Source organism: Cornus florida, unplaced genomic scaffold (assembly GCF_030987335.1).
Source record: "Cornus florida cultivar Cherokee Brave unplaced genomic scaffold, ASM3098733v1 CherokeeBrave_3.0.0_Hap2_Chr05, whole genome shotgun sequence".
In the NCBI taxonomy this organism is placed as follows: domain Eukaryota; kingdom Viridiplantae; phylum Streptophyta; class Magnoliopsida; order Cornales; family Cornaceae; genus Cornus; species Cornus florida.
The window spans coordinates 93946587-94090765 of record NW_026775575.1 but is presented as its reverse complement, the minus strand read 5'-3'; the positions used below and the strand labels follow the sequence as shown (position 1 = coordinate 94090765).

The 144179-nt window shown below is 36.0% G+C and overlaps 6 protein-coding genes and 2 pseudogenes across 10 annotated transcripts; 4 read left to right on the top strand and 4 right to left on the bottom strand.

Annotated features, from left to right (window-relative positions):
- Window positions 1-30979: 30979 nt before the first annotated feature.
- Window positions 30980-32676, top strand: LOC132307714 (CBS domain-containing protein CBSX5-like). Its single transcript, XM_059805549.1, has 2 exons — window positions 30980-31372; window positions 31581-32676. The coding sequence occupies exons 1-2, from the start codon at window positions 31029-31031 to the stop codon at window positions 32425-32427; spliced, it is 1191 nt and encodes a 396-aa protein (XP_059661532.1). The 5' UTR covers window positions 30980-31028; the 3' UTR covers window positions 32428-32676.
- A 2909-nt stretch (window positions 32677-35585) lies between these two features.
- LOC132307713 (uncharacterized) lies at window positions 35586-46092 on the bottom strand. 3 transcript variants are annotated; one of them, XM_059805546.1, is made up of 6 exons: window positions 45635-46090; window positions 43238-43354; window positions 42905-43030; window positions 42085-42135; window positions 36760-36871; window positions 35586-35992 (listed from the first exon to the last, which is right to left on the bottom strand). In XM_059805546.1, the coding sequence occupies exons 3-6, from the start codon at window positions 43025-43027 to the stop codon at window positions 35799-35801; spliced, it is 480 nt and encodes a 159-aa protein (XP_059661529.1). In that variant the 5' UTR covers window positions 43028-43030; window positions 43238-43354; window positions 45635-46090; the 3' UTR covers window positions 35586-35798. The 3 variants fall into 3 exon arrangements, with proteins under 3 accessions (XP_059661529.1, XP_059661531.1, XP_059661530.1); XM_059805548.1 differs by having other exon boundaries at window positions 36760-36811; window positions 45635-45953; XM_059805547.1 differs by lacking the exon at window positions 43238-43354 and having other exon boundaries at window positions 45635-46092.
- A 12165-nt stretch (window positions 46093-58257) lies between these two features.
- On the top strand, window positions 58258-64261 carry LOC132307712 (ultraviolet-B receptor UVR8). 3 transcript variants are annotated; one of them, XM_059805543.1, is made up of 8 exons: window positions 58258-58486; window positions 58629-58680; window positions 59063-59453; window positions 59707-59919; window positions 61256-61366; window positions 62117-62485; window positions 62565-62672; window positions 63714-64261. In XM_059805543.1, exons 3-8 carry the CDS (start codon window positions 59103-59105, stop codon window positions 64053-64055), a joined length of 1494 nt encoding a protein of 497 aa, XP_059661526.1. In that variant the 5' UTR covers window positions 58258-58486; window positions 58629-58680; window positions 59063-59102; the 3' UTR covers window positions 64056-64261. The 3 variants fall into 3 exon arrangements, with proteins under 3 accessions (XP_059661526.1, XP_059661525.1, XP_059661527.1); XM_059805542.1 differs by lacking the exon at window positions 58629-58680 and having other exon boundaries at window positions 58259-58486; XM_059805544.1 differs by having other exon boundaries at window positions 58266-59453; window positions 59710-59919.
- A 1048-nt stretch (window positions 64262-65309) lies between these two features.
- On the bottom strand, window positions 65310-78162 carry LOC132307711 (plant intracellular Ras-group-related LRR protein 6). Its single transcript, XM_059805541.1, has 21 exons — window positions 77883-78162; window positions 76609-76672; window positions 76348-76484; window positions 76139-76225; window positions 75868-75943; window positions 75094-75168; window positions 74908-74977; window positions 74719-74796; window positions 74495-74555; window positions 74279-74357; window positions 73953-74043; window positions 72517-72577; window positions 72362-72429; window positions 72146-72216; window positions 70760-70897; window positions 69889-69993; window positions 68992-69116; window positions 68804-68900; window positions 66381-66455; window positions 66102-66157; window positions 65310-65644 (listed from the first exon to the last, which is right to left on the bottom strand). The coding sequence occupies exons 1-21, from the start codon at window positions 77945-77947 to the stop codon at window positions 65569-65571; spliced, it is 1755 nt and encodes a 584-aa protein (XP_059661524.1). The 5' UTR covers window positions 77948-78162; the 3' UTR covers window positions 65310-65568.
- A 3234-nt stretch (window positions 78163-81396) lies between these two features.
- LOC132309747 (sugar transport protein 12-like) lies at window positions 81397-83713 on the top strand. The gene is made up of 4 exons (XM_059808030.1): window positions 81397-81538; window positions 81644-81966; window positions 82462-83097; window positions 83204-83713. Exons 1-4 carry the CDS (start codon window positions 81397-81399, stop codon window positions 83711-83713), a joined length of 1611 nt encoding a protein of 536 aa, XP_059664013.1.
- A 4147-nt stretch (window positions 83714-87860) lies between these two features.
- On the top strand, window positions 87861-132980 carry LOC132307710 (nuclear/nucleolar GTPase 2-like; annotated as a pseudogene).
- On the bottom strand, window positions 99281-99379 carry LOC132310616 (small nucleolar RNA R71; annotated as a pseudogene).
- A 9243-nt stretch (window positions 132981-142223) lies between the features above and the next one.
- On the bottom strand, window positions 142224-142898 carry LOC132309745 (leucine-rich repeat extensin-like protein 3). Its single transcript, XM_059808029.1, has one exon. It carries the CDS (start codon window positions 142896-142898, stop codon window positions 142224-142226), a length of 675 nt encoding a protein of 224 aa, XP_059664012.1.
- Between the last annotated feature and the right edge of the window lie 1281 nt (window positions 142899-144179).

The window sequence follows — 144179 nt, the reverse complement described above, 5'->3', positions numbered from 1 at the left end:
ATGCCTCTAGTTAATTACGAGGTGAATGGATATCACCGTACGTTGGGGTATTACCTATATGATGGTATATACCCTAAATGGGCAACTTTGATTCAAACCATCCCGCACCCAACTACTGGAAAAGAGAAATTGTTTGTTCAAAGACAAAAAGCCGTTAGGAAGGATGTTGAATGGGCATTTGGTGTGTTGCAGATAAGGTGGGCTATAACGCATAGACCAGCATATTATTGGAAGAAAGAAGACCTGAGCAAGATAATGAAAACGTGCATCATATTGCACAACATGATCATAGAAGACGAGGACGACACTAATATTTTGGAATGGACACCTCCAACGGATGAGTCGGTCTACCTTCCACAGTACAATCAAGACCGATCATTTTTGGCAGCACACATCTCCACTCGCCTCAGCAGGATTCGCAATGTAGAAAGCAATGGAGATCTCAACAGAGATCTTATGGAGCATTTGTGGAATAAATTTGGCAATAAAGAGGTTTAACGATAATATTGAGTAAAATGTATTTCTTCATATTGTATGTTTGTGATGAATAAAATATTACTTTACAATTTTTTTTTTTTTTCTTATATATTTGTTGACAAATTTTAAAGAAAAAAAAAAGTCCAAATCGTAAAAAAAAAAAAAAAAAAAAAAAAAAAAAAAAAAAAAAAAAAATTACAATAAAATTAAATTACATATAAAAGGAAATAGTAACGAAAAAAAAAAAAAAAAAAACATTTCTAACAATATGATTTTTTTTAAAAAAAAATTCATATATATTTGTTGACAAATTTTTTTGAAAAAAATTTCGAAAGACTAAGAAATAGAAATCATAAATATTTATTTCAAAATAAAAAATAAAATAAAATAATCAAAATCATAAATATTCTTTTTACAATAAAAATAAACTACATATAAAAAGAAATAGTAAAGAAAAAAACCAAAACAAAAAAAAAAACAAAAAACAAAACAAAAAACAAAAAAACAAAGGGAAAAGAGCCGTTGCAGCAGTGGTGGGCCTTGTTTGGCTCGCAATAGCTTTGTTACCTGTTGCGAGGTCCTTTGTTATTCTTCCTCTGGGTCCCATAAATTACTTGCCTTATACCAAAGCAAACACTAGCAATACTGACTCCCTAGCTAGCAATAAAGGGCTTATACCGGTTGCTCTTATTGAATGGGACTTTTCGTACGTCATTGGAAAGTTTTTTGAGGTTCTAAAATTTTTTTTGAAAATGAGCATGAAAAAATTCTTATTTTATTTTATTTTATTTTATTTTTTTTTTTTGAGTTTTTAAAAAATTCTTTGAAAATGAGTATGAAAACATTCTTAAACTTGAACGGTACATGTGTTGTGAAGTCGATACATATATTTTAAGTACGAGGAAAAAAAATGGTCATATTGTTAAATCAATGTTGAAACGAGCCAATAACAATGTACAGCCATTGCCATTATGAGTAAATTACACAGATCTCTACTATGAACACGAAATATAATGTGTTGCCAAAAAAAAAAATGCAAATTTTAACGTTCATTTTCGTATCAAATATGGAATATGGTTTACATGTTGATCATATGACATGTCTAAATATGGTTATTTTTTTGTGGTTAGATAAGGCATTTTTTACACACTCATTTCGATTTTTTTTTTCTTTTTTTTGTGGTTAGATAGGCATTTTCTCTAGTTAACCTAGCCAACAAGGGGTGCAGAGTGTTCTCACCATTCCTGTGCATGCCTTAGGTATTAGGTAGCACGAACATGAGACACATGTATGATATGATACAAGCACAACGATATGATAAACTTCTAAGAAATAGAATACGGATACAACAAATATATGCCAAAAAGAATAAATAAATAAAACTATATTATTATTCAAACTACAATTTTTTTTTCAATTTCTCAATAATGTCATATTCACATTTTAGGGGATTTCACTACTTTTTCCACTATTATTTTATTTCTCATCTTTTTCTTCTTCCTCCTCTTATTCTTTTTGCGTTCTCTCTCATTGGATTGGCTTAAATATTGATATGAGAAGTTAGATCGAAACTTTACCCAAAAAGAAAAAAAAAACAGAAGAAGATATGTTGTTGACCTTTTAAGCTTAATTTTTATTTTTACCTATTTACTCAATACTCCATTAGATTTTAAAATTCGAGTTGAGCCTCATGGTTTTAGAAAATATTAACAAAATAATTTTGACATGTTTTTGGCGTATTCAAGTCGCATCCTTGCCTTGTCTACCTAAAAAAATAATTATTTTAAAATGCGGACACTTCTATTTGACACATTTTAAGCCATACCCTCCATGTCTATGCTCAACACGTCTGACAACGCCATGGCACCTATGACAAGAATATCCATGCTTCCTAGATCAAGCACTTTCATTACACTAGAGAAGAATTTCATCTGCATTGTATTAGCCAAGAGGACTCAGAATTCTCTTTATTAGACATTTGGGTATTTTATTGCACACAAGCTCATCTGAAATCTGATTTATAACATGAGAGGAAAGAATTCCATTTCTCAAAAAATACCAAGATTTACTAGCATGGTCCTATCAAGATGTAAATATGTTGTATGATTGTTAAATTGTTGTTGCATCATCAATGTGTCATGGGAGGTCTTTCTAACAGAAACCGCTTATTTAATCATTAATTTAAGATAATTTTAAATAATTTATTTGAATTTTTATATATTTAAAAAAAAATTGTTTTAATTGAGTGATTAAATAAAAAGAGATAATTCTTCTTATCATGTGTGGAAGTCTATGATAGCATTATTCTATGTATTATGGATACTCGTAGTATTTGTCGCATCGTCAATATTTATGCACTGTTTGGTAGAAATGAAGTAAGAGTATAGAGGGAATATAAGAAGGAACAAACAAACTTCTTTCGTTTGATAGAGAGGAGGCAAGGAGAGTATAGAAAAGAGGATGAATGAATCATCTTTCCTCCCTCACAAATTTTTGTCCCTCTAAATATGAATGGAAAACACGAAAGAAAAAAGATAAGACTATTATTAACGTTTTTAAAAAACTTTTTTTTATAATTAACACTCTCTTGGATGCGTTCTATCTATATTATTTCATTCTTTTCTCTTCCATTCAATCAAATAAAAAGAAGGAATGATATAATCTCTTCCTTAGAGATTTGCGGTGGCAAAGTTTGACATGACCCGCCAACAAGACTCGAACACGACACGAGCTAAAGAGATTTTGATTGGCCTTAAACGGGTTCGGATCATAAATAGGTCAACACAATTAACTTATTTAATTAATCGTGTCGTATTTAGGTTGAGGTGGTTCATATACTTGTTTAACTATATGTGTCATAAACAAATTTATATTTAAGTTTCACAATAACTATCTAAACTTATGTCTTATAATTATTTTTTGTAGACTAGTGACTATTTAGTAATTTAGTTACATTGAAATATACATTTTTTTAGTATTTATTGTTTGATTGAGTATTATTAACAATTTAAATAATTTTTTTAATTTACAAAACAATTTAAATAATTTTTTTTTAATTTAAAAAATAGGTCATTAAATAATTAGACGTGTAATTTGTTTAATAAATTAGTCCGATCAGTATTAATGATTTTTGACACAAATAGTTATCAAGTTATGTTTGAATTAAAATATTTAATAAAATATTATCAAATTGATATATGTGACTGTAATCATATAAGTTTAATTTATGAGAGTCAAATTTTTTAAAAATAATATTTTATTTTATTTTTTATTTTAAAAACGGGGGGAGTCAATTTTAGTCGGAGCATTAAAGTGGCATTCAAATGCATTGAAAATAGGATCCAGGTCCCCACCCAAGAAAAAGGCGTAGACCCCACTGAAAAGAAAAAGCGGTAAGTTAGATAAGCTGCTGCACATCTCACCATTCTTGTCTTTTCTTGTTATCGACATGATGACATGGCCCAGTCGTATTCCATGCCGTTTGGAAAGTACGGGATTTGACAACTCATACACACATATTAATATAATATTATATAAATAAATATAATTGTACTAGTGTATATCTCTAGTAGTAATAAATTACAAAAAAAAAAAAAAACAGTTAATAAATTTCTAGAACCAATAATGCCCCCACGCATCATGTGCACTTCTGAACTTTGTCTCATCATTTACTCCTCTCCACTTTGGACTCACCCGTAGCTGCAGTCACCACTACTCTGTCTCTCTTCAATCAAGAAAAGCCACTCAAACCATTTGGATCTACTTCATCAGTGTCAATAGTGTATGTGTGTGTATGAGTGTGTGAGATATACTAGGAAAATATGTGAATGTAATTCTTATTTGTTAGATGAGATATACTTATAAGATGGGGGCATTTCTCTCTCTCACACACACACACACATAGTAATCACCGTCATCATCTTTACTTTTATCGTCATTCATATAAATTATCTTTTTTCACTTTTCTTTTATTTATCACAAATCAAAATTTCTATTGGGCTTAATTTTTAAAATCATTACTTATCACTTTAGTTTATGTGTATTTTTTATTAATTAAAAAATTAATCCCTATATTTAGCGTGATTTAAAAGAGCACTATGCTAGCTAGGGAATCATGTTTCTCCTTCCTAATATTCTTAGTTACTAAATTTTGAGGGTTAAGTGCAAAAAACCCCCCTGATATATAGCCTTTGTGCTAAACAAATCCCTACTTTTTGAAAAAGTGCATGCAAGTCCATAAAATTCAAAAAAGGTGCGTAACCGGTCCCTCTGACAACTTTATTCAAAAAGTAAAAATTAAAACCCCATTTTAACCTTTTGTTTCCCATTTTGCCCCTCACAATTTGTGCAGAAAAGACCCTCAGTAAGATCAAAAAGAAAGTGTCACTGTGGTGGGCAACTGGATTTCTTAGTTTCAATTTTCTACTTCATTTATCTGGTACGATCTGTTATGGCATGCATTTGTATCTTATGTTACATGCTGCACGTGTCTGGAAGTTTGATTTGTCCAACTCTCATGCCTTACTAAGTAAGAAAACTTGGACACATCATTTAAAAGCAAAGCAGTATTTTCATGCAATAAATGAGAATGAGAGGAGAAGCATAACAACCTGGCAAATTGGAATGTCTGAGAATCACAAGGGAGATACAGAACCCATAATTGGACCAATGTTGTGCCATGTTGACATGGGTAAGATTGGGGTTCAAATTGAGAGTTGTGGGTTTCAGTCTGGTGAGAGTTCAGAATAGTTTCAGCGATCAACTCCAATGAACTACATAAAAGACTGAGTGCTGTCCGTGGTGAAACAAACAGAGGCTACAAGTTTCACTTGTTAGTGGTAATTCAACTGAGAGTATCAACAATCTTCAGTTCCAGTGTGTTCTTGTTTTGACGGGATCTAGTTTTGTGTGCCATAGTTGAGTGGGGAGCCATGAAAAACTGTTCCGGTGAGCTTTCAACAGACCCAACCGTGACGATTTGTAGTGGCGACAATCTTATGCGACGTTGACGATCATAGGCGTAATATACGGCGACGGTGTTTGGACGGAATCTGTGCAGCGAAGGAGTATTGCAAGACTTTTCAAGCGTACACTATCAAAGTTATTTCCCAAATAATAGGTCACCATGTAGTGCTCTCTTGGAAGGAAATTGATAAATCAATTAAAAGTGTGAAAAGCAATAAGAGGCAACTCCGGCGACCATGATGTCGGGGATCAAAAGCTGACATATTTGAAGCTTGATAAACCTAGAAACTTCAATGAGAAAAAACCGACAAGAACCAGCGAGCTCCACCTTGTATCTTTCCGGCGAGCTGCATGAACAAGTCTGACGAGTTTCATTCTGCATCAATAGTTCCAGCAAGCTTGATTCAAAAACTGAACAACTCCGGTGTGATTTATTTAAGGGCAACAAATGCTCCAGTACTTCTCATCACCTGCAACATATATTTGAGGGAAATTAAAAGAAACTTGACCAGAATCTTAAAAGAAGCTTGACCAGAATAAAAAAAAAGGGCGAACCCAAACTGGAACAGCGGGCGATGGAAATCGCCATCGACCATCATCAGAGAGTCAAAATTAACATTACTGAAGTCACCATCGACCTTCAATATACCAAAATTGAAGGTGAACTTATCACCGCCGTTGGCAAGTGTTGTCGTCGCCAGCATTGCTTGAAGCTTCGGCATTCACGATAGACGAATTCAAAGCGCCTGATTCGTCCATCTGGCCTCCTCCAGAACCGTCAACACAAAATTCTCCACCATTATAATTGAAACCCCATTGTCATCAACCCTGAGATTAAGATCTAACATGACTATCGTTCAAATGTATATATATATATATATATATAGAGAGAGAGAGAGAGAGTTTCAATTTTGAGATTCAAAGTAGTTTCTATTAAAATCTAACATCATTCATCGCATTAAACTAAGAACAAAATTCAAACAAACCGATTAAAGCAGACAATCAATCCAATTAGAAAATTCGAAAATCGAAAAAGGATCAGAAATTAGAGAATCAAGTGATCGTAGCTAATATTGGAGATAATTATAGAGAGAGTTTTGATCAACAAGGTGATGATGGAGAGAGAATAAGATATTTTAAGAACTCTTTATAAAAACACACACACATATGTATATGTGAAGTCAACGGAAAAAGCTCCGGTGACTGGAGAAGATGAACAGAGATGGTCGAGGAAGTTGTGGAGATGGAAGTTTAAGGGCATGTTTGGTTTTAGATTTAATTATATTCAGGTTTAGGTTATCCCTATTTTATACAATTTGAAGTTTATATTATCCTTCTGCCAAACAAACCCCATTTTATACAAATTTGGACAAAAAGGTCATTTTACATGGCCTGTATTATAATCATTAATTTATTAAACTGAAGTGAGGGTATTATCGTCATTTTACACCACTAAGAACCCAATCGCACCAAATTGATAGTATAGGGGGGTTTTTTATCGCACAGGGACTGATATGCACTATATCGATGGTAGAAGGGGATTTTTTGCACTTAACCCAAATTTTGACAATGTTGATAAACAAAATCCAAAATGATTACTGTGGAGGGAAAAAAACTCCCTCCAATAAAAAGCGCACACGTCACCACTACCCATATCTACATTCCAAGGACATATAAAGCCCATCATGCTCAAGCCCAAATTGAGGGTATTTACAGCCCAAGACCATTGTTATTTGTCCTCCAACTTCCATCAAGGCCGAATCAAGAAGTCATTAGCCCAGCTTATGAATATTTAACATCCGGCCTGTTACTCAAGCCCAGCCAGATCAAAATATATTCAGCCCAGTTATTCAAGAATGCACAAGTCCTACCAGTTGAAGGATTTACTGTAGAAGGAAAACTCTGAGATAGGAAGTTCTGTACAAGGCAAGTTCTATGTATGGAAAATTCGACAATGGAAAGAACTCTATTAGAAAAGAATATTTCTATAGAAAGAATTGGAGGGCAAGCAACGCGAGTCCTACCATAATTTTGCAATCTTTTGTATATAAATAGAGGCTAAGACCTCCAATAAAGGGATCAAGCAATTCTACACTTCTCTATATACTGTTCCTGTTTATTTTCATTGTTTGTTGAGTGAGTTGTTTTATTTTTCTCAATCATTATTGGTTGAGCGAAATTCTACACCTACACTTTGGCGCCGTCTGTGGGAAACGTATAAAAATATACTCCCACTTGTTCTTCAAATTAAATCCTTTAGTCGTGTCTGGAATGTCAAACGGAAAGTCAGCAATGAATCAACAGATAGAATTAATGCAAAAGATGCGAGAAGAGTTCTTGCACCAATTTGAGACACTCCGGCAAGCAAACGATACGAGTGTCGCCCAGATAGCTGTGCTTCAGCAGCAGACTCATACGCTGCACACGGCCATGGCCAGGCTAACGCCACAACCACCACCAGGCGATGCTGCGGCACCACCCCCCACCCAGAATTTACCTCCGGTTCACGAGCCTCCAGCCAATGAGACACCACCCAACGGGGCTCGGCCTAATGAGGTTCAGCAAAAGCAAGGGACGAGGTCCAAGGCGGTTGCTTCGGATAATCTCCCGCATCGCACACAGGACGAACAGGCCGAGTCCAGCCATAGGCTTACGGTATGGTCCAATGGCGTTCCAGATGGTGCACGCGTACAAGATGCCTTAGACGAAAAGAAGCTCTTGAGAGTTCAGACACCAGCCGAGATGGCTAGAGAGCACAAGAACTCCTTGGTCAAGACCCCATTTACTGACGAGGTGTACCTTGTGGAGAGGCCGAAAAAGTTCACTATACCATCCTTCACCCAGTTTGATGGGGCAGGAGACCCCTCTCGGCATCTCGATCATTATGCGCAAAAGATGGCACTGGATGATCATAACGATCCGTGGATGTGTAAGGTTTTTCCTACCAGTTTAACCGGAGCAGTGTTAGAATGGTTCAGGAATAGGCCACACAAGTCTATCCCTGACTATGAGACCTTGTGCACTATGTTCTTAGCCCAGTATTGCGGAAATAAGAAGCAGAAGAAAAGTATCGCCAGCCTTTTCACCATAAAGTAAAGGAAGGGAGAAACTCTGCAAGATTTTTTATCCAGGTTTAACATGGAGGCCTCAGAGATAGCAGATTGCTACCCTGCCACGGCAATCGAAACATTTAAGTTGGCAATGATCCAGGGAACCAAGTTTCACACATCCTTGGTCAAATATTCCCCCCCGGATATGTAGACTTTGAACGCTAGGGCACAAATCTACATTTGGTTGGAAGAAAACGTAGCCTACCGTGCACAGCACGCTACCCTCGTCACAGTAGAAAACAAGTCTCGAGAGAAAGCTGCGAGCACAAGGATGCAGAAGGTTCCTCATACCGCCACACAAGTCACCCAAGCGTCTGAGAAAAGGCGAAGGACAGAGGACAGGCTTACCCCTCTCCGTACTACCTTGGCGCGCCTATTCAAAGAGAATAAGACGAGGTTCGCAACTCCTCAGCCCATGAAATAACCTTTGGAGCAGAGGGACAAAAGCAAACATTGTGCCTACCATAGAGATTATGGGCATACCACCAATGACTGCAGGTCCCTACAGCGACAGGTAGAAAGCATGATAGCGAGAGGAGAATTGGTGGAGTATCTCGCCACGAAAGAGCACGTAAAACCTCGGGAGGTTAACCCTCGACGGGTAGAGGGCGGTCAGGTAAAGGTTATCCATGCTATACACGGAAGGTCAGAGGATGATGAAGAGTCTGAAGAGTTGTACAGATCCAGGCTGAGAGAGGCTCATAAGTTACGAAGATTGTCTTCGGTAAACACGGTTGCACCAGGCAGCATCAACATTGGATTCGGTAACAATGATCTTTCTAGAGTCCAGCGCCCGCATGAGGACCCCTTGGTCGTCAGCCTCCTGGTAGCGAATTATATGATCAGGAGAGTGCTGATAGATCCGGGAAGTAGCGCCAACATTATTACAAAAACAGCTTTTGATCAGTTGGGGGTTTCACCATCGTCCATCAGGCCAACTTCCAGCCCCCTAATGGGATTTGATGGTACTAAGGTGAATCCGCTTGGGGTGATCGATCTATCCGTTACTGCAGCAAAGAGGACTCTGAAAGAGAACTTTGTCGTGACGGAGATTCACCCATCTTATAACCTCATTATGGGGAGAGGTTGGATCCATCGTATGAACGGGGTCCCCTCTACCCTTCATCAAGTAATGCGGTGTTTATCCCCAGATGGCAGGGAAGTCATCGACCTCTGAGGAGACCAGGTGGCTGCAAAAGAATGTTACATGCTAACGCTACATGAAGCAAAAAAGGCGTCGAAATCACCTCAGTTAGAGGCGAATCCCAAAGACGCAATCAAATAGCAATTACAATATCCTCTGCCCAAGTATCTCAAGGCAGAGGAAGAAGCCGACGCTGAAGCACCTACCGAGGAGTCCCTCGAAGCTATAGAGGTAGTCCTCGGAGACCCTCAGAAGGTCACCTACATTGGCTCATCTTGCACAGCCGAAGAGAAGGAAGCAGTGATCAGGGTTATTCGGGGCAATTCAGATGTCTTCGCCTGGGATCACTCGGACATGGTGGGGATCGATCCTATGGTCTCATGCCATAGTTTGAGGGTTAACCCAGAATTCAGGCCGGTCAAGCAGAGGCACCGACGGTTCGCACCTGAACGGAATCGCATAATAGCCGAGGAAGTAAATAAGCTATTACAAGCAGGATTCATTCGAGAGGTGCAGTACCCACAGTGGCTCTTAAATGTAGTGGTCGTTCAAAAGAAGAACGGGAAATGGAGGGTATGCGTAGATTATACCAACCTTAACAAAGATTGCCCAAAAGATAGCTTCCCTTTGCCCAAAATTGATCAAATGGTGGATGCTACGACAGGTTATAAGAGGCTCACATTCCTCGATGCATACTCCGGCTACAATCAGATTCCTATGAATCCTGAAGATGAGGAGAAAACCGCTTTCATTACAGAGACGGGCACTTACTGCTACAGAGTGATGCCCTTCGGCCTAAAGAATGCCGGCGCCACCTACCAGCGACTTGTCAATAAATTTTTCAATAATCTGCTGGGGAACACAGTTGAAGCCTATATCGATGATATGGTGGTCAAGAGTATACGGAAAGAGGACCACCCGAAGCACCTCCAGGAGGTCTTTGATACTCTCAAAAGGTACAGTATGAAGCTGAACCCCACCAAGTGCTCCTTCGCCGTCTCGTGTAATACCCCGTATTTTATTAAAGAGTTTAGTTTATTTAAATTCATTTATGTGTGGATTTCTTTACCTATTATTGTGCATGCTACATTGTTATATTAAGTTCATTTAATGGTGCATGTAAATTAATTGTATATGTTAAAATAGTAAATTTATTCATTTAATTGTACATGTATTATTATTAATAATTTTATTTGTTGATTATGTTTAATTAAGCAATATTAGTTAATTAAAGTATTATATTTATGTTATAAAGTATTATGATGATATAATGTATTCTTATGTAATAATAATAATTATTATTATAATAGTTTATTAATAATAATAATAATATAATAATATTAATTATAATAGGTTATTAATAATAATAATAATAATAGTTATAATAATAATAATAGTATTAAATCATAAGTCATGATGAAATTAGAGATTAGGATAGGATTTCATTAATATTTATAGGTAAGACTTGAAGCCATATGGTTGGGAATGTGGTGAGTTGAATGTAAAAGTAGATATTTGTAATATTTATATTATTTTAATTTGTATAAATATTAGTTAGTTTGATGAGAAGGTAAGTTAGAAACCAATTTAAAATAGTAGAGAGTTATTGTTAGAGGAAAGAAAGAGAAGAAAGGTGAGAGAGAAAGAAAGGAGCTTGGACCGGTGTAGGAAAAATTTACCCGACTACGCACAACCGGCGGATTTATTTTAAATCCAAAAAGGCAAGTTATTATCTACTTTTCCCCTTTGAGTCCATAAATTATTCATTACCTTTATTCGGCTATTTTTTTTAGGTTAGAAACCATGCTAGGACAATGATAAATTAATTATTTAATTTATTAAAATAATGTGAAATTAATTATTTAAGGGTTAAATAATTTATTATTGGCCTAGGTAATTAATTGAAACTTAAGAATTGTTATTTAAGGCTTTAGAAATTTTTCTAGAATTTTTGGGCAATTTCCGGGGCTTTTCTGCAATTTCCGGCGAAACTCCGGCGAGTTTTCCGGCCACCGGATGTGGGGGAGATGACCGGAGTGATCCGGTGTGATGCGGCGTACTTTAGGGTAACGTGCGCGCGCATCCTGGGCCTTAGATGAATCTGATTGATCCGGTGCATCGCGGTCCATGTTACCGCAGTACACCCGGATCATTGACCCTTGGATTAGGTGAGATGAGATGAATGATCCTGTGTAGCGCACCCACAGCAAGTCAATACAGCCAACCAACCAGGAGATGCCACGTCTGCAGGAGACTTAAACCCGTGCGTGGGAGCTCGTGCGCGCGCATGGCTGATGCCAGACGCGCGTGGAGGCGCGTGGGAGAGTGGGGAAGGTTGGGCTGCGCGTGGGGGAGCTTAGGACGGCGCGTGGGGGCGCGTGAAAGGCCCTGTCAACTGCTGGAAATTACCAGAATACCCCTAGGGCCTGTTTTGTAAATTTCAGAACCTTAAACTTGGATTTTTAGGTACTGCGTTGGTATTTACGGGTTTAACGGGCGACGAAATTATTATTTTAATAACCGTTAGGTATTATTATGGCCGATTAATATTTCTAAACCTTAATTGGCCCGTTTACCGTACGGATATGAATGTGACTCATTTGACCACATAGATGGTATTATTATGTTATTAAGTGGTATTCATTATTACTGTTCAAATATAATAATGTCACGGTTATCGTCATATAAATTATCTATTATATTATGGGATATTTATACTGTTAATCATATATCAACCATGATTATTATGCTGTGTGCATTTCAGGGAATAAATGGACTGTTTATTATGTCGCATTTATATTATATGGATGTGTTGCCATATAGAACCATGTGAGCTGGCTAATAAGTTTAGACTCATTCATACCTTATGCATTCGTTGCTATAGACAGATGTATGGCTGTCGGGGTATGTGGTTTAATATTATTGGCATGTGTTGCCTAATTGACATACTCGGTATATTTATTGATATTGTTGGCATGTGTTGCCTAATTGATATGCTCAGTATATTCATCAGTACATTGAGAGGTGTCATCACTGTGTAGTTCGTTATAGTCTGTGTTGTCAGTATCGTGCACCATGTATAATAGCTGATTTTTCGGGTAGGGAAAGGCGACACTTAACCACCTAGTGTGAGTCTAAGTGATCACCGTCTATTCTGGTTGAGGTCATATTATACATTGGGTGGTTCCCTTAGGATGTATACAGATATAGTACTCGTCCGATTCATAATGATTAATTTATTTGATTCTCTGATTTGGGTCATAGTAGAGAGAACTTGCTCATGGGGTTGACCCACCATTGTTGTTATTTCAGGATACGGTCAGTACCCGTTCCAAGGTTGAGGTTAGCAGTGAGGGACCACCATCCGAACTCATCCACTCTTACGATCCAGTTCAGGGTAGAAGTTTTATGTATTACTTCAGTTTCAGTTTTTATTTACTTTTGACGTTGAACTCTCCGGTTTATATTTAGGGATCCTTGACATAGGATTTCCAAGTTGTAATGGAGTACTGTATTAAATAAAGGATGGATGGATATTGTATCATTTAGTGTTCCTTTCCTGTCTAAATTCTTTTATTATCATCATTTTGTATTCCATGCTTGTATATTGCCAATTATTTTTGATATTCCTCGTTTTTCGTGTATAAGCCTGATCAACTTATGCGTGGAAAATGTTGGGGGTGTCACATCTCGTCAGGACAGTTCCTCGGGCACGTCGTAAATAAAAGAGGAATAGAAGTAAGCCCAGCTCAGGCAAAGGCACTCATACAGAACCAGGAGCCAAAAACCCGCAGGGAAGTGCAAGTTCTAACCGGCCGAATTGCGGCTCTCAGTCGATTCATATCCCGATTATCTGATAAGTATAAACCTTTCTTTGATGCTATTCGATCCAAAAGCAAAGATATGTGGGGACCTCAGCAGCAGGAAGCTCTCAATCAATTGAAAAGCTACATGACGAAACCCCCGATCCTTTCTGCTCCAACGCCCGGAGACACTCTCATCCTGTACTTAGCAGTATCAGCTGTAGCAACGAGCGCAGTGTTGATCAAAGAAGGAGGCAAGTTTCAGCACCCAATCTTTTACACAAGCAAAATGATGACGGATGCCGAGACACGGTACAGCAAGATAGAAAAGGTAATCCTGGCGTTAATTTATGCCAAGAGGAAACTTCGACATTACTTCGAGTCTCACAGCATAGTGGTACTCACAAATCACCCTATACGAGCTATCATAGCTAAACCAGACCTGTCTGGTCGAATTACAAAATGGGCTATTGAACTCAGCTCTTTTGACATCACTTATGCACCGAAGGTATCTCACAAGGGGTAGTCGGTAGCGGATTTCCTACTAGAGTACGAAGATCAACCTGAGGAACCGACACTTCAAGAGCCATACTGGGAGTTACGGGTTGATGGCTCTTCCAACCGAAAAAGGGCAGGGGCCGGGATTGACATCACAACACCCGAGGGTACCAAGCTGCAGCAGTCAATTTTGCTAGATTTCCCATCTACTAATAACGAGGTCGAGTATGAGGCGATGCTCGCCGAACTTCGGCTAGCTAAACAGCTACAGGTACGATGTTTAAAAGTTTTTAGTGACTCACAGCTTGTGATCAATCAAGTGACAGGGCAATATTCTCCCAAGGAGGAACGTATGAAGTCGTACAAAGATGCTGTAGAGAGTGCTATCCGGGAGTTCGATCAAATCGAGTTCCATCAGGTACCACGAGATGAAAATGCCGAAGCATCGATTGGCCGCAGCCGCATCATCTTCAGATGAAGAGTTGATTCGGCTCGTTCCAATCGATGTTCTCGAAGAACCCAGCATTAATCCCCGGCAAGAGGTGATGGTGATCCCGGAAGCACCACGCGAGCCCTGCTGGATTGATCCAATCGAGGCCTACCTCAAGGAAGGAGTTCTCCCGAATCAGAAAGCTGAGGCAAGGAAGCTTAGGCTTACCGTGGTTAAGTACGCAATCATCAATAACCAGTTGTACCGAAGGTCATTCTCCGGTCCCTATCTCAAGTGTTTAACCCCTACTGAGGCTCTCACAATTCTAAAACAAGTTCATGAAGGAGATTGTGAAAACCACTCTGGAGGAAGATCCCTTGCACACAAAAGTCATCGTAATGGACAATGGTAAGAACCTCGATAACAGAAGTACAAGGAAGTTCTTTAGCGAACATGGAATCCTGCAAAAATTGGCTGCAGTTAGTCATCCACAGGGCAATGGGCAAGCTGAAATAACTAATCGCACGATATTCGGGTGCTTAAAGAAAAAATTGGAGAAATTGAAGACAAAGTGGTACGAGAATCTCCCTCAAGTGCTCTGGGCCTATCGAACCACTCCAAGACGACCCACGAGAGAAAGCCCATTTGCTATGGCATATGGATCCGAAGCTGTCATTCCTACCGAGTCCATAATCCCAACCCTTCGGACATCCTTGGTACTGGAGGGGAACAACGAGCAACAACTCGAATATAGCCTTGATCTGGTGGACAAAAGGAGAGATGCAGCAGCAATTCGTCTCGCAGCATACCAACAGCAGGTGTGTAACACTTATAACAAACGCGTCAGGTTCAGGAGCTTTGTGGTAGGCGATTGGGTTTTGAAGCAGGAGACAGCTCATGTAAAGAAACTGGAGCCTAATTGGACCGGACCCTACAGGGTTACCGAAGTAGTGGGGAAAGGAGCATATCGTTTGGCCGAAGCTGGCGGACGTCCCATTGCGCGTCCTTGGAACGCAATACACCTGAAAAGGTATTTCCATTAGTTAAGATTGTCCATTTTGCTACAACTTCTTCATAAATAAAGCTGCGTATGTCCACAGTCAGCCAAACTTTTCTTTATTTTGCTTTTATATTCAGTACAACTTTCCTCTGTTTTTTGTTTCTTTTTATAAAAATGGGGGGCCATACTACTCTATGATTATGCGATTTTTATGCATGCATGGCATTCGTCTATGCATGCATGGCATTCGTCTGATTTTTCCAAATCAAACAAGACAAAAAAAAAAAAAAAAAAAAAAAAAAAAAGGCCTATGTTTAAACCTTTCTATCCCACATCGACAAAAAAGTATGTGCCACATTTTGTTATATATGAAAATATTCAAATAGTTAATCACGGTGTAAGGAGGGCCCACTGGTATTTAAGGCTGTCAAGCTTAATACCAGAGGCATTCCTTACACCGACCTTTTTGACAAATTTAGTCTATGTCCCACATCGGATAGAAATAGAAAAGAAATGCGGTTCATATATGCGTGGTCCACAACATTTGGTTGCCAAGAAGGGAGTATCAGTGGAGTAGGCATGTCTCCAAAGTCAACAAATGGAAAACTTCACAGCCACTGTTACTCGCTTTCTTGGCCTCTTATCATTTTTGAATCCTCGGCCTCATGATAAGTGGTTTGAGGAAAAATATAAAACAAACCTCCCCTCAGGCTTAGCGCCGGGGAGTTGTTCATTCGCCTCGGACCTTGAGTGTCCGGCTTGGCACAACCTCCCCTCAGGCTCAGCGCCGGGGAGTAATTCATTTAACCTCCCCTCAGGCTCAGCGCCGGGGAGTAGTTCATTCGCCTCGGACCTTGAGTGTCCTGCTCGGCATAACCTCCCCTCAGGCTTAGCGCCGGGGAGTAGTTCATTTGCCTCGGACCTTGAGTGTCCGGCTCGGCATAACCTCCCCTCAGGCTCAGCGCCGGGGAGTAGTTCATTCGCCTCGGACCTTGAGTGTCCGGCTCAGCATAACCTCCCCTTAGGCTCAGCGCTGGGGAGTAGTTCATTCGCCTCGGACCTTGAGTGTCCGGCTCGGCACAACCTCCCCTCAGGCTCAGCGCCGGGGAGTAGTTCATTCGCCTCGGACCCTAGGTGTCTGGCTCGGCAACAATCTCGCCTCGGACCCTAGGTGTTCGGCTCGGCAAAAATCTCGCCTCGGACCCTAAGTGTCCGACTCGGCAAAACCTCCCCTCCGGCTCCACGCCAGGGAATGTAGAATTCGCCTCGGATCCTAAGTGTCCGAGACAGATTTGGACCCTAAGTGTCCTATTCAGCAATATTCCTCTACACTCAGTGCTGAGGAATAATTCGCTTTTGACCTCTGGTACCCGGATCGGACCTCTTTCCTCTGGACTCCGAGTGTTTAATACCCTGTGGATGCGGATATATCTTAAGTTCATCATGATCCACCCCACATCAGGAACACACGAGAAGGAACGAGTCTGTATACGTCTACTGCAGGCAAGTAAAAGGCAAGGAGGGTTCATTTAACAGTTAAATCATTGTCCATATGAATCATCCTGCGATATCAACTAAAAATGTTAAAAGGATCTCCTTCTTCCCACCATCCTTGCATTTTTGCGGATAGCATAAATACAATGTTTATTGTTTAAACACATTACCAGTCAGAGAAATATGAACAGTATCAAGAGCATACAGCAAAAACAAGTCAGGTAAGCCTAAAACAAAAAGTTATATTCATTATCCCAAAACAGGCTGTTCATAAAAACAAAATACATGGTTCTACTTCCTCTTCGGATCGAAGGGAGTAGATTCAAAAGCATCCACTACATTAGGACTTGAGGTAGGAGGAGTTGAAGCCGCAGGAGCAGGGGAGCTAGGAGTACCCTTCAGGTGTGCCTTCACCATCTCGGCAAAGCGGATTTCAGCTTCCAAAGCCTCTGGCCCTTCATCGTATGGGAAGTGCACCCCCACCTGCTTGTCAAAAGCGTCTGGATCCATCGTCTTAGGGCCTGAGCCCTGATTATAGCCAGACCGGAACGCTTTAGCACTAGCCAGGTGTGCCAGACAAGAGTAGCGCCCCTGCATTTGCTTCCCCGCCTTGAAGCAAGCAGTAAGAGCCTCGGTCAGGCGTTGAACTTCGGCCTGAAGAGAATCCACCTTAGCCTCAGAGGCTGCCAACTGCCTCTTATACGCATCATTGGCTTCAAAAGCTATCTTCAGATTAGTAGAGGCAGTAGTGGCTCTCTTCTCTGCATTGTCAAGATCCTTTTTCCAGCTTCTTGATGGAGAGGGATTGAGCTTCAGCAGTGGCGTAGAGGGCCATGGTGTGGTATAGACTCTGTGTAACAGGGGAGCAAATATAAGCATAAGTAGAAGCATAAGCGAGCAAGAGTAACATAATTCTGAAAAGAGCAATGCGAACCTCTATGGCCCGGACCGGGGTAGAGGGGAGTAGTTGTTCCAAACCCATTTGACTGATGGCTTCCTCGTCCTTTGGGAGCCACATTCCTCGAGCCACCGCCAGTGCAGCTGAAGGGTCTGTAATCACAGAATCCCCTGAGTGCAGGACTGACCTGTCAGCCCTGGTGAAGGAAGGAGTCCAAGGAGCCCCGGTCTCAGCCAGAACAAAGGCCCGAACTTCATCTTCAGGTTCGGCCTCTCCAGCCTTTTTCCCTCTGCCCTTAGAAGTGACCTTGCCCTTGCCAGAGGATGAGGGGTTGAGGCGAGATTTCTTCATTGGTGGTTCCTCAACCTCCACCTCATCCTCAGTTGATCTAATAACAACCAAGGGTTAGGCGTCTTCGGCTTTCTTTTTTAAAGCCTCAGCCCTCCGTATCTCCTCCTCAGTCATGGGGAAACTGTCAAAGGATGGTAGAGACAGATCCATGAGGTCTGCAGCAACAGCACTGGAGGCAATATCCTTGAGGTTTGAAGAAGTTAGCAGGTCCTTGATAGGCGATGGGTCACTCCAGACTCGTTCCTCAAGAAAAGAAAGTCTGTTCCTTGCTGCGGAGGATGGGAATGTAGCTGAAAAAACACCAAGAAACTCATAAGTACGACGAAACATTAAGACTTGGCAAGGAAAACAGCCAGAACACTTGGTATGAAGGGAGGTTAAGTATTCTATACCTAATTTCCCGAACTTGCGCGGGATGGGGAGCGTAATTGATTGGGACACGAACCATTTTCCTTTAACTATAACCATCCTTTCTTTCCACTTTTTTTCGGATGAAGGAAGGTTCGTGCATATCTTTTGATGAAGGGGAGAGGTAAAAAAGAAGTGACCAGGCTCGGTCCCATGCTTAGATATATTGTAAGTAAGCAGAAGGTTGGCAAGGGTCAAATCCAGAGCCTATAATTTTCGGCGCACCAACAGTGCCGAAAGGATGCGAAAGAAATTAGGGTTTACCTGAAGGGGGGCAAGACCCAGCTTATTAAACACTAAATGATAGAAGGGATGAAGAGGGAATCGGAGGGCGTTAAGATACCCCACCGAAAGAAGCAACTCATCCTCCTCAATTCCCTCGCCGGAGGTGAAATCGGCACCCTCGGGATATTCTGCAATTTCTACTCCCTCAGGAATATCAAATTCTTCCATTACCGAAGCAATAGAGAACTTGATACGGCGAATAGAGATGATTGCTCTCTTCTCTTCATGAGTAAGAACATAATCAAAGCCTGAGGTAGATGTCTCGGTTGGAATAGGGGAAGTACCTAATGGATTCGACAAAGGGCGATCTGTAGAAACCCTAGGAGGGGGAGCCCTAATGCGAACGGGGGAAGATGAAGGTGTGGATTCAGAATCCCCAAGGTCTATACGTTCGGGAGTAGATGAAGTACTCATAATGAAAGATTGAAGAGAAAGATGCGAGACTAACCTGACAAAGCGATGGAATGAAGAACGCAGAAGTGCAGCAAGGGCAAATGTAACTCTTGCAAAATCTTGTATGACGGAGTAATAATGAAAGACCTCGAACCGTTTCTGAAGCAAAGTAAAAAACCGGTTTCAATTCCCTCTTTAATAGGAGCCGTCGCTCAATTAAAAAAGAAATTTGGAGCAAAGTGTGGAGGGAAAAAAACTCCCTCCAATAAAAAGCGCACACGTCACCACTACCCATATCTACATTCCAAGGACATATAAGGCCCATCATGCTCAAGCCCAAATTGAGGGTATTTACAGCCCAAGACCATTGTTATTTGTCCTCCAACTTCCATCAAGGCCGAATCAAGAAGTCATCAGCCAAGCTTATGAATATTTAACATCCGGCCTGTTACTCAAGCCCAGCCAGATCAAAATATATTCAGCCCAGTTATTCAAGAATGCACAAGTCCTACCAGTTGAAGGATTTACTGTAGAAGGAAAACTCTGAGATAGGAAGTTCTGTACAAGGCAAGTTCTATGTATGGAAAATTCGACAATGGAAAGAACTCTATTAGAAAATAATATTTATATAGAAATAATTGGAGGGCAAGCAACGCGAGTCCTACCATAATTTTGCAATCTTTTGTATATAAATAGAGGCTAAGACCTCCAATAAAGGGATCAAGCAATTCTACACTTCTCTATATACTGTTCCTGTTTATTTTCATTGTTTGTTGAGTGAGTTGTTTTATTTTTCTCAACCATTGCAATCTTTTATATATAAATAGAGGTTAAGACCTCCAATAAAGGGATCAAGCAATTCTACACTTCTCTATATACTGTTCCTGTTTATTTTCATTGCTTGTTGAGTGAGTTGTTTTATTTTTCTCAATCATTATTGGTTGAGCGAAATTCTGCACCTACAATTACCAAATTTATAGAATAACATGTTCGAAATCCAGGTACATTATTCACCTTACCTTGGTGTGAATTGTGAGATTGAAACATCAATTATAAGCAATGAAATCGAAATTTGTGATATAGTAATTTCAAATCATATAAAGTAATAAAGTTGTTTTACCTAGCTTTAGGACAAGAAGTAGAGCATATTATAATGGGTAATTGATTGGATTATATGATTAATACAGTATAAACAAGCATGCTAGCGGTGAGAAATTGTTTTTATTTAAGTCTTTTTTTTTTTTTTTTTTTGGAAAATTAAGCAATTGATATATAAATGATAAAGAAAATACATAAGGGTTTTTATTTAAGTTATTTCAATAATAAAGAACACCCCATGTGGTCAAATAAGTTGGCTTACTGTTTGTCTCTGTTTTTGTACTACCCCTCCTTTTCTAAGCTTCCTTTTATATATATATTATTGGAATTTAATTTTTGATCAACGGTAATCGTGCATTCTATATAGTACAAGGAAACAAAAACACAATGAGCTGTATTTGTTTGTTTCATAAACAGAGTCAATGAAATATCTAAGGATTCATTCTCTTTTGTCACATTCAATCTTAGCTTCAAACCGTGGCAAAAACCGGACAGAAACAGAGGCATTACTTCTTCAGCTAACTGAGAGTTCATTGGTGTAATTGGTCACGACTTCTAATCGAACAAAAAAAATTAAATTATTGAATAATGTTATATGTTCGTTCTTATAAATGTATGATTTTCCCAATCTAAATTCGATATGCTACTCAGTCCAACAACAATAAAATATCTGAATTTTCAAATTTGATTCTCATGCATGTGTTGATGACATGACCAAACAATACTTTAGATGCAATCTGCAATCAAAATAATACAAATGGAATCACACCATTTTCAAAATATGAATACTGAGCTGGCAGGAAAAGGGCATGTGGGGATGTTCTGTGGCTATTACATTAACTAAGAGCACCAAACAATATTTGTTTGCAAGTTGTCTTATAAGTGATATGCTATCACTAACCAAAACACAAGAGAATAATATAAACAAAGTGATAAGCTAGTTACCATCTTCTATTTTATAATCTTGGACTCCATTGAAGACTTATCAAGCAACACCTCAATAAATGTAGTGTATTGCATAATTTTACGCTCTCGGCCTATAAAAGTGTCATGTCATGTCTGTTGTACGTCTGCACAGCACTTGAATGACGTATTTTTTTGACGTGAAGCGTAACAACGTATTTAGTACTCCTTTTTCTTCCTTATGATAATTAGCCGAATCATTTTCTTCTTCTGCAATTGCACCTCACTTTTTAGTTATGACCTAAGATATAAAAAATGTACCGAATCCTCTCTTATACAAGTTTTTATAGTTATTTCATCAAGAATGCAATTCTAATGTGCAAGTGTTGCATGTCAAAATAAAATTGCTTTGGTGTTGCATTTCAACTTAATGTGTTTCGTGAATGTTGTACCTTCGATTGTATATGAATAATGATGTATACAAAACAAGAAGTCCACCTCATACTATTTTTTTTTCTTTTTCTCAACCAAAGCCAAAGGTGTGACATTTTAGGACCCCACCTCCATCTTCTTTCCTTTTCAAGTTCCCAAACATTACAGCAAAACTTCAATTTCAAGATGATGGTTAATTTGGGGTTAGTTGTCTATGTTCGACCATGACACCAACTCGATCATACGAAACTAATTCAAAATAAACAAATAAATGCATGGTTGTTTTATTTATGAGTTAAAAAGCTTTACATTACACTGAATTAGCTATTATTATATATATATATATTCATGCCAACAAAATTATTAGTACCATTGGTCCATAACAGGCAACACATAGTATATGTGTGTGAGTATGTGTGTGGGGTATCATATTAAGTTTGTCCATTCTAATTAACCACCGTTAATTAAACATTTAGATCTCATCATGATAAATGGTCAAAAACGTCACTTTCAACGAAGATAGGGGGTGTGTGTGTTTAAAATTAAAATAAAACCTTGATTACTAGTTAAATTGAATAACTTTAATCTTTCAACGATAACCATTAAACAAACATCAAAAGAAAGACAAAAAAATCAACAAATCAGTGAAAAGATTATGTTGACATCAACATCATGGTATGACAAGCTGTCAAAACCATACTATAGCACTTCAAATGTACGTGAGATGAGGTTTTTGTTTTTTTCTTCCAGTTTTTCTTTCATTTTCAAAACATCTAATATAAGCCCTCACCCACTTTTCTGTACCTAACCAATTTCCTTTCTATGATATATGGAGTAGTTGTTTTGCATTAGTTTTGATAATTGATATCTGTTTATATATAAATTGACGTCCTATATCGCATATATGAGCAGATACGTATCTTTGCATGTTGTCGAATAATTGAAAGTTTTTGTCTGAAAAGTGTTCCAAATATATGAAATTAATTTATACACACTCATTAGTATATATGCACCTTTCTGTAAATGTACCATTCTCCCTCCTCAGTTTAGGCTAGCTGTAATACTCTGTTTTCAATTTTTTATTATTAATTTAATTTTTTTGGTTTGGATAATTGATTGAATTGAAAGGAAAATAAAACAAAAAAATAAAAAAATTATGGTTTTCAATGCCCCCCCAGTTTAAGGGCATGTTTAGTTCTTAAGAATTTTATTGACAGAAAAGTGTAGTTAGAGAACTAGAATACAAAGGTCTTTTAAAATATGGTTTTTTTTTTTTTTAACTAAGTTTTTAAAAAATTGAAGAATCTAATAAATTTTCGTAGTTTTTTGTTTTATTTTTACTTTTCTGTTAAAAAAACTAAACCAAACAAGTTCCAAGGTTTCTAAATCCAATAGTCTTCCTTTCTTACATGTAATTGCATTTACATTTTCTTGCTTGTCTCATTTTTTTTTTTTTTTTTTCTCTCTCTTTTTTATATCTTTCAAAGTCCAAGTTTATCTTCCATAGTGTAGATCATTGGTGTATATTATATATATATAGAAGGATATCATAAGTGGAAACGTTACAGCCTCTTTGTCTATCATGATAGTTTCTTTTTTTCTTTTTTAATCATTTTCTTATTTGTAATTTTTGTACTAGTCTCATAAAATTGAAACCTCAAAAAAAATAAAAATAAAAATAAAAATAACTCTCAGACTTCATCTTGGCAATGCAGTATGAAAAGAGAAGTAAATTGGTTATTGGATACATAAATAATATTTATCATTAATTTTCATACTCAAACCCAGAAATGCAACTTCATCTGATCAACATGAACCTAACTTGGTCTGGAACAGGGTTGCATAGTTTGTTTTGTCGTTTAAGTTGTGCTAATTTTTTTAATAAATATATAATTTTTAAGGCTTGAGCACAAGTGTTGGGAAACACAAATCCAATACGCACATGAAATATTACTAGTGTTATTAATATTAAGAAAATAAGATTATTATCTAATGACTTAATTGATAAATCTCTCAATTCTTTGAACAGTTATGCATGTTTTCGAGTTTCATCTCTTTCTATTTTACTAAAAAATAATAAAACAAAGTTAAATTAACCGACCTAAATTTAAAATTCAAGACTAATTCCGAGTTTATTTTTCATAATTTTTTTTATTTTTGATAAAAAAATTAAGGTACAACGTGCATGTTTTCTTGTTGGTTTTTTTGTTTTTTACCATATGTTTTCTTGTTGTTGCCCTTCTTCATTTTTCAGTCAGAATCATAATTATTCCAATTCTTACTTTATTTAGTTCACATTAATACAATACTGACTCTCGGGTCTTGGATACAAGACACGTCCTTATAATTTTGTCAGAAATCACGTTCTTATCATGGAATATATAAACAAATGTTAGAGTATATATGTGTATATATTCCTTACTCAGATAGTTTGACCACCCCAACTAAATCAAACTAATCATGACGCGCAAGGAATCTTAAAACTATTTTAATGATGAACTCCATAAAAATAAAAATAAATTTTATCAAGTCTTTAGATAAAAGAAATATATTTTTATTGGCCCAGGTGATTGGCTGTTAAGTGAGTTAAAATTCTCAGTAATCAATAAATTATTTACAAAATGTTGCCCTTTCTAACATCTCTCTATTTGAATCTTAAGATAAAGCTAACACATTGAAGCACATATAAAAAATAAAAAATTAATAATTAATAATTAATTTCTCTTTTGCTTAAAAAATTCAAAGAATTATAGATAATAAATGTAACATAATTTTCAACTTCTACTTTTATTATTATGTTGAGTGAAATGTCTTCAAACATGAATTTAATGCAACTTTAGAAATGAAGCACAGAAAGCTATTGCAGAACTGAAAGAGAAAGATATACCGCAAACTAAGAAGATGAAATCATGAAACACTTACGCATATAATACGTTTTATAGCCGGATTGCAATATCATATCGTGATATAAACACAAAGATAAAATATCTTACATGCTTAAATCAATAGCATTGCAATATCATATTGGGAGTGTTGCTATTTGGCCAGGCTAAAAAAAATCTATTATTAACGACACTCTATATGATTGAATACGTTTATTAACGACACTCTATATGATTGAATACGTGTTAAATGACGGCGAAACTCTTGGCAACTTTTATCTCCATTCTCCATACTTCTTTCCTTTTATTTATCTATTTCTTAATCTTTTCTCTTTTCTTTCTTCAATGAAAACAAACAACCATCTCCAACAACATAGCAACCGAAAAAATAATTTGATTTCAACCAACAAAAATAATCTCTCAATTTGATATGAATTTATGGTTATGTAAAAAATATTTTTTTGAATGAATTTTTCTTTTTTGGTTCTGTTTTGTTTAATATGTGCAACTTCTCTTGTTTCCCTTCTTTTCAGATCGTAATATTTTTAGTATAAATGTTTAAGATTTTGAATTTTCAGTCCTAAATTTCTCAGTGGGAATGAAGTGGAAGAGTAGGACTACAAATTTATGCGAAAACAAATTAGAAATGGAATGTGACAATGAACCAGAGAGAACACCGCAGAGACAGAAGGATTGGGAATCCAAATATGTGAGAAAAATTTGGGAATGGCGGGTAAGGGGACAAGAGAGAACAAGGGTTGAGAGGGTTTGGGAGATTCAGGATTCTAAATTTGTGCTAAAATGTTAAGGAATAAAGGAGATAGAGAGAGTTTGAGAAAGAGAAATTGTGAATAGTGAGAGATTAAATGTGTCCCGTCACTTGATACCAAGTCCGTAAAAATTTGTCCAACATAATATCATTTTTCATTGGATATAATATACTTTATATGTACTATAAATGGATTGAGGATGGAGTCTTTACTTTGATATCAATTATAATGCACGGGTGTTTTACTATTTGATTAAAAATTTGAAGTTGTCGGGTGAAACTCACTCTCAGTTCATATAAACCCTTTGCTTTTCCGAACCCTACTGTTGCGCCCATGTGAGGAATGGTGGGTCGATATCAAACGTCATTCATCACGAGGGGGTCCACAACGTATGACTCCTCCATTCCTATCATGATGAGCATGGAAAAATTCTAAATTTATTTTTGAGGTTTTAAAAAATTCTTTGATAATGAGCATGGAAAAATTCTAAATTTATTTTTGAGATTCTAAAAAATTCTTTGAAAATGAGCATGAAAACATTCTTCGACCAGAGAATTTTTTATAAGAACAATGAAACAAATTTCAAATTTTACATTATGAAAAAAAAAAAAAAAAATTGACCAATAAAAATCTAACATTTGTAAGCAGTATTAGCAAATCACAGCACCATACATAAATTAATTTGTTTGTCTGCCAAATTAGTTAAGTGATGAGTCGAGATGAAACTAGTGAAGATTAGAATACTAGTGAAGATTAGAATTAGGACTCACATTGCATGATTCATTTCTTTAAAATTTGGACAATATATGTCTAACTTCATTATTGTTTACTACACAATCAAATCCAGAATGTAATAGCAAGTAACAGTATCAAATGAAAAAGGTCATATTGTTAAACCAATGTTGAAATGCGAGTCAATAACAAATGTAATGTGATTGTTATTATGGATAAATTATACAATTTTTTTTTTTTATAGTTTATCATAATTAAAGTGACTTCTTTTGTGATTTGAGAAATTACTCAGACCTCTTTTAAAAAATAAAACTAATCTATAGACTTTTTTTTTTTCTGTTACAATCAATGCGAGTCGATAATGAATTTTGTTGATGTTATCTACTGAATAAATTAAAATTTCAATATTACCTTTGGTCCATCTTCTCTCTCACAGACCTGTAGATAGGTACTTCAGTTATTTATTATAAGAATTTTAAAATCTGTTAATGCATTTGATGGTCCATTACTACAAAGGAAGGTCCATATAAATTAGTTTTATTTTTAAAAGAGGTATGAATAATTTTTTAAATCAAAAAAAAATTCTTTATAATTATAATAAATTATAAGAGATGTTCATATAATTTATCCTTATATTATTTATTTAAAAGATTATTTTCTGATTGAACACAGTTGCATGTGTTATATTTTCCAATTAAATTTGATGGATGAATGTTTAGTAAATCCGCATTTAAATTGCACTAAAATCCAACTAGTACCTGAAAGAATTCTGACCGTATCAAATTTTCTGGTACCCTTATGTCTAGTTGTCTCTAGTTTGTCTGGTATCTAATGAATGCGACAGACATTTTTCATCACGCGCCCAGCTCTTCTATGCAGGTACGATTCTCCATTTTATCGATATTCTCAAAAAATAAAAATAATAAAAAAATCATAAACAAAAACCGAAAAGTAATTTAAGTCATACAATTTCACTCTTTACGTTTCGAACACGTTTTGTGTATGTTTTAATCTAAATTTTTATTATTTATAATTTAATTATGTCGTTTTCACATTTTTACTTTCGAATTTGCTCTCGTTTTGGTTCATTTCCGTTTTATATAACTTAAAGAGTAACTTATTATTTTGGGATGAATTTGTAATTAATATATTATTACCGTTCTTAAAAGTACTGATTCAGATCCTATTTTTATTTATTTTCTATTTTTTTATTTGCTATACGCGTTGATCCTATAAAGTAGTCTAGATGGGCAATAATGTAAGTACGAAAAGAAAATATTAAAGATAGATTTAACCTTGACACTTTTTTTCTTTTTGTAAAAAAAAAAGGTGCTCGAGCAAGATTGTTTTTTTTTTTTTTTTTTTAATTTAAAGGGTAAGCGCTCGAGCAAGATTGTTGTCCCTCGTGCTTCTAGTGCAAATCTGACCCCTATAGGGATGTTACACGTGGTCCATAAAGATGACTAGGAATTTATGATCTAGGTGGCAAGCCATGTGATTAGCTAAATGGGACTTCACATAACCCTAGATTAGGCCTGTCACAAAGATCCTAATTGTGTCACTTGACAGCTTTTTAAGATTTTGGGAACATGGATTATATTTCTGGTGTGAGATGCAGACACAAACCCTCTACCAGCCCCTTAAAATATATATATACCAAAATTATTAAAATGTTCAAATTAAAAATCATATCCTAAATTTATTTTTAATGGTCCTCGATTAAGCACTTGCTGATAAACTTGGGGGAATCTATTTATCACATCAATTACTTTCTATAAGACATAATAATGATAGCTAATACATTTTTAATTGGGCTTATCACCAGAATTGATTTCTCAAGACTAGACTAGCCATGTGGTGCACTCGTGTCTCCGACTCTGGATCAAATCAAGCTCCATCACCCTCATTAGCCTAATCACTAGGATTTGTCGGTCTAGTTGGGATCTTAATATTATTGATTAGTCCGAAATTCAAACAAATACACACTCACTTTGTATTTTTATCCGCCACGGAGATTCAAACACTATACCATTTAGGATAAAACCTATTAGTAATCACAATATTGATTAATCAAAATAATTTATTCAAACATTTTTTTTGCTTTAGTGAATTAGGAGGGGTTGAACATAAAAGTATAGCATAAATTTCACAAATGATCCCTTTTACGTTCCAAAATCTCACGGCAGTGTGTTATTTTATCGTTTTTCTCGTGAAATGTTTGTTGTCTTTTCAATTGGCAAAATTGATTTTCTATTTATTTTTTGTAGTTGGCATCTGTGGATTCTATTTATTTTTATACAGAGAAAAAACAGTTACATAAACCATAACTTCAAGAGAGACAAGTGAGATTATGAAACAAATCGTTTATGTGAGATATTGACAAATTTCATAAAAGGTAAGTAAAGTTTACACAAATATTTATGTTTGATATCTCTGATACATAAGAAGAGTGTACAATTCATAAACTAGCAATCCCAATTTACAAGTACCTAATTTTCAACTTATTAAACTTCCAACTCTTCCTTGGAGAAATTTATGATCCTCTTACCCTCGAAAAAAAAAAAATTCTGTAGTGTCAATGATAATCAAATTATGTCTCCACTTATGAAGATTGATTGCAATGATGCGTGATTAGAAAAGGCTGCTTTTCAAAAATATTTCCTTTTTCATTAAAATCTCTCTCTTGCACAACTAATTTATTTATTTAATTTTTGCTAAGTAGACTTTGTTATTCTAAAAAGTTTTTATTGTACTTTTTGGTCTTTGCAATTAAAAAGGACTAAGACATAACGTAATATTTGTGTTCGCACAAGGTTTAGCATTCTTGTCATCAATTACCAAGTGGTATTCATATAAAATTACAAGTAAAATAGGTCAATGGTAAACAATGTGGATATGTGAGCTTTTTATCACGATAAAATAAACTAAAATTAAAATTTAAGTAAAAATCACATGCAAGTCGATAGTCGTCCGCTCTAATTGGCAATTAAGTCTTGTGAAATTTTATTAAGATATAAATACCTACTTCTAATAATAATAGTACAAAAAAAAAATCCAACTAAGTTCATAGGTCAACTAACAATAACTTTTTTTTCGGTATTACGCTTTCTTATAAAATATCTACGAGAACATAAATTTAAAATAAAATTATCTTGGTGCACATTTTTTTTTTTTTTTTTTTTAAAAAAAAAAAGCTCAAATTTATATAAATCTAGTATTTACTTTTTTGAAATAATTTGTTCTGAGAATATGTGAAGTAGGGGAAAAAAAAAATGAAAACATGCAATATAAATTTGTCATTGCTGTATTATTCATGAATTTAGTACATGAAAGAGAAAAGTGAAACTTTTTATGCATGTTACAACATATTCCACCAGGAATAGTGAAATTCAATATATATATATATATATATATATATATATATATATATATATATTTTATTGCATTAAATTGGAGCCTTAAAATTAAAATGGGTGAAATTGAAAAAAATAACAATTTACAAAATTGAACTAAAATTTTTTTCAGTTTCAAAACTCCAATTCCATACCGCCGAATACAACCTAAATATTTTTTAAAATTACTAATTAGGTGAGTATGTGCTTTTCATTTTATACTAATTAAAAAATAAGAGGTAAAGGGTATAATTAGTATTTCAATAGTAAAATAACATTAATAATATTAAAGAAAGGGCAATGTCTCAAGAATGTATTATGTTGCATGGAATTGAAATTGGTAAAATTTAAGAAAACAATTACGAAATTTAAACCCAATTTTTTTTAAAATTCTACCGATTCTAATCACAAAGTTCCAATTCCATGCAGCCTTTTACAACCTAAAAGATCATTATTGATAGAATTCTAAACTTAATTAAAAATATATATATCAAAACTCAAAAGTAAGACTTTATTATCCTAATAAATTTTATAGTACTTATTGGTTGTTACAATTAAACATTAAGACCAAGATTTAATTTTCCCCACATGTAATAGGTGTGTGTGTGTGCGTTCATACTAGTAGGTGGCAGCATTACTGTCATATTACTTAATTCATGTTCATACTAATAAGCAGCTTACACACCTGAAAAATCATAAAATGTGCAGTCAAACTGCATCCACCACCCAATAAGCATAAATCAATTAAACAAAAGCACATACCTAATAACTATGTTTGTTACATATTTCTTCATCTGCTCTTTTTTTCTTTTTCTTTTTTTCATCTCAATTTTAAAATAACACCACCATTTTCTCATTGACAATGACCAATACAATCCAACCACATTAGCACTGGCATTAAACGATTAAAAAAACACAACTTATGCATCACATTTACCGAAAATTCATAACTAACACCAATTATTATTATTATTAGTTATTATTTTAATCTTTTTACACAATGATAAATATCGAATTGACAAGAGAGACCGATAATAGTCAATTTAAATGAAATAATATCACATGTTATCTTTTCTCTCCAATGTAAGTTGGTTAATTGAAAAAAAAAAAAAAATGCTAACAAAACTAATTTGACAGCAAGATACGATCTTTTATAGATAATTTCCTTATACCACCTTTCTGAGTTGATAACATATGATATAATATTTATATTCTCTCAACATGTGCAAATCTGAAAAACAAATCAATTGAAAATATATCTAATTTTCTCAAGAATCAGTTGATTTTTTTTATTTTTTCACACACGTCTAAACTTAACCACTACTCTCATATTGAAGGACCGTGGATTAAAGTATGCTGGTTTCAGCGGCCCAAAAGCCTCAGTGAGGCCTACTTGACGTTGGGCCCCACCAGTCATTGATACTACTTTGTACGGTACCTCATAAGATGCAAACACATAGTCTTTATATATATATATGCCTCCTCAGAAAAACAACCCAAACTCTCTCTCTCTCTATACAGATCCTCAGCATTTTTCTCTCTCTAAACCTCATTTACTCTTGTATGGCAGTTCGCTTGCTAGCCTATGAGATAGCTGATCTCTGCCTCGGCAAACCGCCGCTGAGGTCTCTCTCCGTCTCCGCCACCGTCGGCGACGCCTTGTCCGCCCTCAAAGCCTCCGAAGACACTTACATCAGCGTATGGAGCTGTGACCACTCCTCGCAGTCCAAAGCCGCCGCCGACGACGACGGCTGTCGCTGCGTTGGAAAGGTTTGCATGGTGGATGTCATCTGCTTCCTCTGCAGAGACGACAACCTCTCGTCTCCGTTCTCTGCTCTCAAGTCCCCTGTTTCTGCTCTGCTGTCAAAGCTTCCTGGCCTCGTCAAGCACGTGGATCCCTCTTCGAGGTAATGGATAACTTCTCTTTCTCTCTCCTCTCCTTGTTTGTTTCCGCAGAATTCATACATCTCTCTCTCCTCAATTTCTCGGTATTGTCGCCTTCATAAATCGAATCTCATAGCTCTGTATTTCGAATTTGAGCTTTAATTAGGGTTTGTTTCTGGATCTAGTACTCTCATCATTATAATGATGAAAATTGAATGCATTTTTTTGTAGTTTACTGGAAGCAATTGATCTGATCCTCCAAGGTGCTCAGAACCTAGTGGTTCCAATCAAGAGCAAGATGACGAGCAACTCCAGAAGAAAACTACTGCAAAAAGCATCCAATGCTTCAACAATCCATAACGGATCCGAATACTGTTGGCTAACACAAGAAGACGTAATCAGATTCCTACTGAGTTCAATTGGCCTCTTCTCACCTATCCCTGCACTCTCCATCGACACGCTCAAACTCATCCGCACCGAATTCTCGTCGATCGGATACTACTCCTCGGCCTCATCGGCGATTGGAGCCATATCCAGCTCTCTCGCCGACCAAACATCCGTCGCCGTCGTCGACGACGACGGCATTCTGATCGGCGAGATCTCGCCGTTTACTCTCAACTGCTGCGACGAGACGATCGCAGCGGCCATCACCACTCTCTCGGCCGGGGACCTGATGGCTTACATTGACTGCGGCGGTCCGCCGGAGGATATAGTGAGGGTGGTGAAGGCGAGGTTGAAGGAGAGGAATTCGGAGGCAATGTTGGAGGAATTTGCGATCTCGTCCTCTTCTGATGTTGGCTCCAACTCGAACTCGTCGTCGGACGAGGAGTCTCCGACGACGGCATTGCGTCGGTCGGGGAGGCACGGAAGGTCTAGCAGCTACTCGGCGAGGATGGTGAGGAGAGCGGAGGCAATAGTGTGCCATCCATGGAGTTCATTGGTGGCAGTGATGATTCAGGCGATTGCTCACCGCGTGAACTATGTTTGGGTCATCGAAGATGATGATTGCTTAACCGGAATTGTGACTTTCACTGACATGTTGGAAGTTTTCCGGGAACATATTCAGGCCATGGCCTGATATATGATAAGGAACTTTTAGAGTTCAAGTTCTGGCTCTGTACAAGTAGGAGAGAGAGAGAGTGAGAGGAACACGTTGTGAATATGAGCATGTTTTTTGGTCTTGCTTTTGTGTATCATTTCATTTGAGAATATGCTGCTGCTATTTGTGTCTTGCTTCTGGTATGATTTGCACTTTTGGTTTTATAATTTTGAGCTTTTCATCTTTTTTTCTATTTTATAATAAAAAGTAAAGAATTATGCACTGGAAGATATGATTTTAATGTTCATCTACTTTAACTTTTATTCTTATTTAATTATATAGTGGCATGGAAAATGAAGTGTGATGATCCCACATGAAATAATTGTGGCCACTTGGAGGGTCAAAAGTGCACTAAAAAAAACTAATTAAATCATATTTTCTCTGTGCCTAACTGCCTATCCCATCATTTCAGCAACTGAGTGAAAAATTAGCATATTTTTTGTTGGAGTAATTTGGTGATGGGGAAGATACATCTCAAAAAGTTGTCTCAATTTACTAAGCACAGGAACTGCAACTTGCTAGTCATGCCCTAACTCCATTTCTAAAAATCTAAATTGTTATCATGGGATCAGAAATTTAAATACAAACAATCACTTTGTGAAAAAATAATATTCAAAGATTAAATTTATTTCAAATTTTTTTGTTTCAGGTTGCTTATCAGCCAGACCGACTCATTTTCTGGCATGTTGTGATTTCTATGCTAGAAGCTGAGAACACGAGAGCAAAAATTTTAACTCTTTCAAATTTTAAATTGGACAAATGATGTTAATATGAAACTGTTTTTGTTTGTATCAATCACTATTGATGAGGATTTGTCTTGCTGTTTATGATGATTCTTGATTTGATATGCTTATTAGCTTCTACTTCTTGTTTTCTGTACTAGAGTGAAAACAGGAATAAACAAATTTGACCTCCCCCTAATGGTTGGATCAAGTATGTAGGTAACTTAACTCTGGTGTCTTGAAAGTATAGGTTTAAAGTTTGATTTCAAGGTTGATTCCAGTAAGTCACTTGACTCTAGTCGGATTTAAGATTCAATTATAATTTCTTAAAGAAAGGAGGTGTGTGAATAACTAAAAATAATACGACCACACACACACACACACATATATATATGACCTACCTCTCTCTATCCTTCTCGTTGTTACAGTGTGAAATTTGATATGGGTAAGATAAGTTCAAGCCTTTGTCTAAAGATTGGTTACCAGCTATTCTCATGGCAGATGTATGAAGATATCACCAAGAGTCGGAAATGGTGAACATCGTGCATTCTCTGTCAATTAAGAATTTTAGTCAGGAAACCATCTGCATCACATCAAGGTTGGTAATTTTGCACATTAATTTCCCGCGTTGTGATTGTTCATAGACCAATAATTCCGGACTATATAATAATTTTTTGCATTTGCTAAAAAAACATTATTAGACCTCCGGTGATTTTTAAAATGTCAAGTTTCTACTATCTGCATTTATTAATATAACTTCTAACCCTTCTTTTATATATATATATATATATATATATATATATATCATAAGTAATACAAATCTTTTCAATAGGTGTCGCTATCATGCTCGTTCCCGCTCTTACACTCCGCATGCACGATTCAAATTTTCACTATTTATAACTTAATTATATTACTCTCATATTTCCACTCCACGGGACTTAGATTAGACTTGGTACATATTTTCCCCACTCCTCTCTCCCCACGTAATAGTGGTGGTCCTACTGGTAGGTAGTCAGTTATGCTTAGAGACGTAATTGATTATATATGGCCCTTCTAGAACTACTTTGTCCTTTTAGATAGAGCTTTCACAACGTTTGTCCTCGTGTCAAAAACATGAATTATTATCTTTGTATCTCTCAAAACTAACAACATGACAAGATGTCAGGACCAAAACAGCACTTGGTGTCTTCAACCAATTTACGTGGTTAAAAATACAAAAACATTCTATTTCAGAAATGATCTCAGGAATGTCTCACCAACTCAATTAAATTCCCAACCCATACGCTCAACAATAACTTCGAATCCATTTTGAGAACCAACACGCAACACCATCCTTGCAAAAGTATAAAATAAAAATTGAGAAACCATTTGAAAAACTGTTAAATAACTATATATAATATAGCTAGTGATTGTCCCCTACAAGTCGTGATTTCAGACATTGACTGTCCCAAATGTGACTTCAAACTCCAGTAATCCAATGACTTGAAATTAGTCTCACCCAAAAGCCAAAGTACCTCTCTGGTAAATGAAGTCACATGCCCTAAATAGTGTTGTTAGATATGAGCCTTTTGGTTATAGAGGTCACTATGGAAACCCTATCTATACGGTAGAAGTGACCTATGATAAAAGAGAAACAGTATGCCTGTAGGACCCTTCTGGGGTCATCAGATATTGAATCCCTACCCACCATGCCTAAACAAAATGAAATCATCTAACTCCAACTGCTCCATTGGTTGCAACAATTAGGGCTACCCTACTGCATCTGATTGTTATATGTTCTTGCACAAACTCATGGTTTAGTACCCCTTTTTTTTTTTTTTATCAGATACTAAATCTTCTCTGCTCTGTAATCGAACTCTAAGTAGCTAACAGGCATAATTTGCTCCAACATGCACGCAGCAAACTATCATTAATGCAATGAAGAAGATGCTAAATGCTACAAGCCATGGCCGGTGGGTTGGGTATTAGATATTATTGATCATGCTCGTTGGCCAATTCTCCCAAAAAAAAAAAATCAGAAAAGACAGGTAACTGAATTTACCCAAATCGGGTCCCCTAAAACCTATGGTCACCATGTACACTGTATTGTTTACTCAATGTAAGTTCAGTAATTCTACTACCCTCGGGCTCAGAGAGAAAATAGTCTATTTCCATGAAATGAAGAAACATTAAGCTTTCAAAATAAAATCCTATTTGGTTGCACATGCCAACACTTATAGAGCACACGAGTTCTCATGAAATCCAACATATTCTATGGGATTAGACGTGTTAGGAAATGGGAAACATATGCTTCCTCTTTTTCATGTAAAAGGATTTGCCAATCCTGTTCATTTTCTTTTCTTTTTAAATTAAATGAGAACTATATACAGATATGAATAATAACTACTATCATTCCAACCAAATGAGAGCAAAAAATAACAAAGGAAAATAGTATTATAATTATTTGGTAATAGGAAAGGATTGACACAATATCTACATAACACGTTGGAATGAGTGATATTTTTCAATCTCAATACTCGAAATACTCAATATCTACAATTTTGATTTTGCATTTGGATGCAGTCGACTGTATTTCCTTCATTTTGGAAAGATTAGACATCATACCTGTCATTTGTTAATAATTTACTATTACATATTAGCCTCCTGGGTCACTGAATCTTCAACATCATCATCTTCAGGCAATAATCTAAACTTGAGAATCTTGTGGAGGCGGGCAATTGGCTTGACTTCCTTGACTGAAGCTTGCTTTGGGTCTATTATGCATCTGCCCGAGAAAAGGTTTGTTTCAGATGGTCCTGTCTCTTCATGAACCACGGGGGCCACTTCAAAAAAAAAAAAAAAAATGTTGCATTAGTATCATAAATGATAGCCACAATTCCATTCAATCATTACTTCTGAAATCTGAACTAGAAGTGTAATGGCAAGAAGAATTTCTTTGCAGCAGAGGTAAGGTGATGCCAATTTTTACAGTTTTCTCACTTCCTAAACATTGCTTATCATGGACAGGGAGCAACCAGAGAAAACATAATGAAATTAAAATCTTTCTTTTAGTAGAAAATAACAGGAATTCTAAAGAGGATTGTATGATCCGGAAAAAAGGAGAGAAGCTCCTCTACAAGAACCAATTTCGGTATACCAAAAATAATTAAAAACTTGTTGGAATTTGGAACTTCTGGCGGGAACAAATGTTGTTACTAGAAATGCATAAATTAAAGCCATGGATACACTTGTACTGACGGACCCTTTTTTTTTAACAAGACTGAAAACGGAATTTATATGCTTAAAAATTCAAGTCACATAAAAAAGACAGGGTCTCATAGACATTATCAGTCTGTTGCATGTTACAAATTACCAGGTAAGAGAATCTCACAACCATCACATGTTGGGCATCTGGTCTTGCCATGTATGGGAAACTGTTTATGGCTTGGGGGAAGGAAGAAAAATAATATTTGGAATCCTCCACCTCCTTGGCAACTCAAAAGAGCATGATAGTATAAGCAGCCAATAATAGTTGTGTAATTTTATAGGGAAATGCTTCTAGGCATAGCTCTAGAGATGGGTTAAATAGTAGGAAAGAAATGCGACTGACCTTCTTCAGTGAAAACAAGGCATGTTCCAATTGTTTCTTCGTATTCTCCAATCTGTGAAATCAACAAGTGATAAAGAATCATGGGTTTGTCCTTGTAAGCTACCATGGTCAACTGAAGAAAGAAAAAGGAAAAGGAAAGAAAAGCTAAGCCATGGGAAAATAAAAACAACGAGAATAGTTCAATTCATTTCACCGCTACAGATGCAGATGATGCAGTCAATAAAAGGCTCAAGAAAGAGCAAATTCTATTATGAGCACTTGGTACAATTCCAAGGCAGGGTCCTCTTAGGAGCTAGCACAAATAAGTTCTGAACCAAAATAGGTCTTATATATGGCTTCTTTAAGTTAACATGCTACCGGTTTAATTTCATGTACCTTTTTCATGTTTTAACAGTCAAGAGTTTATTGCTATTTGGTAATTACAAAATTTGTTGGAAATAGGCTGTTGAAGAGGTCTATGTGTCGTATTTTGGGCCAAATAGTGATATTGGGACTTTATTTGTGGAATCCAGTAGGCATGTATGGCTTTTGCCAGTCAAAGTGTCAAAGTATGGAGATTGGGAATCTCAAGAAAGGGTTCATGTCAGGTAGCACCTCATTTTCTTGTCTGATCGACAAGAAAACCACCTCTGATCTGGTATTTGAGGGGAAAAAAATAAAAAATAAATTAAGAAGAAGAAGAAGAAAGAAAGGCTTATTTGCTGCCTCACTTTTATGCCTGATCAGATTATTCCAATAAAATGACTTTACCAAATAGAGGTCAATATATAACCAGTCAGCCTTATCCTCAACTAACATGATTCTTGGAATAGCAAACTGCCCTTGCATAGCACTACACCATGCTTTCTATTGAATAAATATAAGTAGAATGAAGCTTCAGAAGCTCTGAAGCTCTATGAGGATTATGTGATGCAATTTCAAATCCAAGTCTAATACAAATCTTCTTCTCTTATTTCTTGGTTTTCTTTTAGTTTACGCATTTTCAAGCCTTCAAACTCCATAATAAAACCTGGTAATCACTCTCTCCAGCTATAACAAGCCTACTTTGATAAGGACCAATCCTTATCTCCATCAATGGGGACAAAGCTCCGGGCCTGATGGGTTTACTATGCGTTTTCTGATGGAAAGTTGGGCGGTAGTGAGAAATGAGGTGATGGGTTTTCAGGAGTTTCATTCTACTGGAATCTTTGAGAAGTCGCTAAATGCCTCATTCATTGCCCTCATCCTTGAGAAGGGAGTCGCTTCTGACATTAAGGATTTTCGACCAATTAGCTAAGTGGGTTGTATTTACAAACTCATAACTAAGATGCTTGCTCTAAGGATGAGGGAAGTTATGGATGGGATTATCTCGGATTCCCAAAATGCTTTTGTTGAAGGACGGCAAATTCTTGATTCAGTTCTTATTGCAGGCGAATGTGTGGATTCTAGATTGTGAAGTGGTGTTCCTAGAGTTTCATGCAAACTTGATATTGAGAAAGCGTACGATCATGTGAACTGGAATTTCCTACTTTATTTGTTACAAAGAATGGGGTTTGGAAGTAGATGGAGGATATGGATTGAGACATGTCTTTTGTCTGTCAACTTCTCAATTCTTGTGAATGGATCTCCCGCTAGTTTTTTTCGGTGTATCAGACAAGGTGATCCTTTGTCGTCTTTCCTTTTTCTAATTGTGACGGAGGGCTTAAGCAGACTTATGCGCAGAGCAGAGGATCTTGGTCTCATTAAGGGATTCAGGGTGAGAAGAGACAGTCCATCAGGTGGAGATCTCTCATTTACTTTTTGCAGACGACACCCTGGTTTTCTGTGATACTGATGTGTCTCAATTTCGATATTTGAGGTGCATCCTAGCTTGTTTTCAGGCGGTTTCCGAGCTAAAGGTAAACGTGGCTAAGAGTGTGCTTATCCCGGTAGGGAATGTTCAGGATATTTCTTCTTTAGCTGCAGTCCTTGGGTGTAGGGTGAGTTCCTTTCCTATTCCTTACTTGGGTTTGCCCCTAGGGGTCTCTTCTAGGAGAGTAGGGAGTTGGGATTCTATGATTGACAGACATGCGAAGAGATTGGCAGGATGGAAGAAGCAATACTTATCTAAAAGGGGTAAAGTTACTCTTATTAAGAGCACTTTATCGAGCCTCCCCACATATTTTCTATCTATGTTCCAAATTCCATGCTCCGTTGCTAATAGGATTGAAAAAATTCAAAGGGATTTCCTTTGGAGCGGAAGGGGAGAAGAGTTCAAGTATCACCTTGTCAGATGGGAGCAAGTCTGCAAGCCCATGAAGTTAGGTGGTCTTGGTATTAGCCAATTGGTTCCTTTTAATCAAGCCCTCCTAGGTAAATGGTTGTGGAGATATGGGAAGGAAAGACATCGTCCTTGGTGAAGGTTAGTCTCATGTCGGTATGGGGAAGACTTTGGCGGTTGGTCTACCCGTCCGGTTTCTCTTGTGGGAGGAGTTGGGATATGGAAATCCATTCGGAAGGGATGGGATGCCTTTTCCTTTCATATCAAATTCAAAGTTCGTGACGGCAGATGTGTTCGTTTTTGGAAAGATCTTTGGTGTGGTGATCATTATCTCGTACATTTCCCAGATTATACAGTATTGCAGTTGATAAACATGCCTACGTAGCTGACTGTTATCGGCTTGATAGTAGTGGGATTACGTGGGACGTGTATTTTCGGCGTTCATTTCAGGATTGGGAGTTGGACGAGGTAAGTGTTTTTCTGGATCAATTGTATCGGCAGGAGGGAGTTGGCACGGGTTATGAAAATTTGACATGGATTCCCTCTTCTCACAGTCGTTTCAAAGTAAGATCTTTGTTCTTATGTCTGTCTAATTTTGATAGCCTTGACTTCCCGTGGAAGACCATTTTGCGTTCTATGGCTCCAACTAGAGTGGCATTCTTTGTATGGACCGCTGTTTGGGGCAAGATACCGACGATTGATAATTTGAGGAAGAGGGGAAATTGTTTTGTTAATTGGAGTTGCCTATGCAAGCAAGATGGGGAGTCAATTGATCATCTCTTAATGCATTGTCCTGTGGCGCACGACTGTTGGAATCTTATTCTTGGGTTATTTGGCATGCGTTGGGTAATGCTACGTTCCTCTAAGGATTTGATTCATGCTTAGAAAGGATGTCGTGTGAATAGGGGTGTACGCGATTACTGAAGAATTGTCCCACATTGCGTTTGGTGGTGTATCTGGAATGAGAGAAATAGTAGAATGCTCGAAGGGAGGAGTCGTCTACGGCGACGTTGAATCTTTTTATTATTCGTTCTCTCTTCAATTATGTGAAGAGGAGTTCTTGCTCCTCTTCTAATGATTTAATTACTTTTTCGAATTCTTTGGGGCCTTAGCCCCCGGTTCCACTATTGTTTAAGGGACGCGTTCCCCTTTTGAACGCCTTTTTATTTCATTATTACTTATCAAAAAAAAAAAAAAAAATGGCTCAAAAATCCACAATCCAGAAAAGAAAAAATCAATAAATAAAAGATCATTCTTGCTACTCACTGGTACTGTTTATAGCCCAGGTGTTGAACCCCTAAAATTTTGATAAGTAGGAGGACAAAGAAAAGGACAGGATATTATTAGTTTAGAGAGAAGATAAAGAAAATGATAACCTTAATTAATCTTCCATTGTATTTGGATAACTAAAGGGCTAGCCCAATGCACGAGGCTTCCACCATTGCGGGGTTTGGAGAGGGTTAGATGTATGCAGCCTTACATTTGCATGGAGAGGTTGTTTCCAGTGTATTTTGATAACTAATAAGGCAAAAAAAAAAATAAAGGAAAGATTGTGCTGACAATGCTCGGGAAAAATAACATATAGGAAAGGAAGAAATGTTTTATTATCCATGTGGAAAGGAAATAACGGAAGTTCACTTGTATTAATAATATGAGAAAAATGACTAATCACTAGTTCCCTTATCTTTTCCTTTCAAATCATCCAACTTTTGGACGAACAACAAAATTAGTATTTGAGAGGCTAACAAATCCTACTCCTCCCTCCCATTCCTTTCCTTTCACTCCTTATTTCTAAAGCAAACACAAGGTAATCTCTCCCTCCCTCCCTCTCCCTTCCTTTTCTTTTCTTCCAACTCCTTGAATCCAAATGCACTGTAAAACTCCATACCCTTGCCAACCTTTTATCCACAAAACTGATCATGATAAGACTTAATCCCTCTTTATTATCCTTATCAGTTGTTATTTCTAAAGCAAACACAAGGTAAACTCTTCCTCCCTCTCCCTTCCTTTTCTTTCCTTCCAACTCCTTGAATCCAAAAGCACTGTAAAAATTAAAATCCATACCCTTACCAATGTTTAATCCACAAAATTGATCATGATAAGCCTTAATTCCTCTTTGTTGTCCTTATAAGTTGTGGCATTAAATCGAACTAGAGTTTCTTCACACTGTCCCACACTAACAGATGATTAAGCAAACAACGCATTTTCACCAACTAGATCTTGTTGGGTAGAAATTTGATCTGACCAAGTGACTTCAGTTGTCTCCATTGCATTAAGACAGTGATAGGTGTAGTGCCAAAAACAGGCCCACGTGTAAAATGACCACTTTTCATTTATTAATAGTTAGCTTGAGGAGATATTTAGCATAAACATAAGAATGGCATGAGTGAATCCATGAGATTGTGTTACACATTGTAAATTTGTGCTTCATATGGCCTGTGTCAATGTGAGTGACAACAAGCATCTCTAGGAACAATACACCAGCATTAACAGATCAGCTCAGAGCAGAGCAAGAGTAGATGCCCCATGGAATTCAAATTCAGTTAGTTCCTCTTGGGATCACTCTAAAGTGGTGCCAACAAACAATATAGAACCCACGGAATATAGAAACTCTCACCATATAAAATATTACAATGATTCAAAGAAATTCCATTGTGGAATCTTAGAATGCATGTGTTTAATAAATGATAAGAAAACATAATAGACTCATATAAATGTTACCAAAAGTATAGGTTCAATTCAATTGAGAATAAGAACAACATTAACTGCTGAAAATTTCCTACATAGAAATTTTCAAGGTTCACATCAAAAGCATGAACTATTTTTAGTAGGCCTAAGACATTGAACCAATCCAAGGTTTCAATTTGCATGGAGGCACAGCCAATGTTTTGCCAATTTTTCACCACTAATCCTTGAATTAGAAAAGGGGAAGAAGAGAGTACCATAACATCTTAAACAATTAAAAAGGAACAATTTGTAGTCCAGCATATATTTATTTCAAATATCAAAGACAAAATGTTAAAACTCAGAATGATAACATAAATCCCACTCAAACTGAACAAAACTATTGCAAGCCGTTAACTCACCAGCTTCACTTTGTCATCAATAATCAAAATTGGGTTCATCGTGTCCAGACCCTGCAGTTTTTTAGAACATCTTAATAACAATATAAACAGGAGATAAAATGATAACTTTGATGAGTAGATCTAAAAAACACTTCTTAATCTATCTATCCGCTCTTTCGATCTGTGCTATTGAAAAAGAGAAAAACATTTTTAGGTCACAAAATCCATAGAAAGAAACCATCATCCTCCACTTCTAACTCAGAAAATGCAATTTCTGCAAGAAGTTAAACAGCAATGCAAAATGAAACCTTCCTCAGTAAATTGACGCTCGAATAATTGAAACTTTTGCATTCTTCCAGTGACCAACGGAAAATCATGCAAAAAAAATCAGAAGACTAAATTCAACTAATCAGAAGGTTAGTTTATTTTGTCTGCATTAATTTTTGAGCCAGAAATCTCCTTAACAACCCACATTTAGCAGAAATCCAAGATTGCATGTTTGCGAGATAAATAAAGGTTCAGTCCTTCAATATATTTATATATTCATGATCCAAATAGTTAGTTTATATATTCCAGACAAAAAAAATTCTTATACCCAAGTAGTACGCCTAATTTGAAAAGACGTCACATTTGCATAGGTATCCAGAATATGGAATGCTTAAAAGATGCGACTATATTGTGACACAAAGAACTTTAATAAAATTGAACAGGAATTGAATGTAACATTATGTTCAAACCCTCAGAACAACGGGCGATATTGAAGAATTAAAAATAAAATAAAATCCAAATTGCTTAGGTAAAAGATTTTAGAAAGACAAATATTGCAGGTTTATAAATGTACCGATAGAACATATGGTGCATTTGGTGGAATGTGAACATGCCCAGAAACACCATCTAGATCGATCAACACATAATCCTCTTCTTCATCCTCCTTACAATCATGGGAACATGAAGTTGCCGACATTACCTGTACACAATTGAGAATGATAATAATAAGACTTTGTTAAGGTAAAAAAATAATAATAATAGATTAAAAATAATAATAATAATTAAAAAAATAGTAGTGAAATTGTTGTTTCATGAGGTAACACATGCAGCAAGCATATTAATAAGTATAATATCGAATAAGTAAACATATCAATTTCTGAACAACACTGATGACCACGGGTCTGACATGTTATGAAGATTCCAGCCGCTTAGTGGTATCTTAGCAGTAAAACAATATGCTAGGATTTGAGTCTCCTTTAGAGCATGAATATCATCGATTCATCCTCATCCTCTTCCCAGTTTCCTATCAAAAAAATAAAATAAATTAATGGATACAACATATTATATTCTAAGTCACTAAGCATTTTGCATGCTAGTTGTGACATCTTAACTAAAATTTTGGTAAAGAGCTTTGACTTCCAATTATGCTAATAACAACAACAATAATAATATCACCAAGCTTCTCTCTCAGACCGTAAATACTTCTTTGGATCCTAGTAAAACCTACATGGACAATAAATCTCCAAGGCTCAATTATTCATAACGAGGCTCAGGTTCAATTATTAATAATGAGGGAGAAATTGGAGATGACGTTAATCATAGAATCAAGGAAAGATGGGTTAAATGGAGTAGTGCATCTAGTAATATTATATCGTGAGATAGGCGTATCCCCTTAGAATTGAAAGGGGAGTTCTATTATTAGACCAGTCATACTTTATGATATTGAATGTTGGGCACCTAGGAAGTAACATTTCCATAAAATGAGTGTGGCAGAAATGCGAATGTTGACATTGATGTGCGGTAAGACGAGAAAGGATAGAATTAGAAATGATCACATTCGAGAGATGGTTGGAGTAACACCAATTGGAGATAAAATGAGAGAAAATAGGTTAAGATGGTTTGGACACCTTTAAGTGCGCAAGTTAGGAAAAGTGACATAGTCCACATTGATGGTAATACTAGGGGAAGAGGAAGACCAATATTAATGTGGGTAGAGTTAAGAAAGAAAGATATGATAGCATGTGAATTGATTGAGGCTATGGCCTTAGATAGAGCATAATGGAAACATGGAATTCATGTAGCCGACCCCAAATAATTGGGAAAAAGGCTCGGTTGTTGTTGTTGTTGTATTTTTTTCCCAGATTAAGATGATGACCTAACCAATCGAGCCACTTTATATTCTGGACTGGAGGATTTCTTAGTTGCATAAAACAGCTGGGCAACTAGACCTATTCCCAACAATTCAATTAAAGAAAAACATAGTGCAAAAATGGCCACAATAAAATGCCTTTCCGAGCTTTACCAAAAATAGATAGTAGAAGATCTAGCCTTCAAAGGGCTTATTAACAATGATTGAATATATTACAATTCTTCCTTTAGAAATTAAAGAATGTCTTTTTGACCATCTAACAGATATGTGACGGTTCATACTCCCTAACACCTTGGCACCCCACATATAAGCATTGAGCAATAAGGATTGACGAACCACATTATAAGGTCCATATATTTTCTTCCCTCTGATGTCATCCCACCGTATGAATTTCTAATGCTCATAAGAAACCATTACATTAATATTCAATTAAGTTCCTTGTACAAGCTTTCAACTACTAATACTTGCATCATGCTTCCATAGTGAATCAATCGCCTGTGTTTCTCCAACCAAGTGGCCATCTACCATTCAATCTAAAGAAACCAATTCCATCAAACCACATCTCGAAGTTCATAACACTGTTCTCTCTCCTCAATCTTCCCTTTGTATATATTATACCAATTTTTTTTTTTTTTTTTGGTTCATATATTTTATCAAATCACATGGACAAGAACAATCATTATGATTTAAGTGTCTTTGATTCAGTATATAATGTTATTTAGCATCTTACTCATAATAGATATTCTATATTGTGGCGCCAAGGTCATTGTAGCATGATGGTTAAGTGTCATAATGGCATCTAATAGGGAGAGAGGGGGTTATGATTTGATTCTTGCATTGATTAAAAGAAAATGTTGTTCTATGGCTATGGGAACTAGGGCATTCATACTTTTGACAAATAATTGAAAATTTTAACACATCCCAGGTTTACATTATGATGATGAATAAAGCCATCTTAGCCTCTCAGGCTTCTTAGCTAAAGTAGTGGTAAAGGTTAAACATACTGCTATGCTTCTTTTCTGCAACCTAGAGATAATTATACATAGATTCGCACGCTGGCACATATTTATTTTAAAAATTGCACAGAAACATATGCATCAGACACCTATCTATATACAATCAACTCAGTCTCTTTTTTTTTAATCTCTCTTTCTGTTGGATCATGGAAGACCTGACCTATTTGCTTTCTCTGCCTTGACTACCATTCAATGTATCGATAAAGAAAGAAATGTAAGATTGATTTTTGATGTAGCGAACAGCTTCCAGTACATACATACATACACGCACACAACATGTGTATAATATGTATGTGTGTGTGTGTGTGTGTGAGGCAATTTATCAAGCATGTAGAGGGCATTGTAACAACAAGCGTATACATTGGAACCCAATAGTGAAAATGATAGTAACATCTAAGATTGATTAAGAGGAACTCACCAATTAGTATATAATTTCAAGTGTCAATCGCGGCCAAAGAGGGGTGGTAGGAGAGAAGAACGGAAAGAGGCAATAGTGGTCACCACAAGGCTACCGATAAATACAGTTTGTTTGCTAGCTGTATTTTCCACTGGGTTTAAAACTAAGTCGGGTAAAGTTACCACGGTATATGTACTCGCTTCTTATATCCGGTACATTCTATATGTACTTATTAAATCATTAGCTGACTCGAGCTATTAGTTAAAGGCCCATGTTCAAGAATAGTTAGTTCATTCAATATGCCTAACAACCATTAATATGGTTTCAGGTTATGCCTAAACCTTGAAATTTAAAATCAAATCAACTAATTATGGGACCAAATTTTCTCAACCATTTTAATTTTTACCCCAAGTTTTTGATCTATTTGACAAACATTATTCAAACACAGGAAACTCTAATCAAATTGAACAATGAAAAAATGTTGAACAAATCTTTCTGGAGTATTTCACAATTTTCATGTACGTGTAATGTTTGTACAATTGGAGCTTGTCTACAATTTTATTTATGTATTATTAGTATTATTATTTTTAAAAAAGCAAGCCAAATATAGTGGTTGGACTTATTGATGGGTTAAAAATAGGACTTGTCCAGTTGTCCCCATTGTTATTTGGCTAACTTAAAATTAAAAATTAAAAAATAAATAAAATAAAATAAAATACTATTACTAAATAAATAAAGTCTGTATCCGTGTTACTCTGTCAAATCCTTAGTGAGGAAGGCTTGACTAAGCCAACCATTTTTATTTATTTTTATTTCACGACTAAACCAACAAATATTGCTATATAATTTGTATTATGATAATTCAAGTTTTAGACTTTTCAATTACTAGTATATAAATTAAATAAAAGTACAACTTAGAGATGCCCGTGTTTGCAACCAACCTTTAACGAGTCTCTGGTGCCGGGTGAGTGATATAAAAGTCCTACTCTCGAGCTATACACAAAAGAGGCACGCGCCTTGTCCTCCAGATTTCGGAAATTTTCTTTCCTTTTTCTTTTTGGTAACCTCAAATTCATACCCATAACAATATGGAGTAAATTTTTAACTTCAAAGCAGAAACTTAACATCACTTTGTATTTGGGAAAATTTAGTTCATAATTTAAATTAAATTTTAATTTCAAGGCACGATTTGTGACCACCCTGATTTTTCAAACCAGTGCGTCCTGTAATAAACCGAAGTTTGACTCAATAACGAATCCGAAATGCAAAAGCGAAAACAGAAACAAGGTCTCTAGCATATACAACATCCCTAGGACGCTAAAGTGACCTTCTATGAGGTCACGGAACTCCACGAGAACCGACGCGAAAAAAAAAAAAAAAAAAAAAAAGACCAAAAAAGACCCCAAGGACAAAATAGTCTTTTTACATATAAGCAATGTCTCTGGAAATGTACATAATTTCCAAGACATATCCGTGACTTCCCATGAAGTCACAGAACTCAAAAAAAAGCATAGCGGAAGCAATTTAGAAAGCAAAACCGGATAAGTTTAGCCCCAAGGGCAAAATGAGATTTTTAGCAAGATTTGAGTGCTACCAAGCACATCGTTGGATAAACAACGAAAAATTAATCAAGTTGGACTCAAAAATCGTTTGATTCGGAATTCGGACGAAGAAGTTATAGCCTAACAACCAAAAACTAACAAATAAAGCCCTAGGGGCAGACTGGTAATTTTTCAAAAAGATCCAAGTGCAACCGAGCACACCACTGGATAGACGACGAAAAATTAATAAATTCCAAAAAAAAAAATTCATCTCATTCGGAATCCGAACAAGGAAGAACGGACCCGGAAAAGAAATGACATCGCAGCGGCATAAGGCATTAGGCCAACAGCCCACGCGCGTGCCGTTCGGGGGCACCGAGGCATGGCGCGCGCGGGCGTGATGCGGGCCATGCGTCGCGCACCGCGCATGCTGTGCGCGCGGCACAAGCCATGACAGACACTATTGCTAACAACAGTCCTTTGCTGCAACTGAGAGCTATTATAGGCATCTAAATAGACTTTTTTGGAAAAACACAAAGAAGAAACCCCCCCTAAAATCAAGTTTTCTACCCAACTATATCGAAAGCAAAATTTAAAACGCGCTATGAAATGCCCAGAATACCCTTGGAACAGATTAGGCCAAAACAATGAAAATGCAACTTCTCATGAAGTGTTCATTTGATCCTAAATGACGTCGTGTACTAAAGTGATCATGCACGTAAACGTAATTAATGTTTTTAAGCGTGCGGGAATGATCCGTGGGCCCCATAAATACCCGATGCAAAATTTGACCTATCAAGACTCAATTTTGCCTAAAAAGAACTTTAAAATGAAAATTTGAAACTTAAAACTATAAAAGTGTTTCAAATGACCGTTTGACCCTTGGCCAAACTTCATGCATGATTGAAGAGGCCCTATGGAAGTGTTAAAACCCACTTCCTACCACCCATACAAATATAATGGAGTTAAAGCATTGCATTTTTCTATTTTTCAACAAAATAACCTTGAAAATAAAAATACATAAAATGCAAAATAAATATCCATGGCCTATGGCCTCATCTCGTACATGTCAAATACATTATAAAAGGTGTACTTATGTATACATTACATATTTAGAACCAAATATACAAGTTTTGATATATAAAGCTACAAATGACATTTCATACTAACATTTGTATGAATTAAATAGTTCAAGTCTACAAATCATCCAAGGCATAGTATAAATCATGAATCTTGATTCATGTACCTGAAAAATGTCCCCACTACGTGGGTGAGTAACATAAAGTTACTCGTAGGAAATGAGCATGCATAGATCTAGCGTTTTACTGTTCATTAAATTGATATAAATCAATATATAAAGTCCATGCCACCTAGCGTCTATATCCAAGGTGAGACTCAAGGAGCATCCTAAGCTACCTTAAAGCATTTCTAGCATAAATCACACCATTCATGCAATTTAAACAATATAGAAGCATGCGGTACTACGCAACAAGACATCCAATATACAAGTATGCATGCACAAGTATACGATCAATATTGAATTACACGTAAGACAAGTATACAAGCCATAAGTATACTAAATTATCTACCTTACTAAATCAAAAATATACAAGTGTATACACCAAGTGCGCTAAGCAATATTGAAATAGAAATGCAACATATATACAAATATACATTCACAAGTTGTGATACCCTTCGATTCTAGAGCCACGGATGATCAAGTCCGAGCACAAATCTGAAGGATACCAAACAATTAAGTATATAAACAAGCAAATGATTACAAAAGAAATAACTAAGAATAAATAAAATAGCAATAAATCCTTAAATTAATAAATAATTAACCTCCAACTGAATAATCCAAAACCTTTAATATCATTACAACTCGGGAATCCATCTAGTGGACCCCTAATGATATTTCAACTAAAACAATTGAAAATAAATATAATTCGAAACTAAAACATAAAGGGAGTCCTACGTAGAACCAGAAGAATGCTGTAGACTGTCTCTGCTCAGCACGAACAAGCTCTATGTCTGAAACTGACGAACACCTGAAAAATAATAATAATAGTGGATCAGGCCCACGAACAAGTTCGTTCTACGACAACCCAAACAGAGACCCGAGAAACTATATATCTATAACTAACACATGCAATAACTATATAGTCCATAATACATATACACACTAAATGAACCTCACTAGACTATAGGGTTGCCTCAACCTAAGTAGTAGGCAACATGCAAAACGCACATATAGTGGGCATGAGTACCTAGACTTACCAAGACACACAACCACACTATATCTAGCTACACATCCCTAGCAATATACGCACCCTATCCACTGATCCTGAGGCTCAAACTCATATCGTGACATATGTCTATATATATATATATATATATATATATATATATATATATATATATTATCCAATCTAAAGTAATCCACTATGTATCATCCAACTTGTTCAGTTGACCTGACACAAATATAAGTAAGACTTAATATTTTAGTTAATCCGTTCTCTTATAAAATAGGTAGAACTTAACTGATAAATTAATTCATCCCTAGAGTGCCACCATCCCATACTGGTGCACTACATTCACAAAATCCAATAGTTGATGTAACAATTAAAGACATACATCAAATAATCCAGAAATAACCATAATAATATAATATCATGTTATCACAAAATAGGAATGACTTATAATTTATTTAAGCTTCCTACATCACATATCCTACACAAACTGAATCTTAAACATGCTGATATTTTATTATACAGCCAAGTAAGCATTCTCCAAATACAATTCATGCTACATATTTAATCTTAATTATTAGAACAAAATAAAGATTAAATCCATTTATTCCTCAAAGAATCAAATAGCATGCATTGTTATATTTAAGTTTGTTTAGAATTTATTTAAACTCATATATAGTCCTTACTTGATTTTTAGGGCCCTTCAAATTCAATTAAAATTAATTCAACACTATTTACGAAACTTCCCCAGGTAAGGCTCGAGCTTTTGTCCTAATTGCTCGAGCTTCCTGCTTCAGGATCGAGCTTCCTCTTTCAAGCTTGAACTTTTCACCCATGACTCGACACTGTATCAACGAATCAAACACTGTTTTACGCGATTCAACCCAGAATTCTATTGTGAACCCAATCTTTATTGTTTAAGGATTCTAAAGCATGTTTCTAGGTTCCATCAATACTCAGATATGAAAATACATCATTTAAAACATGTATAAACTCATAAAGAAATCAAATCAAATCCATGAATTTATCAATTCATACAATAATAACAACCATGAAAGATATAATTTATAAAACATATGTTCTCGATCAATTTAAATTATAAATTCCAGTTTTATTTATTCTTTAAATAATCCTAAAATTATACTAGGGATAAAAATTATACATATCAAAGGAGAAGTGTAGAATAAGAACTTGCCTTTAGGGATTTGATAAAAAATCTTAGCCTCCTCCTTCTTCTTCCTCTTCCTTCTTTCTCCTTCTTTCTCTCTCCTTCTAAAATATAATACGTGATATATTTCTGGTCCTCTTTTTCAACCATGTAGTTATATATTTATAGACTAAATAATAACCCTACTCGTTTTCTCAATCCACATCAAATTAATAAAGAAAATAATAAAATTAAAATAGTAAAAATGTAACTAAAATATATGTTACGCATAATATATGTATATTCTTTTTATATAAATAAAATAAATACATCAGATTATCACTAAATGACTTTCCTTAGATATGTAAATATGTATATATATACACTATCCATGGGTAATTATCTGCACCTATTAAATCCCTTAACCAAGTAGTCCATGGAACCCAATTGATTGGCCCATGACTATTATCCATAACCATTAGAATAAAAATAAAATAAAATAAAACAAAATAATCATTTAAAACATTTAAGTAAACAAATACACATCATCTAACACATAATTCAACAAAACAAGTATTTCAATTAACCACATAATCAATTAATTCATATAAACAATTAAACAAATAGCCAAGAAATCAAATAAAGAAATAAAAACACAATTAAAATAATTAATAAAATACCAAGACTATCTTTTTTAAAATTAGGGATATTACACAAGTATACTAAGTATTTTTTATATACAAGGCATACAAGTATACAAATCCAAGTATACTAAGTAAAATGAAAGATCATGCGCCAAAGCACAAGTTAAAAGTAATCCACAATTACAATTAGGAATTAAATACGAAATCAACCAATGGCGAAAAGACAAAGGACATAAGGTCTCAATGACCAAGTAAGTGATTCCGGGTTAGTAACCCGCAAGGTACTACCTGGTGCGCACTAAACCCGGAATAAAACCGTTATATTGGTGTTTTTGGGTTACTAGCCCTTAGGGTCCCACCTAGTGCACACTATATGAAATAGAGGAAACTCTCATCCCCCATACTAGAGCCATGCCCTAGCCGTAACAATTTCCAATGTCCATACAAGCTTTCCAAAAATTATCAAGTTGTGTAACAAGTATATCACATATACACAATACACCAAAATCAATTACCACGCACAATCAAGTCATGAAATACACACAAGTCATGCCCTAGGCATTCAAGCCACAATGACATATTAAATGTCATATAAGTAAAATGTGAATATTTACAAGTTAAATCATAACTTCAACTCATGGAATACTATCATGTAATCATATAACAAGTTTCAAACTACAAATTAAGCAAGAATACAATATTAATGCCTAATTACCTCAATAGAAGCATAAAAGGGAATTTAATTAACTTAAATAATTAAATTCTCAAGATTACAAAGTAACTCCAAAAATTATACAAATCAAATATGTCAGAGGTTATATCAAGACCTATTTTAATTTCATGATACAAGTTAATTCTACACTAAGCATCACTGGGTGAATTAAATTTCATACAATAAAACATTTAAACAAAGTATTCGAGGTTCATTAAAAAATTCTCAATTCAAGGTATGTTAATGAACATATCAAGGCCTAATTTTAAATCACATTACAAGTTAATTATACACTAGTTACAACTAGGTAAATTAAACTTAATGCCAAGAAAATAAATAAATAAAGTTTTTAAAACTTATCAAAATATTCTCTATTTAATATATATAATAGAACATGCCAAACTCATCAACAATGTTAAGTCAAAAATCCAATTAAGTGAATAAGACACTTAAAATAAAATTAATTAATCTAATTAATTAATTTTCTCTAAATTTTAAAACAACTCCAAATGTCCTCAAATTAATGTAGGTTAAAGAACAGACTAAAGCCTATTTTAATATCACATTACAAGTTAATTTCATGTTACTTACGACCATGTGAATTAAATTTTCATTCAAGAAAATAATTAAATAAAAGTTTCAACACTTGTTCAAATATTCCCAATTTAATCTATGTTAATGAACATATCATGGCCTAATTTAATAGCATGCCACAATTTAATTCCAAGTTATATACAACCATGTGAATTAAATCTTATACATAGAAAATAATTAAATTAAATTCTAAAATTAATACAAAGGCATGCATATAAGTTGTATATGCTTAGAAAACAATCAGTACAACATATATATAAACCTAAGACATCCCCTACCTCACTTTGAGATGAAATCTCAAATCCCCACCGAAACGGAACCGCTCCGAATCCTACGATACTTCAAGGTTTTGTCGAGGATAATGAGAGAAACAATTTCCACCCTTGAGGCACTACCAAAATCCAAACCCGAACTTGAAACCCGAACTCGAAAATGGTCGAAAACGGATTTTAATAAGGGGGAAAGGACTGCCTCGCCAAGGCCTACTATAAACGCTAAGGCACTACGGCAAAATTCAAGAGGGAAGAAGGTAGAAAAGAAAAAAGAAGGGTGGCAGCCCCTTGGGTTGCCATGGCTGGTTTGAAACATGGGAAAAGAAGAGGAAATCTTTTAATTTTTTTTATAAACCCCTATTTATAGAAAATCCCAAAAAGTGCCCCGAACGGGTCCGAAAAAGTAGAATATGCGTAGACGTGCTCAAACGGTAAAACACCATGAACGAAAAAGAATTGAAATGAAAAAAATGAATAACGGAAGAAACGACATTGAAAACCGAGTCCCGTACAGAAAGATATGCCCCGAACAAGTTTAGTGGCAACCGAGATCATAAACCCGAAAACTGCAAGGGATGACCAACAGACAATCCTAAGAATTCACGATTCGACGAAATGTAAAAATGAATCACGTACGAGAATCCAGGCTCAAAATGAGGCATTTTGCAATAACTTTCGTTAATTGCACAATGGTCCCTCCAAGAAAGAATAATTGCAAAACTGCCTAGAATGAAAATATCTTCCAAAAGATATATTTTTTTAAAATCTCTGAAATAAATATCTTCAAAAGATATTTACGAAAAATACCCCAAAAAATATCAATGTTTCTGAATAATCCTTTCATCCACGCCCCTGCGAGAGAAAGAAATAACCGGCGAGCTTTTCTCCAAAAGTAAAGTTACGCGTTTCGAGAAAATCAACTAGAATGAAAACTTATGAAGTCAAAAATTAACTCCAAACACGAGAAGTGAGGTTATGCCAACAAAGTGACAAACGGGGAAAAGGACGAAAAGTGAATAGTGTCGAAAAAACGAAAATGTGGAAATGATGTGGTCCTTTAAGAAAGTTGTCAATACAAAGGAAAGAGTCTCAGAAAAAATTTTTGAGCACTCGAAACGACACTAAGCGACGAGAAATGAAACTCATAAAAGAAAAGTCAACGGAAAAAATTTATCCATAAAATTCTGAGAAAAAAGAAAGGAAGAAAAATGATCGGGTCATTACATGACTTGATGATCCCACATAAAAAAAAAAAAAAAAAAAAAAAAAAAAAAAAAAAAAAAAAACTTCTTACTTGTGTCCGAAACCCAGCCTAATGACAATTTAGCAATTTAGCATAGCCAATGAGGGTAACTACCCCTGGCCCTGGTCCGTTACTCTTATTTTTATTTATCCATACATATATATATATATATATATATATATATATATATATATAATTATAATTTTTATTTATAATATATTTTTAATAATAAATTTACCTTTCACCTAATTCTATTACATTTTTCTCAATTCTATTCTATTTCTAACTCTACTCTAAATAGCACTTTATCTTTTTTTCTAAATTTATTCTCTTTCCAACTCTTCCTTAAATAATAATTTACATTTTTTCTTTTTTGAGTAGATAACAGAGTTAGAAAAAACCTAAATTATTATTTAATAAAGAGTTAGAGAATAGAAAAAGAAAAAATGTAAATTATTATTTAAGGAAGAGTTGGAAAGAGAATAAATTTAGAAAAAAAGATAAAGTGCTATTTAGAGTAGAGTTGGAAATAGAATAAAATTGAGAAAAAGGTAATAGAATTAGGTGAAAGGTAAATTTATTATTAAAAATATATTATAAATAAAAATTATAATTATATATATATATGTATGGATAAATAAAAATAAGAGTAATGGACCAGGGCCAGGGGTAGTTGCCCTCATTGGCTATGCTAAATTGCTAAATTGTCATTAGGCCGGGTTTCGGACACAACTAAGAAGTTTGTTTTTTTTTTTTTTTTTTTTTTTTTTTTTTTTTTAATTCTTATGTTATATGTGGGATCATCAAGTCATGTAATGACCCGATCATTTTTCTTCCTTTCTTTTTTCTCAGAATTTTATGGATAAATTTTTTCCGTTGACTTTTCTTTTATGAGTTTCATTTCTCGTCGCTTAGTGTCGTTTCGAGTGCTCAAAATTTTTTTCTGAGACTCTTTCCTTTGTATTGACAACTTTCTTAAAGGACCACATCATTTCTACATTTTCGTTTTTTCGACACTATTCACTTTTCGTCCTTTTCCCCGTTTGTCACTTTGTTGGCATAACCTCACTTCTCGTGTTTGGAGTTGATTTTTGACTTCATAAGTTTTCATTCTAGTTGATTTCCTCGAAACGCGTAACTTTACTTTTGGAGAAAAGCTCGCCGGTTATTTCTTTCTCCCGCAGGGGCGTGGATGAAAGGATTATTTAGAAACATTGATATTTTTTGGGGTATTTTTCGTAAATATCTTTTGAAGATATTTATTTCAGAGATTTTTAAAAAATATATCTTTTGGAAGATATTTTCATTCTAGGCAGTTTTGCAATTATCCTTTCTTGGAGGGACCATTGTGCAATTAACGAAAGTTATTGCAAAATGCCTAATTTTGAGCCTGGATTCTCGTACGTGATTCATTTTCACATTTCGTCGAATCGTGAATTCTTAGGATTGTCTGTTGGTCATCCCTTGCAGTTTTCGGGTTTATAATCTCGGTTACCACTAAACTTGTTCGGGGCATATCTTTTTGTACGAGACTCGGTTTTCAATGCCGTTTCTTCCGTTATTCATTTTTTTCATTTCAATTCTTTTTCGTTCACGGTGTTTTACTGTTTGAGCACGTCTACGCATATTCTACTTTTTCGGACCCGTTCGGGGCACTTATTGGGATTTTCTATAAATAGGGGTTTAAAAAATAAAATAAAAGATTTCCTCTTCTTTTCCCATGTTTTAAACCAGCCATGGCAACCCAAGGGGCTGCCACCATTCTTTCTTCTTTTCTACCTTCTTCCCTCTTGAATTTTGCCGTAGTACCTTAGTGTTTATAGTAGGCCTTGGCGAGGCAGTCCTTTCCCCCTTATTAAAATCCCTTTTCGAGCATTTTCGAGTTCGGGTTTAGATTTTGGTAGTGCCTCAAGGGTGGAAATTGTTTCCCTCATTATCCCCGACAAAACCTTAAAGTATCGTAGGATTCGGAGCGGTTCCGTTTCGGTGGGGATTTGAGATTTCATCTCAAAGTGAGGTAGGGGATGTCTTAGGTTTATATATATGTTGTACTGATTGTTTTCTAAGCATATACAACTTGTATGCATGCTTTTGTATTAATTTTAGAATTTAATTTAATTATTTTCTATATATAAGATTTAATTCACATGGTTGTATATAACTTGGAATTAAATTGTGGCATGTTATTAAATTAGGCCATGATATGTTCATTAACATAGATTAAATTGGGAATATTTGAACAAGTATTGAAACTTTTATTTAATTATTTTCTTGAATGAAAATTTAATTCACATAGTCGTAACTAACATGAAATTAACTTGTAATGTGATATTAAAATAGGCTTTGGTATGTTCTTTAACCTACATTAATTTGAGGACATTTGGAGTTGTTTTAAAATTTAGAGAAAATTAATTAATTAGATTAATTAATTTTATTTTAAGTGTCTTATTCACTTAATTGGATTTTTGACTTAACATTGTTGATGAGCTTGGTATGTTCTATCATATATATTAAATAGAGAATATTTTGATAAGTTTTAAGAACTTTATTTATTTATTTTCTTGGCATTGAGTTTAATTTACCTAGTTGTAACTAGTGTATAATTAGCTTGTAATGTGATTTAAAATTAGGCCTTGATATGTTCATTAACATACCTACCGTAAAGAAGATAACAGAGTTAGAAAAAACCTAAATTATTATTTAATAAAGAGTTAGAATAGAAAAAGAAAAAATGTAAATTATTATTTAAGGAAGAGTTGGAAAGAGAATAAATTTAGAAAAAAAGATAAAGTGCTATTTAGAGTCGAGTTAGAAATAGAATAGAATTGAGAAAAAGGTAATAGAATTAGGTGGAAGGTAAATTTATTATTAAAAATATATAATTGAGAAAAAGGTAATAGAATTAGGTGGAAGGTAAATTTATTATTAAAAATATATAATATATTTTTAATAATAAATTTACCTTCCACCTAATTCTATTACCTTTTTCTCAATTCTATTCTATTTCTAACTCGACTCTAAATAGCACTTTATCTTTTTTTCTAAATTTATTCTCTTTCCAACTCTTCCTTAAATAATAATTTACTTTTTTTCTTTTTCTATTCTCTAACTCTTTATTAAATAATAATTTAGGTTTTTTCTAACTCTGTTATCTTCTTTCCAATTTGAGTCCGTTTGAGATTTGCTTCTCTATTGTGTTTATATGTGTTTGGTAATCATTATTCATTAGAAGCACTTTAGATGGTTGCCAAATTTAGTTCAGTAGAGCGTTTTAATGAAATTATAAGTTATAATTTGTAACTTATAAAATTGCATTTTGAATAAAGATTGAATATTTTAGGTAACTTTTTTTCATTAGACAATTTTATGTATTTTATTTTTTATAACTACAATTACACCCCTTTCTTAATAAAGTTGTTATTATCAAATACGATAACTTCATATTAATGGATATTATTGTAAAATTAGTAATTGAAGTGTTTACAAAAAAAGAAAATCACCAAATAAATTAAAAAATAATTTAATTTAGAAAAATACTTATTATAATGTATCACCAAACACCTAAAATATTTTTTACTAAATGCAATTTTTTGACTGCTCTATTCGTAAAAGGGCTTTTCTTTATCCTAATAGCAATCCCAAATGGGTTCGATTTCTTTTGATAGAGCTTTGTGCTAACTTGGTTTGTCATTAATGAGGAATCTAGTGGCTAAGTCGATTAATCTAAAAATGAACTTAAATTTTTGACTAGAATCAATTTTTTTTTTTCTTTCATATTTTTCTATTGATCTGTAACTGATATTAGTTTTGGTCAACTCTGCAATTTTCTCTACAACTTTAAACTGTCTCGTCTTATCTTTCCTCTCGTGATATGAATTTCATGATGTCGGAAATAAATTCATAGTGGATATTTACATTACATATGTAATATTCATTCTTCACGTTCATATTCTTATATTCCATTTATTTTTCAGATTTGACCGAAAAAAGAAAAAGAAAAAGAAAAAAAAAGAAATAACGACAAGTGTAAAGGAGTACAAAAACATTTGAAGTGCCATTCAAGGTAATAATTCAATTTCCATTAAATTGAAGCACTAGGCTACTAACCCCTAAACTATTCCTATATGGAGTACATGTGGAGTGTGAGAGAGCGTGTCTGAATTTCTCGCCCTCGCGCGTGTTTCTAGCTTCCGTTACAGTGGCACTGTGACGGAGGATCTTCTATTTTCACCCACGTGGCGCGATCAGAACTCTCCACGTCTCGGCATAAACAAGACAATAAGGAAGAACACAGTTCGGATCCACGAACAAGCCAGGACTTTGGCGCTAAGGAAATTCATGGAATCAAGGAGAACAAACAATTCCTTATTTATATCTTGCAGGTAACAAACAGGGAGTGTGTGTGCTCGTGTAGAGAGAGAAACTAGAGAGAGAAAGAAAGATGGTCACTGTGAGCAAATATCGCCATAAAGTAAGCTCAAAACCCCATCTTTTGATTTGATTCCCTCTCTTTCTCTCGCTTTCTTTCCTTATTCCAACTTGGAAAATTTGTCACCTACCAATTCTTTTTCATTTATTTTTGTGCTCCATTTTTTAATTTTCCCCTTAAAAAGGCGAAAATCGGCACCGAAAAGCTTCTCACAAGTCCTTTTCTCACTTTTTTGGGTATGGTTTGCTTCCACTATTAAACTGCTTTTTCTCTCGCAATTCGATTGAAAATTTATTCCAATTCTGATCTCAAAGCCCCACATTTTTCGATTGCAAATAGTGAATCAATACTAGCTTTTTACTTCTTTCGATTGCAGTGCTCTAATTTGCAGACAAAAGTTTTGCTTTTGTTTCGTAACACAGTTCTCAGTCGCGATTTGTTTCGCCTGATGTTTTATTTCGTATATCATTATCGATTGTTTGAATTGCCTGTGAATTTTTCATCTAGACCCCTTTTCTTGTCCTCAATTTCTTGTTTTTTTCTTCCTTCTAATGTTATATCTATATATTGTATCAATTGTCTCCGGTTTCGCCTAAAGATTTGATTTTCATCTTCTAGCTGTATTGATCGACCGAGCTTCGCTTACTGTGAATTAGTCATGGATTCAAAAATGGCGGATCGTTTTAGGTCGATTTCGATTGAGGAATTGCCTTGGCATTTGATTGTTGAGATTTTGACTTCAGGCCGGTTGAGTGTTGTTGATCTTATTTATTTGGAGCTGACTTCGCGAACATTTAGAGGGACTCATGGGTTGTTTCCTCTCAAATTCACTTCTTTGGTGGACTTTGCAGCATTTAAGCTATGTAACTCGCATCCCATTTATGCTCCTTTGGTTTCCAATGCTCAGAAAGAGCTTTTCAACCGGTGTGGCGGGAATTGGAAACGGGTTTTAAGGTTCTTGCAGTCGGTGGAGCAGTCTTCGGACATGGTCGAGACCTCAGCAGGCAATGTACTATTTCTTTGATGTTTTCATTTCATGTTCTATGATTCATGTGTGTTTTAGAGATGTGTTTCACTGTTTTTGGAACCCTTGTGATAATGTATTTTGAATAAGGTACTGTATTTATGTTTGTATCGCATCTGACGGAAAGGGCAGGGAGCAATTGTTTTAGCTTATAATTTTAATTTGAGTTTAATTATTTACCAGATATACTGCTACTTGATCCTCATGTGCTATAGTAACTTATTATTAAATGTATCAGCAGATGCAGATTAGGTCTGGAAGATATCACACTTTGTTGATCAACGGTTCGTCAGTGTACTCATGTGGTTCCAGTTTGTGTGGTGTTCTTGGCCATGGTCCTGAAACAACGCAATGTGTGGCATTTACCCGGATCAGTTTCCCATACTCTGCACCAGTGATCCAAGTCTCAGCTTCCCATAATCATGCCGCTTTCATCACGCAGTCTGGAGAGGTTTGTAACTGCTCATAAGTCATAATTCATCAGTATCTTGCTATTTAAAGGATCGCCAGCTAGCCTTAATTGCATTCGGGATAACCATGTAAAGATTCCAGATTTTCAGTCTTCGAGGACCATTTTATCATCTAATTGGATAGACGCTCTCATGTCATTTTACTAATTAGTATGGTTCATACTTTGTGTGGCCAACCTCACTCATAAAGGATTAAGGCAAGGATGATGATGAATTAGTATGGTTCATACATTCAGTTTTTGGTGCTTGATTTTTCTCTGTTGATGTGAGATAATATTACTGTGAACAAGTAGTAACTTAGGATTTAAAGGAAACTTCGTGTTTGGCATTTGCAAGGCGGCCCTTATTTTTTACTTGCTACATGGACCCTTAGCATATTTGTTGACCATTTGCCTTTGTGGAACACCTTCGCTGAGGAATTTGGTCAGGTCAAGAATCATTGGGTAATTTTAGACCTTTTTCCATTAGAACTTGCATGGTTATGTTTTAAACTATTTCGGGCTGTCTAATATATTAGAAAGGCAGATTCTCTTGAGTTTTAATAATCCACACTTTTGAGTTTGGACCTTGTAGATGTCTTTTCTGGATATGCTAATTGCGGCTCCAAAACCATTGGTATTAGTAATTACTATACTAGATGATAAATAGCTTTGAATATGTAGTTTTACAATTTACAGATAAATAAAACGATACGGGAGAATGAATACACACATCGCTATGATAATAATTAGATTTGAATATGTAGATGTTAAGTTGTATCCACCACTAGTTACTGAACTTTTTTTCTTTTTTTTTTTCTTTCTATAATCACAATTGTTTATCGGGATGAATACGCAGTTGGAAAAAGATGAGCCTAACCATCAAGTGCCCTTCTTCTTTTTTAGTTGAAGTATTGTGTGTTGATTTTTTCCTTGGTCAGTATTTTGTGTTGATATTTTAACTTATATGTGAAATTTAAAACCATTCATTGTTGAAGTAGCACTGATTGGAGATAAAATGAGAGAATATAAATTAAGATGAATAAAACTATTCTATGCTCGACTTATGGAGAGAAAAATCCAAATTTGTTCTCTCATTTTGCCTTGTTGTTTGCCTAATTTCCTATCATGTTGTCTCTACGAATGGGTTGGAATTTTATTGAAATAGAAACAGAAGTGTTCCTTTTCTTCTTCTTTTTTTTCCCCCTTTTTTCTTCCCTGATGCGTCTGCAAATTTGTCTTTAATTTGTTTTGCTTATGAAGGCAGCTTATCTTTACTAATTAAAGTCGTTTTCTAAGACACCCTGTAGCTAATTGTGTCATTTAATTATTGATTCAGGCTTTCACATGTGGAGATAATTCATCCTTCTGTTGTGGGCACAGAGATACAGGCCGTCCCATATTCAAACCCAGGCTGGTAGATGCATTGAAAGGAGTTGCTTGCAAGCAGGTAGAGTACATGTTTCTGTTGTTATCTGCATTTATATATACTCAAAAGAAACTGCCGTTCCTGTTCAAACACCCAACTTTTGCTCACAATTAGCTTAATAGACATATAACAGACAGGCCCCTGCCACCCTCTTCACCTAAAAAAGTACTACGTATATAAATAAATTGGGAAAGAAGTAGAGAGAAACAGTGAGATTAAATGGATGGAATCATATTAGAGAGTGACAAAATGTGATTACAATCACTCACATCTCATTATTGTCTGCGCTAACCATTTCAAGAGTTTAAGAACAAATACAATATAAATAAATCTTATACACCAAAGTCTACATTATGTTACCCTCTGCTATGTCTGATTGCTGTTTAAGTTGGGATTTCTTTTTAGTTTTTATATTTCTGAGATATAGTAATGGTATTTCATTAGAAGAAAACGTGTTTGTGGACCAGAGACCCAAGCTATATGAAATTTAGAAACCTGGGTGAAAAGAAGATGGGGTGCTTTGCTTACCGATATGCGGTTGCATAAATTTTCCATCATCTGTTAGTCCTGAAGATTTATTTGTAAGAAGAGCGGAAGTTTTCTTAATGAATTTCGACTTCATGATATGTGTTCGCCATGTTTAAGCAAAATATGCAATTTCATTTTTTTTTTTATTTTTTTATTTTGTACAATTTTTGCTTGAAATGTGCTTCTTTTGTCTTCTGACTGTTGTACCATTTCTCTTCTATAAAAACACGGAACTTGTTTCAGGTTTCTGCAGGGCTTAGTTTTACCGTGTTCCTCACAAGACAAGGCCATGTCTATACATGTGGGACCAATACACATGGCCAGCTTGGCCATGGTGACATTCTAGATAGGCCAACACCTAAAATTGTAGAACTGCTCGAGAGTGTTGGTTCCGTAGTTCACGTTGCTGCTGGTCCAACTTATACCCTAGCTGTAACTAATGATGGGACAGTCCACTCGTTTGGGTCAGGCAACTATTTCTGCCTTGGCCATGGAGAACAGCACAATGAGCTACTGCCACGTGCAATTCAGTCATTTAGAAGAAAGAATATTCATGTGGTTCGGGTCTCTGCTGGTGCTGAGCATGTGGTAGCACTTGATTCTAATGGCCTTGTGAGTCTTCTTGCTCAATTGAATCTGGCATCAGTTTTAGTTCCCCCAGTGTTTTTGAAACACTAATTGATGATTACAGGTGTATACTTGGGGCAAGGGCTACTGTGGTGCATTGGGCCACGGAGATGAGATTGATAAGACTACTCCAGAACCCTTGAGCAGCCTTAAGGGCCACCTTGCTGTTCAGGTTTGGTTCCTCTCTTACTTTTTTTTCGTATAGTTACTTCTATAGTGAACTTGACAAGTATAAAATGAGTAGATAGCTAGTTTGGCTTATGGTTGTTTTGTGAATAACAGATGTAGTTCCAAGGCTTTATGTACTCTTGCTACTCCTATCTCAAAATTTTCCTTTCCAGTTGCACATTCTTCTTCTAGCAGTTTGGACTCGTTATAACTAATTAGGCATGCTTTTTTTCAACCATTGTTGTCTCAAAACACTCTCTCTCTCTATATATATACACACACGTAATTATATATATGTATATATATATATATATATATATTTTATGTATGTTAGCATGTATGCACGCATGTACAAGATGAAACAACACCTGGTCTAGAAAGTAACTACTCCTACACCTCAGTAACTTCTTGTGCCATTTATCTTTTATCAACTCACTTACAAACGATAAAAATAAAATAAATATCTTTTATCAACTCACAATGTTAGATCATATGTTCATCCTATGCTTGTCATGCACACAAAACTTAAGTTAGTAGTAAGTCAGAGTTGTCGCATCAACATCGTGCTCTAAACTAGATCTTTATTCTAATATTTGTTATAAGAACTGTCAGAATTTGGAATGGACACTTAGCTAATTAACTTCATACATGCATAATATAGTAATAAACATATTAAAGGTATCTAATCCAACTGTCGGTTTTGCAAACTTGTGTCAATTAAGAAGTCATATTGAGGTAATATTATCTATTTTTGTGTAGTTGTAGTCAGTTTTTCATACATGTTAAATAAGCAACAGATTGTGAATGAAAAAGCATGTTGGGTATGTCGAGCACCCACCTCTGATGGGCACCGTGAACTTATGAACAACATGCAGAAGGAATCATTTGCAGTAGAAGCAAAATTAACTTTTATCCATGACAGGGGATCCAATAGATTTGCTAAATATCTGTTCATCTCGCTTCTCCTCTGTTGCTTTTCCCCATTTCTGTCTTGTTATGAGACTACTCGTTCCCGCCGATGAACATACTTTACTGTCTCTTGCAGGTTTGTGCAGGTAGGAGGAAAACTTTTGTTCTGGTGGATGATGGTTCTGTTTATGGCTTTGGGTGGATGGGATTTGGTTGTCTTGGGTTTCTGGACAGGGGAGTATCCGATAAAGTCATGAAGCCTCGAATCCTAGATAGCTTAAGAGCTCACCACATTTCTCAAGTAAGCTCAGGCCTGTACCACACTGTCGTACTCACGAACCGGGGACAAATCTTTGGGTTTGGAGATAATGAAAGAGCACAACTTGGGATTGATACACTGAGAGGATGCCTTAAGCCAACCGAAATTTTTATTCAAGAAATGGCAAGTGAAGAAGGCCTCGTATCAGAAGGTGGATGACTCTGTGAAAAATGTAATCTGTTTTGGTATGGTTTTTGTATTGCATGTGGACACTATTTAGATTATTTATTTTATTTTTTACTTTTTAACGTCAATATTTTATTAGAATTGCAAAAAGACTATCATGTTGGAAATTACTTGTGAATGTCAGATATATCTCTGTTGTACCGAAAGTTAAAATTTATCTGAAGTAATATCTTATGGGACTCTCTGGTAAACTTGGCAATATGCGACTTGGTTGAAGTTGAACTGTCAAAAAAATTTCTTTACGCTGGTTTTAGCTACTTTTTTGATCCACACTATCATGTTGCTTAAGAAGCTGTGTAGTACCATCATGTATTGCTATTGATGTGCATCAATGCAAGCCACAGCAGTAAAATCTTCAAGTGATTTTTCTTCTGCTACATGCCCTAGATTTTGTTCACTTATGTGTTTGGTAACTTCTGTAGTTGAGACGCAATTAGGAGTACTCTTTTTCTTCAATCCCAGTAGTAAGATATATTATATATTTTTTGCTTTCTCAGTTTTTTTTTTTTTTTTGGTGCCCTTATTTTTTAATCTTGCCATTATCATTTATGCACGGGTCTCGGTGAATAATTAGCAAATTGCCAAGAGGTAGTTTTCGAAGTAGAAAGTTGAGGGTTTAAGTTCCTTGGCCGGGACGGAGTGGATGTGTATGTGAGGTTCTTTCTAAAGTATAAAAAAGTAAATAATAATTTGTAGAAAATCGTCAAGCAGGAAAAATCTCTGATAGTCACACACGTAATGTGCTACCATGAACTTTGCCAAAGAGATCTGTTCTACAATGGAAGAACAAATCCCGGCTAAAAAATTAAAATAAAATGAAATTTTCATCTAGTGAGAGCATTATTAGGTAAAACTAAATAATGGAGTAATACCAGCCATCTGGATATTTTAAAGAAAAGTATTAATTAATGAACCAGTTATCCAAAGTTCACAGCTTAGATAATAAGCTGAGGGTCTGCTTGTATTTGTCATTTTTGCTAGACCTTTATGTTCGGCTGCATGGAATGAAAGCCTTAAAATTGGTGAAATTTGACAAAAGCTTAGTTCAAAGTATCATACTTTTGTACTATTTTTTTTTTCTTTTTTCTTTCAATTCCACCAATTCCAAAAACATAGCATTAAAAGAAATTTTAATGTTAATCAAGGTGTTTTAAGCACATAATAGCATCGACAATTATAAAAATAAAAAATAAAAAAATATCATGACATATCATACACTACCAAGTATATAATTAAGTTTGGCTTAGCTGTAATTACAAGTACTTTTGTTTATCAAATCAAACTTATTACAAGATCACTTGAAAGTAGCAGATGTTGACCGGCCAAAGGAAAAAAAAAAAAAAAAATGCAGCAAAGGTATATGTCTCACTCCAATACGCTCAACCACAAAATAATACAGTACTAATAATAATGCTCCTGCAAGTAAAACACACATAATACAAACACGCACAGAAGGAAGGAAATGAAGAAAAGAGATGCGAACAAACTAGTGTTCTAAAATCTTGTCCTTCAAATATTTCAAAACAGCTTTAGTTCCTCGATCCAAAATCGCCCTTCGGATGCTGCAAAGAATTATCAAAAACATATTAGGAAACGATCCTTCATTTCAAACTTAAAATGCCATTTTCAAGCAGCAAGAGAAGTATGATATAGCTCATGATAATGAATCATTTTATTTATTCTGCAATGGCAAAAATAAGTATACCAAGCATTTCTTTTAACATTTACCATCTCTTTTATCCCCGACCTTTTTCTAAAAAAATAATAATAAATAAATAAAAAGAGGAAAAAGGATATCGCCCAGGAAACAAGGGGTGGGTCACAACTCACAATTAATAAACTATCGAAATTTGTTTTGCCAGAGGAATTTATGTGCTTGAATACAGTTACGTAATGGGATGGATAATTGGATTGCTGGACTCTAATTTCCCAACAACATGGAAATAAAATTTTATAATGTAAAGAACTCTGTTTTTCGTTGACTAGAAGAAAAGGAAAAGAAAGAAAGACACAGTATACCTTCTCAGTGGATTTCCATCAAGTTTCAGTACCTGTAGGCTGGGCTCAAGCAAACCCTGCAGAACCAACTTTCCATATAAGCATGATGGAATGAATCAATGCAAAAATGGCGACTCTATTAGTCTACTGTTGTATTTCCATTTAAATAAATAAATAAACCACCAAAGAGGAAAGCATTTTTCTGTTTCATATCAATTAAGCCACCATGGGACCATTTCAATTGTACTATGAGAATGCATGCTAGGTTAACTGTAGAAGTAAAGGGCTTTGTATTCTGACCAGCTCTGGGGGAAGCACACTAATGTTATTGTCTGAAAGGTCAAGCTCCGTGAGAGAAGTAAGATTTTTGAACCCCTGCAATCCAATAATATATAGATAACAAGTTTTAGAAGCTTTACTGCAGAAAATTACCAATGAATAAAGTAGTTTTTAGATAGCACTTGAAAATAAATTTCATTGACTAAGCATACACACAAAAAGAAAACAATTGAATGGAATCAACAAAAGTAAAACATAGCACCAAATTTTCACATTGCACCATATTAATAAGCATTCTCAAGACAGATGCATATAAATACAAATAATGAGAAATAAAACACATTTACTCCAAAATCTGCTCCTAACCTAAGTAAGATGTTAAGCATGCTCATTTTCTTACAACTTTAATAAATATAAAATTTCACAATATTTTGGTAAGAACATCACTTTCTGATCTTTATGTAGGACAGTCTTAAGCAAGGAGAATTAAGGCTGCCCTGCAATCAAATATTGTGAGCTAGGAATTTCATTTTTACATGCGCACAAATGGCCAAAAATATTGAAGGTGAGATTAGGGTCTAAAGATTGGGGTTCGATATCCTAAACAGTGACCCAGGACCTAGAGTTTTGATTGTTAACTTTTTAAAAGACGATAGTACCAGACCCTGTTATAATATATGTTCTTTTGCTTTCTCACATCACAAATGGCCAAAAATATTGAAGTACAACCAATAACAGATCTCCTTAGCTTGTACACCCTCTCACTCCCCCTAAACAACATGCTCAAGAGATTGCTACATGTGCACACTTCCAAATCATTGTGAAGAAACACAACCTTGATGTCATCTTCAGATGACACGCTGGTGAAACTCTGGCAACAACTCACAAGATGTCATCAATGCCTTCAGCAGAAAAATGACACAAGATTGTGACTATATTGTAGTGACATCCAACAGCTAATATGGATAATAGATCTCCCAAAATCATTCCACAAAAGTTGTAATGGAAAAGGCTGGTGAAAGCCTTAATATCATGTAAAAAAGAAAAAAAAAAAAAAGAAAAAAAAAAAGGATAAGGTAACTGAGAGGATCAAAGTTGCATGCTGGACCTGAGTTGGGGTAAACGGGAAAAAATATATACTATAGACCACTATATGCATAATTGAATAGGTAAGATACTAACATGTCCATAATAATATTTTATTTAATTAAAATAAAAGCATCTCACAAAAGAGCACCAAAAGGGTGGCAATACAAACATGGTAACCAAAAAATATTTACATCCTAACTAGAAACAAAAAGGATTCAAACATTCTACAAATTCCAAAAATGACTGATGTAAGATTCCCCTTCCGACCCACTAAAGGACACTTAAAAAAATCACTCTTTAGTAAAACAATTGGCCTCCTTTCAGCTGCATCACATGAACAAACAAGAGCAGCATTCCAAGTCTTCTTTTCATCTTACTAATTAAACCACCTTTTAACTATGCAGGAAACCTGCGAGGCTGCAATATCTCAAACAAAGTCAACACCAAAAACCACACCTTCCTAAACCACTAAATGGACTGAATAAGAAAGGGGTCCACTGACTTCCCTGTATACACATAGTGCAAACTGAAAAGAATTTTTGTTCTCTTCGTTACTTTATCAATCGTTAGGATCTTCCTATGCACAGCCAACCCTGCAAAAACCACACCTTTGAAGGGACCACTGCCACCTAAATAGGCTTACAGAGAAAGCGTTTATCTGATGTTTCAGTGACACCTTGTGGTATGGCTTACCCTCTTTTTGACTTTGAAGCTTCCCATCTAAAATCATCCTTCCCTATTCACCATTCCATACAATATCTGATAACTTCACCACCGCCCTAACTCTGAATCGTGGACTGAACTCCAAAATCTGACATCCCAAATGACTTCATCTCCAAAGTTTCTACGGTAATCTGCCAATAAAACATCCTTGTACACCGACAAATAATTCTGGAACTGACTCGTCCAAAACCACATCCCCACACCATACGTCTATGTTCCCTTAAAAATAAAAATGTTTTTATACTCTGATTTATTTATTTTTTTTCTTGGCAGTATAACCGTGCCAACCTGATGAATATCCTTCCAAGTCATCCAAACGAAGGAGAAACAGTAAAATGAAAATGACAAGTCTATTCACCTGAATTGGCCCTTTTTATACTTTACAGACTATAGGGAATTGTCACTACATCCCAGCAAAGAAAGGGGAAACTGCACTAATACATTTTTCAGCAATTTTCTTGTGACCTAAGAAATCTCTTTGCTTGCCTTTACCAAAAGAAACAGCAGACCCAATTGTCACAACCAGGATCCTCTATTAAGTTCATTCCAGATCCTAAACCTAGGTCTTTAAGACATTCTGTGTCAAATATTCCAATGTAAAACATATGATGTATTTAACAGAATAGTTTTACCTCTGGGACCAAATGAAGCGAATTCTGGCTCAAATCAAGAACCCGCAATTGTTGTAAGCTCAATAAATCTGATGGGACTTCAGATATCTGCATCCGTCTGACCAGTCAAAATAAAAGGTGTGAGACAGATAGCACAGGTACGGAGGAAGTACCAAGTACGCAAACAAATTGATATCTTGCCAACAAACCTAAGGTAAAGCTCCTGCAACTGTGGTAAGCTAGAAAATGCTGGATGTTCTGGTAGAGAACCTGCATTACCACTTAGATCCAGAATTTGGAGCTTGGACACAGCTTGAAAGCCATCCGATGGAATCTATTGATCAGGCAAAAATAGGGTGCTTAATACAAACTAACTGCAGTATGTATAAACTGTTTAGTAAGGTATAAAAATTCTTTGAATTAACTCAAGCACTGTCCAAGTTTTGACCCCTAGTTTCTGGTTTTGTGATTTTGAGAAAAAAAACATTCCTTGAAGTATTTTAAAATGGAAGAGCCATTAACAGTGTTTCAGTTGCGTACTCTTTGATGTGCGATAGTTGATAACTTTTAAGCACTTAAAAATTCCTTTCAAACTTTGATCGCTATCAAACTGCTCTTTATATGTGCATGCCAGCCTCAGGAACAACAACAATAATAATTAAAGCCTTTTCGCAACTACTTGGAATCGGTTACATGAATCCTATGTGTATACATTTATATGCATATAAGCATCATTTGTATTGAATTTAGCATGCCTAACCGTCTTGAAATTGCTAAATGCTTAAAGCACTATGTGAGAGAGAAACAAAGATCTCTTCCAAGCAGTAGGGTTCATTTCATAGTCAACTGAAAAAATCTGTTCAGCAGTTATTTCATTACAAAATACAAATTTATTTTCACCATATTTCAGAATTGAAGACCATTTCCCTTCTATAGCATATGCTTCAAAAAAAGCTCTTAGTTTCTCATGAACACTTAGAAGAACTTCCTTTAATAGCAGGCAAGAAATACTTCTCCAGGCCTCAAACAAGTTCATTTCATGTTTACGATTGCATTGCCTTAACTTATGTGGCGCAACACAGAATCCATAATCAAATCTGATTTACCTGTCTGAGTTGATTATTGTCCAGCTTCAAACATGAAAGATTAGAAAGTGACTTTAAAATTGCATGTGGCCACTCTTTAATCTTGTTCCTAGATAAAATCAAAGCCTGCACATTTGATAAAGTATTGCAATGAGTAACAGCTTCGAGTAATCCGCCAAACTTGTTAACAGAAATGCAGAACTCCCAGAAAAATTTGGGCCCCAGCTATTGATTATTTGGATTACCAAGGACATAATTCAAGTATCAAATTTTGTTATTAACAAACATAATCTATCAAAAAGACTTCCCACAGGAAGGTCAGTAGACATGAGTACATGATACCATCATATAAAGGGTTTACAATAAAAGAAGTTTTGTCTTACATCAATCAAATTAGTTTCTAGGGAAAAAGCAAGGCACACGGGCTCAACAATCTTATTTAATCCAACAATGAATCACCCCATTAGATGCAGCCCAGAAAATACATGAAACAGGGAACTTCTGAACAGTAGAAAATTCCACAAAAATATCTGCTCGACAGATGGTCAGATTAGCAATAAGGCATACTTTTTTTTATAATAGAAAATATAAGGGCGGTCCATGAATATATTTGTAACAACTGAAATAAATGTTCATACACGTATTTGGATTTTCACTCGGATGGTTGGACCTGAAACAACCAACTGGACTTCCATATTACATTTGTTTACATGCTAAGTTTCGCCTCTATTGCAGAACAATGACCACCGTTTTCTCTAGTACCCAAAAAAGAGTTGAAACACTACAGAATATAAAACAAAAAATTTGTTTCCAATCAAGGAATAAATTACGTCATCCTTATTAACCTCTGGTTTCATTTTAATTGAGGAAAAGTTGGTAATAGAACTTTTACCTCAAGGGAAACACATGACAATAGTTCAACAGGTAGCTCTTCAATTGAATTCCTAGAAAGATCAACTTTTGTGATTTCAGTTGACTCCCACACTTCTGATGGGACAGCATTCAAACCCATCCCTCCTAAAGAAAGTTCCTGAAAAATAAAAAATGCATGAGATTTCCAAAATAAATAAATAAATAAAAACTGGATAGCAGACTGAAAAGTTGATTTAAAGTTGAAACAGAAGAAAATGATGTGAAGAGAGGGTTGCCGTATAATGAACGACAAGGCATTATACTTCAAAGCACATCAAAGCCTCGTTGCCTTGACATTCAGTAACCATTTTGTGAAAATTCCATCAAAGACTCATTCAGCCTCATTGCCTCGACATTCAGTAACCAAGGTGGCCCAGTTTCGGCCCATCCCCTTGATACACCAGTGCCATCATTGGGGACAATACTGTGTTTAACAAGGGAGTGAATGAATCTTCACTTAAGGGTCAGTTGATTTGAGGATGGTACTGAAGAGATATATTGCAGGATTAGAAAATAGTGTAAAAAATGCAAATACTCAACATATTGTGTGAAGTACATGTATTTATGCAAGAATGGCTACAGTTGACAGAGATTGTGTACTTCCCCTTCCCCTTTTTGGGAGTAAATTGAGATTGTGTACATTTTTAAAGGTCCCATGCATTTTGTTTGAGGTAAAAAAAAAATTCTTTTCTTTTTGTGCTTTTACTTGAATATTTGCAAAAGCCTAATAAAAAGTTTTCAAACCCTCAAACCCACTGAATTGAATGAAGCTTTAAACTAAACCACTGATAAGAAACGATATTTCCCAGTTCTGGTCCCACAACAGAAGGGTATTGAGGGAAGACTCGGGACAGACCCTGACCTTTAATATTTCACAAAGTGGTTGCTCTAAGGCTCAAACTTGCAATAGTGGTACTGATGCTCAAGTGTTTTGTCACTGAACCAGGCAATGGCCCAGATACATCATGGACAATTACTGCCATAATTTGAATATAAACAATACTCTCCATACATCTTTTGAGGAACTTTTTTGCTATACTCACAAAAAAAAATTCCATTGATAATATGACTGCATAATTTGAGTTACAGTTAAGATTGAATTTTCATTAATTGAGAAAAAAAAAAAAAAAAAAAAAAAAAAAGGGTAATTGCTAAAATTATTGAACACTAGGGCCAATCTCTTGGATAATGATAAGTTTATTTAGAAAATTTGAGGAAAAATGATAAAATGCCATTTTTCAGGGACAATCTCTTCATACTCACAGATCATTCTTATGTAAACAAAAACTTTCTACATGCAAAAATGCTTCAAGAAGAGGAAAAAGAAGAGAGACGATACAAAGTACAGTGAGCTATAAATAAATACCTTTGAAGTGAGGGACAATCGAGATGCCTTAGCAATTACATCCTCTTTTATTGTGGCAGTACCTCCAGAGTCTACATAAGAAAATTTTATTTTTTAAGACAAAGGTAAAATTAACAAGAACTATAAATTATAAATATGGGACTATGATATTGCAAAAATTCCTGCTTGACGCTTTAAAAGCATAGGTCCAAATACAAGTACTAAGAACTGAAATACCTTCATCAGTTGGGAGTCTACTTCGAAGAAACTTCAATAGAGCAGTTGTAGGTCCAGATACCAATGAGCTGAGACAGCACAAAAGTTAGTTGTGTAAACTCTTAAAACCAATGTAAGCACTGAATTGTTAAAAAAACCAAGGAAATAATTCAAACCTTCGAAGTGTTCGCAAAGGATTGCCAGTCAGCAAAAGTTTTCGCAAAGTTGTCATCATGCCTAGGTGATGATTTGTAGCATCATATACATATTAAATCGTATAAATATTATAAGGAAAGCAATATCAATGGAACACACAAAATAAGTCCTTTGTAAGATGGTTACTATAATTGGCATAAAAGTATTCCAGGTGCATTAGATGGATGAAAAGGAACCACAAAAAGTACGGATGGAGAAAGATGATGATGATGACAGTGACAATAACCATGAAATCCAATTACAGGACACTTTGTCCAATTAAGTTAATGAATTTTTTTTTTTTTGGGGGGGGGGGGGGGGGGGGGGGGGGGGGGGGGTGGGGTGGGGGTGGTGTTTGTGTGCTAAAAGAAGGAAAAAGTAGCAATTTTTTGTTAAAAGTTACAGCAATGTCATTTGTAAGAACTTGTTTTCTTCTCATATTTTCAGATCGGAAGTGATCTTCTCTGCACTCTCTTGAAAGGTGCACACTACTTAATGTTGAACCAAGTGCTAGACATAGAAAAGGCGGAATATAGCACGCAATCGCTAGGTAATGGTTTCCCTTCTCACTTTCATACAAGTATAGATTTCCTCCTTAAAAAATTGACAGGAATGCTTTCATTTGTAAAATTTCATGTGCTTAACAAAGAACGTTGTACATATTACTTGATTCATCAAGTACCAGTTTCCCTTTCGAATTGTCAGAATAGCATAAGAGCGTCTCACTCAAGTGAGAGGTGTACTTGAGCTTGTAACGACAAGTACTAAACCGACAAATTGACAGATAGCATGCATTTTTCAACCAACAACTTTTTCCGGATGGCGTTGATCTTCACATTGCTCGAGGCAGTGCTTTACTTTAAGGTGCTTTACTTTAAGTTGCATCGACTTAAATGCTAAACAATGTTACTTTAAGTTGCATCGACTTAAATGCTAAACAATGAAGAGAACAAATGAATAAGTTGAGTATGCACATACTGAAGATCTCTTGATCAGTTGATCGGACACTCATTTCCCTTTCAGATTGATTGCATCTCAGTCAGATAAACAACTTGGGTTTAGATCCAACACCATACTGTCCCCCTCCCATTTTCTTCCAAACAGCCAAAATATACAACTTCTCATTCCTTGGTTTAGAACATATGCTAATTTGCTTGGGACTACTTTGGCATGGGAATTTACCAAGGATGGACAAATCAAGTGGAATGGTAACTCCAATTTTTTTCTTCCCCTAATTGTGTAAACAGCCAGAAGAGAGTGATAAAAAGCGCAACGTGGTTTTGTGCAATCATTCATTACTATGTGAATTAGGCGGGAGTGCATTGTTACTTAATTGTGTCTCAGTGTGTATATGCCTCATAAAGCACATCCAAACTAAACTAATTCCACTTACTATGAAAAAGAATGCTAACCTTACCGATCTCAGAAGGCAAGCCAGATAATGAATTATTTGATAAATCCAGAACGGAAAGACGCAATTTGCACGCTTCCACCGGATACTCCTTCAACTGCATGGATTATATAATAATTAGAGGCAACATCACGATTTAATGTGACTCCCAGTAAAGTTTTATTTGGTTGGAAGTCCAAAGACCATGTCAAGAAATGGGTTTCACATGACAGATCAAAACAATTCATTATCAAGCCCATTTGTCACAACAAACTAATGTAAAAAGAACGCATTCTTCAAGAATCATACTGTAGATTTCATAGAGGAGCCGAACAAAAATATCTTCATTTCACCTGGTTTGAGTGAAGATCTAATGTCCCTAAGCGAGGAAGCGCTCCTAATTCTGCTGGTAATGAAGACAGCATGTTGTTTCTGTAAATTGAAGAAATAAAAATATTAGATGAATGTCAAAGATGTCAAAAGATAAAATAATTGAAACTCTTTGTCCTCTGGGATGTGGGAAACCCTAATGATCTAATTGCATCTCACAAAATGAAAAAGAAAATGACCCCATGTAAAACTCCACAAGGGAAGAACAACCCATTATAGATGACGGGATTGATGAAATTCCTGCAGCATTCATACACACAGATAACAAATCAGGAGTTGAAAATAAATGAAATAAAATAATAAAATAATGAGGAAACATTAGTTATTAAGGAAAATTTTCAATCAGAGCTTTAAGCGCTCGCATGCGAATAAATTTGTGCTGATTATAAGAAAATTCACTCACTGTTCTGATGAAGGTCAAGACGAATGAGACGTGAAAGGCATCCAATGGTCTCCGGTATACCACTCAGCAAGTTTTTTGCTGAAAATTTGGCAAGTGTAAATGCAGTTTTAGAATATCTATTACTTTACTCCAAATGGAATGAAAAGTGAGACAAAATGACCAATTCAATAGCATGAATTCGGATATTACATGCATTGAGTTCTGTAAGCATGGTACATGATGCAATTGTATTTCCAGATAACACTGTTAGCTTGTTTCCCTGGCAAGGATAAAAGATACATTAACACACTTAAACCCAAGCATCTCCATCATGATCTCTTAAGGTGAAAAAACCTAAAGATCACCAAATATACAAATAAGAAAAGTTCCTGATACCTCCACATCCAGCTTTGTCAACTTTGAACAGTGCACTAGATCTTCAGGCAAGCTGGTTATAGAATTGTTCGATGCCTGATATAAATTTATCATAAATCCCTTATAGAGGCTTAAGCATCTCAAACTAAGTGATATGCCACCAATATGAGTAAGAAAGTGTCCAAGTTTAACAGTTCATATAATGGCACCAAAACTGCAAAGGAAATGGGACCACCTACTCAAAATATTCTATATTGGAGATCACAAATGCTAAAAATTAGACAATCTCATTGATCAATGATAACCAACCGTATATGACTCCATGTTGTGCATCCTGACACGCACTCACAAGCATAAAAATTAGACGGTCAGACCTACATCAGTAGGTTTGAAAGCCAAACAGAAACCCATTTAATTTAAGCAGGATCAGGCTAGTAGGCAGGTACAGATAAAAAAATTGACAAAATATCTTGCCTAAAAAAGACACAAATTATATTACAAAATTACTTATCGCCTGGATTTGAGATATAAATTGAATTACCAAATAATAATATGTTCTATATGGAACAATATTAATTGCCATTAGTTAATACTGATACATCAATAGATTACTAATACAATGGCCAAACACATTGCAACTAAAAAAAAAAAATTCACTATGCAAATAAATGTGCAGAAATATTGCAACTCAAAACCACACAAAGTTTGAAATATATAACCAACACATGCCAAAATCAAGCAAGTTGACAGATTGGCTCAAACTTTCAAAGTTTGGTCATGATCATAAGGCATTACCTTGAGCTCTGATAATTCTAAACATCTTCCAAGGGAGCTTGGGAGATCCTTTAATCGATTATTTGAACAATCAAACCTGAAATAATAGCATTAATACAGAACAATTCAACCATGAATGGCAAACAAATTTAATTCATATGTTCATGAGCAGGCATAATGAAAACAAACATGGCATTAGGATTACTATTCCATTTATGCATACATACAAAACCCATTTTCTTAATGCAGATCCTTATAGACCAAGAACAGAAAAACTAGTAAAGAATCATACTTGACCAAAGAAGTTGCTGATCCAACTTCTTCAGGTATATTGAGTATTAGGTTGAAGGACACATCTAATGATTTTAACATCTGGAGCCTGTCAAATGAAAATAAAAGTATCAACACATTGTGCACTTGTAAGAGAGAGAGAGAGAGATCACAACAGAAAACAAGAAAAATTCAAACAGATTAATGCCTAAACAGGTTCTAGTGACATACTCTCCTATGGCAGCTGGAAGGTGAGAAAGCTTGTTGTGGCTAATATTCAGAACAGATAATAGAGGTAAATTTTTTACGTCTTCTTTTAACGATTCAATATTGTTATGAGCCAAGATGAGCTTCTGCAGCTCCACGGCCTACATATGTGCAATGAAACGCATGGTTAGAGGTATGGATAACTCAGGAAAGCAAATTTATCGACACAATGGTGCGAGAAGCTTATATATCATAAAATAGTTAAATAAGAAGTGTGAATAATACCTCCCACCAATTTTCACCCTCCCCAACTGCATCCAAACTTTTGTATACCTCCTCGGGCACTTCCCTGAAATAAACTTTAAAGTATAAGATATAGAAGCAAAGAAATAAAATTCAACATGTGCCCGTGTTTGGTTGCAATTCAGAAAATACACCAAAAGAAAGCAATTGATGGATTCTACAAATTAGTGCTAAGAGGGATTGAATCTTAATGAGTGTAATTATTCTCCTTCTTGGACATGGTAAACAAAATTCATAGACCTGAAACTGTTAAGTGCCATTTACACAAATCACAAGTACCGGATTATCTAATTGTGCAACTGAGATGTGCATGAAAGGGTAAAAGATATATCAATATGAAAACACTAGTGGTTCTGAGCCCATTGACTCATGTATAAATGTGAATGGGAAAAATGCATACAGCTGGACCACCCACCACCATAAAACATATACCAATTGCGCATATTTTATATTGATAATTTCAAGTAATTTTTTTCATTAGCATGAGAAATTTAACTCTTAACAAATGTATATATATGTGTGTGAGCTTCTCATCTGCTTAACTCAAGAAAATTTTCCAAATACTTGGGGTCAACATAAATAATTGCCATGCCCATTGCCCCCAAACACACACACACATGCACAGACATGCAAGGAGAGGTAGCATTTACAAGCAAGTTTTCCGATATCTATCAACAACAATGGACATAATTTTATTCAATGGTGAAAAAAAAATATTTACTTTTGGAGTTAAAAATTCAATGGAGTAAAAAAAAAACACAACACTTTTGGAGTTTAAAAAGTTGCTAATCTGATTTGGTGTATGCGAATCCTAAACAATTAAGAAATAAATAAGAAAAAAGTAAATTTGGGAAGGGAAGGTTTGCAAGGTTGATGAATAGTCGCTCAATCAACTCATACATTATAAATTTAACTAAGAATGCAAATTAATTTTTCTTAATTTTGGACAGTTATCAAGAGCTTCTAACAATACAATAAGTTTAAAGTTTGTCCCTTTCTTACGATTTTGAAATCAAAACCATTAAAATGAATCAAAATAAAACAAATTGTAGAAAGATTAAACAAGATTACATGCCGAAATATAAAAAATCTTCACACAATATATATATATATATATATATATATATATATATATATATATATATAAAAACAAATAAAAGGATATTTACATAAATCGAGAAGCTAATGATACAAATGGAGTAACATAAACGATAGTAACAGGGCAATTGGCATGGTTGAGAAATAAGGGGAGTGACCTGAGAGAGCGATCTGATAGGTTGAGAGAACCGGAGGTTCTTGCAGCTTTCAGCACCCGATCCATCGACTTTTATTTCGTTGGTGTAGCGGGAAAAAGGAGATAAGAGTTGAGTTAGCTTACAGATCTCTTCTCTCATCGATCTAATGTCCGCTTGGGCAAGCAAATGCGGTGCGTTGAGACGACAGATCAGATTTTGACATTGGACCTGACCTGATCAATAAAGGGAACAGAGTACGCATAAATGGCGAAGGGGAGCAGTTATCGGGAGCTTAGGTGGTAGGAAAAATAAAATAAAATAAAAAAAAAAAAAAAAAAAAATCTGAATAAACCTTCTACATTTATTTGCAGGTCGAGTTCTAATATGAAAGTTTTACATTTATTGCATGTGGAGTTTTAATTAGAAGTAATCTATTTATTTATTTATTTTTATTTTTTTGCAAATTTTTTGAAGTAATCACCCTGATGTAAAAATATAACTTGGTGTCACATGAACTTTATTAATTACAACAAGAGGAATGATATTTAAGGGCGTGTTTGCAACGTATTTTTGTTTTGCATTTTTATTCTAACCTGAAAACATAAGAGGTGTGTTCAATACTATTCAAAAGCATGTTTTAGTAACATTTTATTTGTTGTAAGATTTTTTAAAACAAAAATATGTAAAATATGTTTTGTAAAAAAGTGTTGCTGGTTTGAAAATAAAATGACTAATCATTTAAGAGTTTTTTTTTTTTTTCCTTTTTGGGTACAGTTTATCGCTATGGTAGTTTTGCTATAGTGCAAAAGCAATCGGAAACACCAATTTGGTGCTTTTAGTTTTGTGCTTTTTTTCGAAAACGTTTTGGCACTATTCAAATTGCAACAACGTTATAAGACGCGTTTATGTAATTTTTTTTTTAATTATTAGAGAATGTTATTTTGTTAATTTAATTTATTTGTTATTAAGAGAGATATTTTAGAGAATTCAATTTGAAATTTATTTCATTCTAAATTTTAAATTGGTCCAACTAAACAGTACTATAATGGTTATTATCATTTCATTCTTACACATTTTATATTTACAACCAAATAATATGATGAGAATAACCATTCAATTCCATTCTCATTCTCATTCTATTCCCACTTGCATTTTATTTCATTCCTGCACACCAAACTTTGCATTAATCCATTCAAAATTAAATGTTGAATTGAGTTATCAAACAACATCCTAATCTTCCACCGGATAAAAATATAACTTGGTGTGTTAACTTGAACTTAAAAAATAAAACACAAGAGGCCGGAATCATATTTAAGGGTGTGTTTGCCAACATCCTTTTGTTTTGTGCTTTTGTTTTATTTTTCTCTTTTGGGTACTATTCATCACTACAGTGTTTTTGCTATAATGCTAAAGCAATTGGAAACACTAATTTGGTTTTTTCGATTTTGTCATCTTTTTGGAAAACGTTTTGGCACTATTTAAATCCGTGCAAACATTATCAGACAGGTTTATGTGTTTTGCTTTGCTATAACACATTATTCAAAGCAAAAAACATGAAACAAAAGTGGTTATCAAACATAGCCTAAGTGACCCATACTACCATGAGACATCTTAAAGTGACCCATACTAGAGACTCAATTTAATGCATATAAATGTTATAAGTTATTATTCACTTTGAATTTTTTTTTTCTTTCTAATCAATTAGGGTTGAGTTTGGGTTGAAAATTTTAATCTGAATCTAATTAATGTTGTACTTAGGCCCAAACTCAATTAAAGTTCAGTCCAATTTTTAAGTGTTGACAATTATTTTTATAATTAGGGTTAAGTTGGGTTTAAAAAATCATTTAACCTAAATTTAATTAGGGTTGAGGTGCCAACAACCCTAGATGAACTTAAACTTGAACTTGAACCTAAATTTTATTTTATTTTATTTTTTATAATCTTTTAAAAATATACTATATATATTCAATTATTATTTTTCCTATGCTATATAATTTCAATGATTTCAATTGTGAAAAAGTTAAGATTGTTCATCTTTTAGTCTTTATATTAATTATGCTTGGAATAATAAAATATCAGCAAGTTTCATAAAGCTAGTGTGATACAGAATGTTTATACAATAAAAGTCAAGAGTGTAATCCGAATTATAATCCAAAATATCAGTCTAAGTTGTAAATTCGAATTCAACCTAAGTTAAAAAAAAATTAAGAATAGAATAGACTCGAGTTAGAATTAACAATTTTGTCTGTTGAATTGGGTGAAGTTGTACCTCAGACCTGCCAACCCACACAAGTCACACACCAAAAGAAAAATGAAAATGAATTGAATCAAAATTTACATATTTGGTTTAATTATCTAATTTTTTTGAACAATTACATAACATAATAAACAACTTTGTAGGACCCACTATAAAGTAAATTATTTTTCTTATTATTTTTTTTAATATAACAAAAAATATATAGTCTAATAATATTATGCCAGGTTAGTGCAGAAGAATTTAAAGAGACAAGCATATATATTTATTGAATCTAAAGAGACAAGTATAATTATTAGGAAAGAATCTTCCATTCACAACTATTGTTAGAATCTCTCTCGGGCTAATGTAAGAATTGGAATAGGTGTCATTTTATAATATTAAAAAAAATTAAATAAAAAAAGAAAAATAAGTCACTTAAATAATCTCACATTCACAACTAATGTTCGAATCTCTCTCGGGCTAATGTTAGAATTGGAATAGGTGTCATTTTGTAATATTAAAAAAGAAAAAGAAAAAGAAAAATAAGTCACTTAAATATCTTCCCGTTATAATATTAATAAGTTATTTTAATACCGTTGAGTAATACGGAGTATTATATAACACATCAGAAGAACCGAGATTCCTTCAAAAGACCGACATATGCAAGTATTATCCTATTGGTTTTTTTTTTTTAGCTATCTAGTATTATAGAATTATTAGGATAGTTATATAAATGCATACTTTTAAAAAATTAGCTCTCATAATTTAGAAATAGTTTTAGGTGGTTGAGTACAAGTACAAGTACAAGTACAAGTGTGAGAGACTAAGTACAACATAACACAAATACCATCCAATAAGAATTCTAGGTTACTTAACTTGTAAGAGGATTGTAACAGGACAAGAAGTTGTAACAGGACAAGAAGTTGTGTAATTAAGCATTTATTTAACTTTATTTTTTATTATTTTTTCTTTGGATGATAAAGTAAACACATATTTTTTTGCACACGCCGGAACTCGAACCCCTCCTCTCTTCTTTGAAGTTGGAGAGGTTATATCATTGGGCGAGAAATTAGCTAATTATATAATTATATAGTTTATCCAAGTTATCTAATTATAGCTAGAGTTTATCCAAGTTATCTGATTAAAAGAAATTAAGGTGAGTTGTAGAAGGAGTAGGCTTTGTCTGAAGTCTATATAAACCAGTGTATGTACGTAGTCATCTCTTTCCTGCGTACAACAAATCTCAATTTGATTTTCGTGTTTAGATTATTTTTCTCTGTTGCATTTTAGTTGCCAGCAATGGTGGGTGGTGGAGTTACTGCTAATGGTGATCCTAATATGGCGAAGGCATATCCCGGTAGAGTCACACGGCATGTCACTATGGCTTGTATCTCTGCAGCATCCGGTGGGCTAATGTTTGGATATGACATTGGCATATCCGGTACGTAATTAATCTAGATTTCTTCATCTTCATCATTCTTTTTTTCGTTAATTTATGTATTTTTTTTTTTTTTTTTTTTTTTTAATTAATTTTACATTTATGTAGGTGGAGTGACATCAATGCCTGCCTTTTTGAACAAATTCTTTCCCGATGTTTATCGCAAGGAAGAGCTCGATCATTCGGTCAATCAGTACTGCAAATTCGACAGTGAGACATTGACAATGTTTACTTCGTCCTTATACTTGGCCGCTCTTCTGGCGTCTTTCTTCGCATCGGGGGTCACCAGAAAGTTTGGCCGCAAAAGTTCAATAGTCTCCAGCGCTGTTATCTTCTTCGTGGGTGCTCTTTTTAATGCTCTCGCGGTAAAACTGTGGATGCTTATTGTCGGACGTATTTTATTGGGTTTTGGAGTTGGTTTTAGCACTCAGGTATATATTTATTTTTATTTATTTATTTATTTTTCTGAAGACCTAGATTCAATTTAATTCTTGGATTAGTTTTGTAGAGCAAATCTTTAAGTAGTTTTTATTTTTTTTATAGTCACCAATCACAACAGGAGAGATTTGTTGACACTTCCGCCTTTTGTTTGAATTATTAATTCCATCTATTATTACAATTGGTAATATATATATGTATATATACATACATATATATCACTCTAATTTATCCTACTTTTCTTTCTCGTATATATCTGAATAAATATTGGTTAAATTTAATGGATATATTTATAATTAATTAGGTCCTAATTAATGTTTTTACTGCATAACCCTAGCGTTTTGGAGGGAAACTAACCACATTAATTGATCAAATTTGAAGTAGTATTATAGAACATGCATGCCTTTATTAATTTGTACGTCTACATATATATATATATATTTGTTGTTTAAAGTTGATGTTGATGAAGCAATATTTTATGCATGCAGTCTGTGCCAATGTACCTCTCAGAAATGGCTCCATACAAACGCCGTGGTCTATTCAACTCATTGTTCCAGTTTAGCATCACAATTGGTATACTGATAGCCAATTTGGTTAATTTCGTCACCGCAAACATGAAAAACGGCCAGGGATGGCGCTACAGCTTGGGTGGTGCCGGAGTCATAGCTCTGATCATCGGAATCTCTGCCATTTTCAATCCCGAGACACCCAATTCTCTGATTGAGAGAGGAGACTACGAGGAGGCTAGAAGGAAGCTCCAACAGATCCGGGGAGAGGATCTCGACGTTCAGGCCGAGTACAATGACTTAGTGGCGGCTAGTCGTGCATCACAAGAAGTGAAGCACCCATGGCGCAACCTCCTAACAACCAGAAAATATAGACCCCAACTCATCTTGTCCATTCTCATCCCATTTTTCCAGCAACTCACGGGCATCAATGTCGTTATGTTCTACGCCCCGGTGCTCTTCAAAACCATTGGCTTCGGAAGTAACGCCTCACTCTTCTCGTCCGTAGTTACCGGGGGTTTCAATGTGCTCGCCACTGTTGTTGCTATTTTTGCCGTTGATAAATGGGGCAGGAGAGCTCTGTTTTTGGAGGGTGGTATACAAATGTTCATTTTTCAGGTACAGTTAATTAGAACCATATGGTCCATACAGAGTATTAATTATTATATAGTATAGTAATGATTATATAATAATAATATTTAATAATATCCATTAATGTATGCAGATTGCAGTGGCCGCTCTCATTGGGAACAAATTTGGGATGTCCGGTGTGGTGACCGACTTACCACGGTGGTATGCTTGTATTGTGGTAACGTGCATCGTCTTTTTCGTTGCTGGTTTTGCTTGGTCTTGGGGACCATTAGGATGGCTGGTACCCAGTGAAATTTTGCCACTAGAGATTCGTTCATCGGGACAAAGTATAGTGGTTTCTGTCAACATGTTGTTCACCTTCTTGATTGCTCAAATCTTCCTCATGATGCTTTGTGCCTTCAAGTACTGGTTATTCGTCTTCTTTGCTTGTTTCGTGGCCATCATGACCCTATTCGTTTATTTTTTTGTGCCGGAGACGAAGAACATACCCATCGAGGAAGTGTCACAAGTGTGGGAAAAACATTGGTACTGGAAAAGATTTGTGGACCACCAAGCTGTGGAAACTGAGTTGGCTGTCCAGAAGACAAAGGAGTCTGCTGTAGAGGCTGAGTTGGATAGCCAGAAGAGAAAAGAGTCTGCATAGTAGTCTTAGATTTTGATAGGCTAGTCTAGGATGGTTCTTGTACCACTTTGGGAATTTTTAGATTTTTTCAGTATTTCCTTATTGGTAGATTCGATTTATAAGTTTATAATAAAGTTATTTGGATTGCATATATGTTATTTTATTTTATTTGATTTGATTGTTCATGTCATGGTTGGTTGGTTGTCATATTTTTTTCACTAAAATATAGTCCTGCGCGCCATACAGATTGTAGCGGTTTTGATGGTTACTGGTCCTGTATCTAGGTATGGTTAATTTGTTTGGCGTGGAGAGTAGGCTTTCAGATCCCTAGATCGGGGACTTTATTTGCTCATGCAAGGATGCATTGTTACTACAGTATTTTTTTATGGGTTAAAATTATAAAATTCCTAATTTTTTACGGGTTAAAATCATAAAATTCCCGCAACTTTTAAATTTTGATCATAAAATTTCAATCTATTTTAAAAAATTCCTAAACTTTTAAAAAGTGATTACATTGTCCCAATATTTGTACCCAACCCGTTAATCGGGTCATGAAATGATACATTTAACCTTATTATTTAATATTAAATTAAAAACTAAATTATTTTTAAAAATAACAAAAATATCCTTTAAAATTACAAAAAATTATATTTTAGAGAGAAAGGGGTGAGAGTTATAGAGAGAGAGGGAACATAATTTTTATAATTTTAAAGGGTATTTTTGTAATTTTTTAAAAAATAATTTTTAGTTTTTAATTTAACATTAAATAGTAAGGTTAGATTTGTCATTTTATAGCCCTGTTAATGGGTCGGTCACAGACAATGTGATCATTTTTTTAAAGGGTTGGGATTTTTTGAAACATATTGAGGTTTTATTCATTTTTTAAAGTGTTGGTGTTTTCTGAAACAGGTTGAGGTTTAATGATCATAATTTGAAAGTAGTGGGGGTTTTATGATTTTAGCCCATTTTTATTGGTATAGCAAGGCAGTCAGGAGAGATTATTCCACTTCACATCAAAACTCGTAACATCAAACTCGTAAATTACGAGTGACTGTGAACAACAAAAATATAAAATATCTATAGGATTTTTTTTTTTTGAATATTATAAAAAACTAGAGTTAAGTTGCCAACAATTACGATATTTACAAGAAAGAGTCATCCATAGACCTCACGAGAAAAAGTATCCATAGGGTAAGTGTAATGGGTGAGTGCTTCGCGATCTGACCCAAAAGTTTAAGTTATTAGGTAGGCTAACATCCAGCCTGTATATACCCGATCACTCTCACATCTGGATCTAATGTGGGACAAACTCTCTCACTTGTTACATTCTTCTTCACTCGAACTCGCGTTCTCGTTGAGGGTTGGCCACCCTGTCTACCCGGACGCTTGGCGTGACACCGAATTAAGGACTGAATTTGGCTCTAATACCAATTGTAACGAGTGAGTGCTTTGCAATCCAACCCAAAAGTTTAAGGCAAACATGGAGTGTGTCGCAGTATGCATTCCAAATTGCACTAAAAAGTGTATAGTATGACCAAGTTTGAATTTATAGAATGCTACTACTACTACTAACTATTAATATAGCTAGAGTGAGTAGGGATCGTCTCAAGAGATGTGAACGGTATTTTTGTGGAAACAATGTTGGATTAGTAGGTCGAGTGATCAAAAGATGGTTTGTTGGTTGAATTAAACTACAATTTAAACTAAACAAATACAATATAAAATAACTAAAATAAGTAAGGTGTAGAGAATGGGAGAGAGGAGTCTTAGGTCATAGAGTTCACCACTAAGTATTACTTTCCTAGACATTCAATATTTGATGGATTATGGAGAATATGTGTTGTAAATGAAAGTGTGTGCCATTGATTGAAATATTAGCATGGATGGCTAAGTAAGCGTACATTGTCTAGTTAATCTAGTGAATAGTACAACATATCAAATTAAGCCATTAATCATTCCATAAGCCCACAATCAATGCATACTTAACAAACTAGAGAAATATACAACTTGCATTCATAAGCATGGAACATCAAACAATAAGAATGGATTGTTCACCTATCTAAGAAAGTAAAGCAACTACACTATAACTAGGCTAGTGACATGAAAATTAAGTTAATTAAACTAAGGAGGCGGCACAATCCATCAAGAAATAAGTATGAACCATCAAAGTAACTACAAGAGTATTCCATTTAAGCACTATGTCTTGACCATCACTAGATTCATAATATCAACACACATAGACATGCATCAATGTCACAAAATCTAGAGATAAACACATGAACATCCATTCTAACATACATAGACATATGAATAGAATTAAATGATCAATTGAAAGTATTAAACTACACAAATCATTGTAGAAACAAGATTTATATATATCAAATGTCAAGACAAGAAATACAACACTAATCCTCATTAATTACAAAACATTAAAGTGTAGGAGGCATGCTTAGGGCTAACTCTAGCCCAAGAGAATGGTTTAGCCACCCATTGATGTTGTCATCCAACCCTTAAGGGCTATCTCCATGGTAGAGCTCATCTTCCTCCTCTTGTGTTCTTGGTAGAAACTTTAGATGAGAGGAAGAACTTTCCCAAATTGTATAATTTCTCTCTCTAATCTCTAACCAAGCCTCTCTAACTAACCAACCTCTTTATTCAAAAATAGCCAAAATCCTTATATAGGTAGCTCAAATATTACACCTAATGGTCAGACCTCGTGCAATAGGACCTCCAAATGATTGCACCACGAACACATATTTATTTTGGCTTAAAATCAACTTTTCACGCAACTTGAGGCAATTCGATTGATCACGAGGTTGCTTGGATCGATCGAAACTTGGTGGCGCACTTTTTGGATAATGACAAGGCTGAGATATTTTTAGGAAAAGGACAAAAGTTTAGGTAATGATAAGATTAAAGGGGTTCGATTGATCGAAAGAAATGTTGGATTGATCGAACAAGATATTTTACTGAGGATAAGGATAAAAGGCTCGATCCATCATGTCATAGTTTGATCGATTACAGTGAGATCGATCAGAGCTTGGGTTCAATCGATCATAGAAGGCTTCCTTCACCACTTTGCTTCCACTTTGCTTTTTTTCTTTTACTAAGCTTGAGATTGCTTCTATTAATGCACTAATTCAGCTGAATTGACTTATTTTGGGGATAAGTGCCTGAAAAAGGAAATAACACGAAATTAGACTAAAACAGAAAAATAAGATAGAATAAGGTATTAGAACATTCAAACTTAAGGGGTTTAAATGCGCACTTTTCAGCGCTCATCAAAACACCCACCCGTTATAGTAAGTACAGTGAGTTTAAAGCCTAGAAAAGAGTGCAAAATTGGAAGAGTGATAGAGGGGTTGAGTTTGAGGACCAAAAATAATTTTAATAAATAAGTTATGGGGGCATTAGTATAATTTAATCAAAATTATAGGTAATAAATACAAATAATTTTATTTTTAATTGGGGACGGATGTCCCCACCGGGCTACTCCATCCCTGGTCCCGACTAATTACCACATGACTTATCAGCAAAAACCTGATTAAAATTATGATTTTCGGGGAAAAAAAAAAAAAAAAAAAACTTTTACTCATTAAAATTAATGATTTCTAAACCATATGATTAAACTTATGATATTGGGATCATGTAATAAACAAATGTATCGTGACCACTTTTTGGTGATGCATCAGGGGACCAAGGATATGTTTCATTGCAGTCCAATGGAAATTTGTTGGATGAGCTCTTTGGGCCCTTATAGTTAACGTGGGATGTGTTCGATCCATGCATTACAAATGTTAAGTCGGCTGCCACTAATTCACAATGGGCATGGGCTCGATCCATTCTATTCCAAGCGTAAACATCTGTGCCCTAGATTTCTCGACGCTTCTGGAGGGAAATTCCATACCGTTATGGTCTGTATCGAACACTTCAACTGCCAGTTATTACTATTGTTCTAGGGTTTAGGAACAGGATTTTATTTAGATCCCTGTAAGACTTCCGCTCGAATATAATTGTGTGTGTGTGTGTGTGTGTGTATATATATATATAATATCCATGTATAACCAATCATTGGTAATAAGCTGCAAAGCTGTTCACTTTTTGATGGGTTTTTTTTAGGTGTAATTTTTTGTGTGGTTTCTTGTTTTGTTGGCGTAGGTAAGCTAAGATGGCGAAGAAGAAAGAGAAATCAATAAACGTATATGGAAAACCAAAGCATTCCCTGGACGTGAACAGAGATGGGAATGGAAACAAAGGCAACCGCAACGCCTCCACCGTCCGGAGGCTTAAGATGTACAATACGAGGCCCAAACGTGACAATAAAGGGAAGGTTTTAAAGTACGATTTGCAATCCAAGGAGCTGCCATCAACTCGAATCCAACCGGATCGCCGCTGGTTTGGTACATAACCAAAAATATATCTTGTTAATCCGAAGTGTTAAATGTTTTCATTAGTATATTATTTAAATGTTAACAGCTCAATGTTTGCTCGTGTATATATATTTATGTATACATTAATTTCTATATTTGTATATGTATTAGATGAATACAGAAATACCCAATTTTAAGTATGAAATATATAGAAACATACACACAGATTCACACCAAAATTTAGCTAGCTAGCATTTTAATGGTTTACATTTTGATAAAATTTGTGGCAACTATTGGAGCCTCTCTAGGATCCTATTTAAACAGAAACATGGTTAATAACTCATTTGATTTTTTATAAAAGTAAGATTCCTATATGTTACAAATAGAGCAAGTTCATCTACGAGTAGCCATTGCTTAGACGAAGAGGTCTTTCATAGTCATTGCCTCTTGGAAAAAGGTGGTTAGCCAACAAGTACTGAATAATAAGATTTATCCCAAGTGGCTATCCTTTAGACAGAGGTGTACTCTTCTCTTTAACTGAACGAGCATGTTTTTCTGATCTGAATGTCTTATGTTGAAAATCAGAAAGAGCTTGAACTTACTATATTTATATCATTCATTTTAATTTTTAGGCAATACTCGAGTTGTAAATCAGAAAGAGCTTTAATTTTTTCGTGATGAACTACAAAATAGGCTGTCAAGTAACTACAACGTCATTTTGAAGGGTAGGAAACTGCCCATGTCCCCTTTAAATGATCACCAGAAGGTATGGAGTTTTTGTTCATCTGGTCTCTTATTTTCATTTGAAAGGGTGACAAAGAAACTTATAAAAAAAAAAAATTAATAATAATTGTGCAAGAGTTTTTGCGAATTTGTTTGCTAATTTTGGTCCTTTCTTTATGTCCATCAAGCAAGCAAGAGTTCATCTTCTTGATACAGAGCCTTTTGCGGATGCATTTAGACCTAAGACAAAGAGAAAGTGTCCAAAGCTGGTGGCATCAGACTATGAGTCATTAGCGAAGAAGGCTGATGGTTCCCAAGGTAAATGAATGTAATTCATATGTTTAAGGTTCTGGTCTTATCCTGAAAAAGAAGAAGAAGAAGAAAGGGTTCTGGTGAACATAACCAACTCTAATCACTGGATACTTGCATATAGAGTGGATATATTGATAAATGAACCCGTGAACTTTGTTATTATTATTTTGTTGCTTTAGTGGCTAGTTGGCAACTTGGCATGATTTAGATATTTCTTAAAACCACAATGGTTATGTACTTAATATCATTTGTTTCTCGAACTCTGTAGATGCCTTTGAGGAGAAGCTTGGTTCTACTGCATCTGTAGAAGGAAATGAAGGAGATGGATTCAGGGACTTGGTTCGGCATACAATGTTTGACAAAGGTTAAAGTAAACGCATATGGGGTGAGCTCTACAAAGTAATAGACTCATCAGATGTTGTTGTCCAGGTCAGTTTTTGGCTACTTATTTGCCATGTTCTAGAGAAAAAGATTATTTGTCTCCTTTTTAATCAACCATTTTTTTTTTTTTAGTTATTTGTGGCTTTAGATTTTCTGTAAAAGGATACCCTAAGGACATCTTTACCATGGCGGTTTTGGTCATAAACATGTTGGATCATGAATAGTGCTGTTTATATGGTTTTGCTTGCATCCCCCCCTTCTCTTCTCTTGGTCGATCTGCAAGTCATGTTGTCTACTGGATATTAATCTGGTTCTATTAATTGACGCAAAAGAATAGTAAACGGACAGCAGACTGTTAGCATCATTAGATTTCGTTGTAGCCAATGGAATCTCTCGTGTGATTTCTCATATCATACAATTACAAACCCGAATTTCGACTTAGATTCGTCCCTTCCCCTATTCATTTTTCAAGGGAAAAAGAAAAAAAATTAGAAAAGCGAGAGAAGTCAGTGCTTATGTTACTTGTTGTAGGTTTTGGATGCTAGAGATCCACAAGGTACAAGATGCTATCACTTAGAGAAGCATTTGAAAGAGCATTGCAAGCATAAACACATGATCCTCTTGTTAAACAAGGTATTTGTCTTCTTACTTTTGGACTTCCAATGAGATTATAGAGTTGTCTCTCCTTATTTTCCACCATGTTTATATAAGCCCACAGTAAAAGTTTACTGCATTCTTCTTTCAGTGTGATTTGGTCCCTGCTTGGGCAACAAAGGGATGGCTTAGAGTGCTGTCCAAGGAATATCCTGCTCTTACATTCCATGCAAGCATTAACAAGTCCTTTGGGAAGGTATGTCCTATATACATATATTTTCTTAGTTGGTACTCACTCCCCCCCCACCCCCCCAAGAAATTGGTTGCACCTAGCAGGAATCGATCTTGAGACTTCATGAGGTACAAGGGCCCAAGTTTTTTCTCCTATATATCTCAATATAATGATAGGCAAATATGTTTATACCATTAAAAATGAGAAAGAGGGATATAAATAACAATTCCTTAGGACCCTTTTAAACTCTCATCACTCCAGCGGGTAGTACCTATATTTTAAATAATTCAATACTTCACCCACTTTAAAAACTAATGCTCCTGATATTTCTCACTTCCGAATAAGTTGCCCCCCCAACCCGGTATAGGGGGCAGCAGAAAGTGAGTTTCATAAATTGCTATTTGATACTGTTGAAGAGTAGATACATTACGTGTTTTGGTACAGTTCAAACTGACAAGGAGGCAAATTACAAAATTCGTCAAGACTAGGTTGCAGAATGTATAATTTAAAATGTTCTTTAACATGCAGTATAATTAGTTGTTTAATGATTCGATCATCATACATCATAATTATAGGCCTTATTATCATATAGTTTATAAGAGTATGTTTTCCAAGCCATATGTTCAAAATATACAAGATGAGAATTTTCTGTTACTCTCACTTCCTACCTTTTTACTGACTGTACTTTGTGTAACTTTTGATGTTCACATATTTTTAGTTCAGTATAGTCTATTATTATGTGAACTTATGTATTTTTGTTGCTTGTAGGGATCACTTCTATCTGTTTTGAGACAATTTGCCAGCTTAAAAAGCGACAAGCAAGCAATATCTGTGGGATTTGTTGGGTATCCTAATGTGGGAAAGTCATTAGTTATCAACACACTGCGTACCAAGAATGTAATGTTCTTATTTATAAATCTGTCCTTGTGCCTTAGCACTTGCACCAATATATGTGTTATTTCTGTGAACCTCTAATTGGTGAATTTGATATAACAAAAGTTTGATTATCTTGACGAAACTGAAGGAAGTGATTTACCTTCTTTTTTTTTTTTTTTTTTTTTTTTTTTTTTTTTTTTTTTTTTTCCTTCGCACTGTAACAATCCTTGTCAGAACATGTGATAGTAGATTTTGTGTAGATGTTGCTCTTTATGCAGTAGGCTTTGAATGCTTGCATAATGTTGTAACTATTATTATTATTATTTTTTTAATTTGAAATTGTTAAGTAGGTTTAACCACCTCCCAGAGCCTGTTATCATTCCCCAATTTGGGTTTTAGTGAAGCAATATGTGAGTAATAAAAAATGATTTTGAACCAATGGGCATTAACCCAGATGGTATGAGCTTACTTCCCCAAAGGGGAGGTTGAGTGTTCAAGTCCTGTTAGAGGCAATATTGTGGTTGAGTGTTTGCTCGAACTTTTGGGGGGAAAAAGAAGAAAAAGAAAATGCTTTTGATGTGTGATATTGTTAAAAATCATTTGGGTAAATGATTGCATGCTCTTTAGAATTGTTGCATTTACCTACCAAGAAGGAAAGACAAAAAAAAAAAAAAGTGTTGTTGCTGGAAAAATTGTGTGGTTATGGTTTTACGATTGCGGTTTTATGCTCTCTTTATTTCAGCTACACATTTCTAGGTGACCCATTTGGGACCTAACTGATCTGCTTGTGGTTTGAACCTGTCCTTGTGTTATTTGTATTGGAACATTTCTCAAAAATCTGTGACCCCTGTTTAGTGGTTGCATTCTTAGTAATTGATGAAGGAATCATATTGTAATTAGGGATTACATGCAAAAGTTAGAGATGGATAAATTTAACATTTTTTAGCTGTCTCCAGAGGAGCAACTAGGTTTATTTCTGAGTGATTACATGATGATTTTCTTTTATTTGGTAACTCCTGTATTTGAAAATTTGTACACTTGTCCACGAGCATGGACGTAACCACACAGTCATCCTTGTTAGGTTATATGTTTAGAGATGCCTGTCTGACTCAATGTTCCCATGTAAGATTTGGCTTATTTGATGGATCATCAAATACCCTGTGTCCTTGTTTGGTGCTTATTTTGTAAAAGTGGATAACTGACCATTTACAAAAAGCATCTTAAATTTTAGCAATGACACTTTAATCTTTCAGTGGTAGTTAACAATGGGCTTGTCTGTTAGTTGGAGCCATAACAAGTTTTTTTGTCAATTGGCCACAGAGTACTAACTTGCATAGTTAAGAAACCTCAGATCTGGTTTAAGATATATTTATGCATCAGACACTATTTTGTATTTTTTTGGTTGATAGCTTTCATATTATTTGCATGATTAGAAGTTCAAATCATAACTAGTTGCTGGATTCTGTAACTATTTGTCTTGTTAAAGGCATTCACTCATCAATGTATAGATGTAGAAGTAGTGCCTACAATTGCATGACAATAGCTAATGGAATGCCATATTTAGAATTGATGTACTCCGCTTTACTTTGTTCTTTTATGATTCAGTTGATGATTCAAGCCTTTTTTTTTCATTTTCTTCTCTTTTCTGGTCTAAAGATCTAAGGTTGTTTAGTCCAGCTCAGCTGACATGTTTGTTTCTTCCGTTTTGAAAAAGGTCTGCAAGGTTGCTCCTATTCCAGGAGAGACTAAAGTGTGGTAATATATAACACTAACGAAGAGGATTTTTTTTATTGACTGCCCTGGGGTTGTTTACCAGAACAGTGACACTGACACAGATATTTTACTGAGGGCGTGGTATGTCATTGTTGAATGCTGGCACAGTCTCTGTCATGATATTGGCCTTTGTCCTTTTAGAATTAGGCTTTAGTTAAGTTATTTTCATAATAAACAGATCAACATGCCAATTTATCAATGATTTGCCCCGTGCTTTTCACTTTGCTTTTGGTCTTTGAGTATCTAGAGAAAGGAGCCAATAAACCTATCATGTTGTGACTGTACATTTTGATGTGGAGGTCATGATTTTCCATTATAACATTCTGCCTTGTGATGGGAAGTTTTGTATTTGAAAATGCCTTGAACTCTAATTGTTGGCTCTCTTACACTGTACACATGGATTGAACCCCTGTTATCTCAGCCAGCAACTCTTAAACCATTGTTTTGTCAACATTGAATTGCATGCACCTAAATATTCTTTCGGATTCATTTCTGTATCGATACACCTAGATCAAAATGAGAAAGATACTCTAATTTCCACTGGGGAGATAGGGCTTTGTTTCTTTATTCAAAATTTAAAAGATCATGTTGAAATGGTTCTCTCAAGGTTCCATTAGGACCAAGTTAATGTTATTAAGGAACTGGTTGCAGGCCAAATATAAACTGTAGATGGACAATATTTAAACATTTTAGGGCTTGTAAAATATACGTTATGTGAAGTTTTTTCCTGCTGTTTCTTTTCTTATGGTTGCCAATGTTTTTATAGTTTAATATCTCAAGTTTATTAGCATTTAGAGTAACTAAAGCGCTCAGAGAATAGGAAAATAACCCAACCCTAAAAACTACATACATGGGCATGGAAGTGCCTTCAGGCATACCAAATCAGCAATATCTAAGACTTTACACATTTAAAAGGGTCATCCATTTGTTTGTGATGTGAAATGCATCTGTATTGCACTATAGCTATTGTATGCTAGAGCCTGAAAGACCTCTAAAAGTGGTTGTATTCAAGGTAGCCATATGGTAGTGTTAAGATCTACTTTTTGCAAATTGCGTCACTATCATCGGGCACTTAGAGGACAAACCAGTGCCTAAATACATGTTGGTAGCTATTACATGCTTGACAATGCACTTCGTAGTTCATAGTTAATTTCATGTTGTCTTTTGAGATTTAATTTGATTCATAAGAGTTGCATCTTTGTTGAACTATATCTGGTCATATTCAAGGATTTGGGAAATCCTCTAAAAGTGGTTGACTTCCAAGTAGCCACATGGTTAAATGTTAAAATTCATTTTTGGTAAATTATGCGACTACCAAGCACCTAGAGGACAAACCACTGTTTAAAAAATGTTGGTATTGGTTACATGCTTAGTGATGCACATCAAAGTTACTTTCTTAATGTATTATCAAAACTAAATTTGTTTTAAGAGTGTTATGAAAAAAAAGGATCGAATAGGAGTTTTGAGAACAAAAGAGAAAATTAATGACAAAAAAATAAATAAAATAGCACACACACAAATGAGACAAGAATTTACGTAGTTCGGCTATGCCTACATCCACGGAGAGAAGACAGAACAATATTTCACTATGAAAATAAAGAGATACAAGGCAAAGTGGCTCACACCCAAAACCCAATTATACCCAAATTCTCTCACACACATCAATTTGTATTATAAACTCAATTGATTTGGGATGATCAAACAACATGAAGAGGTATGACTATTTATAGCCAAACAAAATCAACTTATGCTTGTTGATCAAGCATAAGCCTTGCTGATCACACATGGGCCGACAATAAAAAATAGCTTGCTGACCACGCCTACATAGCTTGTTGATTACAAAAACTTGGCTGCCAAGAAGCTAATGTAAGTGGTGATGAAAAATACTTGCTAATCACACAAATTGGTGGTCCCCAACTGAAGTATACAGCTTTAATTTGAGCCATATATTCAACAAATCTCCACCTTGGTGAAAATTCCGTATGAGCCACTGTATCTCTGCCAAACAACCTGTCTTCTACACAAAACAAATTAATTAAGAATTTTAGTTAAGCTTGAGTCATCCTCAAACTTAACCTTCGGGCTTTCATTCTTCAACCCATGCATGTCTTGCACAGCCACAAACATACCTCCAGTATTCTTGTCAAACTCTAAATGCTTACCTTCAGTAACCTTAGAAATTCCAAGTTTGACATCTCCTTCAGCAACCTTCTCCAATCGCCCACAAACCACCGACTGGTAATGAAAAGTCATTTTCTCACCCTTGTGGAGAATATGACGTCCTTTACTTTTCCTCGCATCTCTGTTGTGACCAACTACTTGTCTCCCACGCATCTTAATGGCACTCGAATGAACTATCTCATTGCCACTAAGATTATTGCAAGTCAATATCACACTTGTCCTTATGGGTCTGCCTCCCTGTAAGGACTGCTGCAATTTCGGTTGCCATCTGAAAACATATTTTATTCTCCCACCACGTTGTGTAGTCCCCTCACAACCCTTTTGAGAACTAAGATCGTAACTCCTCTTTCGAACTCTTCTTTTGCCAAGACCTGAACGCAGATTTCTGCTAGCTGTAGAAGACCCTGTAGAAGCTCCACCTGTTACTGTATTCCCTTGGAGAAGATACAAATTTTTCACCTTGGTGCCCTGTAGCACCATAAGAGAATCCATCACCACCATCATTACTCCACCCTCTGTTACAACCTTGTAACCTTTGGAGTCAAGCAAACCAACTGAAATAAGATTTATCTTCAGATCCGGTATATGTCGAACGTCTGACAATGTTCTCACCAACCCATTGTGCGTCTTGATCTTGATTGTTCCAATTCCCAAAATTTTGAAAGCTTTCCTGTCCGCCGTCAAAATCGAATCACTTTTCACCTCTTTATAGGAAGAGAAAGAATTCCTACTGGGACACATATGAACAGAGCAACCAGAATCAAGAATCCAACTGTCATTAAATGACATACCTGAACACGAGGTTGTCATGAGAATATATTCATCACTTTCCGAATCACTCGTTGTAGCAGTTGCCACAGAAGCTGTTTCTTGAACCTTTCCTTTGCCATTCCCATTCTTTGCCTTTAGTTTGGGACAGTGCTTGATGAAGTGCCCTATCTCGTGACAGTAATAACATTCCACATTTTTATGAGATCTAGATTTGCCCCTACTAGCAAAACCCTTGTGATGAGCGCTGAAAAGTGCGTATTTAAACCCCTTAAGCTTAAGCATTCTAATACCTTTATCTATCTTACTTTACTGTTTTAGATTGATTTCGTATTGTTTCCATTTTTAGGCACTTATCCCGAAAATAAGCTAACTCAGCCAAATAAGAGCTTAATTGAAGCAATTCTGGGATTAAACAAAGAAAGGAGCAAAGTGGAGAAAGAAGGAAGCAAATGAAACCAAAGGTGGGAAGCAGCAAAGTTCGATTGATCCAACTTCAAGGTTCGATCGATCGAACACTGATCGATCTCAGTACTTCAAGATAGATCCAAGCCTTGACCCAAAGCAAAAAGTCCAAAGTTCGATCGATCCAACACCACCCTTCGATCGATCGAACACTTTTATCTTTATTCAAATGATTGATCTTATCCACAGCTGTACCATTCACTAACCACTTTTGTCCTCTTCCCAAAAATATCTCCCAAAATATCTCGAATTTATCTTTTGTCCAAAAGCTCAACCAGTTGGATCGATCCAGCCTTAGTTCGATGGATCTCAGCAAGGTCGATCGATCCAAGTCCAAGGTTCGATCGATCAAACTTCCTCCAGTGCGAAAAAATTAAAAAGCCAGTTTGTTCAATCCGTCCTCTATCCAATCATTAGAGAATATTCTTTGCACGACCCTAGCTCATTTGGTGTGTCATTTGACTTACCTATATAAGGATAAGGATTGCTCTTTACAAGCGAGAGCTAATATCATTTTCATATCATCTATTGGAGAGCAAGCTTAGAGGAGGAGGAGGCTAGAGACACCATTGTAGTTCTTCATCAACAAGGAGCAGATTTCTTCCATGGAGTTAGCCCTTGAGGGTTGGAGGAGAATCACCATGAGTGGCTAGACATCCTCTTGGGGCTAGAGTTAGCCCCAAGCATGCTTCTATATCTTAATCTTGTGTATTATTGAGGGATTAATGTTGTAATTAATGTTTTGACACTTTGATATATATAGATCTTGATTGTTCAATGATTTATGTGGTTAAATACTTTCAATTGATCATTTCATTCTATCCATATGTCTATGTATGTTAGAATAGATGTTCATGTTCTTGTCTCTAGATTTTGTGTTATTAATGCATGTCTATGTGTATTGATGCTATAGATTTAGAGATTGTCAAAACATAGTGCTTAATGGAATGCTCTTGTGATTTTCTTGATGGTTCATACTTATTCCTTGATGGATTGTGCCTCTCCCCTAGTTTATTTTCATGCTAGTAGTGTAGATGTAGTGTAGTTGTAGTGTAGTGTTAAATAGGAGGACAATCCATGCTTGTTGTTTGATGTTTCACGCTTTTGAATGCAAGTAGCATATGTCTCTAACCTTGTGTTATATTTGGATTATGAGCTTAATGAAAGGATTAATGACTTATTTTGATCTATTGTGCCTTTCACATGTTGTTTAGACAATATATGCTTCATTGCTTAGATATATTGTGCCTTTCACATGATGTTTAGACAATACATGCTTAATTAGTCATCCTTGCTTGTTGAATCAACCAAATACACACACACACCAATATTGCAACACACTATTTGCCCTCATTAGTCACTTGTCAATGGTATAGAAATGCATTGCTTGGTGGTGATCTCTAAACCCCAAGATCTCTCTCTCTCTCTTATTTGCTCTTAATTGCATTCTTTTGTTATCACTTAGTTTAATTTAGTTGCTCTCTAGTCTAATCAACCAACCAACCAATTGTTTGATCACTCGACCTACTAGCCCTAATAGCGATTCCACGACCTTGTTCGATCCTTACAATCCCTTGGGACAATCCCTACTCACCCTAATTATATTTTTAGTAAATGTAGTAGTGGCTTTTATAAATGTAAAACTCTTGGCCCTCGCCTTAAAATTCACACTCTCAAACTTAATGGTAGTGCGGCCTCCGGAACCCCATCAATTTTCGGCGCTGTTGCCAGGGATTAATTGATTTGATTTGGCAACATCGGATTTGTGGAATTGATTAGGATTAGTACTCTTTTGATCGTATCTTTACTTTATTTTTATTTTTCTTTTTGGTTTCTTATTGTGTTGTTCTTACTTGACTAGGTGCATTGTTAGAGAGGAAGCAAACAAATGAGCATTCAAGCAAAGCAAAGAAAGTAAAAAGCTAAAAATTTTAAAAAATTTGCTAAGCTAAGCTTTAAATTTGGAGTTGGAGTGCTAAAGGACCTTTGTGAGACTTTCTTTACTCAATCCCTTAGTTAAATCGTCGATCCGCGTGGAGGTTTGTTCTTAATTGTTCTTTGCATCATTGTTGTTAAAGCATGGGAGTATGAGTTAAGTGTTTATGGAAGAAGTCTAATTGTATTGTTGTGAAGGCATAGTGTTTGTCATTCTTTGTGCTTGTTGTGTTTTGCATTGTGCATGCATGGACGTCGTTCATTGAGACCCACTTTTGTCCCTTTAGATTTGCATCTTGAATCCATCGTTAGAAATCCTAGGGGAAGAGGAAGTTCAAGTAGAACCAATCTATCAATGGATGACCGTAATGATGATCATGTTGAGGACCTTGGTCACATAGACCAACAAGGTATCCTTCATCCTAATGTGCACAATGAGAACATACAAGTACCATTAGGCATGCCTAGGCCATACATTCACCAACCACCACAACAACGAGGCCAAGTTCCATATGGAATGCCAAGGCCAATGTATGCTCCACAACCTCCGATCATCAATCAAGGAATTCAAAACCAAGGTGTTCATATTGCACCTCAAGTAGCTAATCCACCTCTTGCTTTAAGAGACAATTATGTGCCTAATAAGTATAATGCACCTACATGCATCCAATTGTCTCCATTTAGAGCACATAATTATGAAATTAAGCCACAAACCATTCAAATGCTTCCTAACTATCATGGACTTCCAAGTGAAGAACCTTACAAGCATTTGGATGAGTTTCTTGAAGTATGTTCCACCGTAAAATATACGGACATGCCGGAAGAGATTTTAAGACTCAAACTTTTTCTATTCACCTTAAAAGACAAGGCAAAGTATTGGTTTAACAATCTTAGGCCTTTTTCAATCACTTCTTGGGCAGAAATGCAACAAGAGTTCTTGAAGAAGTACTATCCGGTTTCAAAGACTAATGTCATGAGAACTTCAATTCGAGAATTTTCACATGGGGATGGAGAAACGTTTCATGAGGCATGGGAATGCTTCAATGAATTGCTTAGGAAGTGTCCACATCATGAGATGCCCAAATGGCAATTTGTAATACCCCTGATTTTAAAAGGATAGTCTCGGTATTTTTTTTTAAAAAATTATTTTAATTACATTTAATTATTTAGTTGATTTCTTGGCTAATTGTTTACTTGTTTAATTGATTTAATTATTTGTTAAATGTGTTAATTGATTTAATTATTTAAATGAAATTGTGTGTGATGATGTGTATTTATTTAGGAATTTAATTGTTTTATTTTATTTTTATTTTAATATTTTTAGGGAATTGGATATGGATAGTAGTAATGGACCAACTAATTGGGCTCCATGGACTACTTGGATAAGGGGTTTAATGGGTACGGATAATTACCCATGTATATGTATATTTAATAAATAAATAAATATATATATATATATATAAGGAAAGTCATATATATTTATATATTACATATAAAAAGGATTACACATAGATTATACGTACCATATATTTTAGTTACCTTTTTAGTATTTAGATTTTATTTTATTTTTATTATTAGTTTGGCTTGGATTGGGAAAAGGATTAGTGTTATTTTATTTGACTATAAATATATAATTATAGGGTTGTGAAAGAGGTTAGAAAATATATTACGTACTATATTTTAGAGAGAGAAAGAAGGAAGAGGAAGGAAGAGAAAAGGAAGAAGGAGGTTAGGGTTTTTATCTAATCCCTAAAGGCAAGTTTTAATTCTTCTCTTCTCCTTTGATTCGTACTCTATGCATGCTAGATTAATTATAAGTTCTTTGAATAAATTAAATTAGAATTATTTTATTCTATTTTTACATGAATTGTTGCTAGTACGGATAGTTTAATATTTAATGGATAAAAAAAATATATATATATAATAAAATAGGTTCATGATGTACACGCCGAACGAGGAAAGTATTTTATATAAATCAACATAAACCAAATTGTGTACATGTACGGAATTGATTCTTCACACATTTAGCACGCTGAACGAGGAAGGAATAAGGCACCAGTTTGTGTAATTTAAATTTAAATTTTATTTGTTTGTTATTTGTTTTTTGTTTTTTTTTTTTTTTTTTTTTTTTTTTCATAGAGATAGCACGCCGAACGAGGCGAGATTGAGTTTGGCGTGAAATCAGTTTCATTATTTTGGGGTTTTTAGTTAAATAATGATTAAAATAATGATGGATGTCATGATTGTGTTTTAATGATTGGAGTCATGATTTTGTTTTAATGATTGAAACAATGATTATTATAAAGTAAAGTAATGATTGAAAGAATAATTGTTATTATGATTTATTAAGGATTGGGTTGCATGATTTAGAGTACTCATGCCAAGTGTGAAATTTAATTTAAAGGTTAAATTAATTAAATAGGGTTGGATTAAATTATTTAAATAAATTATTTGGGTTTAAATGAGTTTAATCAAATTGTGGAGGAGTGCAATTAATTGAAAAACATGTTAATTTTTATGAGGTAAATTAATTGCATGATACTTAGAATTGTTATTTTTGCTCAATTAAACGTAAGTGATGTACATATGATTACATCATATTTATTTGAATTCTTAGATGTAAATATTATTTACATTGTCATTGGATTTGAAACTTTTATTTGATTATGGTATAGATTAATGCACCATTATGGGATGGGGGCATATTAGGGACGGATTAACTTACGAGTTAAGTCCTACCTATTTTTAATAAGGGAACGGATTAACCATAGTGTTAAGTCCTACTTATTCGTGTCAGGTCAACGGAATAGTTGGATGACATAGTATTGAAATAATAATTGGATAGTTTATTTTTGATGGTTGGATAGGACGGATTTTAAATATATAATTATACACCATGATATGAGCTTGAGTCTCAGGATCAGTGGTTAGGGTGCGTATATTGCCAGGGATGTGTAGCTAGATATAGCGTAGTTGTGTACCCTGGTAGGTCTAGGTACTCATGCCCACTATATGTGCGTTTTGCATGTTGCCTACTATTCAGGTTGAGACAACTCTATAGTCTAGTGAGGTTCCTTTAGTGTGTGTATATATCTATATATGGACTATTTAGTTATTGTTGAATTAATTAGGATGTGTACGTGTATCGGGTCTCTGTTTGGGATGTAGTAGATTAGAACTTGTATGTGGGCCTGACCCACCATTATTTTTCAAGTGTTCGTCAGTTCCAGTCTTAGAGATTGTTCGTGCCGAGCAGAGACAGCCATTCATTCTTCCGACTCTACGTAGGACTCTTCTTCATTAGTAACTTATTATTTTTTTCGATTCAGTTATGTCAGTTAGGATATTATTAGGGGTCCACAGTATGGATTCCCGAGTTGTAGTTTAATTAATTACTGGTATCAGAAGATTGGAGGATTTTATTATGGAATTTTAATCACTATTTATTTGAGGATTTTTAAATAAGAATTTATTATTTAGTTTTCTTTTCAGCTTATCTGTTTATTTTTAATTCATCTTGTATTCCAATGCTTGTTTAAATATTAATTGTTTGATATCCCTTGTATTCTGTGCTCGGACTTGATCACCCGTGGCTCTAGAATCGAGGGGTATCACAGTTGGTATCAGAGCACTCCAGGTTCAAGTGTCTCTAGGGATCTATCGTTTTAAGACTTCCGCGTAGCGTATTCTTTTATTTAGAGCCTAAGATTAGGATTCGTTGTATTCTTTACGGTTCGGTTAAATCGTACTAATGTCTGTCTTTCTATGTTAACAGAATAGTTAACGCTAGAAGAAGACGGGACAATCAGAGAAACAGGCAACGAAGGGAGGCGGCTCATAGGCAGCGTCAGGAGGATGAGGGTCAGTTCTATGAGGAGCATGAGGAAGTTCAGCAGACTCGGGATCAGGGAGGAGATCCAGAGTTTCCTCCTCACATCAATGACCTTATTGCTCGGGCTATAGAAGCAGGGGTAACCGTTGCACTTCGGAATCAGCCTCAAGTACAGCCGGCACCGTTACCGGCACCGGTTGTTCGGATTGATACTTGGGAGAAGGCTAGGAGTTCTTTCACAAAGGGGAGCCCACCTGAGTTCACAAGCTCCACCGATGCGAGAGCAGCTCATCAGTGGAAACAGGACATCGAGCGACATCTTCGCTTGGTTCAGTGCACGGAGGTTCAGAAGCAGATGCTTGCTACTTTCAAGCTAGTTGGGGATGCACTACAGTGGTGGGAGTCAGTTACCACCGCAGCGGAGAGGATGGCATTGACTTACGATCAGTTCAGTGCACGCTTTGATGAAAAGTATTTCCCTTATGCAATCAGGGCAGCCATGAAGACTGAGTTTCTTAATCTGCAGTAGGGGAACATGACAGTAGCGGAGTATGAGCAGCAGTTCACACGCTTGTCTCTCTTTGCACCGGAGGAGGTGGATACAGAGGAGAAGAAGCGCAACAGTTTCGTCAAGGGACTGATGTGGTCTATCAAGAGAGCTATTACGGGTAGTCCAGCCTATACTACTTATGCTCAGGTGGTAGACGCCGCTCTATAGCAGTATCAGTTGACCGTGGATTTTAGACAGGCCAAGGGTGAGAAGCGGGGTGATCGAGACTCTGCTAATCAGTCAGCTGAGAAAGGGAATGGGAACGGACACCGACAGAATGACAAGGGCAAATTCCAGGGACATCAGCCTTGGAAGAAGCACAAGGGTGGTTCAGATGCTCAGCAGAATGGGGCACCTATTCAGAGGCAGCAGAATGGGGGACCACAGGCAGGACAGGGTCAGCCACAGGCTAACCGACAGAGGAGGCCATTTGGTACTTTCCAGGGTAGTTGCTATACTTGTGGAGAGTATGGTCACACTTCCAGGCAGTGTCCTACAGTAAGACAGGGACAGAGACAGGGACAACATGTGCAGCAGGGGCAGAGGGCACCAGTGCCTTTACCAGCTCCACAGGTTCCACGGATTCAGGGACAGACATATCCAGCTTTACCAGCGCCGCCGCAGCCTCAGGGACAGGCATCGCAGCAGTTACATTATGGCAGGGTGTACAACCTCATGCCACAGGATGTTCGGGCACCTCAGGCTATTGAGGGTAAGCTTCCTATTCATGGTTTACATGGACGTGTTTTATTTGATACGGGTGCTACACACTCATTTGTAGCTAGGACTTTTGTTGCTTTATCTGGGATGAGGACGAGGGTATGCACTAAACCTCAAGGTATTTCTACACCATTGGGCGATACAACCATTTTACATTAGAGTGATGGGCCTGTGACACTAGATATTGGTAGACTCAGATTTCTAGCCAATCTATTGGTCCTGGACATGCACACTTATGACGTGATACTTGGGATGGATTGGTTATCGCATTACCATGCCCAAGTTAATTGTTATGATAGATCAGTTATTTTCACTATACCTGGTCAGGACATGTACGTCGTCGCTATGCCGCGTTCTAAGGGGATCACTAACACCCATTTGTTTCATATGGAGGAGGAAACGGATGAGGGGACTACTGTAGTATTGGATAGCATACCAATTGTACAGGATTACCCGGATGTATTTCAGGAGATTCCAGGGTTGCCGCCTAGTCGCGAGATCGACTTTGTGATAGACTTAGCTCCAGGCACTACGCCTATTGCTAGGGCACCATATAGGATGGCACCAGTGGAGATGCGCGAGCTGAGGGATCAGATTCAGCAGTTACTCAGCCAGGGTTTCATTCGCAGGAGTACTTCACCCTGGGGAGCACCGGTTTTATTTGTGAAGAAGAAGGATGGTTCGCTCCGCTTGTGTATAGATTACAGGGAGTTGAACAAGGTTACTATTCGTAACAAGTATCCTTTGCCCAGGATTGATGACTTGTTTGATCAGTTGAAGGGAGCTACTTATTTCTCTAAGATTGATCTGCGGTCTGGATATCATCAACTTCGGGTTCGGGAGCAGGATGTCCCGAGGACAGCGTTTCTCACTAGATATGGATCTTATGAATTTCGGGTGATGCCGTTCGGGTTGACTAATGCACCAGCGGTTTTCATGGATTTAATGAATAGAGTCTTCAGAGCTTACTTGGATCAATTTGTCATTGTCTTCATAGATGACATTTTGATTTACTCGAGGTCAGAGGACGATCATGCTAGACATCTTCGGATAGTCTTACAGACGCTTCGTGAGCATCAGTTGTATGCCAAGTTTGAGAAGTGTGAATTTTGGCAGCGGGAAGTGAAATTTCTGGGTCACGTGGTGTCAGAAAGGGGAATAGCAGTGGATCCAGCCAAGGTTTCAGCGGTGGTTGAGTGGGGACAGCCTACATCACCTACCGAGATTCGGAGTTTTCTCGGTTTGGCAGGTTATTATAGAAGGTTCATCCAGGGGTTCTCAAAGATAGCGGGACCACTCACTCATCTGACTAAGAAGGGTGTACGGTTCGTGTGGGATGAACATTGTCAAAAAGCTTTTGATGAACTGAAGACTAAGTTGACTTCTGCACCGGTTTTGTCTACCCCACAGAGCGGGATTGAGTATCTTGTCTACACAGATGCTTCTTTGCAGGGTCTGGGATGTGTCTTGATGCAGGAGGAGCGACCAATTTCGTATGGATCTCGGAAACTTAAGCCTCATGAGCTTAATTATCCAACACATGATTTGGAGTTGGCAGCGGTGGTTTTTGCCTTACGTATTTGGAGGCATTATCTGTTGGGTGAATCCTTCAGATTATTTAGTGATCACAAGAGTCTGCAGTACTTGTTCACTCAGCGAGAGCTGAATATGAGACAGCGCCGATGGTTGGAGTTTGTGAAAGACTATCATTTCTCTATCCAGTATCATCCAGGGAAAGCGAATGTGGTGGCAGATGCACTCAGTCGTCGACCTGTTGGTAGTCTTTCCACTCTGTTCATTACTGAGTGGAATGCGTTGAAGAGGGTGGATGAATTGTCAGATACTTTCTTGGCTTGCATGGTAGTTACACCTTCTATCATTCACAAAGTTTTGAAGGCACAACTCACGGATCAGCAGTGCATTGATAAAGTTGCAGAGATAGCTTCCGGAGAGGTTCCATTCTACTATGTTGGGGCTGATGGAGGTTTGAGGTACAAGGGACGGTTAGTGGTACCTTCTGCTGATGAGTTGAGGAAGGATGTGATGACTGAGACTCACCACTCTGAGTTTTCGGTTCATCCTGGAGGTGACAAAATGTATCAGGATATGAAGCGGCAGTTTTGGTGGGCAGGTATGAAGAGGGACATTGCTCTATTTGTCTCACGATGTAGTACTTGTCAGATGGTCAAGATTGATCATCAGAGGCCGCCAGGAGCTCTACAGCCACTGCCGATACCGGAGTGGAAATGGAAGAGCATTTCTATGGATTTTGTAGAGGGATTACCTAACTCGTTTAAGAATCACAATTCCATTTGGGTCATCGTTGATAGGTTGACTAAATCTGCTCATTTCTTGCCTATTCGCACTGATTACACTTCGGAACAGTTGGCGAAACTTTACATTACAGAGATTGTGAAGTTGCATGGCATTCCGTTATCTATTATATCGGATAGGGATTCGAGCTTTGTATCAGGGTTTTGGAAGAGTTTTCAGCAGGCTTTGGGTACAGAGTTGCATCTTAGCACTGCTTATCATCCTCAAACTGATGGACAGACCGAGAGGGTTAATCAGATAATGGAGGATATGCTTCGTTTTTGTGTCCTTGACTTTAAGGGCCATTGGGAGGAGTATTTGTCACTTGTGGAGTTCGCATATAACAATAGTTTTCAGAAGACTATTGGTATGGCACCGTTTGAGGCATTATATGGACGACCATGTAGATCTCCTGTTTGTTGGATGGAGGTTGGCGAGAGTCGTTTTTTGGGTCCTGAGTTCATTAAGGATACTTCTGAGAAGATTGCTCTTATTAGGGATCGTATGCGCACTGCCCAGAGTAGGCAGAAGAGTTATGCGGATCGTCGTACTCGTGTTTTGGAGTTTCAGGTTGGGGATCAGGTTCTACTCAAAGTGTCTCCTATGAAAGGTTTAATGCGCTTTGGAAAGAAAGGGAAGTTATCACCACGGTTTGTGGGTCCATTCATGATTACCGATCGCGTGGGAGCTGTAGCTTATCGGTTGGCACTTCCGGATCATTTGGATCGCATCCACAACGTGTTTCATGTTTCCATGTTGCGGAAATTTCTGCGCGATGAGGATAGGTATCAGCACATAGATGTGGGTGAGATTGAGTTGCAACCGGATGCAACTTATGTGGAGCCACCGTGTCGCATTATAGACCGTAAGGATCATGTTCTTCGCAATAAAGTCATATCGTTAGTGCGTGTCCAGTGGAGTCACCATAATGAGGCTGAGTCTACTTGGGAGCAAGAGGATGTCATTCGCTCACAGTTTCCAGATATAATGGAAGAAGGTAAGGGCGAATTCCGAGGACGGAATTCCTTTTGTTAGGGGGGAAGAATGTAATACCCCTGATTTTAAAAGGATAGTCTCGGTATTTTTAAAAAAAAAATTATTTTAATTACATTTAATTATTTAGTTGATTTCTTGGCTAATTGTTTACTTGTTTAATTGATTTAATTATTTGTTAAATGTGTTAATTGATTTAATTATTTAAATGAAATTGTGTGTGATGATGTGTATTTATTTAGGAATTTAATTGTTTTATTTTATTTTTATTTTAATATTTTTAGGGAATTGGATATGGATAGTAGTAATGGACCAACTAATTGGGCTCCATGGACTACTTGGATAAGGGGTTTAATGGGTACGGATAATTACCCATGTATATGTATATTTAATAAATAAATAAATAAATATATATATATATATAAGGAAAGTCATATATATTTATATATTACATATAAAAAGGATTACACATAGATTATACGTACCATATATTTTAGTTACCTTTTTAGTATTTAGATTTTATTTTATTTTTATTATTAGTTTGGCTTGGATTGGGAAAAGGATTAGTGCTATTTTATTTGACTATAAATATATAATTATAGGGTTGTGAAAGAGGTTAGAAAATATATTACGTACTATATTTTAGAGAGAGAAAGAAGGAAGAGGAAGGAAGAGAAAAGGAAGAAGGAGGTTAGGGTTTTTATCTAATCCCTAAAGGCAAGTTTTAATTCTTCTCTTCTCCTTTGATTCGTACTCTATGCATGCTAGATTAATTATAAGTTCTTTGAATAAATTAAATTAGAATTATTTTATTCTATTTTTACATGAATTGTTGCTAGTACGGATAGTTTAATATTTAATGGATGAAAAAAAATATATATATAATAAAATAGGTTCATGATGTACACGCCGAACGAGGAAAGTATTTTATATAAATCAACATAAACCAAATTGTGTACATGTACGGAATTGATTCTTCACACATTTAGCACGCCGAACGAGGAAGGAATAAGGCACCAGTTTGTGTAATTTAAATTTAAATTTTATTTGTTTGTTATTTGTTTTTTTTTTTTTTTTTTTTTTTCATAGAGATAGCACGCCGAACGAGGCGAGATTGAGTTTGGCGTGAAATCAGTTTCATTATTTTGGGGTTTTTAGTTAAATAATGATTAAAATAATGATGGATGTCATGATTGTGTTTTAATGATTGGAGTCATGATTTTGTTTTAATGATTGAAACAATGATTATTATAAAGTAAAGTAATGATTGAAAGAATAATTTTTATTATGATTTATTAAGGATTGGGTTGCATGATTTAGAGTACTCATGCCAAGTGTGAAATTTAATTTAAAGGTTAAATTAATTAAATAGGGTTGGATTAAATTATTTAAATAAATTATTTGGGTTTAAATGAGTTTAATCAAATTGTGGAGGGGTGCAATTAATTGAAAAACATGTTAATTTTTATGAGGTAAATTAATTGCATGATACTTAGAATTGTTATTTTTGCTCAATTAAACGTAAGTGATGTACATATGATTACATCATATTTATTTGAATTCTTAGATGTAAATATTATTTACATTGTCATTGGATTTGAAACTTTTATTTGATTATGGTATAGATTAATGCACCATTATGGGATGGGGGCATATTAGGGACGGATTAACTTACGAGTTAAGTCCTACCTATTTTTAATAAGGGAACGGATTAACCATAGTGTTAAGTCCTACTTATTCGTGTCAGGTCAACGGAATAGTTGGATGACATAGTATTGAAATAATAATTGGATAGTTTATTTTTGATGGTTGGATAGGACGGATTTTAAATATATAATTATACACCATGATATGAGCTTGAGTCTCAGGATCAGTGGTTAGGGTGCATATATTGCCAGGGATGTGTAGCTAGATATAGCGTAGTTGTGTACCCTGGTAGGTCTAGGTACTCATGCCCACTATATGTGCGTTTTGCATGTTGCCTACTATTCAGGTTGAGACAACTCTATAGTCTAGTGAGGTTCCTTTAGTGTGTGTATATATCTATATATGGACTATTTAGTTATTGTTGAATTAATTAGGATGTGTACGTGTATCGGGTCTCTGTTTGGGATGTAGTAGATTAGAACTTGTATGTGGGCCTGACCCACCATTATTTTTCAGGTGTTCGTCAGTTCCAGTCTTAGAGATTGTTCGTGCCGAGCAGAGACAGCCATTCATTCTTCCGACTCTACGTAGGACTCTTCTTCATTAGTAACTTATTATTTTTTTCGATTCAGTTATGTCAGTTAGGATATTATTAGGGGTCCACAGTATGGATTCCCGAGTTGTAGTTTAATTAATTACTGGTATCAGAAGATTGGAGGATTTTATTATGGAATTTTAATCACTATTTATTTGAGGATTTTTAAATAAGAATTTATTATTTAGTTTTCTTTTCAGCTTATCTGTTTATTTTTAATTCATCTTGTATTCCAATGCTTGTTTAAATATTAATTGTTTGATATCCCTTGTATTCTGTGCTCGGACTTGATCACCCGTGGCTCTAGAATCGAGGGGTATCACACAATTAGTTCAATATTTCTTTGAGAGCTTATCGGACAACTATAAGGGTATGGTTGATGCTTCCATGGGTGGCTCATACATTGATAGGCATGAGGATGACGTGTGGCGTCTTTATGAAAGCATGAGTGAAAATTCTTTGCATAGAACAATATCATCCAAGAATGGTAGAAATTCACAAGGTAGGAAGAGTGTTGGCTTACATCAAGTCGACCATTCAAATGAAATAGCCGCCGAAATGAAGTCTTTATCTCAAAGGTTTGATCAAAACTAAAACTCGGCGAACTAAGTATCTTCCTTTCCTAACCATTCTCATCGTGTATCAAATGAAACATGTATGACTTGTTCTAGTGTTTTTCATTCTACTTCTCATTGTCCCCACGAACAAGTGCAAAATGAACCTAATGAATAAGTCAATGCAGCTTTTGTGAACCAAGGGAACAATCCTTATGGTACTCACTATAATCCAAGTTGGAGGAATCATCCGAATTTCTCTTAGAAAAACCAAGGAGATGGCTCAAACCCTTCCCAAGGCGGTTTTCAAGGGAAGTACATTCCATATCCACTTCAAAGCCAAGGATCCCATGGTTATAGACCTTATCAATCACAAGGGAATCAATTTGCTAATTCTTATTTTCCCAATCAATCTTATTCCCAAGGAAATACTAGAAGTCCCGCTTTTGAAGAAAAAGTTTTAAATGCTTTGGGCACTTTAGAGACTAACACATAATTGCTTCATTCTCACTCTCAATCTATTGTGAAGCTAGAAACCCAAGTAGGGCAAATAGCAAGCACTCTCAATGCAAGAGAGAAGGGAAAGATGCCTATTAACGCCCCACCTAAGCAACAATGTGTTGTAGAAACCCATTCCTCATCGGAAGGCCACACCATTGAACATGTTAATACAGTGACTACCTTGCGGAGTGGTAGGATTGTGGACAATCAAGTAGGAATGTCCAATGAAGAGAGTGAACCGGTGCAACCTCAAGTTATCACCCGTCCCATTTCACATCCCATTCCTCCTTCATTGCATATACATGATCTTGTAAATGAGAAAGTTTTAAAAAATGTGTTTGAAAAATGATGTTGAAAAAGTTTTGCTGAAAAATGATTTGAAACAAAATGATTTAAAACTTCTTGTGTTGAAGAGAGTTCAAAAGAAAATTCTGAAAAAGTGTTTGAACCAAAAGTTCCATTCCGGATGCTTTAAAAGGATCCATTTCAAAAGACAAGTAAAAGGCAAAAACCAATGAAATTATGGAAATGTTTAGGCAAGTGAACGTTAATCTTCCACTATTGGATGCAATCAAGCAAATTCTGGCTTATACCAAATTATTGAAAGACTTGTGCACCCAAAAGCGGAAGAACAAGAGCCAAGCATCAAGAAAAGTGATTTTGACCGAGCAAGTAAGCTCAATTTTGCAACATAACACTCTTCTAAAGTTTAAGGACCCCGGTTCACCCATTACATTATGCATTATTAGTGATTATATCATTAATCGGGTGCTTCTTGACTTAGGAGCAAGTGTTAACCTTCTTCCATATTCGGTTTATATCAAATTGGGCCTAGGTGAATTAAAACTGACGTCGGTAGTTTTGCAACTTGCCGACCGATCTATCAAGAAGCCTAGGTGTATAATTGAGGATGTTTTGATTAAGATTGACAAATTCTTCTTTCCCGTTGATTTCGTTGTCATAGACACGGAACCGGTCCCCAATCCTAAGAGCCAAATTCCCGTTATTGTTGGCCGTCCTTTCTTAGCAACCGCTAATGCCAACATCAATTGTAGGACGGGGATAATGAAGATCTCATTTGGCCACATGAAGGTGAAGTTGAATATCTTTAATCCCACACCCAATTCATTTGACAAATATGAAGAAGAGGTTAATGTTGTAGATAAATGTCATGATCTTCAATGTCAAGGAAATGAGCTTTTGTGTAAGACTAAAACTTCAAAGGGATCATCTTCAACCTTGCATTCTCAAAGTCTTATTTCAAATTCTTACTTTGAAAGGGCATGGAAGCCCAAAGGTTGTGATTGCATAGACAAAGGATCAAAAGTTTCTTTTGAGCTTAATCCAATAAGTTCTTCAAAGAACCATTTGTTGGGTGGAGTTCAAAGCATCTATCACCCCAACAAGGAGGGGATGCATTATAAGATCTTTGATCCGAGCTAAAAGAGCCTAATGTCTTGCTAGAGACGTTAAAGACTAGCAAAAGCATTCGTAGGGTGTCAAAACCCTATTCCTCCCTCATTTCTATCTTAAATTTCATTTCTTGCGAAGTTTAGATTCTTGTTTTTGGTTTTCATATGCATTGATAGGAACTTTGGTGAGGATTGCATGAGCTTTCATGTCATTATTGAGCATTCTGCATATTCGATCAATCTCAAACCTGAGTTCGATCGATCAAACTCCATTCTACATCCAACACTTAGAAAAATTTTCGACCTGCAGAAACCTGCATCCAAATCACCTCTCTGTCCCATCGTTCGAACTAATTCTTAGATCGATCAAGAGACTTTGGATCAATCCAACTTCAAAGTTCGATCGATCTCATGATTCAACATTTAGAAAAATTTTGAGCCTGCATCAACCTGTATATTTCACCTCTCTGTCTCATCGATCGAAACATTCCAAGATCGATCTGAACTTCTTCGATAGATCCAACTTCCAAGTTCGATCAATCTTCAAGTTCCAACACTTAACCAATTTTTTGAACCAAAAACCTGCATATTCTTGCTCTCTGCCTGATCGATCGAACTCTTGTTTCGATCGATCTCAGTTCTTCATTTCAATATTTTGACTTTGTTTTGACTTTTCAAAATTTCAAAAATCCAAAAATATTTTCACTTTTATTTTATTTTCATTTTATTTTATTTCTCAAAAATATTTCAAAAATACAAAAGATTTTGTTTTATTTTATTGATTATTCAATTAAAAAAAATCCAAAAATATTTTATTTTATTTTACAATTTTTAATTTTAATTCTAATTTTTAATTTTAGTTTTGCATTTTTCAAAAATTTCAAAAATCCAAAAATACTTTGAAGAGAGTTCATCAAAGTTTGATCGATCTCAGTTGAAGTTCGATCGATCGAACTCTGTCGGGAATGTTTTTAAAATAGACCTGGAGGGTCTCAAGATCGATCATTTAGATCGATCCAACCCTTCAAACCTTAACCCCCTTGCTTCTCTCGTCGCCGTCACTGTGCATCATCATCATCACCTCTGGCAAGTTATTCGGCGAGTTCTCCAGTGAGATCTAAGGGCCAATCTCTCTCTCCCTTCTCGGATTCATCTTCCCTCATTCAAATCTCCACTTCTCTCATAGATTAGGGCAAGATTCGAATCTATCCTCTGTGATTCAAGCTTTAACCTCGTGTATACATGACTTAGATGTTGCATCCATGCTTTATTTGTTGCATCCATGATATTTAGATGATGAAACCACCATTTTTGAAGCTTTGAAACACTGTGTGCACATGTATATATATATATATATATATATATATATATATATATATATATGTTTTTATGTATTTGTGTATTCCGATTTAAATTGGGAGTTTGGGCTTTGAAAAGTGATGGAATTGATTAATTTGTCGTGTTGATGGGCCCACAAACACCTTCGTGTGGGCCTCATGCTTCCAAAGTCACAGATCTGCGACTGTTTACATTCGTCACACAGTTCGATTGATCGAACTTGTATCTCAGATCGATCTTGAGAGATCGATCGAACTCATGTCTCAGATCAATCGAAGTTGTGAGATCGATCTCACTTATTTTTTATCAATCCAACTTTTGTGATCGATCTCACTTCTTTTTCTGATCGATCGAACTTCACAGATCTCACACATATACTTCATTCATCATGCCTTATGTTCATGCTATCTTATATATGCCCAATGCTTGTGATATTCCACATTGGATGCGTTTCATACTTACACTACTTAGCATGCTTCACATCCTGTCACTTGCATAGATTCATGTCATATCTGTTTTATTTATTTTACTTGACATACATGTTTCTATATTATGTTTAAAATTTCTTATTCTGGCACTAACTCCCATTGCAAGTTTTTCTTTTTCTTTTTGCAGGCCATGGTTAAGAGGAAGACCGTTGCCAACAGGCAACACGGGCCTCAGCGCCATATCAGACCACTGACAGAGGAGCCAACAGAGCCCTCTCATGCACAAAAGGAGCCAGCACAGGCTACCCCACCTCAGTCACCATCTCACGAGGCTGAGGCAGAGGCTGATCAGATTCCATCCACCTCTACGGCTCATCCTGCATTTACACCATCACCATCTCCACCACGTGCTGGCGCTGAGCATTCACCAGCACCACGCCAGCCAGCTCAGGAGCGTGATAGGCCCGTGCCTAGATATGCGGATATGGCGGTCGACCATGAGTCAGTGTTCGACACGGCCTTTTTTTCTAGATCGGTGCTGACCTGATCAGCTTACCACGATATCATTCAGAAGGGCCTGACAACTATTCTTGCCCTAGTCACATAGTCAGTCTACCCGCGGCTGGTACGGTTGTTCTACCAGAACCTCCCACCATCCCCGCATACCACAGCAGAGCTGGTCACTTCTATAGATGGCCATCAGATCACCATCACAGTGGACTCACTAGCCCGCTCTTGCCACTGCCCACACCGCTGTCCTCCAGAGCTTCAGGAAACATATCCGAGGCTATACAGGCCTTCATATGCCGACATGACAGTTTTTCTTACAGGTCACCATGCCGGTGGCGAGACTTTCGCCACTCGGACATTCCTTCCAGACGACCTGTGGTTCACTGATTCCGTGCTCTTCCGGAACATCTACATGGCCGGGCACAAGATACAAAGGAGGGGAGATTATTTGACAGCCCTCTACGCCTTCTACACTGGGCATTGGGTGTCTATTCTCGCGCTCATCTGGAGTGTGATGAGGAAGCTATATGACTAGTACATCAGCAAGGAGACGCCCGGACGGACGAAGTCTCTCCCATTCAGCCACCTCATCACCCAGATTCTTATAGACCAGCGCTACCCTATTCATCCTCAGGAGCACCCCGAGAGAAGTTCCTGTCACTTTCTGAAGAAGGACTGGACCAAGAGCTACAACGCCATTATTACTAGACTGCAGGACCACGCGGTAGTGGCTGCAGAGGAGCTAGAGGCTGAGAAGGAGGTAGAGGCAACAACAGCAGATCCCGCAGCGGACAACGCACCAGTCGATCTAGCTGCCGAGCATATAGATATTGACTTAGAGTGCCCTGCGATGACACAGAGCAGTATTCTCCAGCTGGGTGGCCCATTCACGAGCAGGAGCAGACTCAGGAGCTTTCTTCTGACTCTTCTATGCCTGAGGCTCCAGATCTGACCCCTGGCTTTGGAGTACGTCTGCAGATTCTTGAGGATGCTGTTGCTTCCATACGAGCTGATCTTACAGCCCACAGAGCTGATTTTGCTGCCTTCCGCACCGATGTCGCGACTATGTTCCGAGATCTATCCAGAGAAATTCGCGGAGCCCGACCTGCCCGTCCTACCTCATCCTCCTGAGTTCCCAGTCCTTCTATCTCATGATCCCTCTCTACTATTGATACTTTACTTTTGTCACTGTACATTATTATTTTTGTAGCCGGTCTGTCGGTTTAGATCTTTTGATGTACCAGTACTTTATTTCATTTTTTTATATATATATCTGTTTTTATTGTGGATGACATATATTATATTCTCATATCTGTATGTTTGACTCCATCAGGTGCATCACAATGACTTCAGTGAGAGAGTACTACCTGATTTTTAGGATCACCCTTATACCTCTATCATTTCTTTATCTGTTTATCCCATTTACACTTGCATGTACACTGTGCACTAATTATCCCATTTTGTTATCTGATGAGTTTATCCAAGTGTCAATTTTTAGGACCACAGTTCATCCCAAGTTTGGGGGGGCCATGCCACCCACTTCGGATACTTCAGTCACGATCATTCTTGCTTAGTTGCACTGGTTTACTCTTTCCTTTGTTCTCTTGCACATTGAGAACATTGTGCCATTTAAGTTTTGGGGGAATGGTGTTTTGCAGTGTTAGTTTTAAATTCAAAATTTTGATCATGATTTGTGTATTTGAGGGATATTTTTATGATTGGTCCATATCTAGTTATGATTTTGATCTTTTGAGGACTATATTGCTTAAAATTTAAAAATTACTTGACTTGAGAGTCCAATACTCCTTGTATGACTTGTGGAAGCCATTTAGGAGTAAATTTTTCGAAAGATTGATATCTTGCTTGCACTTATGGTCCACATCATCTTGATCTTGTGATTGTTTTGATATTCATTCTAAGATTCTATACTAGCACAGGTGCACACTAATATTCATTTGTGGGGTACATGCTTTGTTGATTGTTGAATTGGTTATATCCCAATTGAGCTAGTAGTGCATTGAAAGCTTTCATTCCTAATAAAGGTGGAAAACAACCCCTTTTCACTAAGTAGCCGGGATTCTAGCCTCATCAATGTGATACCCCTCGATTCTAGAGCCACGGGTGATCAAGTCTAAGCACAGATCCGAGGGATACCAAACAATTAATATGTAAACAAGTAAGAATAAAAACTGAATTAAGAATAAAATAATAATGCGCTGAAAGAAATCTAAAATAAAAATCCTCAAACTTTAAATAATAAATTAATATCATTTAAATCCTCCAAATCCGTACAACTCGGGAATCCATCTAGTGGACCCCTAATAATTCCAACTGGTAAACCATTTACAGAATTAAAATCCAAAACTAAAATGAGAAAGAAAATCCTAAGTAGTCGGGAGAGTGAGTGTCTGTATCTGCATCAACACGATCAAGCTCTAAGCCTGGTACTGTCAAACACCTGAAAAATAAGAGTGGGTCAGGCCCACATGCAAATTCCAATCCACTACAATCCGTACATAAACCCGATACGCAGATACATCCTAGATAGCTTGGCAATATCTAAAAATAGTCTATGTATATATACACATACTATAGGATACTTATGAACCTATAGTCATCACACCTAAGTAGAAGGTATCACGCAAAACGCCGTAGCGTCGTCATGTACACCTAGACCTACCAGGGAACATCATTAGGTCCAGTTATCCCTCCACGCGATATACGCACCCTAACCGTGATTAGGAGACTCAAGCTCGTACCACAGTACCATAAATATATATATAAATTCATTCCTAAGATAGAAAAAAAAATAAAGCAACCATCCATTATGTCGTTCAACTGTTTTAGTTGACAGGACATGAATCCATGTAGGAGTTAACTGTTTTAGTTAATCCATTCCATATGTAAAAGGGGTAGGACTTAGTTTTTTGATCTAATCCATCCCTGATATGTCACCGTCCTATACCAGTACATATAATGCAAATGATCCACAAATGATGCACATTCATTAGAATATCAAATACATTCAGAGTCCGACATAACATAAATCAGATATAAGCAAGATTCTATTATGCATACAGTACATGATTAATATCACGAAACATTCGTTCAAATTGCCATAGTAATGATAAACAATTTAAACCATCCATTCCCCATATAATTGACAGAACATGAAATATATTATTTCAGCAATTAACATCCATAACATGATATAATGATTTTCAGAATTTTAAACTGATCACATTATAATAGAATTTCCAACCGATATTTCCATATTAGCCCGTTTGAACTACTAAAACAAAGGCTAGTAAACCAATCCTCCTATATCCATGACGGCATGCAAATTAATGTTTAAATCTCATGACATTCATTTAATCCTTAATCATAATTCCTACACTTGGTATAATGGCACTCAGAAGCCTAGACGGAGTACATTATATGAAGTCCCAAAAGTATTTTAATATTAGATCGTTTAATTTGCTAAAACAACCACTAGAAATCAAACTTCCATATTTGACGACATGTAAATTATTATTTAATTTCATGGATTCCATTAACACAGTAAAACCAACATTCCTGGAATTCATTAAATTATATATAAATATCATTTATATAAAATCTAAAACATAACTCCCATTCCAGTCCATTTAGTTTGCTCAACAAACTAGAAACTAAGTCATCCTCCTTACTTGGTAGCATGCATAGATTTCTGTTAAAAATTCCAGATGCCCCTTTCCAGATCATAAACCAATATTCATGGGTCCCTAAATATGTTATATATATTATTTTAAAACCCCCAACTAAACCTAGTATTGCATTATAGCCCCTGAAGTCCAAAAACTATCAAAAACCCACGTTCTGGGCATTTAGAAAATTGGAGCCGCCTCCAATTTTAGGTTGAGCCGGCTCCAATTTTAGGTTGAGCCACCTCAACACCTTGTGGAGCTGGTTCCACTTCAATGGAGCCGCCTCAACTGAAGGGTGGAGCCGCTTTCACTCACTCAGCCTCCGTTTTCCCTCCTGCTTCTTCTATTCTTCGTCTTCGCTTCCGGCGGGAATTCCAACTGTCTGTTCTAAGTTTCTTAAGGATGTTAAAGGTTCAATTTAAGCCCCAATACTCCTAAAAATATCCTTTGTTTCCACTACCAATTATTTATCAAAAACTAAAAACAAGAATAGAACTATTTATGCGAAAAACAAGTTACAGTTACAAAACATAAGACAGTTTCAGTTACAGAAGTTCCAACTGTCTGTTCCAAGTTTCTTAAAGATTTTAAGGGTTCAATTTATGTCCTAACCATCCTAGCAACTCCTTAACTTCCACTACAAATTTATTTTCAGAAGTTTAATTCATAACCAAAACAGTTTATGCAAAACAAAACAAATTAACAGTTACAATCTCGTCAGACAGTTTTCAGCCTATCTATCATGCATAAACCTCTGTTTTAAATTAAATTAGATTCATAGAGACTAAATAGAATGCACAGAACACAAGTTTACAGGAAAGAGATAGAATGAAACTTGCCTTCGAGATTTTTGAATTAAAATCTTTACGCCGTCTTCCTAGATTTTCCGGCGATCACGCACTGTTCTGACTTCTCTGTTTCCTCCTTGGTTCCTCACACGAACAACACTCCTCCTATCCTTCCTTGGTTTAACCCACAGTCCATGGCTGAAACCCCATCTAGTGGTTCTCTCAGTCTCAAGCTCCCCTCTGTTTTTCCCTCAAACACCATTACATGCCTCTGTATCCCTCTATCTCACAATACGTGAATAGGGTTTTGTTTTTCCTAACCCTAGCAACCGTATAAGATTATATATATATAGGCACTTACTAAGACTTAATTTTTAATTCCCAGCTAACTATAAGTCGGCTACCACGACCTCCTAAAATAAAACCCTAACTCTAAATTAAATTTACGACACATAAAAAAAAATAACAAACAATTAAATCAAAACAAATAGACAATTACAATTAAGCACAAAACCAAATAATCACATTATAACAAACAATTAAATTAAAACAAATAGACAATCACAATTAAGCACAAAACCAAATAATCACATATAAATGTACATAAACCAAATAATCCATATCATTAAATAAAAATGAAATATAATTCAAAGAAAACTTTATTTAAATTCCAACTATAACTTTTTTAAATATTAGGGGTATTACATTCTTCCCCTCTAACAAAAGGAATTCCGTCCTCGGAATTCATGAATCTCTGAATTCTTTTATTTTAAATTCAGTTCCATTCCGTAGTGGATTCCGCCGCTATGTACGGGCTCCACTAAATTCCAAATCCTTATCGAAAATTTTATGATACCGTTAGTTAAGTAATACCAAATCTACACATAAGTTGTATTGCACAACTAAGTATCCGTACCCAATACTTATAGCAGGGTACAAGTCCATAGTCCTCTAAGTGCCGTAGAAGATAGCACAAACAAAATTGCCGATGCATACAGCGCTTAACAAGTTGGGAACACTGAACTATAGGCTACTGCCTAATCGACAAATAAAATCCTGGAAAAGTCAGTGTAATACGTAAAACTGATCTTCCTCCAAAACATTGCTTCCAATACAGAAGGCATCCCAAACAACCATTTCCTGATAGAAAACTCTTATGTACAAGTTCAACCATCTACAACCTCTGACTGCTGCTTCCAAACCTCGCGCAATCATTACCAAAAGAGAGTTTTTTTTTTTTTTTCCCTTTAATGTATCCTTAAAGTAGACAAAGTCCTAATACATAACCTCACTTCCATGCCAGACAAACCAGTGGGAGATCTGTACAACATACTATCCAACATTAGCACCGATAATAACCGAAAAGCTAAGTAATGCTTTCAATTACCCATACAACTTATGATCAATATCCGAAACATATTCTCCATGATCAACGATAATATTTTGATCAAAGTTCCTGTCTAGAAATGTGAAGCATAGTTGTTGCTCCAACATCTTCAGAAAATTCCTGTGACATAGCACCGTTTATCTACTATAATGAGTAACCACATGCTATGACTCCGTTATCAGTGCAATGTAGAACTGATGAGAAACTTCCAAGTAAATAGCACTAGAAGTAATATCCACCAGCGAACTTGCTTTATTCACCACATTTAATCCATAGAGAATTTAAAATTCCAACTAATGTTGGTAATTTCGACCAACCATCCACTCCTTCCGAGTCCTACTCCCATTTTGACATAGGAAGTGGCTAAAACCTCCAATGACATCCAAGTATCAATCTTCCATCTTGCTAACCAGGGTTAGCTCCAACACTCCAAATTGACCTTTCCAATTTCCTTAGTAATAGCAAGTGTTATGTTCACATATGCTAAAACTCAACTAATTTCGCACTAATCACCGAAGGTTCAATTACCAAATCAGTTGATAAGATTATCATCCTCCCAATAACTTCCACCAGACGAAACTTAATACAAAGTGTGAATCACCACATCCATCCATTTAAGTCGTCTCGTGAGCCGTGCTATTTGTATGAACTGATATCTTACCAGTTCCAAATAGACAAAAAGAAACTGATATAATTTTATCAGTCAACCTATATCCCAACCAGAATCCCAACCCTTGTGTAAAATCAGAAATCTCTCATCTAGATCCATGGAAACTACTCTGTCAGTCCCGCTCTAGCCTGAGAATTGCCCTAAGGATCTAATGTTTTCTGACGGTCCCTCTAGATTACCTACTACATATCAGACAGTGAGACAATTCACTATGTCCCTCTTTCTACCTGCCGTCCCAACATCTGTTTCCTATTTCGAAGCATCATGTTTCCTCCAAGACTCATTAAGAACTAAGAGTTATGAACCTCAGTCCTTACATCCTCTTTCGATTTTGTCTAACTTCAAATGCATCTGGAATCTTTTCAGCCTCCAATTAGTCAACAGTTTCTGAGCAACAACTATTTGTTGCGAATTGTGACCCTAAAAAAAATTCCACCTTATTTATGCCAATGAAGAGACTTTGCTTCATCCTCAATATGCAACTCCGGTAACTCCTCCTAACGACACACCCTCATGAACCAAATTCTTGATTAAGGATAGACCGATGAATAGTTAATCCGTCTACTATCCTCAGTCGATGTCATTCCAATTAGTACTTAAACCAGTACAAAATCCTCCTGCTGACTTGGGAGCACCTGTATAAAACTTCCGAAAAAATATTCAGCTAAGTTAGTTCCTCCAATAAATCATCGTGGCTTTACAGTTTATCAAATGAATTTATATCATTTGACTCAAACTGCTGGTCTACTTACCCCATCCTAAAAACATACCATAACCACGCATGTCTAGGTTTATTAGATTGGCTTAAGGTAGGTATACTTACCAAATCCTATGACCACAAGCTCAAAATCCTAGTGTAACTAACGCTATTCCTCCAAAACGGTAGTTGGCTGATCACACACTTGTGTCCCCAACTAAACTGCATTCCTAATCCTGAATAATTTACGAAAAATGAAACATATAATGCATACACAATAAAACACAATAGAACCCTACGTAAAACATCGTTCCTCCTAACAAAGAAAATCTCTTTCAGAAATCAACTTTACCCGATTGGTTCACAATCTCCTTTTCCTATTCCAGAGGTAATCATCCAACCTCGAAATCTAAGCTCAAACCATAGCTCAAAACAACATTCATTTGCCGCAGCAAATTCCAAAGGCTTAACTGTCATCCTCCTTATAGACGGAATGCAACCCGTCAATATATCAGTATAAAGCAACTTAGATCGTCACAACCTAATCCCTCTACTCCCCGGAACGTGCTATATAATCTTTGCTGCGTTCCGATAAGAACTCCATCCGATCCTAAACTCTTGAAGAGTTCTCTTTCTCTACCTCGTTTAAAGGTAATACGAAATGTTAACTATATGTAGGTCAATCCACACCAGCACTACTAGTATCGTTCACTGTACTATCAGCAAACGAGATCACCTTTGCGCGATCCTTGATTGTCAAGATTCAATACCCTCTTTACTGGGTATCTTGAATTCTCCTCCCCCAGAATCCTCTTCGGACTCCTATTCCTCGATTGTTTCCTTTAGGAGAACAACTGAAGTCGTGTTGGTCCCTTTATACGGTGACCTAAAACACACTCCTAAATTCTTCCTTGGCTTATACTTATAAAAGTAGTGCCAACCAGAACTAAACTTTCGATCCCAAGTTCTGCTTTTGATAGAGAACTCGATAACTTACTCCTCTACTCCATCGGGCCTGATTCGCTGTCACCGCGGACCCCATCCTTCTTCTAGTGACAAACATTCCATAATTATGGAATATAATTGACATCAGCTGTTCCTCCTAACGAACCGTAAAAGAGTACTATGAATCCTAATATGGCTCTAAGTTTGTTTAAGAGACGCAATGCGGAAAACTTCTAACGAAAGACACTCTTAAGGACACTAGAACCTGGAGTGGTCTGATACCAATTGTGATACCCCTCGATTTTAGAGCCACGGGTGATCAAGTCCGAGCACAGATCCGAGGGATACCAATCAATTAATATGTAAACAAGCAAGAATAAAAACTGAATTAAGAATAAAATAATAATGCGCTGAAAGAAATCTAAAATAAAAATCCTTAAACTTTAAATAATAGATTAATATTATTTAAATCATCCAAATCCGTAACACTCGGGAATCCATCTAGTGGACCTCTAATAATTCCAACTGGTAAACCATTTACAAAATTAAAATCCAAAACTAAAATGAGAAAGAAAATCCTAAGAAGTCAGGAGAGTGAGTGTCTGTATCGGCATCAACATGATCAAGCTCTAAGCCTGGTGCTGTCGAACACCTGAAAAATAAGAGTGGGTCAGGCCCACATGCAAGTTCCAATCCATTACAATCCGTACATAAACCCGATACGTAGATACATCCTAGATAGCTCGGCAATATCTAAAAATAGTCCATGTATATATACACACACTATAGGATACTTATGAACCTATAGTCATCACACCTGAGTAGAAGGTATCACGCAAAATGCCGTAGCGTCATCATGTACACCTAGACCTACCAGGGAACATCATTAGGTCCAGTTATCCCTTCACGCGATATACGCACCATATCCGTGATCAGGAGACTCAAGCTCGTACCACGGTATCATAAATATATATATAAATTCCTTTTTAAGATAGAAAAAAAAATAAAGCAACCATCCATTATGTCGTTCAACTGTTTTAGTTGACAGGACATGCATCCATGTAGGAGTTAACTATTTTAGTTAATCCATTCCATATGTATGAAGGGGTAGGACTTAGTTTTTTGATCTAATCCATCCCTGATATGTCACCGTCCTATACCGGTACATATAATACAAATGATCCACAAATGATGCACATTCATTAAAACATCAAATACATCCAGAGTTCGACATAACAGAAATCAGATATAAGCAAGATTCTATTATGCATACAGTACATGATTAATATCACGAAACATTCGTTCAAATTGCCATAGTAATGATAAACAATTTAAACCATCCATTCCCCATATAATTGACAGAACATGAAATATATTATTTCAGCAATTAACATCCATAACATGATATAATAATTTTTAGAATTTTAAACTGATCACATTATAGTAGAATTTCCAACCGATATTTCCATATTAGCCCGTTTGAACTACTAAAACAAAGGCTAGTAAACCAATCCTCCTATATCCATGACGGCATGCAAATTAATGTTTAAATCTCATGACATCCACTTCATCCTTAATCATAATTCCTACACTTGGTATAATGGCACTCAGAAGCCTAGACGGAGTACATTATATGAAGTTCCAAAAGTATTTTAATACTAAATCGTTTAATTTGCTAAAACAACCATTAGAAATCAAACTTCCATATTTGACGACATGTAAATTATTATTTAATTTCATGGATTCCATTAACACAGTAAAACCAACATTCCTGGAATTCATTAAATTATATATAAATATCATTTATATAAAATCTAAAACATAACTCCCATTCCAGTCCATTTAGTTTGCTCAACAAACTAGAAACTAAGTTATCCTCCTTACTTGGTAGCATGCATAGATTTCTTTTAAAAATTCGTGATGCCCCTTTCCAGATCATAAACCAATATTCATGGGTCCTTAAATATGTTATATATATTATTTTAAAACCCCCAACTAAACCTCAGTATTGCATTATACCCCCTGAAGTCCAAAAACTATAAAAAAAAACCCACGTTCTAGGCATTTTGGAAAATTGGAACCGCCTCCAATTTTAGGTTGAGTCGGCTCTAATTTTAGGTTGAGCTGCCTCAACACCTTGTGGAGCCAGCTCCATTTCAATGGAGCCGCCTCCACTGAAGGGTGGAGCCGCCTTCACTCACTTAGCCTCCGTTTTCCCTCTCTGCTTTTTCTGTTCTTCGTCTTCGCTTCCGGCGGGAATTCCAACTGTCTATTCTAAGTTTCTTAAGGATGTTAAAGGTTCAATTTAAGCCCCAATACTCCTAAAAAAATCCTTTGTTTCCACTACCAATTATTTATCAAAAACTAAAAACAAGAACAGAACTATTTATGCCAAAAACAAGTTACAGTTACAAAACATAAGACAGTTTCAGTTACAGAAGTTCTAACTGTCTATTCTAAGTTTCTTAAAGATTTCAAGGGTTCAATTTATGTCCTAACCATCCTAGCAACTCCTTAACTTCCACTACAAATTTATTTTCAAAAGTTTAATTCATAACCAAAACAGTTTATGCAAAACAAAACAAATTAACAGTTATAATCTCGTCAGATAGTTTTCAGCCTATCTATCATGCACAAACCTCAGTTTTAAATTAAATTAGATTCCTAGAGACTAAATAGAATGCACAGAACACAAGTTTACAAGAAAGAGATAGAATGAAACTTGCCTTCGAGATTTTTGAATTAAAATCTCTACGCCGTCTTCCTAGATTTTCCGGCGATCACGCACTGTTCTAACTTCTCTATTTCCTCTTTGATTCCTCACACGAACAACACTCCTCCTATCCTTCCTTGGTTTAACCCACAGTCCATGGCTGAAACCCCATCTAGTGGTTCTCTCAGTCTCAAGCTCCCCTCTGTTTTTCCCTCAAACACCATTACATGCCTCTGTATCCCTCTATCTCACAATACGTGAATAGGGTTTTGTTTTTCCTAACCCTAGCAACCGTATAAGATTATATATATATAGGCACTTACTAAGACTTAATTTTTAATTCCCAGCTAACTATAAGTCGGCTACCACAACCTCCTAAAATAAAACCCTAACTCTAAATTAAATTTACGACATATAAAAAAAAAAAATAACAAACCATTAAATTAAAACAAATAGACAATTACAATTAAGCACAAAACCAAATAATCACATTATAACAAACAATTAAATTAAAATAAATAGACAATCACAATTAAGCACAAAACCAAATAATCCCATATAAATGTACATAAACCAAATAATCCATATCATTAAATAAAAATGAAATAAAATTCAAAGAAAACTTAATTTAAATTCTAACTATATCTTTTTTAAATATTTGGGGTATTACAATCAAGCACTGAACTTCTCGCACCGAAAGGTGGAGAGCCCAAACTCTAGATTATTACTTGAACTTGCTTATATATATATATAAAATTGCAAAAGCAATAAAAAAAAGTGAGGATTTCTCCCAAAAAGTGAGAAGTGGGAAATGTTTAGATGGAGGTTGTCTTGATTTGTAGCCTAGTTGATTTGAGCTTATAAGTCCGTAGTGGTATTTGAATGCCTAATGCCCTAAAGCCGTCTGGTTTGGGAGTCATTGACCTGACGTTCGACTTCATGAATCATTAGAAAGCTTAATAGATCAACACATTGCACCATGCTTCCATCTTTGATCCTAAAAAAAAAAAAAAAAAAAATTGAGTGAAAAGAATAAGCGCATCTAGAACAATAAAGCTTTAATAAAAGGTCCACTTTTTGTCTTGATGATCGGTAATATATTTGTGTGCTAGTTTGAGGGTAAGGATGTGATCATTTCTTTAGTTGGCTAAGATAGCAACATATTTGATACCTGTCCACTCAAAAAGGAGTCTAGAGTTGTTTTGATTTGCATGATCATTTTCTTTATATGTGGAGGACCATACTTGCTTGCTTGATGTTGAAATTTTGGGAGATTGCCTGGAAATGTTTAAAACATTGCATACTTAAGGTAGTTTTCTACCAATACTTGTTTGTAATATTGGTACATTTTTTGAAAGAATGAGCTTAATGTTTGTGGGTATCATTTCTGGAAACCCTTACGAGACTTCACTTGTCCACTAGGGGTTTAAAAAGCTTGTTGCATATGCTAAGTGCAATCGTGTTCCCTGTGAAAGTGGCGTTATCCATTTATTGTTTTCTAGATTCATACTTGTATAGTTTTTCATTTCATTCCTTTACTTTCTAGTTCATTGCTAGGGACTAGCAATATTTAAGTTTGGGGGTGTGATGAGCGCTGAAAAGTGCCTATTTAAACCCCTTAAGCTTAGGCATTCTAGTACCTTTATCTATCTTACTTTACTGTTTTAGATTGATTTCGTATTGTTTCCATTTTCAGGCATTTATCCTGAAAATAAGCTAACTTAGTCAAATAAGAGCTTAATTGAAACAATTCTGGGATTAAACAAAGAAAAGAGCAAAGTGGAGAAAGAAGGACGCAAATGAAGCCAAAGGTGGGAAGCAGCAAAGTTCGATCGATCCAACTTCAAAGTTCGATCGATCGAACACTGATCGATCTTAGTACTTCAAGATAGATTCAAGCCTTGACCCAAAGCAGAAAGTCCAAAGTTTGATCGATCCAACACCACCCTTCGATCGATTCAACACTTTTGTTCTTATTCAAATGATTGATCTTATCCATATCTGTACCACCCACTAACCACTTTTGTCCTTTTCCCAAATATATCTCCCAAAATATCTTGAATTTGTCTTTTCCCTAAAAGCTCAACCAGTTGGATCGATCCAGCCTTAGTTCGATGGATCTTAGCAGGTTCGATCGATCCAAGTCCAAGGTTTGATCGATCGAACTTCCTCCAGTGCGAAAACGTTAAAAAGCCAGCTTGTTCAATCCGTCCTCTATCCAATCATTAGAGAATATTCTTTGCACGACCCTAGCTCTTTTGGTATGTCATTTGACCTACCTATATAAGGATAAGGATTGTTTTTTACAAACGAGAGCTAATATCATTTTCATATCATCTCTTGCAGAGCAAGCTTAGAGGAGGAGGAGCCTAGAGACACCATTGGAGTTCTTCATCAACAAGGAACAGATTTCTTCCATGGAGTTAGCCCTTGAGGGTTGGAGGAGCATCACCATGAGTGGCTAGACATCCTCTTGGGGTTAGAGTTAGCCCCAAGCATGCTTCTATATTTTAATCTTGTGTATTATTTAGCGATTAGTGTTGTAATTAATATTTTGACACTTTGATATATATAGATCTTGATTGTTCAATGATTTATGTGGTTAAATGCTTTCAATTGATCATTTCATTCTATCCATATGTCTATGTATGTTAGAATAGATGTTCATGTTTTTGTCTCTAGATTTTGTGTTATTGATGCATGTCTATGTGTATTGATGCTATAGATTTAGAGATTGTCAAAACATAGTGCTTAATGGAATGCTCTTGTGATTTTCTTGATGGTTCATACTTATTCCTTGATGGATTGTGCCTCTCCCCTAATTTATTTTCATGCTAGTAGTGTAGATGTAGTATAGTTATAGTGTAGTGTTAAATGGGAGGAAAATCTATGCTTGTTGTTTGATGTTCCATGCTTTTGAATGCAAGTAGCATATGTCTCTAACCTTGTGTTATATTTGGATTGTGAGCTTAATGAAAGGATTAATGATTTGTTTTGATCTATTGTGCCTTTCATATGTTGTTTAGATAATATATGCTTCATTGCTTAGATATATTGTACCTTTCACATGATGTTTAGACAATACATGCTTAATTAGTCATCCTTACTTATTGAATCAACTAAACACACACACATACACCAATATTGCAACACACCATTTGCCCTCATTAGTCACTTGTCAATGGTATAGAAATGCATTGCTTGGTGGTGATCTCTAAACCCCAAGATCTCTCTCTCTCTTATTTGCTCTTAATTACATTCTTTTGTTATCACTTAGTTTAATTTAGTTGCTCTCTAGTCTAATCAACCAACCAACCAATTGTTTGATCACTCGACCTACTAACCCTAATAGCGATTCCACGACCTTGTTCGATCCTCACAATCCCTTGGGACGATCCCTACTCACCCTAACTATATTTTTAGTGAAGGTAGTAGTGGCTTCTATAAATGTAAAACTCTTGACCCCCACCTTAAAATTCACACTCTTAAACTTGATGGTAGTGCGGCCTCCGAAACCCCATCACCTTTGTCCCACCTTTGCCTCTTACAAATAGACCCTCGGCCTGTTCATCTCCAATATTCTCAGACACCTTTTTCCTCAACTCCTGAGAGTTTAATAAGGATTTAACATCCTCCATACTAATAGTGTCTTTTCCATATAGCAATGTGGTAACAAAATGCTCATAGGAGAGAGGTAAAGAACACAACAAAATAAGAGCTTGATCCTCATCATCAATTTTAATATCAGTATTTTTCAAATCTATAATAATAGAATTGAAATTATCAATATGCTCCTTAAGAGGCATACCTTCCTTCATACGAATGGTGTAGAGTCTCTGTTTCAGGTAGAGTCTATTGGTGAAAGATTTCGTCATATACAGACTCTCCAATTTCAGCCACAACTTTGTCGCAGTGTCTTCATCAATAACTTCACGCAGCACCTCATCAGCTAGATTCAGAATAATCGCACTACGCGCCTTTTAGTCGACCTCATCCTTGTCTTCATCGGACATAGTTGTTGGCAACTTATCCTTCCCGAACAACACCTTATTTAGACCTTGCTGAGTCAGCAGGGCCTGCATCTTAATGCGCCAAAGACTGAAGCTAATTTTGCCATCAAATTTCTCAATCTCGTATCTGGTCGACATCTCAAAAAACTCCCCAAAAAATTACTTGGTGAATAGTACCGTATTTGTGAACAGTACCCGAATAATATCTGTGAACAATACTGTATGTGTGAACAGTGCCTGTACACAATACTCGAACTCGAGCTCTGATACCAGTTTGTTATGAAAAAAGGATCGAATGGGAGTTTATGAGAACATAGAGAAAATTAATGACAAGAAAAATAAATAAGCACACACACAAATGAGATAAGAATTTATGTGATTCTGCTATACCTACATCCACAGGGAGAAGACAAAATAATATTTCACTATGAAAATAAAGAGATACAAGGTAAAGTGACTCACACCCAAAACCCAATTATACCTAAATTCTCTCTCACACATCAACTGATATTACAAACTCAATTGATTTGGGATGATCAAACAACATGGAGAGGCATGGCTATTTATAGCCAAACAAAATCAACTTATGCTTGCTGATCAAACATAAGCCTTGCTGATCACACATGGGCCGACACTAAAAAACGACCGAAGCATATCTTCCATAATCTGATTCACCCTCTTAGTCTGTCCGTCAGTCTGAGGATGATAAGCAGTACTAAGGTGTAACTCCGTAGTCTGAGGATGATAAGCAGTACTAAGGTGTAATTCTGTACCCAAAGCCTGCTGAAAACTCTTCCAAAACCCTGACACAAAGCTCGAATCCCTGTCCGATAAAATAGACAATGGAATGCTTGTTTGTGGGCTTTGGGTTCGTTGCTTTTGCTTGCCTTGCTTATGCTCCAGTGGGGGCTTTGTTGCCTTTTGCCATTCTAAAGTACCTCAAAGGTGCTCCAGGCCGTGGTCTTCTTTACCAATCTTCAGGACATCTTCGCATTGAAGGGTATACTGATGCAGACTGGGTAACATGATGACCTAGAATTCATGTATAGGCCATTATTTATATTAATTGATCTTCAAAAATTCAATAAAAATCACTAAATTTCATGAAAAACCTTGGAAGTCTATTTGGTGATCCAAGGCTCCCCTCAAGGTGGCCTTCTTTGCTTGGACTTTTATCTTGGGTAGGATTTTAACTCAGGATAATTTGAGGCCCAATATAGACGGTTATAAATTCAATACAATCAAAAGATAAAATTGCAGCTTCGTGGTTTGTTAGATTATGGTTGTTCTATTGAATTTTTTAGAATCCATTGCAAGACTACCCCATATGTGCATGTAATTCAAACTAAGATTTAGTCAAAAACACAGCTCAACGGTATCCTTGAGACAGACTAAGATGGAATGCAGTTCGTCCTCTTGAGTCCTCGTATGCATGGAGATCGTGGCTCAGTGTTCAAAGTGGAAACCGCATCAACGCTCTGGCTCGAAGAGGCTTACAAGAAGCCTTGATGAAGTTGCAGCCACAAGGCCTCGCGGGCGCCAAATTGGAACAACCCGGTCCAGAGCAAGGCCATTCGATCCACCTTCCAAGCCCGGACATCAGCAGCCCGGAACACCAAAGGTGAACTCCAAGCCCATTACCTGATTCGTCTGGGTCAGCCTACATTCAGCCCAACAGCTTTCTGACCACGCCTACATAGCTTGTTGATTACAAAAACTTGGCTGCCAAGAAGCTGATGTAAGTGGTGATGAAAAATACTTGCTAATCACACAAATTGGTGGTCCCAACTGAAGTATGCAGCCTTAATTTGAGCCATATATTCAACAAAGAGTTTCATCAAATTGATGTATAAATGATGTAAATACCCGAGCCTTATTTTATGTGTTTTGTGGTTGGCCGTACATATGTTACACTGCCCTCTTTCTCTATCTCTGTGCAAAGATTGCAATTTATGATGTGTGTAACTCCTGGCTTACCTTATTGTTTATAAAGCTTTCTTTTTGTATTTTTCGTATACATATCTAATCTACTTTCAATGGTTTCAAATTGGTGAATTAATTGGTCCTTACCTTCAGGTACGTGTCACAAATTTGCATGATGCTGCTGAGCACATTGGAGAAGTTTTGAAAAGTGTGAAGAAGGAGCACCTGGAAAGGGCATATAAGATAAAAGACTGGTACGCTATTTTATCTGTATACCTGGTGTTTAATCTAGTTATATTCTGATTTTGAGTGGAACTTGGAGAAACTTGGTCCTTCCCAGTTTTGTTGACAATTGGTTCTCTCTTAATTCGTTCGCTTCTCTTCTAAATGTTTTCTCTCCAGCTTTGAACAGCTACCATGTTCACAACTCTGAAAATGCATATTGTGCTTTAGAAGATGCACATTTCTTTATTTTATAGGGCCCTGCTGTATTCTTCTTCTTCTTGAAATTAAAATAAAAACTCCTTAAGTATGGCAACGAAAATAAGTTAGTAATTACCTACTTCATCTGCATAGCTTGCTTTTAATGATTGAGAGTAGTTTATGTGAAAGTTCTGCTCGTAAACTGAAAAGGATGTCTAATATGCTTTGATTTCTAGTTAGCAACTAAAAACCTGCAGCATCCACTTATTTTTAGTTTCTATTTTTGTTTTTTTGTTTTTGTTTTTATTTAGAGGGTGTTTTCATCCCTATATCATGCATTTAAACATCTATCCAGACATGAATTTGAATGATACGTAAGTGGAATATGAATACACTTGACCACACCTTAGTGTTTTTTTTCAGGGATGATGATAATGACTTCCTTTTTCAGCTATGCAAATTAACAGGAAAACTTTTGAGGGTAAGTTGTATTTTGAATGCTTGATATAAGAAACATATAATTTGTTTACAAGATAAATCCAAGATAAGACCTGGTAAAAAAATAAAAATAAGAATCCAATGCCTGTTACTTTTTAAATTATTATTTTAATTTTCAAATCAGAAAACCTGAATTTATTCACTCGGCCTTACAATTTTCAGCCATTGGTAAATGTTAAAGTTGTGCTATAAAATATATCGACTCTTGGAGTTGGTTTACCTATGTCTTGATGTATGAGAATTATACCAGGCCAAGCCAAGCAATAGTTATCACCATTCTTCAATTCACGTATGGTGACTTTTTACATTCAAAATTTCCTTTTTCATTTATAGGAATTTTAAGCAAAAATCCTCATAATTGAGTTGTTCTTTACTCAATCCTACGACATTATGAGCTGTAGTTACAATTTGATTTGGAGTGAAGGGTACTTAAAAATGCAGCACCAGTATTTGTAAGCCGTTCAAGCTAAGTATGACGTGTTTGAGATTGGCTCATGCAGCTATGCATTAAGATGAGCTTGATCCACATGGTTGGATGAGTTCGCCAAGATAATGGCTCAATAATTAGTCTCACAAGTTTGACTATCTCGGGCGGGCTTGACGTATGTGGTTTGCAAGTTTTTGCATGTATCCTTTAAAATAGGCTCAACCCAAAATGGGTTGGGGAATCCTGGAATAATACTACGTGTTAAAAAGAAGAGGCTCAAGCGCAGCTCATTGGACATCAAATAAAGTTCTTAAGCAGATCCAATCTGTGTGTTGCTCATCGGCAGTGTGGTGTGTCTGACAGGCCTAATCTTTGTGAAGTTCCGTTGAATTGATCCAGTTGTTCTTTTAACAGATTAGTTTTTGACCTTTTTCTTGATAATCATTTTTAAGCAATCCGGAATAACAAATTTGATGTTTTGTCCAGGGCGGTGAACCTGACTTGATGACTGCAGCAAAGATGGTCCTCCATGATTGGCAGAGGGGTAAGATACCCTTCTTTGTTCCACCCCCACGACAAGAAGAGAATTCTTTGGAGAAATCAGATGAATCTGGTTTACAGAAAGACACAGAGTTGGATGATAATCAGTCATCAACAGCTAGAAATGCCATTGCAGATGTTGTTTCATCCCAACAGCTAATAGATGTTCCTGTCCAAAAGGATCTCTTCAGCAAAAATGAGTTAAGAGGCGAGACCTTAGAGCAGCTTCCTGCCAGTGAGTCCTAAGTTTTGTTTCTTTTGTGTGTGTGTGTGTGTGTGTGTGTGTGAGAGAGAGAGAGAGAGAGAGAGAGAGTTCCTTTGCATAATGTGTCAATCTCAAAGATATGTCCTGGCATTGTATTTCTTCTGCCCAAACTAACCCTCAATCTCCCTAGCATGTAAATTATATGCAGAATAAAGTTGGAGAGGTATATATAAAATGTTTTCCACCATTCCACCGAGTTTAAGTGGTGGCGGAAACAAATTTTGTGCTTTGTGCGGATTATCTTCATGAAGTTTGTGGCAGTGCAAGGATGTTATCCAGAGCTATTGTGGTATATAATGAAAAGTGATGCAAATGTTGGAATATTAATTTTCAAGTACTTTGATATTTTTTTGTTGTTGTGGTGGTGGTGTGGTTTTCCTGTTGCAATCAAAGATGTGTAATCTGCACCTCTCTCCGAGAAATGTTTCTGAAACTGGAATTCTGAGGGAGAGGGAGTGAGAGTCTGAATCTCTACTTTCATTTGAGGTTTTATTTAATAATTCACTTTTCAACATCATTTGAAGTTCAATTGTGCTGTATAAACATCTAGTGATGAAGCTCTGGATCACATCCAATGTCATTTGTAGGCATTTCTGACATGTTGCGCTGATTGTACCCTGGATTCACAGGCTGATTACGGCCTCCAACTCTGGGTTTGGGTCCAAAGAGATGACCATCACAATCCGCTGGATGACAGCAACAGCAACCGTCACCTGGGTGGTGATAGCCTGGATGTCCTGGTCCGAACCCAGGATCTGTAATCCCATCTCCTGGGAAATAAGTTGGCTTGTAACCATCGTGGCTGCTTCCAAATGCAGTGCTGCTACCATCTCACGCCATTGTTGATTCATACTCTCTATAGAAATAGGAGAGTGTTGGTTTTCCGACCTCCATGTAGTCTAGGACGACCGTGTGAGCAGAGCAAAGACTTGAACACACAACTACCATGAAACCTGCAGTGGCGTATTTCAGTGAAGCCATTTTTGCCTCTTCGGTGCTTTGCATAATTCTAAACAATGTCTAATCCCAGCAGATATTCGCAAGGACAATGTTATTTAGACCTAATACGAACACTTCAGTTTAGAAAGAAAGTAGTACATTTTTCTCTTTCCTAATAAATAAGCATTGCAAGAGCCTCTTTTTAAATTTATAAAGTTCAGTCGGGCTTTAAACGTCTTAGAGCAGTGAAAGCACTGTACCAATGTCTAATCCCAACATATCTCCTGGTCACCTCACAGCCATTGGATCCTCAATGGACCCTCTCCGGTGAGAGGTGCCATGGAGAGGATTTTTCCCCTCTTCACAAGGGCAATGTTATTTAGACCCGGACACTTCAGTTTAGAAAAAAAACTAGTACATTTTTCTCTTTCCTAATAAATAAGCATTGCAAGAGCCTCTTTTTTTAATTTATAAAGTTCACTGAGGCATAAATGCCTTCGTTTGGCTTGCATTAGGATAGTGAGCAGTGAAAGCACTGTATCAATGTTTAACCCCAACGTATCTTCACAAGGACAATACTATTTATATTTAAAACCCTAATTGGGAACCTAGTATAAGAATTTCAACCTTTTAATGTATCTCTGTGTTATCGTTTTGACGGACACCTTTTAATTTAAGTTTAATGTCAATATCATATTAGTTTCACATTAGAATTGTGGCAGGGGTCAATGCATTTATTTCATTTTGGCATTTCTAAAATGAAAAAGAGAAACAGAGGACACTTTCATTAATTTTAAGTAATCAATGGTTCTATCAAAATCACACACTACAGAGACCCTGGTTATTGTATAGTATCAATGTATAATTTTTAGTTTCGATTACTATATTATATATATATTTTCATTAACCAAATTGTTGCTTGCAACTCGTAATTTCCAAATAGATTATCAAATAGAGAGAGAGAGAGAGAGAGAGAGAGAGTAAGCGTGACATTGAAATTCGACTTTATTGGAGGGTTTGATTTAAAAAACCTCATTTTTCAACAACATATGAAGTTTTATTATAGGACCCATTAAATGGGCAACAAGTTATATAGATTTGCCGTAGCCTATAGAGAGAGCTCTAGTTGTGTTGAAGCATTTCATGAATTGGAGTGATGGCGTCTGTTGAGGGCTTTGGTGGGACAACATGTTCCATGGTGTCTTTATGGTCTTCGTGGGCGCTTGTGGCCTCTTTCGCAGTGGCATCCATGGACCCAATACAGCCTCCAAGGCGAGGATCACAGGTCGGTGGAGGAGCAGGGCTAGGAATTGGGCAGCCACAATCAGGCTCAGGTGCAGGAGGAACAGGCACACCTAGACAGGAACCACCACACGGAGGCGGCTCTAGTGGAGGTGCAGGTGGTGGAAAGAAGTCTATAGGCGGCGAACAAGGTGGAGGTTGAGGAATAGGTGCACCACATGGGCAGGAACCACACGTAGGCGGCTCTGGTGGAGGTGCAAATTGATCAGGTGGTGGAAAAAAAGGTGGCATAAACTGATCACCAGGTGGGCAAGAAATGCCCGGTATGCAAGGTGGTGGAAAATTAGGTGGCGGGATGTCTATAGGCGGGGGACAAGGTGGTGGAACTGGCACAGGTTCGCTGCAATCAAGACATCCCATGGTTGTTACATGCCCAGAAGAGGAATGGGATTCAATGTCTCTGGCCTTCTTGTCCTCCTTGGCTTCTAGGAGGAGCCTGTGAGCAGAGCAAAGGCTTAGACTTACTAAAAACAACAACCCAATGGTGATACATTTTGGTGAAGCCATTTTTGTTTACACTTTCAGTGCTACACCTTGATGATTCTGAACAACAAAAGGCCCTTGTCTATATATATATATATATATATATATATATAGCCAAAAAAAATGCGAGGTTTAATAGAGAGATTGCGTATTAATTGTGGTGTAAAGCACAAAATATGTAGAGCATAATTAGTTCTGAAATTCCGGAGTCATGAATCTTGTAGTGCAGTTGAGGAACCAAGTGCTTTACAAGTAACTCCAAGTATTGTTCTTTATTAATCTCTTGCTTCTTATTAAATGTGTGTGTGTGCGCTCGTGTGTGTGAGAGAGTTTATAAAATTATATTTGTATGAAAATAGGAGTGTTATTGGTTTTTCAACCTTCATGAAGTCCTGCAGGAGTGCAGTGTGAGCTAGCAGAGCAGAGTAGAGACTTAAACATATTACAACCATTTTTCAACATCAATTGAAGTTCAATTGTGCTGCATAGACCTCTAGTGATGGAGCTCTGGATGATGCTCAATGTCATTAATTAATTGTTGGGTGGCATATATAGCTTCACCAACTTCCTTGGCGTCTTCATCTCCATGGGACCAACGATGACCAACCTCATTGCGGGCTCCGGCTCCAAAGGGATCGATGACCTTATGAAGGATCACAACTTGCCGGATAACAGCAACACGAGCCTGGATGTCGTGGGTCGAAGCGCCAGGATCTGTAATTCCATCTCCTGGGAAATAATTTGGCATGGAAATAGGAGTACGTGTTTGGGTTTTTCAACCTTCAAAGCTTTGCATGGTTCTAAACCACTACCAGGGCATTTGGATATTTAATGCGTAGTGAAAAAGTGTGCGTGAGACTTTAGAGAGACTGTTTGTGTTCGAGTGCAAAGCACAGATATGTGTTGTGTTTGTTAGTTCTGGAATTCCGGAGTGGTGAACCTGACTGTATTTGATACAATGGGTACCGTAACAATGTTAATTGTTATATTATCCACTTAATTAATAGAAAATTTTCTTTTATTATCAATGAGGTAGTACTATTATACCTAAAGGATCGATACTCAAACAACCTCTCCTGGTATCCTTTAAAAGGAGAGTAGTCAATTCTTCTTCATACATCAACTCAAAATAAACGACCTCTCCATTTTTTTTTTTTTTGGTTCTCTAACTATAGATCCTAAAATAAATGCAACATTTTAAAAAGGCTATGTAACGACCCAAACTAAGGGTCTAAATCACTTACCGGGTCCTTACCCGAACCCGATAACATACTAGGGGTAAAATGGTCTTTTTACAATATAAATGTAACGACCCAAATTCACTGGATCTGGATCATTAAACGGGTCCTTACACAACCCAAAATCATCTAAGGGTATTATGGTCCTTTCACGTTAAATTTGCAAATTTAAGTCCAAAAAGGACAAGATGGTACTTTGCCTCAATTTAAATGGTTTGAAACTCAAAGGGGGCACAATAGTCATTTATTCGTATCACATAAAAAATAAAATAAAGTCCGGGGCAATATAGTCTTTTCTGTGGTTAAAATATAATTATTGTATTTTACTAGGCCTTATAATGTGTGACAATACACGAGTGGTCAAGGGCAAAATAGGGAAAATAAGTCACAGACATTTAATGCACAGAAACCGGTCGACGTGTACAGTGAAAAACTCACTACCAAGATACCGGTCGTGTGAGCAACTCACGTCGATTGGTTCAGGTCATTCGCTCGACGTGTGGAAATTTTACGTCGACCGGTTCTGGGTTATCCACACTCAAAATGCCACTGTTTGAAGATACACCAACTTTGATAACCAATCACCCAACACCACCTTACCCAAGTACATATTGAAATACATTTCAACACCTAATACAATAACAACAACCACATTGTTAACGTAATTTATAACACGTCACATAAAATACACTAAAGGATTTAGTGTAAATAAACTTAATTACATTACTCCAATGACCATATACACAATGAATCTAAATACTTCACATGCTGCAAAATGATACATTTTTGGTCGACACTTTACAAAATGAGGCCTAAATGCAAAAGATAGCAAAAGAGACATTCTTCTAATCCAAGCTAAGACTATGGTGGATTGTCGTCCGCCATTTCTTTTCCCGAATCTGAAAATATTAAAATAATGGGGTGAGCTAAACGCTTAGCAGGAAGTGTCTAAGACACACATCTTATAACCCCGTGAATCCACGTAAGGAATAGGTAAAAGAAAACGGGATCATAGCATAGGGGTACATAGCAACAACTATAACGACAAATATATAACAATTGTCACCCAAACACATACACACCATATATTTTAATGAAGTGCAATGTCGTGCAATGTCACTTCCCATATCCGAAACATTTCCGTTTCAACTTCCAAACCTTTAGTGTAATCCAACCCAAGGCACTTCCAAGGCGTCACGAAAGGTGGATTGGCTAACCATCCACTACCACAAGGCACCTCTAAGGCGTCGCATCCGGCTTGGTTAGCTCAACCATACTCCCCTCTAGACTACATTAACACCACGGACCACTAGGCCCTTCCTAGGCGTCCGGGTTTTCGCAAACACTTTTTGAAAACTTTTCTCAAAACAATTTCACTTGTTTTAAAGGCATTTTCCCCATTTTTCTATTCCAATGAATGTATGGAATATTTCATACTTCAATTCATCAATTTCACCTTAAAACTCTCACACATGAGTTGTAATTCACTAGTTATTCCAGATGCTCGCCAAATCTGAAAAAACCCAGAGGTTATTTGTATTCCTCGGAAACCCCCGCCCACATCACCATTCAATATTTCTTGGCCCACTATTGGCCAAACCACCTCGGCACTAGGGCCAATGTGAGTAGGATCGCTTAGCCATGCTTCATAATTGGTATAAAGCAAATTTCTAAACTACATAACTAAAGTTCTAAATTAACATTAACTTTGCATAACAAGCATTTAAGACATTGATTCAACTTCATATAAACATGTTTAAACAGTATAAAACAAGTAACAATTAGTCACATATATTCCATACCTATCATTTAAGCAATTTTTACGAAAATTTATACCAATTGAACATGCTAGACATCAATTCAAGTTATAAAACTCACAAAAGTACAAGAAATTATGCATTAGAACACTCCTACCTCAATGGAAATGAAAATCCCCAATTCATACCCTAGAATTTTTGAAATTTCAAGCTTAGCCGAACAAGAAATTGTTTACATCAACGTGAAGGTCTCACCGAGCTCTTCGAATTGTTGCAAACGGCTTCCAAAAATTTCAAGTAGTGAAGGAGGAATCAAGATTTGAAGTTTGAAACCCCAAAGAAAAAAGAAAACTCTAGAAGAATGAGGAGGGGGAGAGAGCTACAGGAGAGTGAGAGAAAAATGAGAGGCCTAAATGGCCTTCCAAATAATACAAGAGGTGGTGGTGGGTCCCACCACCAAAACAATTTCTTTTCCCTTTATTTTTATTTTCTTTTTACACCACACACTTACATATGCACATTTAATTCACAATCACTTCAAACACAATAAATAAAATAGATATGATGCAAATGGACCCAATTAAAATCCCCGTGCATGACAATTCCAGTAACGGGTTCCACACGGGACCGTCCGGCCCGAAAAATGAAAAAATGCGAAAATGACCATCCTTATATTTCAAAAAGTCATAGACTCAATGAAATGCCCAAAACAACCCTTAGACACAACCGGCACACTCTACAGTGTCCGGTACGAAAAAGGGCAAAAAACGAAAATGCCCTTACTGTGACAAATGGCGAAAATTTGGAAACATCATACGCTATGCACGGAATTTTTTACTTTCTCAAATTATTTTTTTGAAAGTTAACTGTAATAGTTTTGAATATATATATATATATATATTAAAGTGAAAAGATTTTTTTTAAAAAAGTAAGTGGGCCCACCAACAAATTAAACATAACAAAAGGCCATAAGGCCATTATGCAGACACATTCTCTCTCTCTCTGCCGCATCACTCCTCTCGGCAGTTTCATTTTTCTTTTTCTTTTTGCAACTTCAAACCTTGATCTAGTTATTTCCTTTGTGAATTTGGTAGAACATTGTGAAACAAAGTTGTAGAGCTCGTCGAGGCCGTCAATTTGATAGGAGCCGATCATCATTTGGCCAAGCCTAGGGATTCCGAAATTAGGGCTTGGATTTGGGGATTTTGGGGGTTTTCACTTCCATTGAGGTAGGAGTATTCTAATCTACAACTTCTCGGTTTCTTTGTGAATTTTCTCCTTTAAATTTGATTCTAAGCATGTTTATTTTAATTACCTAGTTTGTGGTTGTTGTAAGTATGATTAATCAAAGTTATAAATGTGTTCCATGTGTTATTTGAATTCATATATATGATTAGTTTCATTACGGTGAATGAGCATGCTTAGTGTTGACATATTGTATGCCCTATGATTATTTATTTATTTCTTTGAAAAATTGAATGCTATGGTTGTAAATAAATAAAATGAATGAATGTTTAGAAATTCTTATTAAATTGTGATGATGATATAAATGGAATGTGTGAAAGCATATAGTTGAATTGATGATTAGAAGTATGAAACATTCATGCATCCATCGAGAAGAGAAAAAGGAAAAATGTTTTCAAAACGAAGGAAATAAATTTTTAGGAAAAGTATTTTTAAAAGTGTTTGCGAAAACTGGACGCCTAGGAGGCGCCTAGTGGTCCGTGATATTGGTATAGTCTAGAAGGGAAAGTAGTTGAGTTAACTAGGCCGGATGCGACGCCTTGGAGGTACCTTGTGGTCGTGGATAGTTAACCAACCTTCCTTTCGTGACGCCATGGAGGTGCCTTGGGTCGGACTACACTAATGATTTGGTTCTTGAAACGGAATTGTTTCGGAAATGGGGAGTGACATTTGCATAACATTGCACTTCATGACATTGTGGTAAAATTGTGATTGGTTGATATTTGTTACATACTTGTTATTGTGGTTGAGAATGTGTGTTTCCCTATGGTAAGATCCCGTTCATTTTTTATTTATTCATTGCATGGATTCACGGGGACATAAGAAGTGTGTCTTAGACACTTCCTACTGAGCTTATGCTCACCCCATTATTTTAAACATTTTTCAGGCATGGAAAAGGGGTGGCGGACGACGATCCACCATAATTTTAGACGAGTTTGGGGATCTATTTTATTTTTGCTATCTTTTGTATTAGAATTCTAATATTTTGTAAATGTAATCTCAAGTATCTTGTGAAACTTTAGTTTAATTAGTATAATGTTGTAAGTTATGGACTTTTAAATTCTAACTACACTTTTGGACTGTAAATTGATGTAACTAAAGTGTGTCCTTTATTTGAATGAGATGGAGGAACAAGACTTTTGTATGTATGTAACCATTTTGGGAATGTAATATAATATCTGTATTGTGCATTGGGACATGATATGTTAGATTTAAGGCCCAATGAGGCCATTGCATTTATTTTTGTATTTCAACAGGTTGTAGAGGGGCTTTTTCTGCGAAGGTGATGCTAAAATTTTATATATTTTTTAGTACTATTTTGATATCCTTTTGGGGTGTTACATTAACAATGTAAATTATACTTGATGGTATTGAAATTTCAAAAGGATACGAAAGTATTGCATTTTTCTCTTTCCTGCTAAATAAGTATTGCAAGGGACTGTCTTTAAATTTAGAAAGTTCACTGAGGCTTTAAACGTCTTCGTTTGGGTTGCAATGGGATAGTGAGAAGTGAAAGCACTCTACCAGTGTCTAACCCTAGCATATCTTCGTAAGGGCAATGCTATATAGACCTAAAACCCTAACTGAGAAACTTAGTACGGGATTTCTATCTCGGATGACCAAGCAAAGCAAACCCTTAGCTTTGACATACACCCTTTTTTTTAATGTATCTTTCTCCTTTATAACTTTGACGGACGCCTTTCAATTTAAGTTCAATATTGTTATATCATATTAGTTGAATTAATTGTGGCACGCCAAGGGGTCAATGCATTTCATTTTGGCTTTTCTAGCTAAAATGAAAAAAAAGAAAAGAAAAGAAAAGAACTCAATATGGAAATTTTTGTCAGAAACAATTAAACAAAGGACTTCCATTAATTTTGGAGCATTTTGTTACAAACTATATTAGTTAAAGCAGGTCATATGAGGGTAATGTTGCTATCAAAGATGCAAAAAATAGGACCCATTTCTTGTTACTTTTGGTTCTTAATTCTTTCCGTGGCCTCTTCAATGTGTTAATTCACCCGCTTGAATCCAAAGCCAAATATATATGCACTTCTGTTAAATGTAATGCGATCATTTAATTAGTTCTAAAATAAAATTTGGAAGATCTTACCCAATCCTCCACCATGCTTGTACGTACCCACATTCTTTGAAGTATATATTTTGTGATCATTTTATCATTTTTCTAAGTAAATGGACATTAGCATATGCTTTTATTCTTAAATTGTAAACACAAACTCAAATGACTGATAGGATGAAGGTGGTGGAGAGAAACTCCACACACACAACATAATTTAAGGACATACATAGAAGTAATCAATGATTTTATCCAAATCATACACCACAGATTACTATATCAATTTTTTTTTTTTTTTTTTTAATTTACCAAATTGTTGCTTGCAACTCATAATTTCTAAATAGATATATTATCAAATAGAAAGAGAGTAAGAGAGAGAGAGAGTAGGTGTGATACTGAAATTCACTTTATTGGAGGGTTGTATTTAAAGAACCTCATTTTTCAACAACATATATATGAAGATTTATTATAGGCCCCATTGAATGGGCAACAAGTTATATAGATTTGCCGTAGCTCTAGTTGTGTTGAAGCATTTCATCGTCTGTTGAGGGCCTTCTTGGGACAACATGTTCCATGGTGTCTTTATGGTCTTCGTGGGCGCCTGTCGCCTCTTTTGCAGTGGCATCCATGGACTCAATACAGCCTCCAAGACGAGGATCACAGGTCAGTGGAGGAGGAGGGCTAGGAATTGGGCAGCCACAATCAGGCTCAGGCGCAGGAGGAACAGGCATACCTAGACAGGAACCACCACACGGAGGCGGCTCTAGTGGAGGTGCAGGTGGTGGAAAGAAGTATATAGGCGGCGAATAAGGTGGAGGTTGAGTCACAGGGGCACCACATGGGCAGGAACCACACGTAGGCGGCTCTGGTGGAGGTGCAAATTGATCAGGTGGTGGAAAAAAAGGTGGCATAATCAGATCACCACCAGGTGGGCAAGAAATGCCCGGTATGCAAGGTGGTGGAAAATTAGGTGGCTGGATGTCTGTAGGCGGGGAACAAGGGGGCGGAACTGGCTCAGGCTCGCTGCAATCAAGACATCCCATGGTTGTTACATGCCCAGAAGAGGAAGGGGATTTTATGTCTTTGGCCTTCTTGTCCTCCTTGACTTCTAGGAGGTGCCTGTTAGCAGAGCAAAGGCTTAGACTTACTAAAAACAACCACCCAATGGTGATACATTTTGGTGAAGCCATTTTTGTTAACTCTTTCATTAGTGCTTAGCTTGATCTGAACAACACAAGGCCCTTGTCTATATATATATATAGTGAAAAAAATGCGAGGTTTAAGAAAAAGAGATTGCGTAACTCTAATTAATTAAGCACAAAATATGTTGAGCGTATTAGTTCTGAAATTCCGGAGTCATGAATCTTGTGGTTGAGGACCAAGATCTGTACAAGTAACTCCAACTATTTTATTTATCTCTTGCTTCTTATTAAATGTGCGTGTGTGAGAGAGAGAGAGAGAGAGTTTCTAATATTATCTTTGCTTGGAAATAGGAGTGTTTTGGTTTTTCAACCTTCACGAAGTCTTGGAGGACTATGTGAGCAGAGCAGAGACTTAAACATATTACAACCATGAAACCCGCGGTGCCATATTTTAGTGAAGCCATTTTTGGCTACTATATGTAGCCAAAAAGAGAGAGACTGTTCGTGTTTTCGTGTAACAAGCTATGTATATTAGTGCACGGCACAGAAAGGTTGTGCTTGTTAATTCTGGAATTCAGTGAGTGGTGAACCTTGTGGCTGTGAATCGCTACTAATTCTCTACTGTATTTGATACATATGTGTAACAATGTTAAATTGTTAATTCATCAACTACTTAATGAAAATATCTTTTATAAATCAATTCTTCTTTATACACCCTCCAACTCAAAATAAATGACCATTTTTCTAGAACTATTTTTTTCAAAAATTAAACCAAATTAACAATGTAAATTACACTTTATGGCCGGGGTTAGCATTGAATTTTCTCTTTCCTAATAAATAAGCATTGCAGGAACCTCTTTTTTCATGTATAAAGTGTGACGACCCGGATTTTTAAGTCTTCAATTTAAATATTTTATGATTTTTAGACTGTCCATATTAATTAATTATTTATTAATATTTGTGGCTTTGAATTTTAATTTAATTTTGTTCTCTCTATATATATATATATATATATTTATGTGTATTGCATTTATGATGGAGGTAGAACATGGAAAGGAGCAGTGGAGTTTACTGGAAAGAGAGAGAAATTGTGATGATGTTCTGTGGGGGATTTGTTTGGCCAATATTTTGTACTTTTGATTTCTTCACATGGGTATTGATTTGTTTTTATATTACATTTGTATATTTTATACATATAAATATATACGTTGTGTCTCGGATTAAGAGGAGCAGGAGCTGAATTGAGAAGAGAGATGAAGAAAATGTTGTAATAATTTAGTAGGTCCCACTAATGAGACCTGTTGGTCACTTTTTCTCTAGCCTTGTTCT

What these genes read in the sequence shown, in the direction of transcription:
- LOC132307713 (XM_059805547.1), bottom strand. Translation starts at nt 43,027, where the DNA reads ATGTCGGCAACTTCATGTTCCCATGATTGTAAGGAGGATGAAGAAGAG. An exon ending in TTGATGACAAAGTGAAGCTG is followed by an intron (nt 36,872 to 42,084) that starts GTGAGTTAACGG and finishes TTCTTTCTTCAG; the next exon opens with TTGACCATGGTAGCTTACAA. An exon ending in CCTTGTTTTCACTGAAGAAG is followed by an intron (nt 35,993 to 36,759) that starts GTCAGTCGCATT and finishes TTTTTTTTGAAG; the next exon opens with TGGCCCCCGTGGTTCATGAA.
- LOC132309747 (XM_059808030.1), top strand. Translation starts at nt 81,397, where the DNA reads ATGGTGGGTGGTGGAGTTACTGCTAATGGTGATCCTAATATGGCGAAG. An exon ending in ATATGACATTGGCATATCCG is followed by an intron (nt 81,539 to 81,643) that starts GTACGTAATTAA and finishes ACATTTATGTAG; the next exon opens with GTGGAGTGACATCAATGCCT. An exon ending in GAGTTGGTTTTAGCACTCAG is followed by an intron (nt 81,967 to 82,461) that starts GTATATATTTAT and finishes TTATGCATGCAG; the next exon opens with TCTGTGCCAATGTACCTCTC.
- LOC132307712 (XM_059805543.1), top strand. Translation starts at nt 59,103, where the DNA reads ATGGATTCAAAAATGGCGGATCGTTTTAGGTCGATTTCGATTGAGGAA. An exon ending in AAGGAGTTGCTTGCAAGCAG is followed by an intron (nt 61,367 to 62,116) that starts GTAGAGTACATG and finishes AACTTGTTTCAG; the next exon opens with GTTTCTGCAGGGCTTAGTTT. An exon ending in AGGGCCACCTTGCTGTTCAG is followed by an intron (nt 62,673 to 63,713) that starts GTTTGGTTCCTC and finishes TGTCTCTTGCAG; the next exon opens with GTTTGTGCAGGTAGGAGGAA.
- LOC132307714 (XM_059805549.1), top strand. Translation starts at nt 31,029, where the DNA reads ATGGCAGTTCGCTTGCTAGCCTATGAGATAGCTGATCTCTGCCTCGGC. An exon ending in CACGTGGATCCCTCTTCGAG is followed by an intron (nt 31,373 to 31,580) that starts GTAATGGATAAC and finishes ATTTTTTTGTAG; the next exon opens with TTTACTGGAAGCAATTGATC.
- LOC132307711 (XM_059805541.1), bottom strand. Translation starts at nt 77,947, where the DNA reads ATGGATCGGGTGCTGAAAGCTGCAAGAACCTCCGGTTCTCTCAACCTA. An exon ending in CTTGTGGAGTTTTACATGGG is followed by an intron (nt 74,358 to 74,494) that starts GTCATTTTCTTT and finishes TTCAATTTACAG; the next exon opens with AAACAACATGCTGTCTTCAT. An exon ending in TGGCTTGCCTTCTGAGATCG is followed by an intron (nt 72,578 to 73,952) that starts GTAAGGTTAGCA and finishes ATCATCACCTAG; the next exon opens with GCATGATGACAACTTTGCGA.
- LOC132309745 (XM_059808029.1), bottom strand. Translation starts at nt 142,898, where the DNA reads ATGGCTTCACCAAAATGTATCACCATTGGGTGGTTGTTTTTAGTAAGT.